Here is a 143310-nt window from a genome sequence, read left to right as displayed (position 1 = left end):
CAGATAGAGGATTATTGGGATGGAAAATCCTCAGACACTTGCTGACCCTCCCTTCCTGCCCAGAACAGTTGTCTTTAATCGGCCATAGCAAGTAGATATGCTCTCCCACTCCTCTATAGGGTCATTTGGTTAGAGTTGCCATACCAGGTTGGGCTTTTTCTAGATACACAACAGCAGTGAGGTACAGTCTACTTATTTGCCTAACAGGTGCCAAGGTTTGTTTTAATTTGGGGATATATGAAAGTAGTACAGAACAGTAGGACTATATGAATTCTAGGTAGAAATATATGGTAAGATATATTGAGGAGTCATGATGAAAGAAACAAGTTATAGATGGATTTTTTCCTAGTAGAGAAGTTAAGTTTTAGGAGACAGAAGCAAAGGCATTTTAATTTAGATCTGACTTTTACTTAAAGCTGGAAATTTGTGTGACTGTCCCAGAATTACCTAACAATATATATGCAAATCTTAGAGCCCCCCAAAAATTTCAGGAAGTTTAAAGTCCCATGAATTGGGACCTATGCTAACTTTCAACTCCGTTAATTCCTGTCTTTCACTATCTTACTCTCCCTAAGCAACTAGTTCTACTCTGTAGTCATTGTAGTTAGCCTATATGCTATATTAGTTTTCTCTGGTGCCTAAAACTATATTCTTATCATATAAAAATATTAATTTAATTCTAGATTCTGGATACAAAGGACCTTACAATAGAAAAAGTGGTCATCAATGGACAAGAGGTCAAATACGCTCTTGGAGAAAGACAAAGTTACAAAGGATCACCAGTGGAAATCTCTCTTCCTATTGCTCTGTGCAAGTACGAATGTTCTCATCTTTCTCTTTTATAGCTAAGTAAGGGGGATATATATTTTTATGTAATTTAGATATTTTTTTCATTTCCTATTTTTAGTTTGTGTGTGTGTAGTAACTGATACACTACTCCTACCAATCTGCTGTTCCGATTGAAGCTTATAGTGAAAATTACATGTTCTTAAGATATTAAAGAAGTTCATTGTATAAGGTACTCCAGAATAGGACTTTTGATAACTGTTAACTTCTTTACTCATCATTTTAGTAATACCTAGAGTGATGGTGGGAGCATGCCACCTTAAGGAGGCGTTTCAGGATCACCTGGGAAGCTTTACAAGCTGCACATTTTTCACCTTCTCCCCAGAGGCCAGCCACTTTTATTAATGGAATAACAACAGTGGCAAACATAGAACCATTTCTATGTACTTAAAAAGTGCTGGAGATGTATTCTTTCATCTAATCCTTATAGTAACCCTTTGTGGTATGATCTGCATTTTATAGACGAGGAAAGGGAACCTCAGAGAGAGAAGGTAACTTATTTAAGAAAGCGGTAGCCAGAACTGTCATATTGGGAGTATATCCCACTCCTAGATATACTGGGGAGGGAAAAAAGGGTGGAAAACCGTTGGCCTAGAACAAGGTCAATCTACCCCACCTTTCAGCGGTCAGTGTTTTCATGCCTTCTCTTCCCATTTAAGAAAAAGAAAGAAACTCTCACACATAATTTGTGAGATCTATCATTAACCATATTGTACAGATGAAGCACCTACCGCATAGGGAGGTTGAATAATTTGTCCAAATTCACAGCACCAGTTAGTGGTAGGTTCAAGCACAGGCACAGCCGCTGGTCTCCAGGGCTCTTGCTGTTTCCTTGTTAACAGTACTGCTCAATCTATCTGGGGTGAAGGACCAGTTTTTGTTAGTTCCACTCCGCCACAGGCTGATACTTTTGTGAAATGCAGTAAAAATGAATTCCTAGGAAGAAGAGATTAAATACAAACACATATATTTTATTATAGGTTCAACAGACATAAGAATTTATTCTCAAGTTCTTGACTTAACTTGTCCAGTAACAGTTTGCAGACTAGCACTGCCCTATGTTATGCTCTGGCACCCACCACGGTGGTAGTTGAAGTTCCAAAATTATTTCTTCTACCTTCCCACCACTATAAAAGATTACATGATATCACAGAAAAAAAGTTGGGGTATTCAACTAATATTAGTTCCTGTTACATCTTCATAAGCAGTTACCATGTAGAGAAAAGAACCCACAGGCTGGCATTCAGGTAGGAACATGTGAGGCAAACATTCCTAAAACTTACTCTCAAGCAGTGATGAGGGGCTTCCCTGGTGGTGCAGTGGTTGAGAGTCTGCCTGCCAATGCAGGGCACACGGGTTCGAGCCCTGGTCTGGGAGGATCCCACATGCTGTGGAGCAACTGGGCCTGTGAGCCACAACTACTGAGCCTGTTCGTCTGGAGCCTGTGCTCCGCAACAAGAGAGGCCGCGACAGTGAGAGGCCCACGCACCACGATGAAGAGTGGTCCCCACTCGCAACAACTAGAGAAAGCCCTCGCACAGAAAGTAAGACCCAACACAGCCAAAAATAAATTAATTAATTAATTTTTTTAAAAAAAGTTAAGGGAAAATATATCTTAAAAAAAAAAATCAGTGATGAGACTTCGTAAAATATTATTTATATTATTTGTGTTATTTATGTATTATGAATTCAGATTTTAGTTAAATTGAATTGTACTCTACTAATGTATTTGTTCCTTTCATTCAGAAATCAAGAAATTGTTATAGAAATTTCTTTTGAGACATCTCCAAAATCTTCTGCTCTTCAGTGGCTCACTCCTGAACAAACTTCTGGGAAGGAACACCCCTATCTCTTTAGTCAGTGCCAGGTAAAAAGACTTGGAATGATTTATTATCCCCAGCTCATGCAGTTGAATGAAGCAAAGTGGACAGTGGTCTTATGGATACCTGGGTCTTACCTAAGATAGTACTTTATTTTATCTTATATTATTAAAACTACATACATTTTCATTTATACCTGTCGTTATTGACACATTCATATATTACATTTAAAAAGAAACTTCCTTCAAATTTGAAAACATGTCTACCTAGATTGGACTATCTAGGTCATATTTATATTCACATCCTCAGCACCTAGCATAGAACTTGGCATAGAGTGGGAACTCAATAAATGGTCATAAAATGAAAGGAAAACACTGTTAAACAAATAGGTACCGGTTATGAAAATTGCTAACAATAAAGAAGGGGAAAGGGAAAGATCAGATTTCCCATTCCTCTCCAGACACCATTGCCCAGAGGTAACCACTGAGTTGGCGTGTTGCCTTTCCAGATTTTTCTTATACATTTACAAGTGTACATATTATGTAAATATATTGAATGTACCTTTAAAATGATATGGTTTAGACTACATCTGTTTTCTGTGTAACAACTAAGAATAAAGAACCACATAATTAGAGACAATCTGTCACAAAGATAATAAGTATCAAACTTTCTTCTGAAAAAAAAAGACTAATTCTTTTAGTAATCAAATAGTTTACAATTAAAGGAACTCGCTTCATTAAACATTGACTATATTTCCAAGCACTGTGTAAGGTACTTCACGTATTTAATCCTTTTAATATTCCTCTGTGATAGATACTATGGTAGGCTCACATTTGAAAACAAGTCTATCAAAAAGGAAGCAATGTTGACACCTGTATAGACGTGTTTACTTTCTATTGCCAATTGAATTTTTTTTTTTTTCTAAGAAACCCATAGTTCACTAATCTGGAAGAGATATCATGTCCTAGGCAAGAATGTACCAATTATGTACTCTCTGTCTCTTATCTGATTTTCATCAGTAATTCATATGGAATGTCCGTTGGCAAGAAATGCAAGATTTGTGAGTCAGGAGAATGTGAATTTTCAACATACTATTCCATTTCTTGTTGGACACAGTTTTTGAAATAGAGGAAAGAGATTTCAGTTAAATTAAGAAATTATTATAGTTGATAGGAAGCAGGTACACATGATTTTGTTTGATGAGTTTGCTTACGGCTATTCTCTATGCATATTTTTCTGGGTTTGGTCTTATCCAGTGAAATACATATAAACCCCACCCCTGGCATTGCTGAGCCACATAACCAGGGACTTTAAGGAACCCTAAAGGCATGGTCTTGGAACCTTATTTTGGGAGAGAGAACCAGGTGGTTCTTCTAGTTCTACTTAATCCATCTAGAGGTCGTTTGGGATTTCCTATCTATGGAGAATCTATTAGATTTGAAGTGAAAAGGGCTGGAGTTTGGAGGATAGAAGGAAGTTTGCAGAGGCATGAAGTCGGTCTGGGATTTATAACAACTTCAGAGAGAGATGTTAGTTCAGGGTTCCTTTAAGCTCAGTAGACCATCTCAGTGAGGCTGGGATTCCTTTGCTCACCAGCAATAGATGCAGACTTATCTGTAAACAGGCCAGGGTATAAAATCATAGGTACTCTGGTCATTCTTCTTAATGGAACTGATCTTTATGACAGATTGATACGGAAGCAAAGAAACACTCTACATATTATGTGAATGAATATGTCTAGATGGTATTGAAAGAGACTTTTCTTTCTCCTTCCTTGTCTTCCTAGTGTTTACTTTCAAAGTTTGCTGTAAGATCAAAAGGTCAAGACTCTAACAACGTTCCCAATCAGTGTTCCTTAGAACACTGGCGCTCCATTAGATGTTAATAATTAACCAGAGGAAAATGGGTTTCGTGTTGAAATAAGTATGAGAATTCAAACAGCTTTCTTTATTATCGGTCTTTTCAGAGCCTTCAGGAGGCTAATGTTCCGAGTGACTCTCCCAGGCATGCAATATGCCATGGTTCTCGAATTTACTTCACCAAAGAGCCCTTTTTTGTCAGGGTTCCTAACAGCTTCTCACTGGGCACTACTATTACTCAGGAATCACTGCTTAACATTGCTTCATGCGTCAGCTGAAATGTGAAGGTTGACCATTACTTTAAAAGGGAAAACCAGATTTTTTTAATCCACAGATCTACTTTTGCTACGTTAAAAGAGCTGAAGAAATGTGAGACACTTTTATCTTTAAAAAGAATGTGTCTAAGAACAATGCTGCAATTGTAATGATTTCTTAATGACTTGATTTATGAGACAGGGAAATAGCCGTTTCTTTTTTTTCCTCCCTCTCCCAGGCAATCCATTGTAGAGCGATTCTTCCTTGCCAGGACACTCCTTCTGTGAAATTAACCTACAGTGCAGAGGTAAACATCACTGAAATTATTCACTGAATTAAATGATCCATACAATTATTTTAATAGGGATTACATTAAATCTGTGGATTTCTTTGGGTAGTACGGACATTTTAACAATATGAATTCTTCCAATCCATGAACACGGGATATCTTTCCAAAATGATCCATATAAGTAAATGTGGTATAAATGATAAGCAGAGATAAGAATTGAATTTGTATAGCTAGAAATACTTTACTTAATTAAATTCTACCTGAAATATGTTAGAAAAAGGCTATGGATCCCATTTTGAATCTCTGTTTTAAAGGCAGTTTCAAACATAAGTATAAAAAAAAGGGGTATCAGAGACTTCGCTGGCGGTCCAATGGTTAGGACTCCACAGCCGGGGGTGCAGGTTTGATCCCTGGTCGGGGAACTGAGATCCCACATGCTGCATGGCGCAGCCAAAAAATGAAATGAAATAAAATAAATCATTCTGATTTTAAAAGGAATTCAGAATTCTGGACCTAAAAACAAGAATTTGGGAGCAACTCTTTTTAACTTAAAAAAATTGACATTTGTAGGATTAAAGTTTCTATAAATGCACTTTACAGCCATGTAAAAATATCTATCTAGGTATCCTAATGGGCATATATTGCAGACTTATCTGTATACATTTCCAACTTATTCTTGTTGTAGGTACTGCTAATCCTTTTAGGAAAAAGTAGACTATAATTAATAAATAAATACTATCCAAGAGGCTAGACTTACTTAGACCAGGCAAATAGAATTGAGGATCAACCTGTATTTATGGGGCCTTCTTGATTCCCACATCGTTCCACAACCAAACCACCCCTAGCATAGTGCTGCAGAAAACTTTACTTGGAGGCCAAGAATCCCTGGACTCCGGTGCTTTGTGACCACCTAGAGGGGTGGGATAGGGAGGGTGGGAGGGAGACGCAAGAGGGAGGGGATATGGGGATATATGTATACGTATAGCTGATTCACTTTGTTCTAAAGCAGAAACTAACACACCATTGTAAAGCAATTATACGGCAATAAAGATGTTTAAAAAAAATTTAAAAGAAAAGAATTCCTGGACTCTTCTCCACCACTTAATAACTGCATGACCTTGGGCAAGTCTTATGACCTCACAACCTCAGTTGTGTCATCTGTATAACCTATCACTGCCTAAATGAAGGGAGGAAGCAGAACCAAGGTATTTCCTGAATAGTTTTTAGCTCTAGGATCTGTGGTTGTTGCAGTACTGATTCCGGAGGTCCTGATTCTGTGCCTGCCTCAGTAATAGCCTTGAGGACTGGGCCATGCAGGGAACATGAAAGCCTAGCATTGTTGGAATGGATGTTTGCTAGATCATTAATACTCAGGTGATGGTCCTTTATTCTGGCATTCATTAGAGGTAAGACTTGCAGAATCATGGAGATAGGGTACACACTTAAGTGACCATACAGTTTGCCCCGTAAGGATCTTTTCCATACAAACTTCCAGAGAAAATTATTTCACATTTCTCAGCAATAAGTTTAAAAGTTTCTCACACTCATGACCCTTAAAAAGTAGAATTTGTAACTCCAAGTTTATGTGTTAAATATTAAATTTTTCAGAATTGTATTCTCTGATCTAAAGTGAGTATAACATCCTTTTGAATCTCTTCTGAGGGTGTGGAGGGGAGCAGGGCTGGTGGCTGCCATTGCCAGGCATGGTGCTGAACTCTTCATTTATATTATTTATTCCTTGCAACAATCCTATGAAGTTATTACCCTCATTTGATGGGGGAAACTGAGGCTCAGGGAAGTTATTTGCCCAAGTGCATGAAGTTAGTAAGTGGCGGAGCTGGGATTTTAACCTAGTTTCTACCAAATGCTCTTAATATGGATGGATGAATGGACAGGTAGATATGTCACCATCATTTTTAAAGAAGCCAGCTTTACATATTGCTAATTCTCTTTATAAAAGTGATACAGAGGAATGTACTGGGTTCATAGTCTATTGTATCGATAGTCAAAAAGCAGGGGGAAAGGTTATTTTACATAGAACTTTTCATTTATATCTTTATTTATATCTTTTCCTTCTCAATTAGGTGTCTGTCCCTAAAGAACTGGTTGCACTTATGAGTGCCATTCGTGATGGAGAAGCACCTGACACAGAAGACACGAGCAGGAAGATATACAGATTCAGCCAAAAAGTAAGATCTTAGGGTCTAGATTTTGTGTTTTAGTTGGTGGTGAACTACAAGTAGCTTTTACCCATCCAGAGAGCAAAATGGCTTTTGAAATATTTCAGAATTTAGAAAGCAGCTCCTGCTTTTTGTTTTCTTCATTTCTTTTTCTTTTGCGCTTTTAAAATATTTGGTTCTGCTCGCAGCGTTGTACTGAAGCAGGAGGGTGCTGGAGAGGCATGGCAGGGGGCATGCCTGATCCCATTTCCCTACATCCCAGTCAGTAGCAGGTTTCCTGTTTCTAAGTTACACTTTGACCTGCCCTGGTACCAGAGCTCGGGCGTGTGGTGGTGTAGTGTTTACAGATGGAAGAACTGTCTTAGACCAAAAACCACTCTGTTACAGTCCTTTTAAGTAAAAATTCCTAAGTAGTTGGTAGTTTGACTTGTATCTTTGACCTTTAATGAATTGTGTGTGTGTGTGTGTGTGTTTACTGATGCTTTTTATTTTTTTTTATATTTATATTGGAGTGTAATTGCTTTACAATGTTGTGTTACTTTCTACTGTACAACAAAGTGAATCAGCTGTATGTATACATATATCCCCATATCACCTCTCTCTTGAGCGTCCCTCGCACCCTCCCTATTCCACCTGTCTAGGTGGTCACAAAGCACCGAGCTGATCTCCCTGTGCTATGCAGCTGCCTCCCACTAGCTATCTATTTTACGTTTGGTAGTGTATATATGTCCATGCCACTCTCTCACTATGTCCCAGCTTACCCTTCCCTCTCCCCGTGTCCTCCGAGTCCATTCTCTAGTAGGTCTGCGTCTTTATTCCCATCTTGCCCCCAGGTTCTTCAGGACCACTTTTTTTTTTTTCAGATTCCATTTATATGTGTTAGCATACGGTATTTGTTTTTCTCTTTCTGACTTACTTCACTCTGTATGACAAACTCTAGGTCCATCCACCTCACTACAAATAACTTAATTTCATTCCTTTTTATGGCTGAGTAATATTCCGTTGTATATATGTGCCACATCTTCTTTATCCATTCATCTGTCGATGGACATCTAGGTTACTTCCATGTCCTGGCTATTGTAAATAGAGCTGCAGTGAACATTGGGGTGCATGACTCTTCTTGAATTATGGTTTTCTTTCGTCCTCCTTAGCAGAACAGGTACCTAAGCCACAGTGGACAATTTTGCCCCTACCCCAGCTTCTAGGATTCCAAAACCTTCAGCATTCTCTCGTTGCTGGATTATTTTGTATGTCTCTCAAATATACAAGGAGTGGTTTTAAAAAGGAATTTAAAACAAAGTTTTTTAATTCAAGAGAAAATGACAAAAAACTTAAAAGCATAGTTGCCTTTTCATACGTTAATTTTTGTGAAATGCTTAAAATGTACCTCGTAATACTATGTGCAATCATGTTTTTTCACATTTCAGAATCTTCCCTTGCTAATGGGATAAAAGGGAAATAGACGTATTGAAATGTTTTTATATCGCAGTTTTGAACTATTTGACCCCCTCAAAAATGAGAACCATTTGAGAAGTACAAAAGGAAAGCAATCCACACTAATGTTTGGAGATTTGAAAGGAAATTTACTTACTTCTGAATATGAATTGTCTTATTCTGTAACATTTTTAAACACTAATTCGAGCATTTGGTGTGTGGTTTTTTGCCCCCTTTAGGTTCCGATCCCCTGCTACTTGATTGCTTTGGTTGTTGGAGCTTTAGAAAGCAGGTGAGCCTTTGAACACATTTTGAAGTTTATGAAAAGATTAAACCTTAGGTGTCTTGAACCTCTGTCAGGATTAATTGGTAGATCATTTTTGTATTTCTCAAGAAATCAAGCCAACAGCTCTAGAAACATTCAAATCTAATCATGAAATGTAAGTAACAAATTAATTTTAAATTAAAAAAATCTTTACCACTCACCCCTTAGACTTTCCAAGTATTACAGAATGAGCATGGTCTTACCTTTATAGATCTGGAATCTAAGTTTGAACAAGTCACTTCACATAACCTCCATTTCCTCATCCTCGAAATTATAATATCCCCTTTCCTACTTCATTGGGTGGTTATGTGCAACAAATGAGATAAATTATTTTAAAGCACTAGGAAGCCTATAAATATTACAGAAATATAAGATATTTTGTTAAAATTTTACCAGCAGCTAGAGTGCCCTTCTTTCTTAATTTCTTGTTTGTTCTTATTTCTAAACAACTGAAAATTAAGAATGGCTATAGTAATCACATTCTTTAAATTGCCAGGGATGTGGACACAGTGGACAAATCAGGCAAATATAGATTCCAGTTCCAGCTGTAGCAGTTAACTATCTACATCCTTGGGCAACTCACCTCTCTGAGTTTAACCTTCTTCACCTAAAAACTAGAAATAATCATGTTTACTTCAAGCGATTTTTGTGAGGATTAACAGACCTAACATATGTAAAGATCCTGGCCTATAGGAGGCACTCACTAAATGATAATTGTAATAATTGTCACAGCAGCTGACAGTTATCAGGTCTCATTAGGTACCAACTCCAAGGCATTATGCCCTTGAATCCTCGCAACTCTGTGGAATGGATACAATTACTCTTTCTCATTTTACCAATAAAGAAACTGATGTTCGGTGAGTTTAAATAACTGGCTCAGAGTCACAGAGCTAGGAAATGTCAGAGCCGGGACCCATCCTAGACCATCTGACTTTAGAGCCCATGCGGCATAGAACTCTGCTGTCTGGAGTGGCAGCCACTAACCACATGAGGCTTGAGATGTGCTGGAAGTGTAAAATAAACACTGGATTTCTAAAGACTTCATATGAAAAAAAAGAATGCAAAATATTTCATTAATAATCTTTTATGCTGATTACATGTCAAAATGATACTATTTTGGATATATTGGTTTAAACAAAATATATTATTAAAATTAATTTCATCTGCTTCACTTTGCCTTTTTTAAAAAATGTGGCTACTGGACAATTTAAAATTACACACGTGGCTCACATTTGTGGCTGTCATTCATTTATATTGGCTAGCACTGGTTACCATTGCTTCTCACTGTGGTCTACAAACCAATAGCTTTGGCATCACCTGGGAGCTGGTTAGAAATGAAAGTCCTTGGGTCCTACCCCAGACCTACCGAATCAAAATTTGTATTTGAACAACCTCCCCAGATAGTTTGTATGCACATTGAAGTCTGAGAGGCCCTGCCCTAGAATCCACTGCCTCTCTGGGCCAGGATATCAAGGCAAAGACTTATTGTTTGGGGTTTGGCATTGCATAACAGTTTTAAGATGAAATTTACATGAAAAAAATATTTTTGAGTTCTAGTCCTATATAAGTGATATATAGTTCTATTTGTTTCTTCTTTTTAAATTGTGGTTAAAAAAAAAACCCACAAAATTTACTGTCTCAACCAGTTTTGTTTTTTTTTGTTTTTTGTTTTTTGTTTTTTGTTTTAATTTTAAATGGACTTTATTGTTTAGAACAGGTGTTTTCTTTTTAAGATTTAATTTTTAATTTTTTTGGCTGCATTGGGTCTTCATTGCTGCACGCAGGCTTTCTCTAGTTGCGGCGAGAGGGGGCTACTCTTCGTTGTGGTACACGGGCTTCTCATTTCGGTGGCTTCTCTTCTTGCAGAGCACGGGCTCTAGGTGCGCGGGCTTCAGTAGTTGTGGCACGTGGGCTCAGTAGTTGTGGCTCTCGGGCTCTAGAACGTAGGCTCAGTAGTTGTGGCGCACGGGCTTAGTTGCTCTGTGGTGTGTGGGATCTTCCCGGACCAGGGCTTGAACCCGTGTTCCCTGCATTGGCAGGTGGATTCTTATCCACGAGGCCGCGCCAGCCGAGCGCGCCGTCGCAGCTGTCCAGGACAGCGCAGAGCTCGCCCAGCAGCGCGGGCGGCATGTCGAACAGGAGCGTGTGCGCCGAGAGCGCGCCGCGGTCCCCGCGGCTCCCCGCCGCTGCCGCCGCCGTCCAGGCCATGGCTGGGCTGCCGGAGACGAGGGGCCGGGCCGGAGAGGAACGCGGAGCCCAGGCCTCTCCCTCAACCAGTTTTAAATGTATAGTTCAGTAGTCACTAGTGTTAAGTATATTCATGTTGTTATGAAACAGATCTCCAGAACTTTTTCATCTTGGAAAACTGAAACTCTGTAAACTCTGTACCCTTTAAACAACAACTCCCATTTCCACCTCCCTCCAGTACCTGGTAACCATTGTTCTATTTTCTGTTTCTCTGAGTTTGACTACTTTATATACCTCGTAAGTGGAATCGTAGAGTACTTGTTCTTCTGTAACTGCCTTATTTCACTTAGCATAATGTCCTTAAGTTTCTTCCATGTTACAGCATGTGACAGGATTTCCGTCTCTCTCTGTTTGTTTCTTCTTATTTAAAAGTGTTCAACCTTTAAGTGCATAACAGAGTTTACATCCGCCCCCTTCTGGAATAATCTCTGACTGAGCCGTGACTGGGGTTTCTATAGTTGTAAGATTGAGGGAAGAAACTAGATCCCTAAAGGTCTTACCAGAGCCAGTAAGCTAACCTTTGGGGGCGCTTCACGTCAAGTTTTCACGTGGCCCAGACTGCACCCCCTTATAGACATGCAGACTTATTGCTGCATTCACAACAGGAGGTTTGTACCTCAGAGAAGCCGTTTCGCCTCACCTCCTCCCCATAAGCACGTGGTACATCACACTGCTTCTGTAAGGATTTGTGTACAACAGTTTAAATCGTTCCTAGAACCAGGTGAGTAATTTGCTTTGAATTTCATTTTTATTAAGCTTTTCCATTTTGCAGGCAGATTGGCCCAAGGACATTGGTATGGTCTGAGAAAGAGCAGGTGGAAAAGTCTGCTTACGAATTTTCTGAGGTTCGTCATAAAGTTACCCTTTTTAATAACTGTGGTAGATGGTAGATTTAAGATTTTGAGTATGAAATGCGGTGCTTTTAAGTAATGTGGTAAAAGAATCAAATAGTATATCTTATTTTAGGTGTTTGCAGTTGATGCATTTTTGGGTATCATTTTCATTTAAAATACGCACCATTAACTCATAGCCTTCACAGAAAGCAATGTACACTTTTAAGAAATTTATTATGGCAATGATTAAGACATACAAATATATATACATTAATTTTCCAGACTGAATCTATGCTTAAAATTGCAGAAGATCTGGGAGGCCCATATATTTGGGGGCAGTATGACCTATTGGTCCTGCCGCCATCCTTCCCGTATGGCGGCATGGAACATCCTTGCCTCACTTTTGTAACTCCTACTCTGCTGGTAAGTGTAAATTTTTCTTCATTTGAAGTTGACTTTTCCTCAAACATAAACCTAGGTATGAAGAACCTTAGACTCCTAATAATAAAAAGACTTTTTTAAATAATAAAAGGCTTTTATTTATGTAACCCTTGTTTCTTATTTGACTGCTTATTGTGATTATTATCATCACCTCAACTTTCTAAAGAAAATAATTTGGCCACTTGGGAGAAAAGAATATAGTGTTCAAGGTGCTTTGGGATGCTGGGGGAGGGAGGGCTGTGTAACAACAGTCTATTGATGAATTGTGTGTCCAAAGAAACTATACCAGTTACACTTGGCATATAGGTACTGGTTAAAAAACAAAACAAAACTCAGTTTACCATAACTAGGAAAGAATTAGCCCACAGTATATAGCTATATTTTATATGCCTTTGTTCGCTACTTTAAATCCTTCCTAGAACCAAGTGAGTAATGGATTAGCAACTAAATAAGTAAAACACACTATAGGACACTACAGACTTTTCTTAAATATACTGCAGGTAATAAGGAGAGAATGAAGGTACCTAAGAGTGAATAAGAGTGGATATAAAAAAATAGAAGAGGAGAACTGTTTCCTGCAAGTTAATTAGAGACAGGTATACTGGTTCCTGTGGTATTGGAAAAATTCCCAAGATTAGGGAGAGAAAGAATAATGCTATGTTTTAATCCTGCATTTTAAAAAATTTCTTCAGTACATGTTGCTTTTGAACTCTTTGGAGTGCCACAGCAGAAATACAGTGGACCATAAATGCTGGAATAACGTGTCTTGACATATAGGCAGTCTTTTAGATATAGTCTGTAATTTGATTTCTGAAATACTAAGGTAATTTTCTTCTTTTTTAGGCAGGTGACAAGTCACTCTCCAACGTAAGTGAAAATTTATTATCATGGTCTTATCCTCAAGAAGTATTAAGTCAAGTGATTTTAAAATATCCATTGTGTCATTATATCGAAGACATGATTATAAAAGATAACTTGGGGATTCTAGTTGCAAGACATTACTACATAATCAGTAGGATTTAACAGATTTAAGAGCATTTTATGGTTTGATCTCTTCATATGTTTATGAAATATTTTTTAATAGAGTGATGTATCCATTTATTATTTTCTAAATAATATTTTGTTTCTAATTTTGTAAACTATACTATACTTTTTTTATCTTTGGCTAAATTGTGATTTTTTTTTTTTTTTTTTTTGCTGAACTGAATAATTCCTTGAATATCTCAGCTAATGTTAAAAAAAACTTGAACAATGTGGAAAAAAATAAATTGAACAATGTGGAATTGGAAGAACTAGAATGCTTACATAATGAGTTATTTTAGGTTAAGATAATCAATTTCACCATTAATCACTTCCACTATTTCCTTTAGGTTATTGCACATGAAATATCTCATAGTTGGACAGGAAATCTAGTGACCAACAAAACTTGGGATCACTTCTGGTAAGATTTATTATTATTATTTCTTTATGGGTTCTTGTTATTGATTTCTTTCCCTGCCTTCCACCACCTTGAATTGTTTTGTGTGTATACCTTTGTTATCATCTCTTTGGTAGACAGGGATTTTTAAAAAATTCTGTAATACTTATCACAATGTCAGGTAGAATAGAGGTTTTCAGTTGATGCTGTTTAGTTCCTGGTATGGTCACATTTTAATACATGGACACATAAAACCAGAGCCCTGGCTTCATTTCCCCTGCTTCCATCTGCTGGGCTGGGCTTCCCATTGTTCTGAACTGAATGCAAGGAAGCCACGCAGAGCAGTCTGCTTAGACTTGAGTATTCATAGTCAAGTCTTTACAATTGCTTTGCTCTGTAGAAACACCAAAAAGAAAATATCTTGTTGATTGCAGTGCCTTTTTCTCTCAGCTGTGTCAGTGTTTTTATTTTTCAATTATTTTCAGGTTAAATGAAGGACACACTGTATACTTGGAACGCCACATTTGTGGACGGTTGTTTGGTGAAAAGTTCAGACATTTTCATGCTCTGGGAGGATGGGGAGAACTCCAGAATTCGGTAAATGAGTCATACTTTTAAAAGCATTCATCCCAAGTTGTGCAGGTGTTCAAAAATTCAGATTGTAAAGCAGCTTTACTAAGTAGCAGTAAGAAAGTCATTTTTACCGGTGGGAAATCAAGCAGATGCTGGTGTGACGTTCTGTTGTTACCTGTTAGTCGTTATCCTGTGTAAGGTCATGTTCATGACCAGTAGGACCTCACTGGGGCTTTGCAATAATATAGTTGGCTACTCTGTTTGAATTTTATTTGGTGTATTTATGTCATTTTTAAATGCTCTCTCCTGAGAGCTGAATTTGCTAACCAGGCATTAAAACGTTTTTCTAGTCTTTTATTGAGCAAGAAATATCACGGAACCTTACGCTAGTAGGCATTCCGTTAATAGACTTCCAGAAATGTGTACTAACATATCCTACAGTTTCCAGTCTCTAGTTTAAGTTCTAGATTCCCCTAAAGTTATGCCACTGAGTGTAGTAACACTTCTTACTAGCTTGTGTACATGGTGGTAACCAGACTTCATATTTGAACATTCCTCTAATTTTGCATCTCACAGATAAAGACTTTTGGAGAGACACATCCTTTCACCAAACTTGTGGTTGATCTGACGAACGTAGACCCTGATGTGGCTTATTCTTCAGTTCCCTATGAGAAGGGCTTTGCTTTACTCTTTTACCTTGAACAGCTTCTTGGAGGACCAGGCAAGCAGTTGGCATTTTCTGATTTTTTTGCTTTGAGGGTAATAGAATTTTTAACTGTTGCTTTTGCTCCATTTTATCCTTCCATTTTTTATGTAGCTGCTAAAGAAATCTGTATCGTTTTCTAATGTTACCTCTCTACTTAAAACCTTGACTAACCTCTGCGTTCTAAATTATGCTGCTTGACTTAAAAAAAGCTCATCAGTATTTTAAAAATTAGGAAACTAGTATGTGCTCATTGAAAAAAATTTTGTGTGGTACAGAAATTTGTAAGAGTCATAAGTGAGGGTCCTTCAGTTTGGTGTGTATGGCTCCAGATCTTTTTCAAAGTGTAAGTGAACAGACATATATAGATATATATACATATAGTTACTTTAATTACAGAAAATGGATCATACTATACATTTCTTCAACATTTATTTTTTAATTCAACAATATTTTACATACATCCTTCCATGTCAGAACTTACAAATCTATCTTGTGCTTTTTAATGCCATCATAGTATTTCATTATATTTGTGTGCTGAGTTTATGTAACCTTCCCCATTGGTGGGCATTTAAAAGTACTCTCCTTAGTCAATGGACTTTGAATGCCCTCCCTCATCTGGATCCATTCTGTCTGTCGAATCTTATTTTCCTCTTTTCAAGTTATACAAAGATCGTTGGTTTTGGAACCTGTGTTGTGTATTCCTTTTTTGTGTCTTGTGTCATCCCCTTACCTCTAATTAGGATTTCTCTTCTGCCTTCCAACAAATTACATATGTTCTTCAAGGTACAACTTAAGTCCTACTTCTGTTTTTGAACATTCTTTTACTCTTAAAGTCCTCATTGGTTTCCCTATTTTCTGAATGTTCTCTGTTCTCCGTGGTTTGGTACAATGCAAGGCACCCAAAAATGTGTTAACTAATTACCTTTCTATTAACAGACTTCTTTTTTCTTTTCTTCTTTCTTAAAAACTCTTAGAGGTTTTCCTAGGATTCTTAAAGGCTTATGTTGAGAAATTTTCCTACAAGAGCATAACCACTGATGACTGGAAAGATTTCCTGTATTCCCACTTTAAAGATAAGGTTGGATTTTAAAACCTTTCTTATTGTGCATGCTCAATATATCTTCATTTAATGGCTATTTGTTAGGTTGATTTGAATTACTTAATAGTAGTGTTAGTTTAGAATTTAAGATTCAATCTTTCATTCAGTGTTTTCCTGTTTAAAATGTGATCTCAACAGTATGAACTAATGTGTAGAATTTTCCTTTTTCAGAGCAATCTACAGTGGTATGTTTCAGAAATTTGTGCGTGTACTTAATTTTCCTATTTTAATTATTTAAAAGAACATTACTGATTAACATAAATTTATTTTAGAAAAGAGACTTAGAAATTATCTTGACATGTCAGTGTAGACAAAATTATAGATTTGAGGTCCTAAGAGTCAGTTTTAAATTTTTTTTTTTTTTTTCAAGAGAAAAGATTGTTCAGTAGCAAACTGGGTGTTCCTTCTGTTCTCAGGTTGATACTCTAAATCAAGTTGATTGGAACGCCTGGCTGTACTCTCCTGGACTGCCCCCTGTGAAGCCCAAGTCAGTACTTACCTACTAATGCTTTTCCTTCTCCTTCTCCTAAATCCTAGAGCTCCTCAAAATATCTGAAGGGGTTTTATGCCTTCCTTAAGCTATTACTAGTTTGTGATGAGAGTTGAGTTCTTAGGAGTTAGAACCTTAACCCTGAGGTCAAAAAAGTCATTTCGATGATATTATAAATATAAATTAGTTCAGTTCATTGCAGGTAATTATCGAGTGCCTCCTTTCTGCACAAGGATGGTGAGAGATACAGAAAAGAAAAAGATATTGCCCTTTCCTTGAAAACGTTTGCAGTAAGAAAAATAACATAGAAGCATCATGTTCCTCATTACAGCAGTGTCGTAAGTTACCACCCTCACTTCCAGAGGAGGCACATGAGGCTTAGCTAGGGTAACATGTCTTGCTGAATGCTGCACAGCAAGTCATGAGAGTTGAGATTCAAATCCTCATCGTCGTAAACGCTCCATTACACTGTCTTTTAAACTAAACACCTTCCTCAAATCAGGGACCTGAACCCTGGTCTTCCAAGAATCGTATTAGGAGGTGCTAACTACCCCATGTTGCATCCAGGAACTTGCTGTTCCCTCCACCCTGAGTACTCTTTACCCAATTAATTCCAATCGCAACTCAAGAGCCACTTCCTCAGGAAAGCATTCCTTGACCTCTCTAACTAGGTCAAGTCTCCCGTTACGGGTTTCTCGGTGCTGTGTGTCGCCTCTTCACAGCTCCACAGTCGTAATCTTAGATTTGTGTGAGTGAGTATTAAGTCTTTCTCCTTCACTACGTTGAAGCACCATGAGAACAGGGCTCATACCTGATTCACTCATTACTTTTCTTAGGACCTTGCCCTAAGTAAGGGTTGCTTCCCCTCCCTGGGCTAATCCTTATTTAATTTTTTTCATTACAATGAGACGGAAGTTTCAGCCACCAAGAAACAGACCAGCCAAAGGTCTTTTTTTTACTCTCCTGGTGTTCCTTATGAAATCGGTGCTAAGTCATGTTCTAATTGAAGGTGATGAACTGCCTGCACAGTCAAGGACCTCTGGTCCCACTTGGTCTTGAGGGCAAACAAAAGGGCTTGCCTACTGTCCACAGCCTACTTCATGAAGATAAACTGGAAGCTGATTCAAAGAAGGTCACTGCTTTGACCCCTTTATTATCTCCCCCAGGGCACAAACTCTCTGAAAGCAAGTTCAGTGGTCACTTCTAATCAAAACTTACCTCATTTAGGCCCTGCGGGGCAGGTACCCCTCTGTTCTCTAACAGATACATTTCACAGCAAGTAAGCATGACTTATGGACAAAGAGGGATGTTTTACAAGAATTTTGCACACATTACGTGGTCTCCTCCATTGCTGCAAAATGTATGATTTGTCTTCCAAGTTGAGAACACATAAACCTTAGCATAACTTGCTTTGCTTAATGGTCAGAGTTTGTGAATTCTGCTTTCTTCTGAAAAGAGAGGATCAAAATCACATGATTTCGGAGTCTCCCAAGGGTGTCACTGTTATTTCCCCATTGTCTAGAACAGTGCCTATCACATAGCAGTTGCTCGCAGATCTGTTGGATGTTTAGATGGTGGGAACGACAGAAAGGAAAAGCCACGAGAGCAATGACTTTGTGGTGTTTACCGTGTTGTCCTGAGTGCCTGGAACTGTTCCTGCCATCCGGGAAACAATATGCTCAACTCAGCCCCAGCCCCTTCAGCATACACTGCAGAAGCATGTGACGGTCTCTGCTGAGATGTTTGGCATTCTCTCCAAAGAATAATCCAGGGTTTCATTAATTTGGTATCCAGTTGGATTTCTGTGTTCTTAGAGGATACCAGTAATCTTTAAGTCAGGTAGAAGATTTCCTATTTCCGTCACTCTGGAGTTGTTTATCTTTATTTTCAAAGAACTTTGAAATTTAAGTATGTTCTGTAACTTCAAAATGGCATTGATGCAAAAGCATGTGCCTTTTTATAAAATGTAATCTCTAATATTCTGAATCTTTGCAGTTATGATATGACTCTGACAAATGCTTGTATTGCCTTAAGTCAAAGATGGATTACTGTGAGTAGTAATGTATGATTTTTGACTCCTTTTTGAATTGTACAAATGTGTCTCTACTCAATGAAGTGGGGGAGTGGTGCTTTACTTATGAACTCATGTATTTGGAGTTACTATTCCTAAGTCAAGTTTATCCAAAATGATATTATACCAGCCCTCAATGTGTAAAGTTAAGTTTGAGGGGGAAAACAAATGGATGTTGATGGTATTAGTTCTGATTTTTCTTGCTCTTAAAAGGGAAAGGGGTGGGGGAATATAGGCCTCTTAGAGGAGAGTAAGTGATTTTTAGGAAAGATGAATGGGCTCTTAGAAGAATAGATAGGGAGGTATGATAGTTTGCACCAAAGTTTGTCTGGGTGTGGAGAATAAGAGAGGAGTAGAAGGCTCCAGGTATTGGGAGACCCATTAAGGGTCAGAGGAAGGAAGAGAAACCAAATCAGGAGTAAGGCAAATCGGGAAAATGGAACAAGAAACCATGGCAAAAGATACCCTAATTTTAAATAAAATATAAACATCTTTTTGGAGATTCTCATACCATCATAACAAAGTTAGAGCATTACTGACTTTTTAGATCTAAGTTCAAGATTTTTTTGTAAGCAAATATAAAATCTAACAACTTCTTATCAGAGCAGTAGGCTGGTTGTACACATATGTACCTCCTCTGTCAATGCTTTGCCCATCTCATCCTTCTCTCCACCCATCTTGCCCTGCCATGTAACCATGACCATGAATTTTGGTTTATCATTCCCCTGCTCTTTGTTTTTACAACTAATAAATATATCCTCAATAGGTAGTTTAAATTTGCATGTTTTTGAGCAGAGAATGAGATCTGTAAGTTCTAATATTTAGGTGAGGTTCTAAAGAGGGAGGAAGTTCTGATATTAAGGGTGTTTTGAAGGGGGAGGAAGATGTAAAATAATGATTCTTTACAAGGATGTATATGCATACATTAAATTTTCTGGAAGGATATACATATTAATATAGGTTCCTGAGGAGTGGGACTTGGAGACAGGGAGCAAAAGCAAAGGAATTTTTCATTTGGTCCTATTTGATTTTTTTTTTTAACCTTTGCATATATTTCTTTTAAAGTCAAAAGAAACCCTAGTTTAAAACTATTTTAAAAGATTTTTAAAATACTTATTTTGATAAGCTTTTTTTTAACGTTCCTCAATCATTTCCTCAAAGATAATTCGCAATGAATCCTAAATTGAAAAGTACAGACCCTCTTTTTTTTTTTCCTTAAATGATCTCCAAGATTAAGTGGGGAAAATAGAATGTGTGAAGATGAAGGGAAAGATCTGTTTGTGGCCTTACGAGTTCATTAGTGTGATATTTAAAAGAATATGCAATTTGATTATTTACCCAAATTTTCAAATTGGCCTATAAATAGTTGACATGCTTTTTGTAGCATTTCTTTGCTTTGGAAATCTATATATCGTGAGTTGTACAGACATTGTCAAAAGTTTCCTCCACTGTTACTATTAATAGTCTAACTTTTCTTAAGTAATATAGATTTAGGAGTCATATCAGCTCTTTAAGTTATAGTGACGCCATCTCAGAATGATTAAACTAGCTAACGTTCAAATTTATTTTTTATAGTCTTATGCATCCTTGTATTTCTCTTTCTTAACTTTTACTTTTATGTCAGATAAACCAATACATATTATTGAATCCTACACAAATGGCAGTAATCAGGCAACATTTATTTCAGGGCAAAGAAGATGATTTAAATTCATTCAGCTCAGCAGACCTAAAAGACTTCTCTTCTCATCAGGTGAATGAATTTTTAGCACAGATGCTCCAGAAAGTAAGTACTAGCTCAAAATATTAGAAATTAAAATGGGCATAAAGGCACAGCATTTATGGTTGAACCCCACTTGGAAAAAATATCCATGTGGAAACTAACAGAAAAAATGGTTTGGTAAAATCCATTCGTTTACTTAAAAACATTTATTGAATGCCTGCTATGTTTAGTATTGTGCTGAATATAAAAAGAAATATGCCGGGTCCTCAAAAAGTTTATAATCTAGTAGGAAAGGTCACAAGTGCAAAATTTAGCAATAAAAGGAGGGATTTTAGGTGTCATTTAAGAAAAAAGCAAAGAAGGACTCCCTTCCAACTGGGGTAATCAGGAAGGATTTTGGAGGAGTGGGGCTTGATTTGAGAAGAGCAGAGTCAGCAGGGAGATAGAAATTCAAGTTGGAAGGAGCAGCAAGTGACAGAGCGTGGCAGGAGGAGGACGTCGTGGCCCTGGGAAAGAGGTTAATGAAGAGAACACTAGAAAGACTGCTGGGATCTGATGTGCTGTGTCTTGAATGCCAAGCTAAGAATGTTAGATTTGATTCCAGGCAGTCGCAGAGGATTTAACATTTTTAACAAGAGAGTCATCTGATGAAATGATGGATTATGACGACTATTCCGCGGGTGTTGGGGAGGCTGGATTGACATGAGGAACGCTGGGGGTGAAGTTAGTTGGGAGACTCACAGGAGTCCAGGACTGGCAGGAGGGAGCTGGCGGGAAGGGAAAGAACAGGACAGTGAGAGGGAGAACACACAGCACGGAGCATGGGGTTTGGGGACTGACTGGATTGGGGGTTAACGGGAAGGAGTCCAAGCAGATTTGAAGGTTTCAAAGCCAGGTAACTAAAAGAATATGCGAAGCTGCGAGGAGATGGGAGAGGGAGATAGTGATGGGGTCTTTACCATTACATGACAGGGAGCTCTTAGGTCTAAAGACCTTGAGAGGGATGGAAGAAGACTTTGAACAGAATTTCCTATGGAACTGATGCAAAATGAGGAAGAGGAATTTAAAGCAACGGGAGTCTTAGAGAACCCATTAGTGCATGAAGCCATCACGGCGGTTTCACACATTTCTGTAGCCCCGCCTGCCGTGTGGCCTGGAACCACGAAGAGAGAAAGCATGATGGGCTGACTGGAGAGCAGGCACAGCACACATTGGGAAAGTAACGAGGTGACCTAGGAGGTGACCTTAACCAGCTGGCCTACCCGGCTGGACTTGGAGATTGGTTGAAACGAAACAATCTGGGAAGGGTCCAGCAGTCAGTGAGAGCCGAGTGTGGGTGAGCGTTCTGTTAAGACGCGGTAGCGGCTGGAGCGGGAGGTTTCCATCTACCTCCTGATTCCTCCGCCTGCATCCCGCGGGCACCGCCGGCGCTCCGCCTGGCCAAACTGAGCGCTGCTTTCTCTCCTTCACCCAAGCTTGTTCTCGCTTTAGCGCGGGTTAACCTGGGCACGGGAGTTTATGAGCCCCCTGAAACTGTACATACAACTTTGTGTTTATACGATAAATGTATCCCACCCCCCCTCAGGAAAGGGTCCGTATTAGTCATCAGATTCTGAAAAGGGTCTGTAATATAAAAGTTTAAAAACTCCTATTTTGTAGGGGTATAGATCATTCAAAAGGGATTTCGGAGGAAACATACAAAGATAAAGCTGGGGAATCACTGAGGGAAAAAATTAACTGTGATTGAATCTGGAGAACAGAATAAATTTAAGATATTTAAGGTATAAGGAAGAACTTGAAAGACTCTGGAGAGGTTCGGAAAGTTGGTATTTACATATACCAGAAAGTCTGAAGAGAGTACTTCTCATTTACCTCTCCATGTACCTAGCAAATTAAATTATCCCTTGGCTCCTAGTAGAATATCCTTATTCAGAATAAATTTGCACAAAATTTATTTTAGTGTGCATTTGTTTCTTTCATTTTTAATCTAACTTATGTCTATTTTATAAAATATTGAGGATTTTAATCTGGCTAAGAATTTCTCTCCAGCTCCTTTCTTCCAAGGAATCCTGTTGAAATGATACATTATACTTCTTTATTTTGCTCTAGGCACCTCTTCCATTGGGGCACATAAAGCGAATGCAAGAGGTGTACAACTTCAATGCCATTAACAATTCTGAAATACGATTCAGGTACATCATTTTAACTTGTCTCTGTGGAAGAAAGTGGAAAACTAGTTTAAAAAGCGGAGAAAGGGAAAGCAGCATATGAGACATACATGAGTCTTGAAAAATCCTTTTCAAATTTACTGCATCTATATACATAATTATAATGGTCTTTAAGGAATAGTTGCAATATCTGTAAGATGATAGTACTAATTTTTTTGTTAGAATTTATTCTAAGCTTCTCTTGACTTTAAAAAAATTAGAATTAAGGATTCATTGGTAAATAGGCATTCTTCCTATTGGACTCTGAAATGGGAATAGTTAGAAATCTTTGATTCTGTTCATCTTTCTTAATTCAAATTTGTAGCGTGAGCTTAAATCAAAGTTTAATTCCTTCCGAAACTGCATATGTAAGGTCTATGAGCACCTACATAATCCAAACCTTTTAAAACATATGATCTTTTTCAAGAACAAACTCTTCTTCTTTCTCTTCTCCAATTATTGAATGGTATGTATAAGGATTTGAGATTCTCAGAATAAAGACATAATATAAAGTGGTGTACAGTGTAACTATAATGGGATTATTCATCATTACAAAAGTAATTTTCAGATATACCTGTCATATCCTGCTTCTTCCTCCTCATTTCCTACCCTATACCCCCTAAAAATCCTCCTTTTAGATGGTTACGACTCTGCATTCAATCGAAATGGGAGGAAGCAATTCCTTTGGCTCTAAAAATGGCGACTGAACAAGGAAGAATGAAGTTTACACGACCCTTATTCAAGTAAGAACCAAGTCTCACTATGCTTTGACTTTATATAAGGAATGGGGAAGAAAAATCTTAAACAGATGTTTTTAATGTTGCTAAAATACTTTGTAAAATGCAGTCTAAAAATAATATTTTTAAATCTGTTAAGGATTATAGATATAATTTTGGAATAGGAATTAACACTTCTAAATATTTAAAATTTGAGATGATTTCATTAGTTTTTTAGAAGGATTATATATGGATTACCTATTATGGGCCAAATAGGGTTAGACCCTGGTGAAAAGGAAATAAATCAAAGATAATCTTATATACACAAAAAGATCTTTAAAAGCAAGTAGAAGATAATTGATGAGTAGGGAAGGACAAGAAAAAAGTGTCTGAAGTTAAATGCGAGAAGGATCAAACAGGTAAAGCCAAACCTTTTTGATTCAAATGTTGCAATAAGGTAGAATAGGTTGCTTGACATATAATAAAGGAATGCTTGGTAAAAGTGAAAAAAGTTGTATCTTGGCCACAAGATACAATTTAAGAATATCTCGGTGAAGTTGTTTTGACTGTGAATTTGGCAGGAATTCTGAAAAAAATATAACCAACACATAAATATCTATTATTAATCTGTTTGCTTTGCAAGTATAATAAAATTTGCCGAAATAAGTCATTATCCATCTTTCTTTCTTTCTTTTTTTTTTTTTTAAATGCAGGGACCTTGCTGCCTTTGACAAATCCCACGATCAAGCCATCCGCACCTACCAAGAGCACAAGGCGTGTATGCACCCCGTGACTGCCATGCTTGTGGGGAAAGATTTAAAAGTGGATTAAGGACCTGTCCATTGCTGATTTCAGACATTTCTCTTTTTAAAATTGAATTCATAAAGAAATACAAAATTTCAGCTCACATTGTAACTAAAAATGTCTTTTTAGTTTGGGCTTTTTATTGTTTGGTCAGTGATTTTTTTTTTTTTTTCGTAAATAAAGCTGATCTATCTCCCCTCCCACCCCTGGTGGCATGTTCTTTGTAAAGTGAATTTTAGCAAAGCTTAACCTTTTGATTTATAAATGTTGATTTTTTCATTAATTTCATATTCATTTTCTCCCACTATGGTCACAAGATATGTCAACATGTTATTTACCTCTTATTTTAAGCTCTTTAATTTGCATCTGCTGCACACCAGAAATTCAACATAATTAGGATTTTGCTTTTTAAATAACCTTAAAGATGAATACTTGGTTAGATTTGCTCGTCACCCAGCTGGTGGACATAGGATGAATTCCCTTACCAAAATGTATAAACTAGTGGGAGCGCTCTGCTTCTCATACCCGGATCCACCTGCTGTCCTGTTTTCCTGACTTTAGGGTCAGATGGCCAACCTGAATACCACTGCTTCTCCCCTCAGTTATACCTGACAGTCTATTCAACCAGCCTCATCTCCTTAGTGGTCAGCAAACATTCTCCACCCATAAACAGCATACAGCACAGAGAAAGAAAGAGTTAAAAATAACAACAACTTTATCCAAGTGAGAGAGTAACAAAGAACCCCTGTGAGTGTAATGCAGTGCCCCAGGGTGCCTCAGCACACAGTTTGGGAACCACTGTTGTATTAGGATTCTTTGACTGTAAGTGACAGCAACCCCAATGACTAGAAGTCAGAAAGGGAAAAGGAGGATTATATTAAGGATACAGGGTAGGGGGAGGTTACCAGAATCTGAGGACGGACAGAAGGGAACTGACACCAGGACAGCAGAGACATCAATACTCTTATCTCCCATTTCTGTCTCTCTGGTCTGCATTGTATAGTCTGGCTACCCCAGCTTTACTGTTGCCAATAGTTCTTACCACATGGAGAGACCGTCTCCATTCCAAACTCCCAAAGGTGAGACTCTGACCTAGCTTTGGTCCACCCCTGGCCAAATAAACTCTTGCAAAGAGAAATAGTGTCTTAGAGCATAAATGTGGGTGGGGGCATATCATCGTTAAATACCCTCCAGAAGTGCTAATGTAGTAGTTAAAAAAAAAAAAAAAAAAAAAAAGTCTTAAATAGGAGCAAACACCCTGGCCCTTCCTGTAATCCTGACTTCTCCCCTGTTCTCACTCTCCCAAATGGTTCTCTCCTTTTGGACATGTTTCTACACTGCAGTGTGCTTCTATTTCTCAGGCTCTGCTCTCACTTGTCTCCACGCCAGGAATATCAGAGGAGAGAGTTCAGCTCAAATCCCTGGTATATAATCACAGTCGAAGTGATTAGACTTTAGCTAATCCATGGACCCAGATGATGCTTTTGGAGGCTTCCCCCGCCCTATAAGTCCCCGGGAGGGACGGTCCCTTGTCCTCACCCATACTCTAAGCTAATGTCATTTTTCAGTTACACTGATTAGTCATACTGAAAGTGAATTGGGGCAAGGGATGCTTGAGGGTGGTCTTGAAGGATGCTATGAAGGAGGAGAAGGCGCTAAAGACAAATGTTTGTAGGGATTCACCTGGGGTCCACTCAGTAGAGTCTACACTTACTTCAGCTAATGAGCATATGCTGAATGTCTTTGTGCCAGGCTGGATATACACATAATTTCCGGGTGAACAAAAATAAGTAATTTCTACATAATGCTGAAGAAGTAAAGCAACCCAGAGAAGGGCCACTTACCCCAGTTGAAGCGTTTAGGGAATGCTTCCTGGAGAAGAGAAGGCCTAAACGGAGTCTTAAGGAATAAGAAATATCTAGCCAAGCAAAGAAAGTTGGAAGTGTTTTCCATCTGGGTGAAGAAAGAATAACATAAGTAAAGGTATTGACTTATGGGTTTTTTGTGTCATGAATTTGGACAGAGCCAGTGGAAATAGCTTGTCTCTGCTCCACGGTGTCTAGGGCCCGAGCTTGGAATCCTCAAACAGCTGGGCATGACTCAAATTGCATGACTCAAATTGTATGATCAGGCGGCTTCTTCCCTCACATGTCTGATGTCTGGCCTGGGATTACTCAGAAACTGGGCTCAGCTGGGGCCAGCAACTGGAGTGCCCAAGTAGTTTGGGTTTTCTCATAGCACAGGGGATAGTTGGACTTCTTATTAATCTTCTTTATACATCTGCATTCATCACCAGAGGGTAAGCACCGTGAAGGTGGAGGATGTACCTTATTTCATTCCCGGCACCTAGCATAGTGCTTGGGACGTAACAGGCATTCAAGAATTATGTGTTGGATGAGGTAATGGAGGAGGACAGAAAGTTAAGGTGCTTCACATCTAAGGGCCTCAGTTTTCTGAGATGTAGTTGGTAAGGGCTTCCTCTGAGAATTAGAGGAGGTGGCTATTGAGAAGGTCCTTGAGGAGGGGGGTGACTGTTTGGGGAACTCTCTAAGGGGGAGGGGCATTAGGAGGCAGGGCCACCATCTACCCATCACAAGGCTTTCTGTAGCAGAGCCTGCCTCTCCGGGTGAACACAGATGGAAGTTTGTTGTGATAACCCCTGGGGTGGGGGACGGGTGGCGGTTTATTCAGAGTGTAGGAATAGGGTTAGGGTTATAAAGGAATTTCAAAGTGCTGAAGAAAATGGTCCAGGCGAGTAACTAGGGGACCAGCTTCCAAGGAAAGTGAGGGAGAAAACCAGTGGGAAGTGCAAAGAAGAAGGAACTGACCGGAAGCCAGGTTCAAGGTCAGAGATGACTGACGTAAGGGGAGAACGGGAAGGCGAGGAGGCTGTGGTCAGAAGGTGGGGTACTGGAATTTAAGATTTCTTATGTGGATGAAATTCAGGTGATGATGAATTCCAGAGTGCGGTCAGGATGTGGGTGGCTGAAGTGCAAGTTTTAATGAAGCGCAAGGAGGGGCAGCTCTTTCTTTGTACACTTCCCCGGGAAGGTTTCAGAGAAGGACGTTCTGGGTGTGGGTGTTTTCTATGATATCACAACTGTGTCTCTATTCCCAACAGGAGTCTGTTTTAGTGGAAACAGACTTTTCAGGATTTTTCCACTGGAATAATCCAATTTCTAGACACTGGCTTACTACTAAAATGCTGCCTAGTTAAAACAGTGCCAACATTTCCTTGATTCCCTTTTCATGCTCTTCAGAGTTCCTTAATACTAGTTAATGAATCGGGTGCAGGGAGCAGTAATCTGTGTTGAAGAAGCTTCCTTGGATTAGGGATATCCATTCAGGATACCACGATGAAAGAACATTTATAAAGCAATATAGGTATATATTAAAGTCCAAATAATAGTCATCACAAACACTTCCATAGCATTTCCATTGTACCAGGTGCTGCTCTAAGGGCTTTACATATACGAACTCACTTAATCCTCCCAAAAGCCCTTTGAAATAGGTACTATTATCATCCCCATTTTGTAGGTGAAGAAACAGAGGCCCAGAGAAGTCAAGTAACTTGCCCAAATGTCACACAGCTGGGAAATGGCAGGACCAGGATTTGATCCCAGGTAGATACTGCAAACACTGCAGTGAGGAAATTAGCCCCTTTGCCTTTTGATGAGCAAACAGAGGCTAATCAATAACTTACTGCTCCAGGCTAATAAGCGGTGGAGCTGGAGTCCAAGCCGAGGTGGCTGTCACACAAATGGTGACCTTTAGTTGTGAAAATGACCTCCTCTAGCCTTGCCCTCTCCCTTTGTGGAGGGACAGCTTCAGAAAACCTTCATAGTGGTTAAGGGCGGAGTTGCTCAACACGTATTTGGGAATAAACAAATGCATGAAGATTGCCACACTCCCTGGTGTCACAGTTGGCCACCAATGTGAAGAGCATTTTACAGTTGAGTAATTCCAGATAAAGACAGGAACATGGTGTTTATAAGCTGCCCTTATTGGAGGAGAACGCAGACAGAAACCAGGGGAGGGAGGAATCAGGGCCCCTGCGGAGACAGGGCCAGCAGCAGGGTCGGCTGGCTCTAGGACCCGAGGGCGGGAGAACCCAGGCCTCGCTGGCAGCAGACCTGGACGGCGGGTGGAAAGGCGGCCTGCATCCCGCTCTCCTGCCCCTCGCTCAGCTGCAAAAATATCAAAGGGACACCGTGGGGCGCTCAATAAATATTTGTCCAATGCGTGAATGAGTAAAGGCAAGGGAGGGGGCGTGTTTTGAAAGCCCATCCCACTTCTCCCTATCAACCACACCTCGGTAGTCATTCCCGGATAAAACTCTCCCCTCCTGGTGACTGTCGCCAGCGGACGACCATGCCCAGGTATACGGTGCACGTGCGCGGAGAGTGGCTGGCGGTGCCCTGCCAGGATGCGCAGCTCACAGTGGGCTGGCTGGGCCGGGAGGCCGTACGGAGGTACGTCAAGAACAAGCCAGACAATGGTGGCTTCGCCTCGGTGGACAACGTGAGCTTCCTCGTGCGCCGCTGCAAGGGCCTGGGCCTGCTGGACCACGAGGACCCGCTGGAGGTGGCCCTGGAGGACAACGAGTTCGTGGAAGTGGGTGAGTGGCCGGAGGGGAGGGGTGTGAATCACTCGGCCGGGCATTCCCGGGAGGGACAGTCCCTTGTCCTCCCCAATTGGGGCGGGGGGGGGGTAGTGGGGTGGGAAAGAGGGCGGGATTCTCGCACACCCCTGCGAGGAAGGCAGGAGTCTTATCCACCTTTTACAACGAGGCAGCCGACTCGGAAAGGAGGAGACTTCTTACTAGTAGCAAAGACTAGATTTGAACTCAAGACCGCAGGGCTGAAGCCTTTTGCAGTTACTGAATCATTTTGAAAATCCCTTTGCCCTTCAAAAGAACCTCACCAGACTGGAGGCCAGTAGCATAGATTTAAAACAAAATTAAATCTATTTTGTTTAACGAAACTATCAAATATTAAAACACATAGATTTAAATATTAAATATATTTAAAATATTAAATATTAAAACAATAGATTTAAAACAAAATAAAGCCGGTGATGGGGATGGAGGTGGGGTTGGATCTTGAACTTTCACTTAAACCCTTTCATGCATGCCTGGCATCTACATCTCTGCCTTTTGCTCTCCTCCTTTGTAAATTTAAAAGCATGAGAAGTCGTTTTAAAGCAGCCATTTCTGTAGAATTTCGAAGGCAATTGAAGAGCCCTTTTCTTGGTTTACCAGTAACGCCAAAAGTGGCTCTCCACTGTGATCCCTAAGGGGTCTCTCTTGCACTCTTGTTTCAGTTATAGAAGGGGATGCCATGTCTTCCGACTTCATTCCATCGCAACCAGAAGGAGTTTACCTGTATCCTTTTCTGCAGGCTTGTTGGTCTGCTCTGGGGGCTACTGCTGCCAATGATGGGGCTGGGGCTTTTCCACACTACCCAGTATCTTCCTTTACCTGGCTACAGATACAGCAAATACCGGGAACCCGAAAAGGTAAGTTTCAAACCACTTCCTTTTTTTAAGAAAATTAAGTCGCCCCACCCCTCATTTAAGGAGGGGGAGGGCTAGCAAAATTTATGACCAAGCATCATCAATGAGGACAGGGCTTTATCCAGCTCTGTGTAACAGGGAAAGGCATTATGCTTTTCCACTTCTAATTTTCCTTCCTGAACCTCCTCTTCAGCAAGATGTCTTTGTAACTAGCACATTAGTGTTTGATAGTAGTGATAAAATCTCTGACGTGTCAGAGCTTAATTCTGCTTCAGGCTTCCCTACTCTTTCGTTTGAGTGACTAAGCTGTTTGCACTCACGGAGATTCCCTTCTTTTGTGCAGTACATTGCCTTAGATGGGGACAGCCTGACCACAGAGGATCTGGTCAGCTTGGGCAAGGGACACTACAAAATCAAGGTATGCTGGAGGGAGGGGAAGGACGTCCTCTGACTTTTTTCGCGGCACGTGTAAATCTTTGACATGTTCAGCTCTGACCAATGTTTTCCTAGCTCACCCCCACTGCTGAAAAGAAGGTGCAGAACTCCAGGGAAGTCATAGAAAGCATCGTGAAAGAAAAAACTGGTATCCTTTTCTCTTTGTATTACGCAGTTCTTTTTATAGGCTTAAAAAAATGCCGCCTGTGTCTAATTGTATAACGTCTGGTTTTTATTCTAGTTGTTTACGGCATTACTACAGGTTTTGGGAAATTTGCCAGAACTGTAATTCCTGTCAGTAAACTAGAGTAAGTTTGATTCCTCCCCACCAAACACACACACAGTCACATGCCAACTATTCTCATTTTGGAGATTTCTTTCAACAACAGAAATAATTAACATTTGCCCCAATTTACAAATAAGGAGGGTGAGGCTCGGATTAACTCACACATGAGTTGACATAGAAAACACAGACTTGCTGGTTTCTTCCATTGCCCTATCATGCCTATTCTGTCCCTCCAAAGATTTAACTATGTTCCCAGCTGAGGGAACATTTTCACGGTGAGGTATCTAAGAGGGTTTTTTTTTTCTTTCTCTTCCAGGGAGCTCCAGGTCAACCTAGTACGTTCACATTCTTCAGGTAACTCACTCCAAACATTCAGGGCCTCCTAGATCTTGTTTGATTTGAATGAAGTGCAGTCGGTCCTCGGTATCTCCGGGTTCTGCATTCCCAGATTCAACCAGCCTGGGATGTTGGCTGAATCCACAGATTAGGAACCCGCAGATGCTGAGGGCCGACTGTACTACATCACTTTATATAAGGAACTTGAACATCTGGGGATTTTGGTGTCTGCAGGGGGGTTGGGTTGGGGGCCCTGGAACCAATACCCGGATGACTGTGTAGCACAGTGTCAGGCATCCTTTAACGGCGTCCAGAAGCTAGCGGATCCCAAGGAGTAGGTGCCAATTCTGCTGCCGGGGGATGGAGAGGGGGGAAGCAGAAAGCATCAGACAAGACCACCTTTCAGCTGAATCTCAGAAAAAGGAATGGGCCAGGTGAAAGGATGGGGTTGGGATGGGAGCGTGAATACCGTCGTGCCAAGAGGGTGATGCAGTCAGGGGACACGAAATTAAGGCTGGAACTCAGGGAGGAGTAGTTCGGGACAAGGTGAGATGGGAAAGTCTGTCAAGAATCCCATCAGACTGCAAGAGAGCTTGTGCTGAGGAGTCCGGATGCCATTCTAAGGGTATTGAGGAGGGCGGGGTGTTCACTGACGCTTCCAAGAAGGGGAAGTGAGAAGGCAAAACTGGATTCTCATATCTGTCTGGAAGATGAGACTTGAAGAAGCAAGACAATCAGGAGAGAAAGCAGTGCAACTATCTGAGCCAAGACGTGGAGAGAAATTTGAGATGGAGACGGCTGGGAGAAGGAAAAGCTTTTGTTTTTCTTGGAGAAAACTTCAATTCTGTTTTGTAGGTGTTGGGAAACCACTAATCCCTGAGAGATGTCGGATGCTCTTGGCTTTAAGGGTCAATGTCTTGGCCAAAGGATACAGTGGCATTTCCCTGGAGACTCTCAAACAAGTTATCGAAGTATTTAATGGTAATGCAACAGATACCCAACTGACCCTCCGATGAGGCTGTGTGTGTACCACAGGTAGACTTGATTGACGGGGTGGTGAGAAATTGGTGAGAAGAGAAGACATAAAGTAATGGAGATGAGTGGAAAATGAGCTTGGCAAGAAGGAGGTTAGCTAGATGGGGGTGCAAGGTAGGAGTGAGGCAGAGACTCTTACTCCTGTGGACTTTCACCCATTCTCTATCAGCCTTCACTTAGCATTTGGCATCTTTAAGACTAGAACAAGCCCCTTAAGTCTGGCCTTAAGTTCAGGGCTGGAGAGAACCTTGGATTCAGTGGTGTTTAAATGTGGTTAGAGAAGTTGCATCAAATCATCTGGGAAACATAACGATTCCTGGTTGTCCACCCCAAAGACCGATTCAGTAGTTCTGGTTGGTGCCTGGGAATCTGAAATCTTCATGCTCCCCAGGGGGTGGGATAGCCAGACTTGAAAAACTGAAATTCAGTCTCTTACAAAGGTAGAAGAGAAATATGCAGGTGAAAGGCTTGCTTGTGATCAGGAAGCTGTCTAGCGCCAAGATAGGAGGCAGCTCAACTCTTCGGAGCTTGCTTCTTGGGATAATTCTAGTGTGGAGATGAGATTTGACATGCGTGGGAGGCCATTGTCCCTTCCCACAAATAAGGATAAACATTCTAGGTCAGTGGAAACTTGGGGACTCTTTGGGGTGAAGGAGTGGGAGGAAAAGCAGGGCTGGGCAGTCACGTAGAGCAAAACACATGCTAGATTTTCTGTGCTATAGGCACAAGTGACCTATAAATATGATATGCCAATCAGTGAATAGCAATTGAATGAACAATATATAGTATACAAGGCTGTGCTGAACCAACCAGCAGTGATTCAACACCTATTTCTACTCCCACCCAGTCTGCCCGACTATAAGCCTAAAATCCCAGATAGTGCAACTTCAGCCGTGAATCCACCTGTGCTTTATGGGTGAGCCCAGGGTACCTCTGTGTCCTAGAGTTCTGAGAATTCCTCAGGGTGAACTATGACCCGGAAGCTGACCTGTGGGTGGCACTGCTTTATCTTACTGACATTACGTAGCAGTTGGAAAAAAACTGCTATCAGTAGTCTGAGTTTACCTTGGAAATGTAGCCTCCTTTTTGAGTAACTTAATGGGAATTTCCTCCAAAACAGCATATGTCCATGTATAAGTGCTGGTGAGGTGGCAGACTGGGTGACCAGGAATTGGGCAGAAGAGAAGAGAGCAAATTGACTATGACTTTACCTCCCCAGAGAACCCCTGTTAAAACCCTGGTGCACCTTATCTTTCTAGAAAAATTTGTATTACTTTTTTTTAATGTATTTTTTTAAGTCTTTATTGAATTTGTTACAATATTGCTTCTGTTTTATGTTTTGGTTTTTTGGCGGCGAGGCATGGGGGATCTTAGTTCCCCAACCAGGGATCGAACCCGCACCCCCTGAATTGGAAGGTGAAGTCTTAACCACTGGACCACCGGGGAAGTCCCTGTATTACTTTTCTAATGTAAACATTTACATGTTTTCAAACATTCTCCAATAGTTTTTAATGGCTACATACACCAATCAGTCCTATGAAAGTCTCTTAATTTCCTATTTGGATCATTTTAAACTTTATGTCCTTAGAAATAAGGCAGCAAAGAATAACAGCTAGCTCCTGACCACATCTTTAAGATACATTGCTAGAATTTCTAGAAATTTCTAGGTCAGATTAGAACATGCACAGTAACAGTAAACAAAGGGGCAGAGGACCAAGGAGAAGGAAGAAGTTAAGGGAAGAGGTAGTCATTATGGGGGTACGGGTTCCAGATCGCCTTTCTTCCATGCAGTCTGACCTTAATTCTTTATGTACAGTGTTCTCCCGCCCCCTTCACACAGCATATCCGAGCATGTCCTGGCTAAAACCTGTAACGCTTCCCGTTGTCCTTAGGATAAAGTCTAAACTTAAAGTGGCTTACAGAGAAAGCTTTGCTCCCGGGAGGGTCCTCCTTCCTTCCCTCCTTTCTTTCTCTCTTCCCTGCCTTTCTCTCTCTCTTTCTCCCCCTCTCCTTTTTCTTTCTATAGCAATTCAGCCAGGTCCCTTAAGCATTAGTTGTGCTTGAGGAATTGTCTTTCCCTAAAGCGAGGATGGCCAGAATGAAGTGCTCTTGAAGTAACCGGTGCCTCCTTCTCTCCCAGCCTCCTGCCTGCCCTATGTTCCAGAGAAAGGAACTGTTGGTGCCAGTGGAGACCTTGCCCCACTCTCTCATCTTGCTCTTGGGCTAATTGGGGAAGGGAAGATGTGGTCTCCGAAGAGTGGCTGGGCTGACGCTAAATACGTAAGATTTTAATAACAGCTTCCACCTGCAGTAATTTCCCGAGGCTGGACACCAGGTGTACTTGCATGCTTTCTAGCACTCCATCCTTACAGCAGCCCAACAAGGGAGCCACTGTTATCCCTATTCTATGGCTGTGACAACTGAAGCTTAGAAGTGTGGACAGAGTCAGGAGCTCAGCCGTAGCGCAGTACAGATGTCAAACTAGGCAAGGCTCTTAGCTTCTATATGCAACTGTCAGCCTTCTGGACTTGGTGATCACCTTGGTAAAAAGGTACAGCAGCCAGTGTTAATTGCGGGAATTTATTCTGCATCTAAAACATTTCCAGTGCCTATCCAGGAGGTCACATGTTGTTGCAGGTTTATTTACTTGCTGGTCTAATAGGTACAGAGCTGTGGATCATAGCACTGACTTATAACCTCTGGAAAGGAGGTTCCACTCCCCCCTTCCCCCCAAAGCTCTCATCTGGTGGCCAATCAGAAAGGCTTGTTTTTGATAAAGCTTTAACATTTTCTTCATTCATCTCCAAATTCATCAGAGCAGCCCAAAGAATTGTTTGAAGTGTCGTCTCTGATCTCTTGCTGGGAGGTCCCCTAACAGTAACTGAAGGGGCAGAGGACCAAGCAGGAAGAAGTTAAGGGAACAGATAGTCCTTCGGGGGTTCGGGTTCCAGATCACCTTCCTTCTATGCAGACTGATCTTGATTATTTCTCTATGTACAGTGTTCCCACAACCAACTTCACACAGCAAATCCAAGCGTGTCCTGGCCAAAACGTGTAATGCTTCTCACTGTCCTCAGGATGATGTCTAAAATTAAAGTGGCTTACAAGAGTCTTGCTTGTCATATCCACACCCCCCAGCCAAATCCTTCCCCACCAACACTGTACATCACAGAAGCGAGAGGTGGCCTGCAGCTGGAGTGCCCCGTGTCCTAGGCAGAGGGACCAGCCATGTCCATTCTTCTGTTCCTGCTTCTGATTAAGTCCTCTGAGAAACTTCCCTCTCTGCTCTTCTGGTTCTTTTCCCTACAGGCCCACCCCATCAACTCCCTTTTGCCCCTCCTTTGTGCCCTCCCAGCATCTTATGTGATTATTTTCCACGGAACCTTACCCACTTCCTACCTCCTGTTACACTTAACATACTACGTCTGTGTTTGCCCTTGAGCTTGTCTGTCTCCATTTTTCCTACCCTCAGCCCCACTCCTGGGACAGAGTTAATCATGTGATAGATATCCTAATAAGCTTGTGAAATTGACAGAGTCAGTGGTCCTGCCTCTGTGTCTTCCTTCTTCCCTAGAGGGATCTTAACCTAGTGATTGCTTTCACTTCTTTTATTTCAGGGGAAGATCATTCTGCCCATTTCTCCTCAGGATTCTGTGTCCATCTCTTGGGCCCATAAGGCCCTCTTCACTGGTGCTCACACATTTGCCATACAAGTGAGAAGCCCTGCTCTGAGGTTCTGCTAGTGTTCAGACAAGTGGGACGAGGGTGGAGGACTTTTAGGTCAAGCTCTGGAGGCCAGGGAATGTGGACAGAGTTTGGAGCTCAGCCTTAGCGCACCTGCATCTGGATGTGCATCTGCTCAGGAAGCAGCAGTAAAAAAAAAAAGTGAATCACTAAAGTGGAAACTGAATGCAAAGGACCTAGAAACCAACATTCAGGGTTGATTTTGTAGACACTAGCCCCTGATGTAGGTACAAAAATTACTCGAAAGCTAAGTCTGCTTGCAGACTAAAGAACAGAACTAGAGAATAGACCAGCGAAGATAAACAGAACCAATTCACATAGGTCTAATCTTTTATAAGACAGACCTTTGGGCTTAAAAAATCTTTTATTGGATTCCACATGAAATTAGAAATACGCTGGTATTTCATTTGATACCCATTTTTACCCCTTAAATCATTCTACAGGTCCTGGCAGCTCATGGATTGAAACCAATTGTTTTGAAGCCAAAAGAGGTAAGGAGACTCGAGGAAAATTTGTTCGTTTTAACAAATCTTTACTTAATAGCTATTTTCAGTCTTAATATCAGCCTCACTGGTTTCTTAAAATAAACATAGCTTCCATGTTTGCTTAAGTTGGGCACTGAAGAAAGGGCTCTGCCGTAAGCACTGAAAAGACTCTTCAGGCCACAGATGCTTAGGGGTTCTCTTACAGAAGAACTTAAACTTCAAATCGGGATCTCTAAGGACCCCTAAGGGATGCTGTAAGCCAACATCCCTTGGGATGCTCTAAGCCAAGAGTCTCAGACCAGAAATTTTTCAAGGTGTCTTGTCTATAATGATGAGAAGTTGAAGAAGAAATGCAGCATAATTAAGAGCTAAAGATTTGATACGCCATCTACATTGGAGCACCACTGCTGCCTTAATGACGGGGATACTTAACAGCTACTCCATTTGCTAGATTTATACTAACGATTTCACAGATGATGGCACTTCATCCTTGCATACTTAAATAAGCATTACTGCCCTGCACTTTAGAAACCATGGATCAACATCATTCAGCTGACAGGCTAACTTTTCTCTTATGAAAGCAAAAGATATGAAATCAACTTGCACGTACACTTGTTACAACAAACAGCGTTAGAAAACTTCTCTCCCCTTCCACAAAGGGTCTGGCGCTCATCAACGGGACGCAGATGATCACCTCCCTGGGCTGTGAAGCAGTGGAGAGAGCCAGTGCCATTGCTCGGCAGGCTGACATAGTGGCGTCCTTGACCCTTGAGGTGTTGAAGGGCACCACCAAAGCCTTCGATACTGGTCAGCATGGCTCTTCCGTTGGTTTGCTATTCATTCAGGCAGAGCTCGGGCGCAGGGGGGGAGGGGAGGCTGGTCAAGGTGTTCAGACACGGGAGTGGTGGGGGTAGATGGTAGGGAAGAAGAAAATCCAAGTGCCTGTCCCTTCGTAGGACTGCTGCAGCTTCATCTAAGTTACGCCACACTTGACCCTTGAAACGACCATGTTTCACAGACAAATGCTGACCCAGAGGGTTAAGTGACCTGCCCCAGATCACCAGCTCTGACTCCCATCAAACTACATGTTGTCTTAAGGATCTATGGGCAGGATTTGAGAACTAGAGTAGGATTAGTGCTGATCCCCATTTGAAAATCGGGAGAGAAAAATTGTAGAAGTGGTAGCTTTTCTAGAAAGTAATGACTTGGAAAGACTCCCTACTCTTATATGTAGTAGGACCAAAAAAAACTGTCTAAAAAATGACTTAGCTAAATTAGGCCACTATTGAGCTCCCTTCCATTATGAGCCTAAACTTTTTTAGGGTAGGCCCAGTGTCTTGAGTTGAATTCCCAGAGATCTCAACACATAGTTTGCCCTGAGATACTTAAAGTAGAAAGAATAAAGTCCATAAGGAAAATCTTGCTTTTGGAGTTACGTTTCTAATCCTGAGTGATGGTTAAGGACCCCTGGACTTTTGAGGGCTGTGTCAGCACAGTGGATGGTTCTGTGCCAGCGATGGTAGTTCATTCAATATAAGAATTGCTCAGACTTTTCCGCTTTCATCAATTCTAGACATTCACGCTGTTCGCCCTCATCGTGGGCAAGTTGAAGTCGCTTTTCGGTTTCGGTCCCTCTTGGACTCAGATCACCACCCATCTGAAATAGCAGGTCTGGGCGTGCCTATGTGAGTGAGCTTATTTGCTTTTGGAAATAATTGGAAAGAACTGCTAACATGCCCCCTGCCATCCCTGTATCTTTTCCACAGAAAGTCACAGGTTCTGTGATCGTGTTCAGGATGCTTACACCTTGCGCTGCTGTCCACAGGTAAACAAAAAAGCCAACAAGTTTCTATTCTTTCCCCCAGTTTGTCGGGGTGGGGAATAGAAAGAGAGGAAGGTGTCAGAAAGTCATGTAATGGTCAGTGGTAATCCAGGTTTCTTTACTGCCTCTATTAAAAATGATGTATATGTAATACTTCCACTTTGCAATTATCGTAAAGTTTCTGTTCTATATGGTAAGCTGCTTGTTTCCCTTTGAATTACTTTGCTCAACCCCCCGGGGAGAGAAGTCCGACGGACAGCTTGTTGTTTTGGTTTAGTGCCCTAACTTTAAAAAATTCTTAGTAATAGCATCATCCTAACCAGTTAATGGAGTTTTACTGGCTCTACCTGTTAGATAGAACTAGAACCAGCCTGCCAGGAACGTTCACGGGAAAATCTAAGCACAATTCAAGGGCATATCCATGGTTAGATCTTATCTGCATTTAATAGGCAGACATAAACCATTATAAATGAATCTGTGAGTCGTAACTTTATAAAATGCAGATGAACTGGGTTGGCATGAGGCAACCTATATTGCAGATGTTCCAACTCATTTGCAAATGGCAATTAGTTAAGTGACGGACTAACATGCATCTCAAGAGTGAAACAATATTTCAGGTTGTACCAAGTTCCAATCCGTAGGGTACTAAAGAGTCCTCCCTAGCATAAATACCCTGTTTTCCTTGTTCTCAGCAAGTTCTGTTCTAGCTTAGCTAGACTGAAAACGTCTATGGGGAAGAATTGCCAAATTAGCTCTACAGTAAGAATAAATCCCAGTTTAAATGTTCTTGCTATTCTAATAAGAATATCAGCCTATGTGACAGGGACCATTATCAGTGTCTTTCATGTATTAGCCCATTTGATCTTGTCTTTTAGATCCACGGTGTGGTGAACGACACGATAGCATTTGCGAAGAACATCATTACCACAGAAATTAACAGTGCAACAGATAATCCTGTATCTTTTGATGGTTTACTAAGCTGTGATTGTAGAATTCCAGCTGGTCATTTTAAGATCTAAGTGATTGTTTTGTGTAGCCTCTCTGTTGCTCTGTTTCATAGACTAAGTACTTGGGCTCCGAGGTTAAATGCCTTGCTCTAGAGCTGAGCTGGTAAGTGGCAGAGGCAGGTCTGTGAAACTAGTCTCAGGTTCGGAGTCTAACGTGCTGTGCTTCCAAAACTGACAGATGAAAGATTAAAGAGGGTATTTCCAACATTGGCTGCAGGGTTTCACGAAGACCTCTGCCCTAAAACCCACTGCTGAGGTTGTTGGTAGAAGGATGAAGATCTACATCACAAGTGTGATTGTAGAGACCCTGGGTAGGATGGCATTTATGTGAGGCTTCCTAGGGCTAGTGATACCATGGTGCACTAAACAGAGGCAACCTTTTAACACTTACCTAAGTATTGATCAAAGAGTTATGGCTTTCCTCGTCCTGAGTTTATTTCTGACATGGAGTTTACTCAAATCAGTGTTCCCATATTTGTACAAAGAAGAGTAACAATGCTTCCGTCTCTCAAGGATGGAGCCCTTCTTTTCCTTCACGGTGTGGGTATCTCAGCATCATCTTGTTTTTGCTATGGAAGGTCCTGCGGTGGCTTAGTTCCCCCGGAAGTCGATGTGATCGGTCAGGAGGCACACAGGCAAAGTCTTCACAGAGACAGTACTTCCTTTGAAGACCATCCAACCCCTTAGGAATCTATTTCTCCTACCCCACATCTGCCTCAGTTCTTACCATTGGAGAAAGTAGCCCTAAAAGCCTTGCACAGCCCGGGCTAGCAGAGAGCAGCTGTATAAGGTTTCTCACTAGACCTTTTCAATGTGGCTTCTCTGACAAGCTTACTTCAGGATGTGCGTTTTATGTCCTCTCAGGTTGTTTTACAGTTAAGTCAGACCCAAGCTAAATACCCCTCAACTCACTAACCCTCCTCAACACCAGCCACCCCCAAATGGAGGAGTAGTTTTCATGAACTCTATGCATTCTTCTCTCATCTCTTATTTCTTGCACTGTAGAGCAGAGGTATCCATTCTACACTTACATAATTTAGACTTGAAAGGGTATCTTATGGAGTAATAAAATGCAAAACAAATAAACAAAAATACCATTAAATTACTGGCCAAGGGAGGGAGGATCATTCCCTGCTAAATTCTTCCCCCACCACTTGCCTCAGCAAAAATTTCAGCCGAAAGTCCTTTACTTTCTCAGTGAAAGATTCTTAATTGTTGATGAATTTCCGGTTGGCTAATATTTGGGAGTTCTCCAGCAATACTGGTGTTACCCGAAAGAATATTTTTCTCAATCTTCTGTTGCATATATAGACCATCTATTACATAGTTGCTGGATATTATAGGAGCTAACTTCTAATTGCTATAACCTACTAGCCAACAAACAAATTTGGAACAACTAGAGAACGATAGATGTTGTTTAAGTTGTAAATTGGTGCAGAGATCACTTGCTATAAGGATTCAGAGAATGGAGAGAAGACTAAAGCCTGTCGTTGGGGGCAGGTGCATGGAAAAGGGCAGGAGCTAGGCCTAAGAGGCTCACAGTTATATGCACAGAAAAGGGTAATTCCAAACTTGTTAAGTAACACATGCACCTCTACCTCTTTGGAAGTCAGAACCTTTCCTACACAGAGTGAGTTCCTAGTTAATAGGTTGTGAATAGTCTTTAGTCCAGTAGGTGAAAATTAGCTCTTTGGAAAGTCTTTTGCTGCCTTTGTCAGGGTTCCTGTTGACTTAAGTAAAATACATGATGGAGTGGAATGATCCCTGAGAGTATTAATGTTCGGTGAGTCCAAAGTTGCCACTGACTTAAGTGGGTTTGCAATGACCTCTCGGCCGCCATTTGCTGTGAACACTGGCACAGGATCAGTGAGTAGAAGGTTTGAAAGTTTTCCCAGAATTGATTGGTCCAACAATTTGGTGGTTGCTCATCAGCAAAATCTTCCATTCAGCAGGTTCTTCGATGGAACACAAGCTCGCAGTGCCCATTGAAGAAACAGAATTTGCTTTTAAACTGGTGTCCTGATCTCTGTTCTTAGTTTCAGGTTATAAACTTTTTGAGGGCAAGTACTGACCACCAGATTAGTAATGTTATGGTGCTTGAGGATCTCTCATCCCAAGAGAAAACATCATTTCATGCTTCATGTTTCTTTGACCCCCCCCAATTGGGTGGACACAATCATCTTTAAGGTTTTTGTTTTGTTTTGTTTACCTTTGTACCTCTTCATGTCAACACCTGCCTGTGGAAAGACTCTCCTTCTCTCCACCCTACCTTTGTACAAGGGCTACCACCTCAATGTTAGAAATGAGCAATTGGGGAAAGTGTTATACTTGAAGTGATCACCAAGTGTTATGTGAAAGCCTTAACCTATTTTGAAAGATGGTCTTTGCCAGCAGGGGAGAGACTGTTTCTGGAGGAAACTTCCATGGTGAATATCCAGCCAAAGTAAGCTTTTTAGAATTGCTCCTGACCCTGAAAGCATATTCTAATATAGGCCAACTGAATTGAGACACTCTTTCAGGCCCTGGACTATTTGGCCATTGGCGTCCATGAACTTGCTGCAATTAGTGAAAGAAGAATTGAAAGGCTCTGCAACCCCTCCCTCAGTGAGCTGCCTGCCTTCCTAGTGGCTGAAGGTGGTCTGAACTCTGGATTCATGATAGCCCACTGCACGGCTGCAGCCCTGGGTAAGGACACTGCACTTTGCCCAGAATGCAAGCCTATCCACCTAAAGGCCTTTCCATTTTACCTAAAAGTGTCCCGTTTTGTCTTTGAGATCTAACGTTTTCACCACCTCCATGTGCATCCTCAAAACAAATGCAACAGGGTTAGAGAAAAAAATATAAAACCTAGGCAACATTATACTGAAACATAATAACACACTAATGAGGTTGTAAATAAGGAGGTTTCCACGATTTCTCTGTAGGAAGCAATGTGACATCACATGTGAACTTCATCTTTGTAGTTTTTTCACTAATCTCAATTTGAAGATTATCAGAAGGAAAAAGGCAAAAGATGTTTATAGCTACTGGTGAAACTTGAACTGATCCAGATGATTAAAGTTTGGATACATTCCGTAAGACATACCAACCACTAAAAACATAAGGATGTGATTACAACACGCAAAAATGCTTATAAGAAGCAAGATGCCCTCTATGAAAATTGAGCTTTAATATAGCAGATTTCTGACTCGAGACTGTAAGGGACAGAGAAGTAACATCGGAATAGAGCCTGGCACAAAGGAAGTGCAAAGGGCTTCACTTATATTTACTCAATCGTCAAACAATACCAAGAGGCAGGTACTATTATTTCCTCCATTTCAAAGATGAATACTTGAAGATCCAAGAAGTTAAGTGACCTACTCAATATTGCACAGCTAGTAAGAAATAAAGCAGAATTCAGACCCAGGCATTTTGGCTTGCACATCTGTGCTCTCACTTCAATTAATGAGGATCTCTTTCTAATCAATACTTAATCCTAAAATATGGTTGCCAAATTTAACAAATAGAAATGCAGGCTGCCCAGTTAAATTTGAACTATTCAGCATATTATCTGGTACTAAAAAATTGGTTTTTTAATCTGAAATTCTAATTTAACTGGGCATCCGGTATTTTTTCTGGCAAATGTACCCAAGAGGCAGGATAGCATAGTGGTTCATAAGAGCATAGACTCTGGGTCCGAATCCCAGCTCTGCCCATTTACCAGCAGCATGATATGGAGCAAATCTCTTAATCCTGTTGACCCTCAGTTTACTCCTGTGTAAAATGGGGGTGATAAATTTACCCAACGGGGCTGTTTTGAGGATTAAATTAATGAATGCGTGGAATGCCTTAGAACTGTGCCTGGAGTGTCATGAGCACTAAATTAATATTAGTTGTTGTTACTATTACTACTCACCCCTTCCTCAGTTAAGTCTCACACTAAGACTCAACACAGCCAACAAAGAGCCACTGAGTTCATTTTCTGTCCAGTATTTTCTATTTACTCACTCACCTCCTTACTAAAATATCCCTCTAAGGGGCAGCAACTTCTCACATTAACATGGGGGGTGGTAATTGATTTTCAGAGAAGCGTTATGAATTTGGGAAGCCTCGTTTGAATGTGTTTAGCTGCCCTAGCTGTCATCTGAAGTTGCTCAGCTTGCTTTCATTGTAATAAAACTGGTGGTTTTCTTTTTTTGGCCACTTGTAGGTTACGTTTCTGAACAAGCCCCACCAAACCAGGTGATCCGCATAGCAGGTTCAGGGGCCCAGGACTCGCGGTGCTGAAACCTGAAAGTTCTGGGCAAACCAGGATGAGTGGATCACCATAGTTTATAGTATATTATCTCAGGATCCCCTATAGCGTAGAGAAGAACTGCAGCTTCACTCAGAGCTGCTCTCAAAGTTCAAAAAAAGAGGGGAAAAAACTCTTTGCGTGTGACCTTTCCCAGCTTCTGAAGCTGGGGAGAAGGAACTCTGTAATCTAGGTTCTTGCTACTTAAGGTGTGGTCCTCTGGCCAAAAATACAGCCATCACCGGCAATTTGTTAGAACAGCAGAATATCAGGCCCCATGTAAAACTCAACATTTGCACTTTTAACAAGAGCCAGTGATTTCATTTGCACGATAAAGTTTGAGAGACAGCAACCTAGGCCAACTCTAGACTTCCCCCCACCTCCCCAAGACATCCCCGCAGTCATCAAGCCCTTGCTTAAACCCAGTACATCCACTTACGTCATCATTGAACAGTCTCAACTGTAAATCTTCTCTTGCTGAAGATCTGTGGGTCCAGCCTCAATCCCCAAACGCCACGCCTGAATTCTGATCCCGCCGCCTCTGGTGACATAACCAGATTGTCCTCCAATACCTGGAAATGACCATCACCTTTTTTACTCCGAGTCTCCCTGTCATGATAAATGCTTCTAGTGTTTTCAACTTGGCTTTGTAATATGAGGGTTCCCATCCCGGTCTTATCTCAGAACTCACTAGAGTTTTAGAGTCCTTCTCACTCTGGGGAAAAAAAAAACAAAACCCAACCTTCTTCCTTTTCCCAAAGTAACTTTGGACCATCTGGTGCTTTGATAACGACCAAGAGCTCCTGGAGAGGGTATCCCACACTGAGGAGCACTTTGGGAAGCCATGTGTCATTTTGGCAATTTTTCTATTAGGAACGTACGTATGTCCCTAACTTAACTTCTCTGGCCTCTTGCAGTTTCTGAGAACAAGGCTCTATGCCACCCCTCGTCCGTGGACTCTCTCTCCACCAGTGCTGCCACGGAGGACCATGTCTCCATGGGAGGATGGGCAGCAAGGAAAGCCCTCAGGGTCATTGAGCACGTGGAGCAAGGTAACCCCAGCCAGGCCGGGATGCAGGCCTCCCTGATAAACCAGACGCCAGTGGTCCGTAGAGTGGGATCCCCACCGGCAGTATCAGCATCGCCTGGGAACTCAGGGCCTGTCCCAGACCTGCTGAATCAGAGACCCTAGGAAAGACAGCAGAACAAGCTGGGTTTAGCAAGCCCTCCAGGTGGTTCTGATGCTCGGTGAAGATTAAGAACCACAACCACACCTGCTGGCTAAGCCAGTTCATCAGCTGGCTTTTTTTTTTTTTTTATATGAAAATTTTAAAACATATTCAGAAGTGGAGAGATTAGTACCAGGAACCTTCATATGCCTCACTCTAATTCAACAGTTAACACATTTGCTTCTTTTTTTTTTTTTTTTTTTTTTGTTACTTTTCCCAAATTATTTTCAAGCAAATCCCTGTTGTCGTGTTTTCTTCCGGCATACTTTCTCTCTCAAATACAAACACTTTCTTATCCACCATGATGCCATTATCACATCCAACAAAAATCAACAATAAGTCTTGGTATCATCGAGTACATATTCAAATTTTCCCGAATTATCTCGACTACAACAGTCCCCTCTCCCTTTTTTTTTAATTCATGCCATTGACTAGTTAAAAAACCACGTCAGTTTTCTGACAGAGACTGACATTCTGGATTTACCTGTGAGCTTCCTCGTGGTGGTACTTTTGTTCTCTGTCCCATCATTTCTTGTGTGTTGCCGTTGGTCCTAAAGACTTGACGAGATTTAGATCCAGCCTTTTCAGCAAAGAGAGTTCATAGGTGGAGCCGTGTTGAGTCAACCTCTTCCAGCCTTCTTAATCACTGCTTGCTTGGTTTCTTAAAGAGAAACTGCCTTCCTTTAGGCATTGTTCTCTAAATTCCTAAATTTTTGCAACTGCATTGGAAGCAGTTGGCTGACAAAAGAATACCACTATTTTAAGATAAATGTGAGAGAGTTGAGTATTCTTTTTTTGGTAACAGCTCTGTTGACATATAATTCATATACCATACAATTCACCCATCTACATTGTACAATTCAGTGGGTTTTAGTAGAGTTGTGAATATACTCAGAGTTGCGAGTCAACACCACAGTCAACTCTAGAACATGTTTATTATCCCAGAAAGAAACCGTGTACCCTTTACTATCACTCCCTTCTCCTCCCTATCCGGCCTGGTTCAGGTGGAAAGGCATGTATCACTGAGCACAGTGGATTAAATGGTGAATGAGGTATTCTCTGCCCTCTTGGAAATCAGAGTCTACCTAAAGAGGAAGACATTGAACAACAACTTGGCAACTTTTTGTAGCACTTAACAAAATTCTGACTAAAGAATTGAGTTATAGGAGGCTGTAACTGAACCTGACCTAGTCTGAAGGGATGAGAAAAGGCATTTCCAAAGGAGTATTTAAGATTAAGACCTGAAACGAATAGGGCCAGCTAATTGGGAAGAGGAGAGCAGTATTTAATAAGGAAAGGGGATGTGTGTGCACAAAATAAATTGTTCTGGGATGCGTCGCAATGATGTACAGATGCCCACACTCAGGAAAAGTGGGCAGGAACTGGGATGGATGATGAAGGACAGTTCTCTACGTGGAGGCAGCTGACGGCTGCAGGAGGTCAGGTGAGAAGAACACCAGGAACAGAGAGGCGGTTGCACTCAGGGGAAAAGAAGACCTGAAATATTACCAGCCCACTGGAGGAAGGAGGGAAAACTTTTCAAAGGGAGCAGCTTAAAAAACCCAGTGTGGGGGCTTCCCTGGAAGTCCAGGGGTTAAGACTGGGCGCTTCCACTGCAGGGGGCGTGGGTTCATCCCCCTGGCTGGGGAGCTAAGATCCGCGTGCCCCGCTTCAGTCCAAAAAAGATCTGGAGTGAGAGGGAGTCTGAAGCCCAAGCACGGACATCAGTCAAGGCCAGGGGATGGTGGGGAGGTGGGAAGGAAGGGGATGTAAGGTCAGGAGAAGCAGTCTTTTCTTAGTGAAAGGGACACAGGTATACATTAGCCTCAGATGTCGATAAAATGAATAGCGTCAGTTTTGAAAACTTTAAGAACGTCCTCGCAATATATCTAAGTAGAACTATTGCTTATTTGCTCAGGAGCGTTTTAGTTCATGTGACTCATACTCTGTTAAGGTGAAGAAAATATTCATGGGAAACTAGAAGGTGTTTCCATGATTCTTAGGATATTTTAAGTGTATTTAAATTTTTGGAAGGCAAGGGTGAAGGTGGTTATTAGGCCACTGAATATCAGCTTATTTCAAAATAAATGAGAATCGTATTTTTAAAAATCCAGGTAAATCAAGATACACTGAACCCTTTGCATCTGTATCAGTGAAGTGTGTGGTTTTTAAATCCCATCTGACGGCATCAGGGAGAACTTATGGTTGTGAATAGCAACAAAGAGCAGTTAACAGAATGCTGAGAGGTGGTTACTCAAGGTTTTCCTGACATGTTTCACGTTTATCTTGCAAACCCACCTAAGAAGCTGTCTGTTATATGCACTAGCAAAATCTGCCATTTTCCTACTCACATTTCTCCAACCATGAGGCCAGGTTTGTGTCATGTGGGTGAGGGCAAATCAGGAAGATTAGCCAGTTCTGATCTTGAGCTCCAGCTCTATGAAATAAGCATAAGCACTTATTTAATAAGATGCTTTACTTCTCAAAGTTTCCAGTTCCTTACGTGTAAAGTAAGAGGACTGGACTAGAAGATGTGAAGTTTCTTCCGGGTCCTAATGGATTCTGTAACTTCATCCTCTCCCATCGTGACCTGTCTGTACTCACCAGAGTTTGGAATGTGCTTTATAAATTTTAAGACAAGAAGTCAAATGTTCTTAATACTCCATTTTGGTTAACCACTTAAGTGGCCTGATCAAGAGACCACTTAAGTGGCCTCTAAGCTCCTAAATTATCTTCTTGGCAAATAACAGAACCCAAAGTGGTTTAATTTTGAATTATATTTCTATAAAAAATTCTTCACTAGACTGTATCAAATGCAGAGAGATTTAGATTTCAATATTCAGAGTGGATCTCAAGGTATGGTACATTCCTCAAGCGTTCATAGCTAGGAAAAGACAGTGTAAAGATTGTTTTATCAAGAAACTTAAAGTTGGCAAGATGCCAATGGCTAGAATTTCAGTTTTAGTGGATTTGGGAGCCTTTAAGTTTGAAGGTTTGAAACAGACATTGGAGAATTAGTTCCAGGGCAACCAAAGACTCATCTGCTCATTCACTGGCTCCTTCAATCCTTTGATGAAAGTCTATCTGCCAGGTATTTCAGGCTATAGGGAACAGCAAGACTGAAAACAAATTAAAATGTACACAAAGGTGGAAATAGGAAACGGGTCATCCATCTTGATCAGCTGAGGGGAGAAGGGGAAAGCTGATTTACCTGGATAGTCCTCCCCTTCTCACCATTAAAGATGCAGCCAAGGGGTTAGAAAAGCACATTTAAGATGGTAACCAAATACCAAGGGATCTTCATTCTACCCATAGACTGGGAGAACCGACCATCTGTTAGTTGGCTGGCGATGGCCGTCAGCCTGCGTGGGATTTATATCCCTCAAGCATGAAGTCAGACTCTAATCAGCCATCCCCTCGTCCTTCCTTGTTTCAGTGCTGGCCATCGAGCTTCTTGCAGCCTGCCAAGGGATAGAGTTTCTACGCCCTTTGAAAACTACCACTCCACTGGAGAAGGTCTACGACCTGGTGCGCTCAGTTGTAAGGTAAAGTCAAACAGATTCCTGGAAAGTGACACTGTTTTAGAACTTTGAACCCTCGCAGCAGTTAACGTTGGCTCATGGTTTGATGTGCTGTCTCTGCAGGCCCTGGATAAAAGATCGCTTCATGGCCCCGGACATCGAGGCAGCGCACAGACTGCTCATAGAGCAGAAGGTAAATTGGCTACTTGGCTTAGTTCTTAGTTTGGGGTCGTTGTGGGAAAGCAAAGTGGGAGTGGAGAGTGGAGAAACATTCATATTCTTTTGCTTCCTGGCTGTTCCTTGGAAGTGAACCAAAAGGTACTCATGCAACTTTCAAGGTCACTAAGAAACTATTCGATACACTCTTAAGTGTCCCATGTTGCACCCAAACATGGACTATCTAAGGATTAGAAGCTGGGATGAATTTTAAATGGAATTTGGGGACAAGTATTTGTGGGGAGAAAATGAGATGAAAGGTTCATGGATTCCTCCCCATCAAGAAGGTTCTCTCTTATTAAAGATACATTCTCTTTCTGTAATGCTATCACCACCACCACCACCTGGTTCAGTGACTGCATAGACCTGAAGAGAAAACAAATTTCCCGAGTTTTTATTCAAAGGGATCCGGATGTGTCTAGTGCACTGGTGTGTCCTGCCCCATCACACTGGGTGAGATACTGGGTCTCTTTATTGCTTCTTCCCTCTGGCTACATTGACTGCAGACGCATCTGATAGGGACAGATGTCTAGAATGCGGACTCGTTTTTAAAACATAGTTTTAAAGTTCTTTAAGCCTTTAAGCCTTTAATTTGTAGGTATCGTGTTCCCTAGAATTGCTTGATTTTCCCCTGGAACCATTGCGCTGCTCTTGGGGAACAATTTTTTTCCTTTGACCTTCACCCCTGTCATTTCTAAGTGTTCCCTGTACCCTTTGAGGGGAATTCCCTTGCTTGCTGCCAACTTTGGTGCTACAAGAATTCCCTTGCTTGCTGCCAACCTTGGTGCTACAAGAGAGGTGTGTAAGAGCTCAGCCTTTTTTTAAATTGAAATATGATTGACATATATCATTATATTAGTCTGCAATATAATGATTTGACATTTGTATATATTGCAAAATGGTAACCACAGCAACTTTCAAATATACAGTGCAGTATTATTAACTATAGTCACCAAGCTGTATATGACATCTCCAGGATTTGTTTACGTTATAAGTGGAATTTTGTACCTTCTGACCCCTTCCACCCACTCCCCCCAACCCCCGCCTCTGGCAACCACCAATCTGTTCTCTGCATCTATGAACTCTTTTTTTTTTTTTTTTTTAGATTCCACGTATAAGTGAGATCGTATGATATTTGTCTTTCTCTGTCTGATTTATTTCACTTAACATGATGCCCTCAAGATCCATCCGTGTTGTTACAAATGGCAAGAGCTCCTTCTTTTTTTATGGCTGAATAAAATTCCAGTGTGTGTGTGTGTGTGTGTGTGTGTGTGTGTGTGTGTGTATCTCACAATTTCTGTATCATTCATCCATTGATGGACACTTAGGTTTCTTCCGTGCCTTGGCTATTGTAAATAGTGCAGTGAACCTGGGGGTGCAGATATCTTTTCAAGGAGGTTAGCTTTTGAAAGAATACATTTTCTAAGGTAATACAAAAGAATAGGAAATGCTCCTTCCCCGTCAGCGGCAACCGGATAAAAAGCAGCTATAATATAAACCAAAAGCCGGACTTTAGTTTGAGAAGATGTTATGCTTGAAAGGGAATAGGTTGGTGGGTGGAGGTAAACACTAAACAAGGCTGTGAAACAGTGCTTCTCCAACTGTAAAGTGCGCGTGAATTTCTAGGGGCTCTTGTTAAAATGCAGGTTGGGATTCAGTAGGTCTGCAGAGGGGCTGACATTCTGACTTGTCCCAAGCGATGCTGGCACTGCTGGTCCGGGGCCACGTTCTGAGTAGCAAGCGTCCAGAGAACAGAGGGCATGTGGCATGGAAAGAGAGCAAAGAGGAAATCCACTGCCTCTTATCGTTTAAGGCTCGCCTTAGAAAATACACAGTCCCATCCTTGAGCGACTTTCCTTAATTCCATCCACACTGAATTCTCTAGGTTTCGTTTGTTTCCTGGCTTGTTTTGCTTTAGAAGAGCAAGCAGCTGAAAACCTTCATGGTAACTTGAGAAACATTTTGGACTTTTGTATTTTAAAAGCTGTTAAATCAACCAAAGACTCATTGACAGATCATGTGTCAAATGGCTCATCGTAAAAGCAAGCAAACAGCTGCTGTGTTATCTAGTCAGGTTGAGATAATGTTTTGACTTCACATGAAGTTGATGTTGAATGGCATGTGAAAACAACGTTGTCAACACTTTGACTTTGTTTTGTTCTTGCGTTTCAGGTTTGGGAAGTGGCTGCACCATACATCGAAAAATACAGAATGGAGCATATTCCGGAATCAAGACCTGTTTCCCCAACAGCATTTTCATTGGAATTTCTGCACAAGAAATCGACCCAAATCCCAGAGTCTGAGGATCTTTAATGCTTTTTGTCACGAATGAGCAGATCAGATGGTACTTAGTTTAACAGCAAACAGCATTATGCTGAAGGAGAGACCTGAGAACTTTCTCAGGTGGATCAATCACTTATATAGTTCAGTTCTAATACCTGCTCTGGTTAGTCTGGTGACGGCATTACATTCACTAAATCTAGCACTGCTTACAGATGCAGCTGGTGCTTCCAGATTATAGTTTTCTTGTTTCTTAACGAAGTCTATAGGCCACTCACTCTCAAGGGTGAGAAGACTAACCACAACTGCATGGACCTTTGACTCAATATTAGATGAACTCAAATCTTGAGACAGATTGATGGCATTGTTTTCCAAAAACATTAGACTTTTGTGAATCTTTTTTTGTTTGTTTTGGGTTTGTTTGGTTTTTTTTTTTTTTTTTTGCTTTGTCAAACTCTCCACTACTTAACTCTGGCTGAGTGTACTGGTGCCATGCTATGATGAATGTTCCTTAATATGTCTTTGTAAACAACACTTTTTAAGTCATAATTAATTCTTAAGCTGCTTTTTCTTTTATTCATTGAATCATAGTAAAGAATAGCCAATAGGTCAACAAGAGATTCTGTGTAAAGGAGTTAAGGAATGAATATAAAGATTGCTATGGGAGTGGTTCTCAATGAATTGTGCATTTCATATTTATCAAATGTCACTACACATATCAAAAAAAGGATTCAGATGCTTAAGCTGCAGTAGGAGGTTAGTGTTACTGCTGCTTTACCATGTGTTAGTCTCTATGCACACTCTTGTAACAACCCAGCTTAAGAAGCCTCCTCATTTCTCAGGTAAGGAGTCTGATGTTCAGAGTAAACGAACCCCCTCTCTATAATGGTAATCATTAAAACAAGGCCCCGTTGACAAAGGTCAGATGCGCCCTAGGATGTTACCCAATCTGTTCCCTCCCCTCCCCCAAAAGAAGATAAAGAACCTCCTGGAAAGGCTTAAGTGTCATTGTCCCGATGAAGGATGGGTCACATGACTTCTTGGCTTCCCGAAGCTGTGACTTTGCACCCTTCTGTGCAAACATGAGCAAGGCGCTTTCCAAGTGCAGGAATGTGAAACCATGGCTCTAACAACTGCAGCTGGTCAAGGAAAGGACAGGCACACTTGCCAGCTTGCCTACCTGATTACAGCCTTTTCACAGTAGAGTCCTCTCTTAGGTTGCAGCCTGTCCACAGGAAAGGTGGAGACAGGAGTGCAAACCAAAATTCAGTGAAGCAAAATGTGCTGAGGAACCTGTTTGCCGAAAGGTGATTCTTGATGCTGTTCTTTGCTGAAATGTAAACACACAAATGAAGTTTATTCATTCTTATCCACGAGCTGCAGTGGAGCCAGTAAACCCAGTGGTTTGATGGCTGTTCATCACTGGTATGGGGCGGGCTGGTTTCCCACAGGCCCGCGCGGTCCTGCGGGGCCCTCTGTCATTGAGTTTTCTATACAGCTCTGTACTGTGCCATCAAGGGAGTTTCAAGGTAAATGTGGAATAAACTAAGTCTCAATTGTCTTATGTCATTGCTGTATTCTTAGATTTTTATAACAAAGTTTAACACCTTGTCAGGGAAAGGTTATTCTAACTGCAGTTAATTACGTTTCTGAAAGATTTCGTCAGTGAACGTTCACACGGTACAAAGTGTCTTTAGAAAATGTGATTGATTCGGTATACATTCTCTCTCTTCCCCACTGAGGAGCCCAGAAAAGCTGGAGGCATCGCGATTTCTGCCCTAGTGAGCTCACCTGGGCTTTTTCACCTGTTCTCTCGGGGCAGCCACAGAGCAAACCCCAAAGCGCAAGGGATTTTCAAGCTTCTTTTGTGCCACATTTGCTAATGTCCTGTTGGCCAAAGCAAGTCACGCATCAAGCCCAAGTCAGTTTGGGAGAGTAACACACAAGGGCGTGGGCGTGTAGTTTGGGGGCTGTAGCTGTCACAGTCTGCCGCATACATGAAATTCCACACACAACCTGAAAACTTCCCAGGAAGCTACTTTTCATTACTACTTTAAACTTGTGTCTCCTTTCTGAATCTGGTCCCTGGATTATTAGCTTTTTTATTAAACCTTCTAATTATCTCATGAATAGCGTGATCATTTTGCATTTGGGGGTTTACTTTGGTTGAAGGTATTAACTTATTAAATGGAAACACTGAAATTATACCAAAAAACAAAACCATAAAAAGAGTTGGAGGAAATTCGCTTCAGCTCAGGGCACAGGCCTGGTTCGTCTCAAGGGGGTCCCATTCCCTTTACTGGGTGATTAGTTCGAGAGACAGCGGAGGTTGCAATTTGGGCCAATGAGACAGAAGAATTTTACTGCAGGCTGGAGCAAACGCTTTCTCTCCCGAGAGCCGTGACAGCCAGGCTTTCTCCCTCTCCTGCTTGACCTCAGTGAGAAGGCGCAGGGTCCCTCTGGCTGCTGCCGGTCAGCCACACCGGGGCGGGGGGGGGGGGGGGGGGACCTGGCCTCGGGGCGCCGCCAACGCCGGAGGACAGAGCAGAGGGAGGGAAGGGATCTGGGTCTTCAGGATTTCTGAGCGGCTGGGTAAACGCCTCCCGAAGCCTGTCCTTCCTGTGAAATTCCGAGGGGGAGCTAATGAACTTCCTTATTTTTTTTTTAACATCTTTATTGTAGTACAGTTGCTTTACAATGGTGTGTTAATTTCTGCTGTACAACAAAGTGAATCAGCTATACGTATACATGTATCCCCATATCGCCTCCCTCTTGAGTGTCCCTCACACCCTCCCTATCCCACCCCTCTAGGTGGTCACAAAGCACAGAGCTGATCTCCCTGTGCTATGCGGCTGCTTCCCACTAGCTATCTATTTTACATTTGGTAGTGTATATATGTCCACGCCACTATCTCACTTTGTCCCAGCTTACCCTTCCCCCTCCCCATGTCCTCAAGTCCATTCTCTACGTCTGTGTCTTTATTCCTATCCTGCCCCTAGGTTCTTCAGAACCATCTTTTTTTTTTAGATTCCATATATATGTGTTAGCATACGGTATTTGTTTCTCTCTTTCTGAGAATATTTACTTCACTCTGTATGACAGACTCTAGGTCCATCCACCTCACTACAAATAACTCAGTTTCGTTTCTTTTTATGGCTGAGGAATATTCCATTGTATATATGTGCCACATCTTTATCCAATCATCTGTTGATGGACACTTAGGTTGCTTCCATGTCCTGGCTATTGTAAATAGAGCTGCAACGAACATTGTGGTACATGACTCTTTTTGAATTATGATTTTCTCAGGGTATAAGCCCAGTAGTGGGATTGTTGGGTCATATGGTAGTTCTATTTTTAGTTTCTTAAGGAACCTCCATACTGTTCTCCATAGTGGCTGTATCAATTTACATTCCCACCAACAGTGCAAGAGGGTTCCCTTTTCTCCACACCCTCTCCAGCATTTATTGTTTGTAGATTTTTTGATGATGGCCATTCTGACCGGTGTGAGGTGATACCTCATTGTAGTTTTGATTTGCATTTCTCTAATGATTAGTGATGTTGAGCATCCTTTCATGTGTTTGTTGGCAATCTGTATATCTTCTCTGGAGAAATGTCTACTTAGCTCTTCTGCCCATTTTTGGATTGGGTTGTTTGTTTTTTTGATATTGAGCTGCATGAGCTGCTTGTAAATTTTGGAGATTAATCCTTTGTCAGTTGCTTCGTTTGCAAATATTTTCTCCGATTCTGAGGGTTGTCTTTTCGTCTTGTTTATGTTCTCCTTTGTTGTGCAAAAGCTTTTAAGTTTCATTAGGTCCCATTTGTTTGTCTTTGTTTTTATTTCCATTTCTCTAGGAGGCGGGTCAAAAAGGGTCTTGCTGTGATGTATGTCATAGAGGAACTTCCTTATTTTTCAAACCAGTTTTAGTCAGGGCGTTTCACATCTCACTGTGCCGTTTCCAGAGCTTTCCACCCAGATTTCTAGCACCTGATACCTCCTACTGTCTCCACCAAAGGACTTGGTGAAGGTGTCTTGCCGGAGTCCACTCACGCAGCACATACCTGAGTGCCTACTCTGTTCACTAAAACCAGATTACTCTTTCTACCACAACACTCTTGTCCTGGGCCTAACCTGTTCAGAAACTTGCAGTGGCTTACCCTGACTTTAAGAACGAAGTTCCGGGACTCCCCTGGTGGTGCAGTGGTTAAGAATCCGCCTGCAATGCAGGGGACACGGGTTCGAGCCCTGGTCCGGGAAGATCCCACATGCCGCGGAGCAACAAAGCCCGTGCGCCACAACTACTGAGCCTGTGCTCTGGAGCCCACGAGCCACAGCTACTGAGCCCGCGTGCCACAACTACTGGAGCCTGTGCGCCTAGATCCCGTGCTCCACCACAAGAGAAGCCACTGCAATGAGAAGCCCGCACACCGCAACGAAGAGTAGCCCCCGCTCGCCGCAACTAGAGAAAGCCCGCGCGCAGCAACCAAGACCCAACCTGAGTCGACCTGACCTTGTAGTCCCCGCCCCCACTGAACCCTCCACTCTAGGAGGACTCGGGCCCCCCCCTTCTGAACACCCCATGATGCTCCATCTCCGGAGCCTTTCCCTCACATCAAAATCTTTCCAACCTCTCGGGCTGAGGATGGCCATGCCCCTTCCCACCCAGCCATGGAATTGTTTCTTGCTGGGTTTCGCTTTTCCACTTTACTCCCCCATAAGCATCATCCATTATATTAAGGAATTCATATGCTTTTTCCAATACACATAACAAGTATTTTCCTTAACACTGCATTCCTGGGTTGGCCTGCTGGGTGTGTTTTAATAAGCAGTTTTTTTCACTAGGACCGTATGTATGCTTGTGCAGCCATTCATTAATTCATTCACTGATCACCTACTATGAACCAGTCACTACGCTAGATCCTGCGGACATGACCAGGCCCCTGCCCTCTACCAACACACAATCTAAAGGGAAAGACAGTTTGATTGCAATGCTATAGAGGCTATCATAGAGGGATGGGAGCCTGGTGTCGGGGGAGTGACTAGCTCTGATTTCCCACTTAAGAGAAGAGAGGGCAAGCACTCCAGGCAGACGAACAGTGCTGCAAGGCCTGGAGCAGCAAAAACAAATGGCGATTTTGAGGCACAGTGTGAAAGTCCACGTGGCTAGGGTCTAGACCACAGCCCTTCTCAGACTTGAAAGGGCATACAAATACCTGTGGGCTTGTTAAGACCAGATTGTTTCAGCAGGTCTGGAGTAGAACTGAAGTTCTGCATTTCTAGCCAGCTCCTATGAGTTGCAAGAGCTTACAGGACACTGGCCTGGGAGGACTAAGGCAGTTCCGGGTGGGTATCTTCTTCTGCTTTCATTCAAAAAAGACATGAACACTACTTGTGTAGAGTGAATATCTCCTAGAAAGAAAATAGGAAGTGCTTCACCTTTTTATTCCATAGGTATAACGATATACTTCTACATGGCTTGGGTTCCAGGACAGACCTAATCTTTAGCTTTGGCCTTTATATGTATCTCCTGCATCCCGAACTCCCACCATCGACTAGGAGACCGGTCATAGGGGAGGCGTCACCCACAGCAACTCGTGCTTCCCACACTCCCCTCACGGCTTCTTCGCCAAGCACGTGAGGAGCAGAGCTCCAGATACCCCACGTTACTAGCCAGTGATAGCGATGTGCCCTGTTACCCTTAACCTTCTGACAAGGGGTATCTTGAGTTGATCTATGTTGAATACAGTAAAGCCTCATTGGTTCAGGCTCTATTAACTTGAAATAGGTGATAATATGGGTAGTTAATGTTTACTTCTCTAGTCATTTCTTCATAAATAGGACAAAGTTTTATCATGCAGTTGTGATTGTAAGAATGATCAAAGCGTTTAAAAACATTTCAAGTAAACACATGGCTTTAGAAACACCCATTTATATAATCATCCTCTTTTTCTTTATGTAATCCACTTTCTTCTGTAATTTGTTCATTTCCTAAAAGGTTCTAATAGACAACACCACTGATTGGCTTCCAGGGCTGTAAACAACAACAATAATAGTGACAGCAAATATTTATTGAGAGCTATAGATTTTTTTATACATTTGTAATGTGAAGAATCAAAAACTTTAAAACTTTTTTAAAAATTACATTATTGGATTTGGTCAAAATGCATCCATTACAAGAAGGTCCCTGTACTTGTGTACAAAATGACAAGTCTTGAGCTCTGCTGTGAAGCTCTACTGCAAGGGTTGAGAAGAAAACCGAAGAACACCCTCCCTCAGAGGACCCTAAGGCATTCGAAGAGCATCTAGAAAGACAAACTGCGTGGGGAAAAGAAAAACTATTTGCTTATTATAGATGGCTACATTTTAGCTTAGTTTGTGGCATTTGACTTGGATTTCCCACTTCCTTCCCCAATTTTCAGTAAATATAGTTTAAGAATTGAAATTTGAAAAGTAGAAACAAAATGGGAATTTTAAGCCATGTCTACCTATTTGCCAATCTGCATTTCCCCACAAAGGCATTTCTGTGATACTGCATCATATTAATCTGCAGAATATTTATAGAAAATCTTTGTGAAGTAATTTAATCCTTTGAGATTATCATCACAAATGGTTTACTTGCTTATACGTCCAGGTGCACATGTTAAAATAAGTGAATCCCCTGGGGTTTTCAAGTGGGTAAACAAAATACAGAAATAGATTTAAGTGACATCATTCTGGTAAACTACTAAGGTATTTTAACTTTTAATATAACTGTACTGACTTACACAGTAGAACCGTGTGCTCTTTCCTTACAGATCAATCATTTTTTATAGATGACTTTTCCTTTAGCTATAACATAATCAATTAATTCGTGATGGCCTCCAAACTGGTAAATCAAATGCTCCCATCTAGAAAGAAATCAAACATAAATGGATACAAGTCAAAATTATCACTCTGTCAATAAATGCTAATTTTTGGGCTTCCCTGGTGGCGCAGTGGTTGAGAATCTGCCTGCCAATGCAGGGGACACGGGTTCGAGCCCTGGTCTGGGAAGATCCCACATGCCGCGGAGCAACTAGGCCCGTGAGCCACAGTTACTGAGCCTGCGCGTCTGGAGCCTGTGCTCCGCAACAGGAGAGGCCACGATAGTGAGAGGCCTGCGCACCGCGATGAAGAGTGGCCCCCGCTTGCCGCAACTAGAGGAAGCCCTCTCACAGAAACGAAGACCCAACACAGCCAAAAAAATAAATAAATAAATAGATAATAATTAAAGGTGCTAATAATTAAAAAATAAAAAAATTAAAAAAAAATAAATGCTAATTTCAAAATACATTCTCTAAAAATTTGTTTACACTTAGTAGTTAATATTCGACCTTTTTAAAAAGTGGTAGAGTACCATGATAATTAGTCTATGATAAATCCAATATTGTTTAATGATATTAAGTATTTGTTCGTAAAATATTTGATTCACATTAGAACAATGACTCTAGATCAGTGCTTCTCAAACTTTAGCATGTATCTTTTTCACCTAGAAGACTTTTTAAGACAGAGATGCTAGGCCCACTCCTGGAGTTTCTGGTTTGGTAGACTGTCCAAGAGGCCTGAGAATTTGCATTTCCAGCAAATTCTCAGAGGATGCCCTTGCTGCTGGGACTGCACTTTGAGAACCACTGTTCTGGACTAGGAGTTGGCAAACTGTGGTCTGTGGGCCAAATCTGGCCTGATGCTTCCTTTTTATTGTTCTTGAGCTAAGATCGTTGTTTTTTTGTTTTTTTTTTTAATTAATTTATTTTTTATTTATTTATTTTTGGCTGTGTTGGGTCTTCGTTTCTGTGCGAGGGCTTTCTCTAGTTGCGGCGAGTGGGGGCCACTCTTCATCACGGTGCGCGTGCAGGCCTCTCACCGTCGCGGCCTCTCCTGTTGCAGAGCACAGGCTCCAGACGCGCAGGCCCAGTAGTTGTGGCTCGCGGGCCCAGTTGCCCCACGGCATGTGGGATCCTCCCGGACCAGGGCTCGAACCCGTGTCCCCTGCATTGGCAGGCGGATTCCCAACCACTGAGCCACCAGGGAAGCCCCAAGCTAAGATAGTTTTGTTTGGGGTTTTCTAAATTATGACTTAAAATGAAAAACAAAGACAATAATATTCTGTGACATAAAAATTATATAAAATTCAAATTTCAATGTCCATAAATAAAGTGTTATTGGAACAGTAAAAAAAAAAAAAAAATTTTGCTTTAGTTAAATGATGCATGAATGGTAACATCAGCATCACTTTCGATAGAGACAATGGCTTATGACCCTCGAGAGTAGAATTATGGAGCCACTCTCTTCTGTGGAACATGAGGTCCAAGGCCTGGCAGAGGCTTGCTAGGGTCCAGACACCATAGGATTCACAACTTTAAGACTTAGAACAATAAAACTCAACTTGTTACACTGGAGACCCAGGAGGCAGCAGGCTGTGAGTGAGTAATACAAAACAAGAGGCAGGAAAACTGAAGCAAGGCTTTTGGGATCCAGCAGGAATGAGAAGTCAGAGAGGTAATGAATCAGCACCAGGATGACAAGCCAGAGTTGGGACCTTCATGGCCCAACACAAGCAGAAAAGGTCAGAACCCAAGAAGAAAAACAAACACAGGCCAGAGGGCACAAGTCCAAAGTCCAGGTAAACAGAGCAGAAACCTGGAGATCTATGAAAGATATAAGATGGATGAAGAGACCAGAAAAGTTGGTCTACCCTGCAGTTTAGGACCTGGAGGGAGACTTTTTGCTTAGAAAGGGGTGACACTGAGAAGACAGGGTAGCTGCTGAGCTTATACAGAGCCTGACACTAATAATGAGTGGAAAAGGGATTTAAACCAAGTCTCCATATTACAGTGGGTGTACAATAAAATGGCTCAGCTGGGAGAACACTCACCTGGATGAATTGATGATAATGAGATCTCCCTGTTTTCCTACTTCCAAAGATCCATGAGTGTGAGACTTTCCCAGGGCATAAGCGGCATTGATGGTGGCAGCAGCCAAGGCCTCGGGCATGGACATTCTCATGTTCACACAGGCCAGATGCATGACCATCGGCTAAGACGGGAAAAGAAAAGCATTGGAGAAAAGCAACAAAACAGCAGCTGCCACCTAGGACATTTCTCAACACAGCACAACAAATAATGATAGTTAAATGTATAAGTGGAGCTGACTAAATTAGTATGAGAAAAAAGTGAAATTTACATTTACACGTAAAGATTCTTATGCTTTGGGAAAGATTCGTTTATTATAGAGATTACTTACCCACCCACCCCCTATATGTATTTAATATTTATTTATTACTTTTCAAGGCCACTTACTGTGTAAGATGAAGCTCACCTCCACACTTACTTACTAAAACTTACTAAACTTCTTGGAGCTTATGCAATTCTGAGAGGGGAAATAGGTTACTGTAAAACCACAATGCCCAAAGGCTGCGTCAAAGCATAGTATCAATAGAACCTTCTCTCTCCTCTCTCAGCCTGGAGGCATTCAAGTGGCACAGAAATATCCAATTACACTGCTGTCCACACTCTTTTCTTGTTCCACAGGAAAATCTTTTCAGATCTTTGAAACATTTTAACAGTTAGTGAAATATTTTTAAATTATTTATATGCTTGGTAGAAGTTTCATAGACTATGAAAGGCACGTTAAAAGTAATTACCATTGAAAAACAATACGCATTAGGGTTGAAATCGCTGCCCAGAGCGACTATTACCCCTTCATCTAACATTTTCCTGGCTCGAGGTTGCTTCAGTCTAAGGAGAGGGAAAAAAATGATGTCAGTCTCTAGAAGTGGAACTTTTGAAGAACAGATGTTCAGAGTTGAAGCAGACTTAAGATATCCAACCCCTTCGTGTTCTGGAAGAAGAAACAGAAACTCAAGATTAAGTGATTAGAGGTGGCGTCCAGCAGAACCCCAGGACTCCTGATTTTTATCATCCTGCTTTTGAAATCACTTAACTATAGCTAACTTTTTAAATTTGGGATTATCATGACAATCTTTATACATATTCAGACATTCTTGCGAAGGGAGAAAACTTAAAATTGTTTTCAAATGTAATAAACTTTTTTTGATTCCCAAATATAAACAATGAGGTTTAAATAATGCTTTCTAAATTAACATTTTGCAATTTTTTGTTCATATCTCTCCCTCTCCTTTTTTGGGGGGGAGAGGGGGTCTCAAACATTATTATAGGTCCTTCAAATTTCTGAAGGCCCAAGAAACTAATATGTAAAATATTTGTGCTCCTTCCTGGATTGGGTATCTCCCTGACCTCCTTGCAAGCTTTTTAAAGTAACTGCTCTAAGAGGCAGTTCAAAGGCCTATCTACTATCACCAGGCTTTACTGGAACAAACAGTTAATTTTCCTGGCAGGTTGGGCTTTCTCAGACAGGTATTCTAAGGGGGCCTGGGCTCATTCTAGGGAGGCATCGTGGAGCTGTTAGAAACTATGCCAGTGTTTGTTCAAGTCTCATAATGTTGGGGAAGGTGGGTAAACAAAATCATTTGTGCTAAGAGTCTGTAGGTTTATAGGCAAGATTGAGGCTTATTGGAGAGAGGGGCTCAGAGGAGCCTGAATAAAGTTTGGTCAAGGAGAGACCTCCGCTGGGAAGCCTTCCCAGTCACCTTGTTGGCCCTCATTTCCTCTGGCTTCCCCAGCACCCCACACACCTCCATTTTAGAGACAATAGCTACTGTTTCATGACAATGATAGTGGACTGGTGCTCAGCCATTATGAACCTGTACTGCCCAGGAGTTGTCTTTAGAAAAAGCTCCTGAGGGTAACCCTGACCCCTCCTTTGAGACCCTACTCTAGCCTTCAGTTCAATTTGATTGATCGGTTGGTTGTAAAGTATTGAGACTACTACAGCTGCCCCTCTGCTGGAAAGTCCAGCAGGGGCTAAGGATCACTGAAAGGATGATTTCTTTTTCTTATAATTTGTCCCAGCACCCAGTCCTGCCTCTGGCTAATTAATATTTTTGATTGAATGAATGAATGATACTGTTATATTCTAGGAGTGTACTAAATACGGCAAAGAATAGAATAACTTTGGGCTTCCCTGGTGGCGCAGTGGTTGGGAGTCTGCCTACCAATGCAGGGGACATGGGTTCGGGCCCTGGTCTGGGAGGATCCCACGTGCCGCGTAGCGGCTGGGCCCGTGGGCCACAATTACTGAGCCTGCGTGTCTGGAGCCTGTGCTCCGCAACAAGAGAGGCCGCGATGGTGAGGGGCCTGCGCACCGCGATGAAGAGTGGCCCCCGCTTGCCGCAACTAGAGAAAGCCCTCGCGCAGAAACGAAGACCCAACACAGCCATAAATAAATAAAAATAAATAAAAATTAAAAAAACAAAACAAAACACAGAGGCCCCCATCACTGCTCATGAAACCATTGTTTAAAAAAAAAAAGAATAACTTTATAGCTGTGCTCAGAATAGGTTTTATTTATGTTTTATACAAAGTCCACCTAAGTTTGGCATTCGAGGCTCCCCACAAGCTGAGCCCACACTTCTTTCAGGGCCTCCTTTCTCATCCCTGCCCTACCCAATACTGCCCTCGAACCACTGGGGTTTTCTATTTGTACATTTCTGAGTCTGCCGTTCTCCTTGCCTAGAATATCCACCCCTCCCTGAAATGCATTCATATTCCCAGGCCCAGCTCACATCTCGCCCACCCATGCTCACTTTCCCTGGCCACTCAGCCAGAAGTGATTATCCTTTTCATTACCTCTATAGGTCTTACTGTCTATTCATTTATCATGTTTCATATGCTTAGACTGCAAATTCCATGAAGGACCATGTGTGTCTGATTCACCATTGTGTCTCTAGTACCAGCACAGTGCCTAGTATTAATAGCTGATCGATTATGTTTTGTTAAAGGAATTCTTTAATTTTTTATTATTGTGTTTGCATTGCACTTCAGTTTTATTTTCTCCTCAAAATACAGGGACTTCTTGGCAGCCTCAATGAAAAGCATATGGTATCTAACACACGGAGATCAATAAAACTTGCCTGGTCATTAATTCAGCCAGTCATTCTAAAACCATCCCATTAGTGAAAACTCTGTGCCACGTACTAAAGCCTCAGAGTCATCCTTGAGTCGTTTCTCACAGGCCACATCCAACCCATCAGAAAATCTTGTTGGCTCCCCCTTAAAACTATATCCAGAATCCAACTCATTTTTATATCCCTCTGCTACCACCTTGGATCCAAGTCACCATCATTGCTTGCTAGGATATTTGTTAAGACCATCCTAACTGGCTTTCCTGCTTCTACCCTCAAGCCCCTTAAAATATATTCTCTTCCTAGCAGCCAGAGGGATTTTTTAGAAAAATAAGTTAGATCATGTCGCTGTGTTTTTAACCACTCTCAGTGGCTTCCCGTGGGCTTCCTGTCTGCACCATGAACTCAGCCCTTCAAGAACTGCCCCTCTTTCTGGCCTCGTCTCCTATCTCTCCCTGCCTGGCTTGTGCCTCTCTGGCCTCACTCTGTTGTTCCTCAAATACTCTCAGTGCATTTCTACCACTGCGCTCACCGTCCATCCACTCAGAACACTCTTCTAGTTATCCCGGCTCCTTCCCCCAGATATGGCTTGCTCCCTCACTTCCTGGAGGTCTCTGCCCAAATGTCTCCTCCTCCGAAAGCCTTCCCTGACCACCCTAAAAACACAGCACCCTCCCCTCAAACACTCTATCCTCTCGCCTCACTTGGATTGTTTTCACAGCACCAAGCATCACCTGACATTTTCTATGTTCATTGGTCGGTTTGCACATTGTCTGTCTCTCCCCATTAGAATGTAAGCTCCTTGAGGACAAGACTCTGTTTTACTTGTGGCTGGATCCACAGTGCCTAGAACAGTGCCTGACAAGTAGTGGGCCCCCAACACGCATGTTGAATACAGAAATTAATCAAGGATTGGGGGTACAGAGGTGACACTTGCCCTTGAAGCATTCCCAGTCTACGACAGGCAGTTTCCAGGACCACTTAAAATAGTGTTTCTCTGCTAGGACAATGTGTGAGAGAGGTGGGTGAAGCAGAGATACAGAGTGAGGAAAGGGTAGACGTTAAAATTGCCCTGCCGGTCACTCTGATGGCCTCCCCTCCCTTTCCCGAACTACTTAAGGAGGAAAAATATATGTATGTACAAGGCAGTAAAATTATAAAGGGGGCTCCAGATAAACTAAGGTGAATGTGTCCTGAATAAATTTAAATATTATACACAAAGATGCATAAAATAATGATTAAAAGAAGCCCTTGAGTGGCATAAGGCAATGGTTATTCTGGAAATGAGAGTCAAGAGAGTTCAGGGCGCAGCGGGGAAACCTGCAGGTTCCTCCTGATGGAGAGATCAGAGAAATACAGAAACAGAGAAGCCAGAGAAGAGCGTGGCCTTCTCTTTGGTTGCCCCTGTCATCCAAACAGGATGCTAAACCCATCTTGTGGTGACAGCACGTGGCAGCTGCCACTGGCATAGGGACAAAGTTCAGACTTTTAATGCTGAACTGCCCTCCAGCACCACAAGTCGCAGATTTTTGCTCTGTCTTAAGAGATTCAAGGTGAGTTAAAGGAATCCTTTTCTTTTGTAAAAACGTATTCCTTGGGTGGTGGAAAATTAACCAGATTAAGTCTTGATTGATGACTCTGACGACTATTGAGATTTGCAAGAAAAGCAGCTGATCATACTGAGAATCGTTATTGATGGATATTTCCTGACGGTAACCTACATTATGTCTACTCTTTAAGAGAATAGTAATGAGAGAAATGTATAATATTTTATATACATGTGTATAAAATCATAATACATTTGAAAAAAGCACTGCAATATTCCTTTCTTCTCCCTTATAAAAGTTACTTGAACCTGTTTTTCCAATCCCTCAGGCATAAAAGATGGACTACATGGGCTCAATCCATTGAGGGCACACGGCCAAAGCCCCAGGGAGATGCCACAAAGTATACTTAGACATCTCCTCTTTCCTCCCACTCCCAGGATTTATGAGGATTATGGTCCCCACTTGTATCCTCTTAGAAAGCAGCTCATTCAGATTCAGAATACTGTGAAATATCCCTAATATCTTATGCATGTTTTTTAAAGTATAAAGCCTATATCACTATTTTCTAATTATAAAAGTAATGCATATTGCTTTTTAATTGGAAAATTCCAAAAATGAGGAAGAAAGAAAAAGAAAGCGCCACTCTCCCCAGTAATCCCACCACTCAAACACAATTTGGGTCTAAGCTCCTTCCTCAGGGTAATTCATTACAAATATCATACCAGTATTAGCATCTTCCATGAGCTAAGTTTTCCTGATCTGCATTTTTAAGGGATTTGTAAGGGTGATGAATATTTGGGCATCTTGGAAGTCTGTGTCTCCACAGCTTATACTTGCAGCTTTCATGTTGGGGGGAGAAACAACCTCACCTCAGCATGTAGGCCGTGGTGGGCAGGAGGACAGCAGAGCACCTGGCCGCTGCCATGGCAGCAATGCCTTCGTCACTCACTTCTTCCAGGTGACTGATTGCCTGGGCTCCCAGTTCCACCCCGAGCTAAGCAGAATGGGCAGAGAGACAGAGAGAAGTTTCACCAACAGCAACAACAAATCGATAACATGCCAGCAAATGGTTTTTCCTGCAAAAACAAACAGCACTCTATTATTAAGATTTCTTGCCAACTACCTCTCATGAGCACAAGCTCGGTGATCTGAAGTGGGCAGTGTTGTGAAGTGGATCCAGAGATATTTAGGAGGAGAATCGGGAGGGCTTGCTGGTTAGCTGAAATGCAGTAGGTGAGGGGGAGGGAGGAGTCAAAATGATATCCAGGGCCTCAACTTAGGCAACAGATGGATAATGGCATCATTCACTGGGGCAGGAAACACAGGCAAGATTTGGACGTGATATTAAGAGATCATATTGGACGTGTGGTGGTCGAGACACCTGTAGAGTATCTACATCTGTATTTATGCCCCAAGGGCAGTTGTTTAGGTAGCTCCAGGGCTTAGAGGAAAGAGCTAGACCCCCAACTGCAGGGATTTTGTGCGTCTTACTGCTGAATTCTCAGTGCCTAGGAGAGTGCCTGGCACACAGCAGATACTCAAATATTTGTAGAAAGCATGAATAAATTAATCTGGAAAAGACATACAGATTTGAAAATCATCCTGTGGCTATTAATGGTATGCTCCACTAAAAGTCCTCTGGATGTTGCCACAGAAAGACCCTAGAAGCTACATGTGGAATTAACAGACTGAGCTAGGGTGGCTTTGCGTGCCAATCAAAATAGGCTGTGAATTTAGTAAATGAGATCACAAAGGTACTTCTTTTTTCTACTAGTATCACCAGAAGGAAATAATAAAAATAAATGATCAGCAGAAGAGTCTGGGATTCCAAGGCTCAACCGCACCAACCTGCACATATTTCAAACAAATGTCCCCATTCTCTATCTTTTCAGAAGGTTACTCCTTCCTTTGAACAAACTCATTAAGTTTTCCACAGCACGAGTGTTGACAAAGGAAATGCATAAAGGTCACCCATACCTCAGCAGCCTTCATTGGGTGGAGTTCATCCCCATGGAAGTTAATCTGTAACCCTACATCTTTCCCACTTTGAAGAATCCTTCTGGTGGAATCGAGATCAAAGACGCCCTTCTCACAGAACACATCTATATTGTCAACGTGTATTTCCCCATTTCTGCCAAGTTCCTTCAGCTTTGGGAGGTGGTTATTGATGATGTCATCAGCGGCTTCAGCAGCAGTTTTTCCTCTGAGGGAAGAAGAAAGTGAGATTACCGTGGGCAAGTTTGTTTGCTTTTTTTTTTTTAATTGGAGAAAGGGTTTTTTTGGCACTTGGAGAACCTGAGAAATTGTAGGTAAATGACCCCAAGCCTCAGAAAGGTGAAGAGAAGATCAAAGCTACAACTCAGGACTCTTAGCAATCAGGATGAGCCTACACAGCAGAGGTATCGATAAGACTTCTGTATACACTGACCCTATAGGCAGAGACTCAGATGGTTCATCCATTCTGGCACATCTGGGTTGCCTTGGGAATGCCTGGCTGAAAAATTGAATCTTCTTGTCAAGGACACATAGAGGACATCCTGGATGCTTCCCTGACAACCCAACCGTGAGCCCCTTACCTGGGCCAAGCTATTACCCTGACTTTTTCTTCCTCCACACTGTTTCTAGAAGCATCTGCCTAAGGCTTTCTGTCTCATCAGACATAGGGGAGGAAGATAGTAGGAGGCCCTGAAATTCTTTCTAAGATTCTGGGGTAGTTACACATGAGAAAGGTCTGGGCTTTTGAAGTCAGACACAGAGCTGCGCCACTTGCTAGCCGTATAACTTTGGACACAGGATGTAGACGTCATTTGGTATCCTCTGGGCCTCAGACTTTATCTTCGGGGATCAAGATCAGACCTCAGAGGCTCACTGGCAGATGGAGAAATTTTCTGTAAAACTTCAGCCTTGTATTTGGCACACGGAAGGCTCTCAGCAAAAACCATCTGGGTGGGTAGACAGAGGTGGACTCTGAGGAGACAGGTACTTATATATGCTGTTTCTAATTCTCGAGACAACCATATAGGATAAGGGTGTTATTTAGCTGATTTACAGATAAGCAATTAATGTTCAGAAGAGTTAAGTGATCAAAACTTAACTCAAAATCACCCAGCTGGAAGTAGCTAAGCTAGACTCGAACCCAGGTCTGGTGTCCCTCCAAAGCCTGAGACTTTTCTGCCATGTCACATTGTCTTTCCTACTAAAAAAAAAAAAAAAACAACAGACTATAATAGACAGGATATCCCAAAAGTCTTAGTGCAGTTTCAAGCCATAATAATTTCAGAAGTATAAATGCTAAAAACATACAACAAACATCATTGGAAATATTAAGTATTTATATTTCTTTTCTACTTAGTTCTGTAAATTTTTCATAATAATTTCAATGTTAATTTTTTTAGTTCCTTTGATTAAAGATGGTAAATGAAATATTAACATTAAAATTTTATTTGTCAAAGTTCACAGAAATAAATGTAAACATTTTTTAAATGATTTAATTATTAATATGATTTAATTAAATGGGCTATTTACGTGATTAAACCATTTTTGTAAGCCTGCAGCATTTATTATCTAAGTTAGTTATCACAACTTAAAACTGCACTAAGACTTTAGAGACACCCTGTGAATTTTCAAGTCCTGGATTTCTTTTGGATCGTTTGGTTCTGGGACTGCAGGCCTTCTGATCTAGTAATTCCGGGACAGATGAGATGCAGAAGCAGGAGGGGAGAGAATTCTCTATAGCAAATCCATACAGGAGGAACCTTTTAGATAAAGAGGAAAGCTGAAAAAAACATTTACAGCAATAAAACAAAAATGTTTGCTGCTAAACAAGCAAACAGATGAACAAAAATAAAAACCTCCCTAAATCATCTTGACTTCAAGATTTGATCTACCTCCCATGGGGTGTTACTCAATTCCTGAAGTGCCTTTGTGCTCACTGTCATGGGAAACTATTTAAATTAATATCTGTCATTTTAAAGGACCTATCAGGGGAATTTCTTTTTGTTAACCAAGAGTTTTGAACACCTCCTCTTCCTTCACTATTAAGGGACTTGCAAACGGATGGGTCTGGTGGGGCCCATCTTCCTAAACCCACGTGTGTGAGATGCCTGAAGGTTAGAATCAGAGCACCTTTCCAAAGGCTCTACTGGTCCCTCTGCAAGAGCTAATGTGCTGGTGCCCCTTTACTGCCTGGAGAACGCAGCCCCACTAAGGCACCACATGAGCCCTTCTGCGTTCTCACTACCCTGAGTTAAACCCCGGTCCCTTCGGCTGAGGTTACTTTGGCACCGAGTGAGCCCCGCAGTAAGTGGCTGAGATGCCGATGTCCAGCTCCCGCCGGGCGCGCTCAATCACGCGTAGCATCTTGAGCTCCGACTCCAGGTTGAGGCCGTATCCGCTCTTGCACTCCGCCAGCGTCGTCCCCGCCCTCATCATGCACCCAAGCCGCTGCCGGAAGGAGCTGAACAGCGCCTCCTCCGAGGCCTGGCGCGTGCGCTCCACCGTGAAGTTGATCCCTCCTCCAGCCTGGTGGATATCCATGTACGTGGCTCCTGCCAACTGAACACACGGTTCACCCTTAGGTCTGCAAAACGCAGGGAGGTTGCAGGCAGGTCTACAGAACCTACGTACAGGGGTGATATTCGACATGACTGACAATCGACATGGCACAGGCACCAACCGATCAGGAAGGATGGTGGGGCACACAGCTCTGGAAGTCCCTACTCTGCCAGGGTGGTGGGGAGTTACAGGGGTCAGAGGTGTTTCAGGAAGGGACTGGGGTGGCAGAAATGGGAGATGTGGGGAGGACTTGGGGCCTCAGGCTAGCGACAGTTTACCAACAGGTACAAAAGTATTTCGGTATTTTAACAACCCAGTCAGTCCCGGTGTGTACCAGCTAGTCTCAGTACCTATGAGAAAGCAAAGCTTAGGCGATTAGGGACCTCACTGTGGTTATTCAAGTCCCCACTAGGAGACCCAGAGCATTTCCACCCCTCAGTATTTGGCCACCTAGAGTTTCGGGCCTGACCTCTGTCACTCAAGCAAATAAAGAGGCTCTTTCTGGGATCCCACTGGACCCCTGTTACTCTGGGCAGCAAGGAGTGTGTGGTGCAAACAAAGTGTGCCGGCCTGGGGGGCTCCCTTAGTCACACCCTTCCCTTCTGTTCTTAATTCTGTCACGTTCAAGTTATTGCAAACTCGAGCTTTTAAGGAAAGTTTCAATGGTTTTATAATAAATGATCTTCGTTCATTTCGTGTTAAAAAAAAAAAAAAAAACCTGATGGGTTGGGCCCTGTTTGCATCACTTTCTGCATCATAGAATGAGAGAATTGGACCGTAAATCTCTAAGGTTGATTTTTGGCTCTGAAATTCAATGATTTAATAAAGCCTTAAAACCAGTTCTAGATTGTTGAGAAAGGTAGACAATTTTTGAAGAAATTTTTTCTTTTTCTGAAATAATCCAATTTAGCTGTTAGGCTGCACAGGTTTTTAAAAAACAGTGTGAAGAAAAGACATGGAGGGAACAACCTGAAAAGGCTACGTACTGTAGGATTCCAACTCTATGACATTCTGGAAAAGGCAAAACTATGGAGACAGTAGAAAGATCAGTGGTTGCCAGGGACTGGGGGGAGAGGGGGATGAATAGGCAGAGCAGAGAGGATTTTTTGGGCAGTAAAATTACTCTGCATGGTACTACAATGGTGGGGGCATGTCATTATACATTTGCCCAAATCTAAAGGATGCACAACACCAAGAGTCAACAGTAACGGAAGCTATGAACTCTGGGTGATAATGATGTGTCAGTGTAGGTTCATCCATGGTAACAAATGTACCACTCTGGTCAGGGATGTTGAAAATGGAAAAGGCCGTGCTTTGGGCAGGGGGCAGGGAGCAGTGGTATATGGGAAATCTCTGTAGGTTTCATTCAATTGTTCTGTGAACCTAAAACTGCTCTAAAAAATAAAGTCTACTAAAAACAAGGAAATAAACAATGTGAAAATGGCTCAAACCAGGGATTTGAGGGTTGACTGCAGCTAATTAATGACTGACAAAGACTACAATTTATATTTCTTAATAAGTCTCATTTTTCTGGAAAAAAAGCGGGAACAATATAAGACATTTTATTTTTGTGATTAATAATATGTTTTTCCAAGTTTGACCCCAAAGAATGGTGATTTTCAAACTGTTTCCTGGAGTCCCTTCAAAGGCTACCAAGGGATGGAATGAGGAAAAGAAAAGAGAGGAGAAATTAGTGAGCAAAGCAGGTCAGCTCTATTTTAAAAGGAGGATTCGGCAGCTAAAACATCTTGAAAACTATTATACTTGAAATGACTGATAGCCCTGGGCACAGTATAAAGATTTGGTACCAAGCTATAAATTGGTTAATTTTGTTGTAATTTATTTCCATAGTCCAAGCCAGTAAAAATATCCGTTAAAAAGACATGTAGGGCTTCCCTGGTGGCGCAGTGGTTGAGAGTCTGCCTGCCAGTGCAGGGGATGCGGGTTCGAGCCCTGGTCTGGGAAGATCCCACATGCCGCGGAGCAACTGGGCCCGTGAGCCGCAATTACTGAGCCTGCGCATCTGGAGCCTGTGCTCCGCAACGAGAGGCCGCGATAGTAAGAGGCCTGCGCACCGCGATGAAGAGTGGCCCCCACTTGCCATGACTAGAGAAAGCCCTCACACAGAAACGAAGACCCAACACAGCCATAAATAAATAAATAAATAAATTAAAAAAAAAAAAAAAAAAAAAAGACATGTAGACATTTGTTGTAAAGCCTAACAGCCTACAAACTCTAGAAAAACACGTCTATATTTGTGCTTTATTTTGATTTGCCATTGTTTATTGCAGTTACCTTCATCGCAAACTCATGAACTCTTTCACCAGCCCATACTGGATGTGTGTGTGCATCCACTAAACCTGTAATCAATAAATCAAATCACGTTTAAAGTTAAGAAACAGAAAGCACTTAGACAGCAGGCAGACTCTACTATACGGTTCTTAGGAAAGCATGATGGTGGTCAGCCATCTTGGAGGAGGGTGGAGAAGGGAGAATTTGTCTGTGTGGTTCCCAGAAGACTCCCTGCATGGTTGGTCTAGAAGGCTCTAATGGAGGAGTGTGACTCAACATGATGAAAATATCCCCTAAAGAAATACAGCTCCTTTTGCCCAATAAATCCATGCTCACCAAGCAACCTTTTAAAACAGGATGTCAAATCTATTAGCTGAGCAAAACCAAGGACTATATGACCAAGGAAGAATCTGGGTGTGAAAAAGAATAACACTATCCCTACACTCAACTTTGAGCAGGAAAAGTATAAAAGCAGAAAGATGAATCTTTCTTTAAGAAAGAAAAATATTTTAATTCAAGAGAAACTATAAAATGGTCACTTGAAACTTTTGTTTATCCCGGTACAATTTGGTAAAGTCTGTCCTTCCAGAACATTCAAAGTGCCTTATGGATTAAATGGCTCATTAGTGGTTCTGATCGGAGTAAAATCAAAAGTCCCTACCATATATTCTCTACCATATTCTGCTCTTTCTCATGAGGTTTCACCCTGACTTTCTCTCCTGACCCCCAAGGGCCAGATAGTAGAAGCTCTGTCAGACGCGCACAGCACGCAAGTATAAATCCTAGCCTCTGTGTTTGCGCAGAACTCAAAATTTGTGAAATTTGTTTCAGAGGATGACATAAAGCCATAAAACATAGAAAATGTAGGAGATGATGGCTAATAAACTGATTCTGTTATCAATCACTAAAGATACAAATGAACTTCAGTGAAATCTCTAGGGTTTTTTGATTTATGTTTTTTCTGCCTGGAGATGGGTCCTTTGTTTCATACTCTATACAAATTTAGAGTATATTCTGGAATTACAGAGAGCAATTTGCTGTCTTTGCCTCCCCTATGCCATGGATTAATAAAATTCTTCCAACAGCTTTTGAAACCAAACCCAGCACAGCTGGTTCTCTTCAGCATATGAGTGGGAAGAAGTGGAGTGAATGAATGCGTGTGATTCCCAGCTTGCCCTTTACCTGTTTAGAGATCTTGGGTAAGATATTTCACCCCTAAACATCAGTGTTCTAATCTGCAGTGTGTAGATAATGATACTTACCTTACAGGGCAGTTTGGTTTCATTCAACATGTAAGTGCGTTTGTAAAGCGGCTAGACATTTACTAGTAGAAATTCAATAAATGGTAGCTATTATATTTTCATATTATTGTGAGACCTTGTTTAAAACAAGCTACTACTCTTCCTCTTTACACTACTAAAACTGCTTTCAGGGCTTTACTGAAAAAGAGGTTAATACCTGGCAAGATGCATTTCCCGGTACAGTCAATTCTTTCTTGAAATGTTTCTTCTGAAAACTGTTTTTGGATAGCATCAGCAGGACCGATGGCTTTTATGAACCCATCTCTGAATAAAAATCAAGAGATTATTACTAACTTTGGGGGAAATATTGTGAAAATTTTGACCGATGATCATGTTATCGATGCCTTTTGGTGTCAGTCAATATTTATTGTATTTCCTTCTTGAGCATGTGTCTTTGGAAATTGACTCTAGCCACATGCAAGGCAAAAAGTCAAATCAGGTGTAGCAGAGATTGCTAATTGTTCCCCAAGATCAATGTTCCCTTTTCCCACAGTGCTAGATTCCTAAATTTTAGCTGGAGGCATGACCACCCAGAATAAAGACTACCTTTCCGTGTCTCCCATCAGCCAGGTGTGGCCATGTGACTAAGTTCTAGCCAATAGGATCGTTTTCTCTGCCTACTTCCTACTGGCTGGAATGTAGACACCATAATGAGAGATGGCACAGCAATCTTGGACACTGGAGTGCCTGTGAGCAAGAGGGCAGTGCTCAGCTGAGCAAGACAGTAGGGGTCTGGATCCTCAGAACTCCGTGGAGTATGGCCATCAACTAGCCCTAGGTTCCTACATCCATGCAATTCTGTTAACTCATTTTAACAAATTTTTGACGGTAACACTGGGAATGTTTTTATTCCTTCGTTAATTAAAAACAAACACACACAAGAGTCCCTAAAAGCTGGGCTCTTACACAACCCTAAGCAGCCTCAGATAAGGGATGAGACTTGTGTAATCGCAGTGCCATGGGCTCTCCAATTCAGATGGGCACCCAACCCCCATTCCCACTCGAAGTCCACCCTTCCAAACTTTGGCTGTTTTTTTATTCTCAGAAGTTTAAATGAAAATAACTGAAAATGTGCTCTCTTTCTGGTGGCTGAATCTTAATTATCTATCACCCCAAACCATCGCCATCTAAACGTTTTCTGTGGTTCTCAAGCTTTGGGGTGCAGACGAAGGGGGTGGGAGACGTGCTTTGTAAAAATTCAGATCTCAGAACTCCACCCATAGAGATCCTGATTCAAAAGACCTGGGGATAGGTGGGGACGGGGTGGAGGGGATTGGATGAAGGTAGTCAAAATGTACAAACTTCTAATTAGAAGATAAATAAGTACTAGGGATGTAATGTACAGCATGATAAGTATAATAAACACTGCTGTATGTTACTTATGAAAGTTGTTCAAACAATAAGTCCTAGGAGTTCTGGTCACACGGAAAAAAATTTTTTCTACTTCTTTGAATTTGTATCTATATGAGAGGATGTTCACTATACTTACTGGTGGTCATTTCATGATGTATGTAAGTCAAATCATTGCGCTGTTCACCTTAAATCTATACAGTGCTGTATGCCAATTATATCTCAGTAAAACTTGCAAAAAAGAAAAGGATCTGGGGATGGGGGGGGGGGGTGCGGCATCAGAAGTCTGTCTTTAAAAAAAAAAATCTCAGGCCGTCTGAGGCAGGTGGTCCCCCGTCCGCACTTCAAGAAGCATTGGAGAGAACCCCTACGCCTTCAGATTGCTGCAATTATATTTTATCAGCAGAGGCGGGATCTTGATGCTCCCCAGTGGAATGTGCAGCTTGAGAGAGGTTTCTTCAACTGAATGACAACCGGAGGCGGCCAAATACATTAGCAACAGGCGCCTAAAAGGCAGGCGTGCCAATGACTCCCTGGGTGCGGAAAGGCTGTTACCGCGTTCCCCTCCACAGCGCACAAGTCACAGAAAGAGCACCAAGCTGGGCCTTGGCTGACCGGTCCCCCCAGCACACGACCCGGGGCGCCCGCAGCTCCAGAGCGCGCGGCCACTTACGTGCCCACCACCAGGCTGGCGCCTTCCAGCACCGCCAGGCTGCGCAGCGCGTCCCGCGCCAGGAAGCGCTCGCCGCGGGCGCACACCAGCACCACTTGCCGCGCGTTCTCCAGCAGGAGGCGGTGGCCGCCCGCCATGTCGCCGCGCACCGCAGGTCTAGCGGAGGCTGCGCGGCTCTCGCCGCGGGCGGCGGCAGTGGGTAGAGGGGGCAGGTCCGCAGGCGGCGCCGCTCGGGGCCAGCAGGGCGGGGCGGGGCCAGCAGGGCGGTCTTAGCACCTGCCAGTCCAGACCGCCTGGGATGCGCGCCTCCCCCCACTATCGAGCCGGCAATAGGAGCATCAGCAATGAGAATGATGATTAGTAATAAACGTTATAATGGAATCTTCTCTTTCCTGGTCGCTTTGTCATGCTCTGGGTAAATGTGGTAGAGAGTCCTGTCCCCACTTTACAGGTAAGGAAACTGCGGCTCAGCGGAGGGGAGAGAGAAAGGCGGGCTGCGACGATCACGTGACCTGGCGGAAGGGAGTCACCGAGGGCGAGGGGGCCCGGAGGGGGCAGAATGGGGGAGGAGGGGGACCTGGGTAGGGGCAGGGGCCGGAACCTGGGACGGAGTCCCGGGAGGGGACAGAGTGGGGAGAAACCTCTGCCCAGAAACTCGCGGCAGGCTGGGACTCGGGGGGCCGCCCTCAGAGGGAACCCGGGGATGGGGAGGAGAGGGGGGGCGGGTGGCGTCGCTCCAGGGTCCGCGCGGCCGAGAGTACGGTGGCGGGTGCCGCACACTTTGCGGTTGGCCCTCTCCGCTCCCGGATTCCCTACCACACGGTCCCCGAGATGAAGGGGGAGCGGGGTAGGGGAGGATAGAGCCGAGACTAAAAAATCGATTGGCGCCTTCGCCCATTTCCCCCTAACGCCTTCCTGAAGGATAGGTTGGAATCGCTCCTGAATGCAAACTCGTCGAGGTAAGATTGGTTTCAGCTCAGTGTCGCCCACCGCAACTGTATCCGGTGGGACCTGACCTCACCAAGATTGGAGACCAAATTAAATTTGTTTAAGGAAGATGGTCTGTAATTCTTAGCCACATCTCTGCCTGCCTGTCAGTTGCTGTGAATACACTGGCAGGCACTGGGTTTGGAGTTTCTCAAATATTTTATTTTGTTTATACACTTTTATTAGAAGCTCTGTGTTAGGCCTGGTAGGACATTCAAAGATAGGAAGGCCCTTTCCCTGCCCAGCAAAAACTTTACAATCAAAAGGAAGACACTTTATGGACGCAAATAACATATGATAAAAGAAAGCTGCTGCCAGCAAACCCACAAAATCTAAAAGTCCATTTTTTTGTCACTATAAAGCCATTTAAAAACGAAGAACAGAAAGCAAAATCTCCTTTAAATGAACACAATAAATACGAATATACTTAAGCTTCATATTATGGCCATGAAAGAGACAGATCAGACAGGTAGGAAAGAGAGAAGAAAAAAGAAGAGGGGGGGAGAATTAAATAGATAATGTGAATAAAAGAGACCCTAAAGGGGGAAAAAATTCATAGATTACTCACAGCTCAGACACACAATCAGAAAGAGATGTGAGTCTTTCACAGTTTTAAAAAGAAAGGTATAATATATACAGAGAAATAATACTATAAGAGAAGTATAAAATCCAAACGGAACTTTTTGGCCAACCCATAGAAAAGTGGAAAACTGGGGCTTCCCTGGTGGCGCAGTGGTTGAGAATCTGCCTGCTAATGCAGGAGACACGGGTTCGAGCCCTGGTCTGGGAAGATCCCACACGCCACGGAGCAACTAGGCCCGTGAGCCACAATTACTGAGCCTGCGCGTCTGGAGCCTGTGCCTCGCAACAAGAGAGGCCGCGATAGTGAGAGGCCCGCACACCGCCCCCGCTCGCTGCAACTAGAGAAAACCCTCGCACAGAAACGAAGACCCAACACAGCCATAAATAAATAAATAAACAGTGGAAAATAGAAACACATAAAGTCACTAATTCATAGAGAAATATTAACATTTTGTTTATAAAATTTCTGCTGAAGACTTGACTCTGCTACATTTTGCAATTATAGGCATATTTGCAGATTTTGCAATTAGAGGTATAAACTAAGCATGGGGTGAAATTATAGGAACATAGAAGGCTTTGGGGTTCAGTAAACTTGTCGTAATCACACTTCTGTAACTTATGAGCTATTTGACCTTGGGCAATTAATTTCTCTAAGCCTCATTTTCCTCATCCATATCATGGGGATAATTGATTCTACTTTATGGACTTGTTTGAGCTTTAAATAAGATGAAATGTAAATCACTCAGCCCAGTGCCTAGCTCTAAAGAAGTATTATTATTATTATTATTATTACTATTAGTTTATTTTAATCCTGCTATTTGTCTTGCTGGTCAATTAAGTTAAAGATTTGATTTCAACCAATAGTCCTTCAAAGAATATACCATGTTCTTAAAGCTTACAAGCTCTTGGTAAGTCTAAAAGAAATCATACTTTTTCTTCATGGGAATTTATATCTGTGGGTGAACTGAGTGTATCCGATTACAGTCCAGATAGACAACATTCCCCCAAAAGCCCCTGCAAACAAGAAGTTTGTAGAAGCAAGGAGGTTAAGGGTGGACTTCTCTCCTCCGGTCACTGTTAAATAATTATAGAGGGGTGAGGATAACACATTTTTCCTCAGAAATAACCAGCATCCCTGTACACTTTTTGGTTTACAAAGTACTTTTCACATCATGGGACTCAAATTGGCTGATTTCTTTCCCCTACTCTTCCTTCCTCTTGAACTCCAGTAATATTTTCAGTTTGCAAAAGGTGCAGTCAGAAATGTCAACAGAAAAGCCCATACCAAATAGCTAGCTTGACGCTAGCAGGTCCTTAAAGGTCAAGCTGAAGGTAATTTCCTCACCATCACGCTCTGCTTCTGACCTCGTGAAAAGAGGCGGATCACAGAGCAGGCCAAGGACCTAGTGGCCCCCGGCTTTCCTGTAAATAAAAAATTGCTAGTGCTGGTCTCCACGCACTATCCCAGGACACAGTTCACAGCCCTTTCTCCTAGTATTTGTCCAAGTGGGCGGAATGAGGTGGGAAAAACTTGAAAGGCATTGAGTCTGAGAGAATCTGTCTAAATCTTCATTTGCACGTGGGGGACAAACAGAGCTTTCTATCTCCTAATGAGAGAATCTGCAAATCCATTTTCACTGAATTGTAGAGAGAGTTGTTGAGAAAATCAAACACAAACTGCTTCAGATAACATGTGCTAGATATTGTTATTGTGAATTCATTTAGAATTGGTCTAGGACTTTAGGTTTGGACACTATAAAACCCCATTCCTCTTTCTCCACTTCCATAAAGATTGGAATAATAAGAATCAGCCCTAAGGTGAGTCAGATTCCCCAAATTTGTATGGATATTGGTGGTCAATTCCTCTCAAAGGACTGGGTTTCAATAACTTTAAGTCAGGGTTCCTTAGGAAAGCTAGTTGTCAGTTACCTCTCCTATTCTTTTCAAGTGCTGTGGTTATTCACAAGACAAAGTGGACCAGAAAGAGGACAGATCTGGATATCTACTCTGAAAAAAGTATAAGCAATTATTTCCTTATCAGTCTATCATGAGTAGGCACTTCCCATACATTATCTGTGCTTGGAAATTGCAACAAGGCTGTAAGAAAGGTATTAGTATCCATACTTGATAGAAGCAGCAGCTAAGGTGCGCTGAGTTTACTCGGGTAGGCCTAAGAGAAAGAGCTGGGTGGAGTCAGAGGCAGGATTCAAACCTGCCTGTTCCCAAAGGCCAGGGTCTTTCCACAGTGCCATTCGTGCTGCCCCTACGATGACACGCATCAAAGGACCTGACTCAGCCTTTTCTATAATGTAGTGACCACGTGTGATTGCATAATGTTAGAATAATGCAAGAATTAAACCAACCAGCATGGTGTTCACTTGGAAGAACAGTATATTTTATACCCACATCCCCTTAGATCTCTAATATTGATAGATACCTCAGACTTACCATGTTCTAAACTGAAACTTTGCTCTTCCCACCCACCCCTTCCCCCAGAGACAGCCTTCTCTGTCTCTGTTGATGGCAACTTCATTCTTTATTTCCTGGGCTCTTTATCTCATACCCCACATCCAAACCATCAGCCAGTCATGTAGTCTCTACTTTCCAAATATATATAGAATTTGACCGCCTCTCACCACTTCCACTACTATCCCAAGAGACCCGACAAGCTCTTGCCTCTTAATGGCTGTAACCTCCCAACAGGTCTCCCGATTTGACCCTCAACCTCTGCTATAGTCTCTTCTCAGCTCAGCAGTCAGAGTGATTCATTTAATGATCTTTATTCCACTGAGTAAATGACCTACAGGGCCCTTGTTGTCTCTTTGACCTTGGCTGTCAATCCCCTTCGTTCACTGTGCTTAAGCTCCACTAGTTTCCTTGCTGTTTCTCAAACACACCAAGTATCTTCCCTCCTTGGAGTGCTTTCTCCATGAGCTTACACTTATATAACACTTACTGTGCTCCTGATGCTGTCCAAAGGGCAGGACATATGCTAACTCCCCTAACAATCCCACAAGGTAGGTGCTATTCTTACCAACTCTTTTGAAAGGTGGGGAAATTGAGGGGTGAGGATGAAGGAGCATAATGAGAGCCCATGCTCTTAATCACAAGCCTGTGCTGCCTCTAAAACTGATGGCTTGCAATCACACACCACCATTTTCAATCCCTGGTTTTCTGAGCTCTTTATCTTTTTCATCCATCAGAAGTTGGATTTGTACATGTATTTTAGATGTGAATTTGCACACATTTGCTGTGCAATCCAACAACATTTTCCCTCTCGTTTGGGTACAGAGCCTTTGTTTAGTCATTCTGCTATTTTTATTTTGCACAACAAAGACATTCACCAGCTTCTACTTATTTTTCCTGGTTGGTACACCATATTGGTTTAGTTCGGGAACTTTATGATCCCTTCCTAAGCATAGCTGGTTCTCTTCTTCTCCTTTACGTTCATCACCAACCCTTCATTAATCAATAGGGGGATTAATACATATGGAAATACAGAAGTATAACAACTTCTAGAGACTACTGATTCTCTTTACATGTACTATGAATTACCCAAGAGATGGAGTAAGAGCAGACGTCTGCCATTAGCAGTTGGCTTAGAGGAATGAGAACTTCCAGTTTTTCTATGAGTGAAAAAGTGCCAGAACCCATGGATAAAGATGTTTATTGCAGATAGACTTTTAGGATAAAGGGAATGAGAGTAGGGATGAGGAAGGGAGTGAATTTAAATAGATAGAAGGATTGAAGAGGGGGGGAAATGTGACAAGAAAGAGGTGAGCAGAATCTTAAGGGTGGGGATGAGTGCTGAGCATAAATTTAAGAAAATCTCCTACAAATCTTTAGTATTAGCCATCCAAGTTCCAAATACATCAACCCAAAAGATTGTTATCAATTTTTCACCAACCTTTCTTTTCTACCTGTCAGAATGAACCTAATGCCTGTGAAAAAACTTCAGTAATCTGGAAAAGTATAGTATCAATGTTGTAGGTTTTTATTAATATTTTCTCTTTTATACGCTTTAACATAGTTTCTTTTTCTCCTGTTCATCTTTGTGTTTATAGTCACTAGGAGTAAAATCACAGGCTAATTAGTAATTATTAGCACCTGGTAGCTCCCACTTACTGAATTCATCCTGTATTCTAGGCATCCTGCTTGGTTGTTTATGTACAACCTCACTGAATCCTCATGAAAGCCTTAAGAGGTGGAACTGTTATTCCCATTTTATGGAAGGAAACTGAGGCTCAGAGATGCTAAGGGATTAAAATGTAGGCTCCATGAAAACAATGGTTTTGTCTTTTTTTGTTGTTGTTCTTTTAAAAAAAAATTGCCCTCTCTCCAGCACCCAGAACCGTGCCTGACACACAGTAGGCACAAATATAGTTTGAATGTTAAATGAACTTGCTTACACATCTGTAAGTACCAAATCAAGATTCAAAATCAGATTTGTCCACTCCAAAGTCTGCATTCCTGATCACCTGCTACAGTGCTGCTGGGACATTTGGGTCTTAAAGGTGACTCATTGAGATTACAGAGGCTTATGTCAATATTTAAACGGGCAGGACTTCCCCTGGTGGCACAGTGGTTAAGAATCCTCCTACCAATGCAGGGGACATGGGTTCGAACTCTGGTCCAGGAAGATCCCACATGCCGCGGAGCAACTAAGCCTGTGCGCCACAACTACTGAGCCTACGCTCTAGAGCCCGCGAGCCACAACTACTGAGCCCATGTGCCACAACTACTGAAGCCTGCGCACCTAGAGCCCGTGCTCCACAACAAGAGAAGCCACCGCAACGAGAAGCCTGTGCACCGAAACAACGAGTAGCCCCCGCTCACTGCAATTAGAGAAAGCCCACATGCAGCAACGAAGACCCAACACAGCCAAAAATAAATAAATTAATTAATTAAAACAAAAAAAATTTAAACGGGCAGCCTGGGATAGGATGTTTTGTCCCATTGTTCCTGTCGTGAGCACATCCTTTTATATAAACTCCTGGATATCCTTTTTCCCTCAAATGAAAACATCATTGCTATTTTTTTCATTGTAAAAATTACATAAGCTCATTGAGAAATTTGAATGATACAAAAAATATATATAAAAATCTGGACAAGGATTAGGGTGAGGCAAGTGAGGTACTTGCCTTGGGTGCAAAATTTACGGGGGAGGCAAAAACTCAGCAATCAGAATAAGCAACATTTTAATTCACTATTGTAAGAAATTAAAATTAATGCAAAAAATCCATGATGAACAAAATATCAAAATTTTAAATAAAGACAAGATCAGTGGGCTGGGACAAAGGTGTGGCAAGTAAGGCACTCACTCTCAGGGTCATACAAGTACAGAAGCAGATCCATGGTTCGGATTTCATGAGGTTTGCTTTGCTTATTACTAGAAGTAAAGGTTGATTACAAAAAATTTTTTAAATCCTAATTAGAATGAGGGGGAAAAATCTAGAAATGCTTACTAACCAATTCAGCTGTGAGATGATGGTTTTCTGCATGTGTTCTATAGTTTGAAAGTATCCGATATTGAGAAAAGATTCAAGAAATGGGAAGCCTGATTTTTTTTAATGTCTACTGGGGAGGTCCATTTGCTCTCAAGTTTTCAGTTCCACAGAACCAATCCTTTCAAATCGGTGGAATCTCCAAGAGACCTGCATTTTGAGCAAGACGAGATCGTGAAAATAAAACCAGAACACTTTCCAGTCCCTTGTTTGTGAAGTTTATGTTTAATCAAGGTTGAACGTTCCTATCTTTGTGCTCAGCTTCGTATGAGAAGGAATTGAAAACTGGCACAATCCTTCAGACAAAAGAACTTGAAGTTGCTTGTTTAACGAATTAGTAATGAGAAAAGGGCTTGTTGCAGATGATAATTTTATATGCAATCACTATTTTAGCACAACATTATTTTCGTATATTAGAAATTATGTTAAACTTTTTTGCTTGGGCAGGAAAAATTTATGAACCGCAGCATGAAAATCTACCAAAAGTCTACTTTTTCATCACGAATGAAGAATCGTTCACACCTGGGCCAAATAGGAATCTTCGCCGACACAGGTGGTACCTCAACTGAAAAACTGGGGCTAGATCCCACTCTTATTCTCAGATTAACAGAAGGTAAGGCTAAATTACTGTTTGATTAAGAATATTGTTTTGAATATTTACTGTTAATGTTAGGTTTGGGGGCTTTTCTGGAGGTGAGAAAAACAAAGTATGCAGTCTCATAATATGGTAGGGGACCTTTGTAAACGGGGGTTGAGAGTTGGGAGAAAATCTATTTTAAAGAAGAAAACATACCTTTTCCAAGAAATAGACTTGGGCTTCCCTGGTGGTCCAGTGGTTAAGACTCCATGCTTCCACTGCAGGGGGCATCCTGGTCAGGGAAGTTGAGCGGCCACGAAGTGCGGCCAGGAAAAAAAAAAAAAAAGAGAAATAGACTGTGACTCATTTTCGTGGCTCTAAGGAAGAAGGTCACGGCCAAAATGATACAGTATTAGAGCTATTAGCTCTGGCCTTTTACACTCAGTTCTACCTTTTACACTCATCTCATTTCAGATGTAGAAATACAGAAACTTTCTAAAGAGGAGCCTTGACTGTCCAGGCCATAAAACTCTTATGTCCAGAATCGGGAAGCTCATAGAATTAAACAGGTTTGCCTGTTGTTGAAAAAAACATAACCTGTTTTAATGTTCTTTGAAGGCAACCTGTTAAAATACTACAAGCTATTCATTATTGCTCTATGAATGAGGGCAATACGGTCATCAAAATGTCATGGGCGTTTCTTACTCATCAGATCAAGAAGTGTCTATAAATGAGATTGGTAGCAGTTTGAAGCTAATGAGGTTAAAGTGGTTAATGGTACGATGATGGAGTCATAAAATCTTCCCCCAAATGTGTGTTGTCCAATTTTTTAAATTGAAAATTAAAAGGAAGGAAGGATGAACACACATGGAGTGCCCAGCATTTGCTGTGGTAACTAAAAAAAAAATTTCTTTGGCTCCCAAAATCCATGTACTTCCCCAAATTGTGGGAAAAAAAAAATCTTTGGAGAACAAGAAAATCACTTAGGAAAGGACTTTGAATTCAATAATTAATGTAGAAGAAGGAAGCCATGTTAACTTATTTAGAAGCTCTTGGAGGTGCATATTCTGCACCTATTGTAATTGTATGAAAAAGAGGCAAATGCTGGGCAACACGGTGATACCAGTGACTATACGTTTCTGCCACTTGTTAGCTGTGCAGTCTTGGGCAAGCATCTTGACATCTCTGAGCTTCAGGACCTCACATACAGGATGGGGATAGTAATAAGAACCTTACTGGGGTTATTAATAGAATTAAATTATATATTTAAAAAGTCTAGTGAAGTTCCTGGAATATGGGCATAAAATAAATGGTAGCTAATATTATTAAAGTAATTTTTCAGTGGTTAGGAAAAGGTTTATCTGAAGGTTTTTTTTTTTAAGTCAGATACATACTGTATGCAATAATTTAATTACATACCTTTTATTTTATACAACATCTTTGAGGGATAATGAATCAAACCTAAGTCTATTTCAATTTTCTTTAAAGGTGCAGACACAAAAAGGACTGTCCATGAATTTATTAATGACCAGAGAGACAGATTTATGCTCGAGGTAGTTAAAATAATTTCTTTCTCCCATTAGCTGAATAGAAGACTTCCTGCATATACCTGCCAAATTTTCACCTGGACATTTTATTTTTCCATTTCATGCCCCAGATACATTGCCTTTCCTACCTTGAAGATCTAGCCTCTTGTAAACCCACTTCAATTGGGGCTTTTGTTCTCATCATTCAACCAACACCACTTCTATTGCCAAATTCAAATGGTCATTTCACAGTCTTCCTTCTACTCACTTCCAGCAGGTATCAGCCCAGGTGATCACCCTTCCTTGAAACAGTTTCTTCAGCTGGTTTCCAGGCCTCTCTATGTCTTGGTTCTTCCATGGCACTGGCAGCTCACTCCATAATTTTCTTGTTCCTCTTCACCCTGATCTCCAAATGCTGGAATGCCCAGGGCTCACACCTCACCCCACGCTCTATCTACCCTCCTCCAGGCTGGAGGTTTAAATTCCACTGCCCCGTTAACAGCTTCCAAGTTTACTTCTCTAGCCTGATCTTCCTTCCTAAACTCCAGACTCACAAACGCAACTCCAGACTCAACAACTGTAATCGTAGTTCTTAACATCTCTACTTAGATGCTCCATAGGCATCTCAAACTTCGCATTTCCAAAGCTGCCCCTGCTATACCCTTCCCTGCCCCTGCTATACCCTTCCCTGCCCCTGCAATACCCTTCCCTGCCCCTGCAGATCTGAATCCAAAGCTGCCCCTGCTATACCCTTCCCTGCCCCTGCAATACCCTTCCCTGCCCCTGCAATACCCTTCCCTGCCCCTGCAATACCCTTCCCTGCCCCTGCAGATCTGAATCCAAAGCTGCCCCTGCTATACCCTTCCCTGCCCCTGCAATACCCTTCCCTGCCCCTGCAATACCCTTCCCTGCCCCTGCAGATCTGAATCCAAAGCTGCCCCTGCTACACCCTTCCCTGCCCCTGCAATACCCTTCCCTGCCCCTGCAGATCTGAATCCAAAGCTGCCCCTGCTATACCCTTCCCTGCCCCTGCAGATCTGAATCTCAGGCAGTGCTCCCTATCTCTGTAAACAGCAATTCCATTTTTCCAGTTGTTTATGCCAAAAATATTGGAGTTATCCTCAACTCCTCCTTCTTACAGCCCACACCCAAATATCCTTTGGAATATATATTTTTCCAAGTGTATCTATAATCCCACTACTTTTCATGACCTCCTCTGCTGCCACTGCAGTCCGTGTTGCCAGTAGCTCTTGTGTGAATTATTGTTAGAACTTCTGAACACTGGTCTCCTGCTCCCACTTTCGCTCTCTGTGGTCAGTCTGTTCTCCACACCTGCCCCTCCTTTGCTGAAGACCTCTGGTGACTTTTCTGGTCCCCAGCTCACTTGCTCTCTGACCTCATTCCTACCACTCTCTACTCCATCACTCTGCTCCAGCCACACTGGCCTCCTTGCTGTTCCTGGGACACAACAATCATGCTCTTTCCTCAGAACTTTTGCACAGGAGGCTTTTCCTTCTGGGAGGAACATTTCTCCCTCAGATATCTGCATGCTTTGCGTCCTACTTCCTTCCAGTCTCTGTTTAATTTTCACCATATCAGTGAGGCTTTCCTGGGCTAACCCCCTGCCCTTGCCCACTGGACCACTAATTCTCCTTTAATCGACACCCTGCTCTACTAGAGTGAATACTTCGTAAAACAATGCTGTTTGTTCTGGTCACTTCTCTATCAGTACCACTTAAAACAGACCTGGCACACACTAGACACTCAGTAACTACTTGGCAAACAAAGTAATAAATGAAATATTTTGGGGTTGTAAACTTGGAGTATCTAACTTTTGGTTGTTGTTTCTTTAATGTTATCTCATTTCCATATTCTAATCCATTTATATTATAATATATGTGGCTTTGTTTATACTTTATTTTTCACGCATGGCATTAAAAACCCAAGTGGATTCTTATATTATGTACTAAAAAAAAAAAAAAAAAAGCAGCTAGCTATCAAAGTTGTATTTGGGGATCTAAACAGGGTGCTCTGAGGCTGGTTAAACACCCCCCCCCCACCCCCTTGGAGGAATCACTGGAACCTGACTCTCCCACGGTACTTCCTACAGGAAAGCTTTTGTGGCTACAGACAGCCCAATTTCCCAAGGCCCAGAAAGTATTGCAGGGACACTGAATAATACTAAGTAGACTTGTTCTTTGGAGGGATATGGAACCTCCCCCCATTTTTTTTAGGATAGAGCCTGAGGGGATACGTAGCTATTTTGATCTGCGGGACCATTTTGGAACAACATTGAGCCTCTTTATAAAAGTGAAAGAAAGGCATGAGTCTCCGTTCTAACTATCCTGAAAATAAAGTCCCTACATGCAATGAAGGCCGCAGCCCCAAGATTGGGCATACTATTATTTCTAATACAAGTGATCACAGACCAGGCCAGTTATTTTTCCCTTTGTTGTGAGACCATTGAAATGTGCTAGAAATGTGGGATCATGTTCTTGATGCACTTATGTTTTCAATATTCCTAGTATGCTCTGTCAACCAAAAGAAACACAATTCAAAAGTTTGAAAAACACGCAACAATGAAGGAAAGACAACTCATGAAAGCAGAACAAAAGCTCGAAGAAGACGCAATGGCCTTTGAAGAGTTCCTTCGAGAAAACGACCAGAGATCTGTAGACGCTCTTAAAATGTTCGTTTTTTCACTCTGGCCAGATCGCCTTTTTCCCTCCTTCTTTCTTCTTTTTAGTTTCTCAGAACACAGCCCAATACAAAACAAACTAACAAATCTGTTTCTTTTCAGTGCAGCACAAGAAACTATAAACAAACTCCAAATGACAGCAGAGCTGAAGAAGGCGAGTATGGAGATACAGTCGGTGAAAAGGTGAGGCCGGGCACCGTCTTCTCATCAAGTGTCCTTGCCCCACTGAAACCTACTCGTGCTTGGCAAGACCTCAGTGGGACTAATCCTGATCAGTTGATGATTTCATAAGTATGATCACATTTTAAAAATAAGTAATCTGTCGATCAAGGATTATCTCTACCTGGGTGCCAGGACACAGTGACCTCTGGCTGAAACATTTCTATAACTTGTTGTTACAGAAACCAAGAAATTAGTTGAAAAGAAGTAAACCAATGTTAGGGGTAAACAATAAATTATTTTCTAAGTGTCCTTTTTTCTTCATTCTAAGGCACTGTTCTTCCCCCATTTTAACATCTCTGAAATTGGGGTGCTTTTTATATTTTCACAGTCATCTTACAATTATAATTGGGAGTATTTTTTATATTTATACTTACACTTGGTTGAAACTAACTTGGTTGATATTAAAACCGGATTTATGTACCAATTTTTCTTAAGTCAATCTCCCAAGGCAGTAGAAATAAAAGCAAAAAATAAACAAATTGGACATAGGCAAACTTACAAGCTTTTGTACACCCAAAGGAAACAATAGACAAGACGAAAAGACAGCCTACAGAATTGGAGAAAATATTTGCAAATGATGTAACTGACAAGGGCTGAATTTCCAAAAAATACAAACAGCTCGAATAAGTCAATAACAAAAAAACAACTCAATCGAAAAATGGGCAGATCTAAAGAGACATTTCTCCAAAGAAGACATACAGATGGGGACTTCCCTGGCAGTCCAGTGGTTAAGACTCTGCGTTCCCAATGCAGGGGGCACGGGTTCGATCCCTGGTCGGGAGCTAAGATCCCACATGCTGCATGGCGCATCCTAAAAAAAAAACAAAACAAAAAACAAAACAATAAAAAGGCATACAGATGGCCAACAGGCATATGAAAAGATGTTCAACATCTCTAATTCTTAGAGAAATGCAAATCAAAACTACAATGAGGTACCACCTCACAGTGGTCCTAATGGCCATCATTAAAAAGTCTACAGGTAACAAATGCTGAAGAGGATGAGGAGAAAAAGGAACCCTCCAACACAGTTGATAGGAAGGTAAATTGGTGTAGCCACAATGGAAAACAGTATGGAGGTTCCTCAAAAAACTAAAAATAGAGTTACCATATGACACAGCAATCCTACTCCTGGGCAAAAATCCAGAGAAAACCATAATTTGAAAAGATACACACACCCCAATGTTCATTCCAGCACTATTCACAGTAGCCAAGACATGGAAACAACCTAAATGTCCATTGACAGATAACTGGATAAAGGAGATGTGGTACATATATAAAATGGAATACCACTCAGCCATAAAAAGGAATGAAATAATGCCATTTGCAGCAGCATGGGTGGACCTAGAGATTATCATACTAAGTGGAGTAAGTCAGAAAGAGAAAGACAAATACCATATATCACTTATATGCGAAATCTAAAATATGACATGAATGAACTTATCTACGAAACAGACTAACAGACATAGAGAACAGGTTTGTCGTTGCCAAGGGGGAGGGGGGAGGGGGAGGGAAGGATTGGAAGTTTGGGGTTAGCAGATGCAAACTATCATATATAGAATGGATAAACAACAAGGTCCTACTGTATAGCACAGGGAACTATATTCAATATCCTGTGATAAACCATAATGGAAAAGAATATGAAAAAGAATGTATCTATATATATAATCGAATCACTTTGCTGTACAGTAGAAATTAACAAATTGTAAACTATACTTCAATAAAATAAAATTTTTCAAAAAAGAGTAAAAAACTGGGATTTATAATGACAAAAATTACAGGAGCAGGAGTTGGGATAAAATTATTCTAATACCAGCTACTCTTTTTAAAACCCGGATATTTTCTTCTATGGTCAAGTGGATGTCAACTTGATCTAATTTTAAATACCTCAAGAAGCTGCCTTCTGTCACATCCTTAAACAGAAATTTCACGATCCAGGAGACACTTGGTCTTGGTATCGAGTCATGCTAAAACTTGTTTTTTCTTTTTGAGGACTCAGTGTTTCTCTCTTTTCTAAAACTAAGTCCTAGACTTACATCCCAGACTTTTTTGGGAGGAAGACAATAGCTCGTCTGAAACACAGCAAATGAACTGGATGACAGTTTCTTGGAAACTATTGCTACTAACAAAATGTGTGTTTCAAACGCATTCTGGCTTCAGCAGCCTCTTTTGTCAGGAGCCTAAGGTTGAAAGTGCTCCAAGACGAAGAATCCTGTCCTTCCTTCCTTCCCTCCATGATATAATTAGAAGATCCTCTTTATAGAACTAGAGTACCAGCCTCTATGTTTGCATAAAGTACAGTAATTATACACAATTGCCACCCAGTTAAACCTTCCAAACAGCCTGGCCATAGAGCCCTTGCTTGTTGTTTATGTGTCTTGTCACCCTAAAAAGGTGCAAAAGGTCATGAAAAACAGGCTGGTAACAGAGCAAAGGGATGCAGGCACCTGCTATTTATTTCCTCTTCTCTTTTTGGGCTCAGGATGACCCACAGAGGTCCTCTGCTGAAGGGAGGGCTGGACATCTGTTTATAAAGAGAAAGGGAGGCTTCCCTGGTGGCACAGTGGTTGAGAGTCTGCCTGCCAATGCAGGGGACACGGGTTCGAGCCCTGGTCTGGGAAGATCCCACATGCCGCGGAGCAACTAGGCCCGTGAGCCACAATTGCTGAGCCTGTGTGTCTGGAGCCTGTGCTCCGCAACAAGGGAGGCCGCGATAGTGAGAGGCCCGCGCACCGCGATGAAGAGTGGCCCCCACTTGCCGCAACTAGAGAAAGCCCTCGCACAGAAATGAAGACCCAGCACAGCCATAAATAAATAAATAAATAAATAAATAAATAAAATTTTTTTAAAAAAGCAAGTTTGGTGGAAAGGAAAGTTTGCTTTAAAAAAAAAAAAAAGAGAAAGGGAGCTTATTCTGAAGCTTTTGCTTGGAAGCTGTGCAGTTCTAGCCATTTTAATCCTGTTCTTTGTAGCACATCTGAGAGGCTTTCAGTCTAAAAATACTGTGGTGGTAGAATGAGGGGTTCCTAACATCTTTTGACGGGTGATACATGAGCCCGCCATTTATTGACTCTTGAATATCACTCCCAGCAGGGCTTAAGCGAGGTTCTGAGCAAAAGAAGTACTGAGGCTGAAGATAGAGGAGTAATATTGATAAGGGTATTGACAAGGGTATGGATAAGGCAGGCTCTGAAGGATAAGAGTGGAGCTCCCTTTCACAAGGACCTTCACTGTTATTTTCAACACTCCTTCTGGGTCCATTCTGTAACATGATTTTATGGGAAAGCAATGCGAGGCTGGGGGAAGGCTTTCTGTCCAAGTCACCGGGTATTGTTCAGAGTGTGAGCATCTGAGTCAGACAGACGCAGGTTTGTGTGCTGACTTTGCTCATTTACCACACAGATGACTTTGCAAGTCATTTATTTCTTTTTCCAAAAGATAGGAATAATAATATGTATTATTATTATTATCATCAGTATTATCCTGTACTGAGGATGAAATCATACATGCAATGTGTCCTGCATATTACCTGGTACATAAATGCTCGCTGAGTGTTAGTTTCCCTTCTTCTTCTTACATAAGTGCCATCTTTTGCTGTCTTCTAATTTCTCCCTGTGTCTAAAACTTAATACAATATTTCCCTCAGAAATAAGGAGAGTAAATCTATTGTTACCAAGCAAGGGCTCACTGCCTGATGCACATAGCACCCAATACTATGGCACGGGCTTTTGAGAAATGAAAGAGCTTTATCGCGGGGTCGACAGACAAGGAGGCAGGAGGCAGGGCTAAAATCTGTCTCCCTGATCCAGGGTTTGGGGCGAAATGTGAGGGGTTGGGGGAATAAGCTGATTGGCTAGTCTTAAGTCAGTCCACATAAGTTACTCGTGCTGCTGGAAGCCAGATTTTCCTCATTTAAGGACTCTTCTCTTTGTAAAGGGCTCTCTGGTGGCAACATTTCTATTCTTTAAGTTCGTAGACTGAAGATTCTTTGTTCTGGGGTCATCCTGGAGACATGGGTTCCTGTCTAGCACATGTGCGGTGCCGTCTTTAAAATAACTCAAGGTTTGATGAATCAACAACCTATTTGAGGCAAACCAGTTTATGTTGGTGAATGTTTTACATGCTGTTTCAATTTCCTTTTTCTTTGTACATCTCCTCAGTCTTGAGGGAATGAGGGCAAGACTGTCCTACCTGCTCCCTGCTGATTAAAGGGCTTGGATTTTTATAAGAGGAATGAAATTGTTTTGCACTTAATTGTAACTATTTATGAGTCCCACCTTGAACTCTTACATCTTGGCAATCATCCTGCGAGTTGGGGAGGCCTTTTTAAAATAAAATGCAGACAATAAGTACAAAATTTGATGAGTAAAAGGATTAACTCTAAGATACACAGAACTATAACTCCTAATTTTAACATTCCTTCAGAAATGGACCTTATTTCTTTGGGAATGCAAGAAAATATGTTATTTTTAACATTTTTAGTGATTGAACTTGGATTTATATAGGCCTGATCTGGACTCGGGTTGAAGATGTCTGCATCTTCTCTTCCTGGCCAGGTGGAGCCTTAGCTCTCCTGTTTCTTTTGGAAAAGTAATTTAAGGTCAGGTAAGGGTTCGCAAGTGTAATGAGGGGCGGGGAAATCGGTAGTGGGTTTCCCTCCCGTGTTAGGACGGTTGGGTCCTCCTGTTTTCTCCAGTGATGGAGAGTGTGCCCTGTCTGGGAATTGTCCATTCCACTCAGGTTGCAGCTGATTCTCAGGGTGTTGATTTTTCCAAGTTTTAAGGAGGATCCAATCCCCTGAGATTATGCAGTGCAGGGGAATGTCTGTGGGAAACATTTATGGACTAGAAACATATTTAGGTATAGCAGATAAAGTAACACCCAGAGACTGTACACATTCTATAGTATCTAATTCTTTTATAATACGATCATTTTCAAGACTGCAATAATACTTAGTCTTCAGGAAGTGTCTCCCATATAACATTTCATAAGGGCTCAACTGGAACTTACTTCTAGGGGCTACCCTTACCCTAAGCAGGGAAACTGGTATAAGACCTTATCCCAAGTTAAGTGGATTTCTTGACGTATTTCGGCAATTGTCTTTAAAGGTACGATTCATCTTTTCAGTCTTTCCCGTAGACTGAGGTCTCCAGGAAGCATGTAACTTCCATGGTATTCCGAGGGTCCCAGACACCCCTTGAGTTACCTTGGCTATGAAAGCTCCTCTGTTGTCATTTAATTGAATGAAGCAACCCAAAACGAGGGATAATTTCTTTCAGTAAGGCCTCTGTTACCTTGGAAGCTTTGTCCAATGTGGAAAAGCTTCGACCCATCCTGTGAAGGTGTCCACAAATACCAGCATATATTAAAGTCTATTTGCCAGTCATTTCCTGGTTCTGTCTCTCGCGTTTGCACCCCTTTTATTACTGGGGGTGGCCCGGTTTTAGTGTTTCTGGCACAGATCCTGCAATTCTGTATTACCTTTTAGATGGTCCTTTGCATCTGTGGACCAACAATAAACTGTCGTAGACAGTGATAGGTTGCCTCCCTCCCATGATGCATTCCTTGATGTAGATGAGTAGTAATTCTTTCCATTAAATAAGCACTAGTCCCTATTCAGTATAAATCCAGCCTTGTTTGGTTGTTTGGTACTGATCACCCTCTAAGTCTTGAGAATCAGCATGAAATCCCCCTTACTCTGCTCTCTCTAAATCCATTTCTAAATACTGAGCTTAAACAGGAGTAAGTGGAATGAGTGCTAGGGCCTTAGGATCTGGGTTTTGGGCTCTGGCTGCCCATTTTGTAGCCTGACCAGCCAAAATATTTCCTTTAGCTGTATTAATATCAGTCTTTTGGTGGCCCGGGCAATGTACTATGGCTACTTCTTCCAGCATTATAATAGAGTCTAATAAGGCCAGTATCTCCTCTGTGTGTTTAATTTCTTCCCTTCCTGATGTTAGTAGATGTCCCCATGTGCATGCATGACAGAGAAGGCATACTCAGTATAAATGGTTACCTTTTCTTAGCTCTGAGGCACAGGGCTCTTACGAGGGCCGTGAGCTCTGCCTTCTGGGCAGACGTACCTGGAGGGAGGGCTTCTGCTTCTAAGACTTCCTGATGAGTTACTACTGTGTACCCTGCCTTCTGGAGGCCCCAGTCCACGAAGCTGCTCCCGATCATAAACATATCCATATCTGCATTTTCTAAAGGCTGATCAGTTAGGTTCGGACTGCTAGAATAGACTTCTTCAGTCATTTGTATGGTATGAGATGCCTTATGGCATTCCACAGTGCACTTAATGGCTCATTGTCATTTCCTTTAAGAGCCTCATATAGGGGTTTGGCCATGAGTCCAAAGTTAGGAATCCAAATATTACAAAACCCAGCCATTCCTAAGAATCCTAGCAATCGCCTTCTGGTAGTGGGTACAGCTGCCCTAGCTAATGCTTCCCTTCGATCCAGCAATAAGGGATCTTTTCCTTTTGATAACTCAAATCCTAGGTATTTCACAGTTGGCTGAGAAATTTGCGCTTTTCCCCTGGAGACTTTGTCCCCAGTCTGCCAGAAAGTTTAAAGTGAGGGTTGCATTTTGGTCTGAAGCTTCCTTAGTTTTACTAGAAGCAAAGTATAAGGATTTGGCATCACGGGATGTATATCCCCTACAGTTTGGTTAATGGCTTTCAAATCCTGTACAAAACGATAATCTCTGGCCCCGGGTTTTTGTACCAGCAGGATTGGAGTGTTATATGGGGATTGACGAGGCCCGATTAATTGGCATTTAAGAAAGGTGGTTATCAGAGGGTTTATACCTTTCTTTGAATGCCTGTTTAAAGGGTATTGCTTTAAATTTGGAGCCTTGGTGCCTGGATGGAGTTTTACTACTACTGAGTCAGGCATCTTGACTCTCCCTGGCCTTCCTGCAGCCCAAACATCTGCTCTTACCTTTTGTGGAATTTCCTCAAGGACGGGTCTTCCAGTTGTAATAGTGCAGCTCAGAGGGCGCAGGTTTGATCTGGGAGTACTTTAATGTCTGGTGAGAAAATCATTTAATTTTGTTAGTAGATCTTGCCCCAACAAGGGAACAGGGGCATCAGGCATGTACAGAAAGCTGGGCTTTAAATATGTTTTTTTTCCAGTTATATAGATCAGAGGTAGAAAAGGGGGGAGTGCACAGATACCAACCCCCTGGGTTGACCTTGGTCATCTAGATCGGCAGGAACTTGTCTTAAGGGATATTGCCCTGCCTGAGGCAAAGGACCACGTGGACTGAATTGAATACCCTGGCATGTACGGGGAGGGGAGTCGATCCCTTCTGACTGTCTGGTAAGGAGGGTACGAGGGTAGGGCTGGTTGCGGCTGTAGGAGGATTGTTGGTAGAAGTCTTGGCACGCCACGCAGGACTTCCCCCTTCATATGGCGGGAGGGCCACAGGGCACCCAAGGAGGAGCCAAATGTAGTAAGTCCAGATCATCATTAGGCTCTGACTGCAGGCAAGACAGGCTTTTTCTGAGGGTCTTGCCTCTGAACCATGATTTTACATCTATTCTGCAAATTCTTATTCTGATATAAAGACCTAATTTGGTTACGCTGCTGAAAAAATTGCAAAATAAGTTAGAAAAAACAGTCAAATGACTTGTACCTGCTTCCTCTTGATCTGAGGAAAGTTGATATTCACAGTGCAAGGCAGAGCTGATGGTAGGACAGCCAAGATTTCTCCATGTGGAAGTCCATCCTCTGGAGGAAAAAAAAGCCCTTCGTGAAGCAGGAGCTCTGTTGTTGGCTGACCGGGCTGCCTGCATCGTTGTGCTCCAAGTACTTTACTTCTTGGCCAGCAAAAACACGGAAGAGCCTGGAACAACTGCCGTTAGCAAATGCCTGCCGCCTCTTCCCAGCCTCCGTGGATTGGGCCTGACGTCAGTCTTATCAGAGACTCGACGTCCGTGGGATGCTGCAATGCTGGCTGCACCTGGAAAACCCTTGAGTTTATGGGAGATGAAGGAAAGCACCAGGGTTTGCCAATCTGGGGCTCAGGGCACACTTTGTTCCTTTGTAGGAAGCACCTGGGCACACTCGGGGCTTGCCCCCTCAATGACTCCACCTTAGTGCTGATTCTGAGGGGTTAGCTGGCCCCCCTGAGAATGGACGTTTGGAGAGAGTGTGCAAACAAGCAACTCCTAAGTCAACATTTAGCCGGTTCCCCAGGTTTCAAACCCAAGAGCTGAGAACAGTCTACGGATGGCAAACCTCTAGAAAATGGCCTTCCCTCACTCCCCCCGACCCCACCCCGCCCAGAACAGCAGACAGCCTCAAGAGGTGTGAGGCAGAAAGCAAGAACCGTACAATTTGGGAACCAATTCCATCTCCTAGTTTGGTTTCTGGAAAGAAGTAAATGCAGTAGTGACTATTCACAACTTGGTTGTATGAATTCCCCGGAGGATCCAATGAGGAGTCAAAGAGGGCCAGCGTGGATGTGAGGGTTCCCTTAGAGAACACTGAAAAACTGTCCATTAGAGGTGATTGCCAAGAACTGTGGCTTGAAAGTCACGCATGCTACCAGCTGCTGAGGAAGCTGCCCAGCAGTTCCAAGACTGTAGTCAGTTTGGCCAGAGGCTCCTAATAGTTTCCCCCTGTGTGCTAAGGGCAAGCTTGCCTAGTGCAGAGGGGCCCGTGAAAGTCCAGACTGTCTCACTCGCCAGCTCAGAAAACTTACCTGATGAGGAGGAGGGTGAAAGAGGTGACTGTACCACCTGGAAGAAAGTGAAGTGAGGGGGCTGTCTTAGACTCAGTCGGAGCTGAATTTGAGAGAGGAATTCAGGAAGATACAGGCCGAAATACCCAAGCCCTCACTTCCTTTCTGAGCATGTTGGTGTTTAGTCTTCCTGGTAGACGACCAAAACATTCTACCTCCCCAGCAGAGATCACAGGCGAGCTAGTCTAGACGTCTGGGCTATTTCTAGGTGGAATGCATTCAGCCCAAGGCCTTCATGTATGTAGCCCATGGCCTTAAGCACCACCACCAATGTTTGTTCCTCCAAGCAAACTTTCCTTTTATATATAGAGAGACTTAAAAGCAGTTCAATGCTAACTCCCTGTTAGTTTGGCTCATGCAAAACAGGGTTAAAATTCTCAGTAAGGGAAAACCAAAATGTGTCCAATTATATAGAATTCCTTTAACCCAAGAACAGGGTATGTTCCTCTGGGATGGAGGATTTTCCTGCTTTACACGCCCTCATTTCTCCTTTACCCTCTCACCCCAACAAGGTAATCAGGGCTGGTTCCATTAAGGATACACACCTGTATCAATACCTTCAGGCAATCATATTAGGGACAAGGGAGAAAAAAAAACCCCACACCTCCATAAGGCAAGGTTTCTAGTCAGGGAGCAATGTCTTTGGTCTCCTGAGTCAGAGGGCCCTCATTCATATCTGGTTTAATAAAGTTTTGCTACAGTCATACAAGAGCCAACACCTATCAGCCAATCCTAACAAATAAAACAGTCAGACACAGACAAACATAGATGAACAATGAAACCAAAGGCCCGGGACTCTAATCCAGGGTTTGGGACTCTAGCCCCACCCTTTGAGTACCTCAGTGGCTAGAACCTTTTACATTGTCTCCCTTAGGGTGGGGCTCTAACCTGTGATCTTAGCCTTGCGGCTCTAACCCAAGGTTCGGGAATCTAACCCAACAAAAATCTCCCCAGGTTGGAGCTCTAAACTATAATCCCAACAAGGTTATTAGACAGGCACAGGTGCATTTTAATGAGCTTACTCACCCAAAACACCTCTGATCCAGGAGCTGCTTCTTTTCTCAAAAGTGAAAGTAGCACCAAGGAAGCTGGAGTGCCAGGCTGGGGAAGCAGGAACCTGACAGGTGACCCTCTAGACAGATTCGGTCTAGGTGGCCACTCTGGATTGGTGGCAAGGCACACACTCCACTAAGGGCCGCAGTGCCTCTGGCAGGCACTCAGAAGACCTATGTCCCTTTGTGGTCGCCAAAATTGTTCCAGGCAAGGGCTCGCTGCCCGATGCGCATAGAAGCCGATACTATGGCACCGGCTTTTGAGAAAAGAAAGAGTTTTATTGAGAGGTTGACAGGCAAGGAGACAGATTTGAGAGCCTTGCCTCCTGTCGTCTTGCCGCTCAACCTCTCAATAAAGCTCTTTCTTTTCTCAAAAGCCGGTGCCATAGTATTGGCATCTATGCACATTGGGCAGTGAGCCCTTGCCCAGTAACACGATCATCAATCTATTCTATGTGTGCATATCCTTGGGCATGTTTTATTCAAATAACATTCCTACAGGTTTTTTTTTTTTAAATAAATTTATTTATTTATTTATGGCTGTATTGGGTCTTCGCTGCTTCTTAGGAGCTTTCTCTAGCTGTGGTGAGCGGGGGCTACTCTTCGTTGTGGTGCGCAGGCTTCTCATTGCGGTGGCTTCTCTTGTTGCAGAGCATGGGCTCTAGGCACGCGGGCTTCAGTGGTCGTGGCACATGGGCTCAGTAGTTGTGGCTCGCGGGTTCTAGAGCGCAGGCTCAGTAGTTGTGGCACACAGGCTTAGTTGCTCCGCAGCATGTGGGATCTTCCCAGACCAGGGCTCGAACCCATGTCCCCTGCATTGGCAGGCGGATTCTTAAGCACTGCGCCACGAGGGAAGCCGTCCTACAGGTTTCTTGCCTCTCGTCTCATATCTTATTGAACCCCATATTTTTATGGCCATATTTACAATATTTGTTAAGCAAATTATTATTCAAACACATGACCAAGAAAAAGACTTTTGTAAAACCTTTTTAAAAAAATGAACATGCTTTCACACAGATATATCTAATCATATCTTTATTTCTTTTGAGTAGTGAAATAGCAAAAACAGAATTCCTCCTTAAAGAGTATATGAACTACGGATTTTTTCTCCTGAAATTGTCTCCAAAACAATGGCAAATCCAGCAAGCAATGAAAAGGGTGTCAAAGAATAAAGAAAATGTGAATGTCATGCTTCCAAGTATAATGACAAGTAAGTCCCATATTTTTTTTTTAAATTTTTTAAATTTATTTATTTATATTTATTTATGGCTGTGTTGGGTCTTCGTTTCTGTGCGAGGGCTTTCTCCAGTTGTGGCAAGTGGGGGCCACTCTTCATCGCAGTGCGCGGGCCTCTCACTATCACGGCCTCTCGTTGCGGAGTGCAGGCTCAGTAATTGTGGCTCACGGGCCCAGCTGCTCCGTGGCATGTGGGATCTTCCGGGACCAGGGCTCGAACCCATGTCCCCTGCATTGGCAGGCGGACTCCCAACCACTGCACCACCAGGGAAGCCCAAGTCCCATATTCTTAAATTCAATTAAGTAAATATCCCTAATTCTAAAATATTCTGCCTCAATGTTTGTTTTTTATTAGTCAGAGTTTTTATTTTAAGCAGAACCTGAACAATCCCACTATCCCACTATCTCTGATATTATAAATTATTAATTTGGAAACTCAGGTTAATTTCAGATATGAAGCAATAAAAATATATACATGGAGAAATAGAAAATACTTTATTTGTAGATAGTATGATAGCATACCTACAAACCTCTCCCCAATAAAAAACCTGGAAAACAAGTTGACTTATTAAAGCGTTCTATAGAGTAAGTGGACACAGAGTCAATTATACTTTATTAACCTAATATGTCAAGCTAAATAGATTAACTTTATTAATTAGAAAATATACAAGGGAATTAAATCCAAGAAAGCAATAATAACCTTAATTGTGTGATGAGGAGATTTGACAAATGAGAAATGTGTCATGTTTTTAGATAGGAAGGTTGATTTTGTAAAGCTGCCAATTTTTCTGAAATTAATTATAAGTTTTATGGAATTATAATAAAAATGTTATCAAAAATTTGTCAGGGAGTTGGGTGTTGGGTTAGGTAGAACTTTGCATAATGATTCTGAGGTTCATCTAGAAAGATAAACAAATACTTTTGAAGCGAGAAGGTAGCGGGGGGGTTGTTACTTATCCTTTAAAATGTTATATAACATATTATCACAGAGTCTCAGAAATTAAAACAGTATGGTACTGGCGTTAGGAAGCCAGCTCAATGGACCAGGAATAGATCCTATTACATGTAAGAATTTCGTAAGTGATGAACCTAGGGTCGCAAATTGAAGAAGAAGACTTATACTTCCAGCAACCTTGGGGTAACAAGGACCAGACTTACCCTCTTGCCTGAAAAATATATGGAACAACAGTTTTAAGACATCAGACATCAAGGAGCAAAGCAAAGTAATCCCTGAGGGAGGGGAAACAAATGAAATGAGTCCTGTGCTGGCCTCAGTGTGCTGCCTGGAGAGCATTTCCAGGACACAGCATGGGGATGGGGTACTCAGCAGTCCCCATGGATTGAAAAGGCAGAGCTGGGCGTAGGGAGGACATGGTGGCTGGAGTTCCTAGAGCAGAGTACTGGAGGGGAGAGAGCCACACAGAAAGAGGGTTCTGATGATCTGCATTCTTCAGCTGAGAGCTGATCCTGAGCCTTAGGTGTGAGAGCTTTTACACCACTGAAATCGGCAAATTACAAATCAGGGAGAATCTTTTTCCCAGAGAGCCGGTTGTTAAACATTTGTCAGCACACCAGGGGTGGCTGCCCTGCTCAGTTCTCTTGTGTCCCTCTCTGTGCTGAGTGTGATTAAATCAGATCATGTGTATAAAGCATCAAGCAGTTAAACTCAATACATGATGTTTGACAAGAGAGAAAACCCATGAAAGGAAAACTGAGAAGTATTTGACAACTTAAGATTCAGTGCTCCTAGACTTCTCATCTAACTAGAGGATGCTCAGAAAGCAGTGAGGGGCTTCCCTGGTGGCGCAGTGGTTGAGAATCTGCCTGCCAATGCAGGGGACACGGGTTCGTGCCCCGGTCCGGGAAGATCCCACATGCCGCGGAGCGGCTAGGCCCGTGAGCCACAACTACTGAGCCTGCGCGTCTGGAGCCTATGCTCCGCAACAGGAGAGGCCGCAACAGTGAGAGGACCGCGCACCGCAATGAAGAGTGGCCCCCGCTCGCTGCAACTGGAGAAAGCCCTTGCACAGAAACGAAGACCCAACACAGCCAAAAATAAATAAATAAATAAATAAATTAAAAAAAAAAAAAAAAAGAAAGCAGTAAGTCTCAGTCCAGAGGAGTGAATGGCTAACATTCGGATTTTAGCGGTTCTGACAGACTGATATGGGAAAGAGAGACCTCCTCAGGCCCCCCAGGTCAGTTCTCATCCATCCCGCCTGCTCCAGAGACCAGCCCTGGCCGTCTGCATAATACATTTGCTGGTTACCATGTCCCCATCTTAAATTTCTGTCCCTGGAAGTTTTCACAATAACTCTACCTTCACCCTGAAACAAAGCTGTCATTCTCAGAAGTGTTCCCCCCTCCCCACCTTGTTTATTTTCTGTTCTAGAATTAAGTACAAGGAGAAGAGAGGGCAACATGGAGGAGTCCAGGAGGATATCATTTTCAGAAGACTCTTCTCTGGGAAGGGGTGGCCAAGGTAACACTGGGGCTTTGGCACTTCACTCACAAAAACAAAGCCAGAACAGGTGCCCATCTCAAAGTGGAGATCCAGGACCTATAAACTAACCTGGAAAACAGAGGGTAGTGTCCGCATCACCCTTAATCCTGGGGAGCTAGGAGTTCTGTTTCTCTCTCTCTTGACATTATTACAAAACTCAGAGAGATGGACGAATGGACAGAACTGGCAGAGAAGTCAGGGGCAGAGGATCTGGCACGAGTTGTCCCTGGCTGACTAGCACATCCCCTGAGGTCCTTCCTGGCTGGACCTCCTCATTTCTGTGGTTCAGGCCTGCCTTCTGGTATTGATGGACCCATTCCCAGGGCCCAGCAAACCAGGTCAATGGCAACCAGGTGACTGCCATTGGCCAGTAACTCAGGGAAGTAACTGGGAAAACCGAGGAAGCTCTACCATGCCCATAATCAACTCCAAGAATGCCTTCAGCCTCAGCCTGCCCTGCCCTGTAGTCATTCGAGTTTGTGACCCCGCCCCCCAACCCCGCCCCATGCAGGCTGACTTCTGGTGACTCCTCTCCTTTATCCTGCTGTCAACCACTGGAGGTATTTAGTGGTGCAGGTAAAGCTCAACAGTGCAATCTGCCTGCCCAGAAACAACCCTGATATAAGTGCACTTGGCCAGCAGATTGAGAAAGTGAGTTCCTTCAGACTGTGAGGCCAATTAGGACCCAAATTATTTAAGACATATTACTTTGCCTGTTAGAGGATCTGGAGTAGAGTGTAGGGGAGGGGGGTGGAGGAAGTAGGTGGTGGGGTCAATGTCTTCTTCTCTTTAAAATCTTGAATATAGAAGTCACTCAGTTTAAATAACATCCCTTAACAAGACATTTTAGTAATATGTGTTCCAGTATCAGTTTAAAAGCTTAAGATGGTAATTTATGGCGGTGGTAGAATCCACTGGTTCTTCATCCATTTTCTTTCCTTCCCCCACTCACCATGTATATATTGGAGGCATACAATGTATCGGGTACTTTTTAAGACTCTGAGTACACAAAGACCAATAGGACATAGCTCTGCACCCTGGACCTATACTATACAATACAATACAATACAATAGGGCAAACGATACAGCAGTGATAGTGAGGGGTCTGGGAGCAAAAGCAAAAAATGTGATCTATGCCTGAGGCACTTACAACAGTCTTTTTTTAATATATATATAAATTTATTTATTTATTTTTGGCTGTGTTGGGTCTTCATGGCTGCGCGCGGGCTTTCTCTAGTTGCAGTGAGCAGGGTCTTCTCTTGTTGCGAAACTCGGGCTCTAGGCATGCGGCCTTCAGTAGTTGTGGCGTGCGGGCTCAGTAGTTGTGGTGCATGGGCTCAGTAGTTGTGGCGCATGGGCTTAGTTGCTCCATGGCGTGTGGGATCTTCCCAGACCAGGGATCGAAACTTTGTCCCCTGCATTGGCAGGCGGATTTTTAACCACTGTGCCACCAGGGAAGTCCCAGAAGAGTCTTTAAGAGGAGGTGACGTTTGAGCTGGATTTTGAAGAATAAGTAGGAACTTCCCAGGTAGAGGGTGGGAGAGTGGGACCTGCTGTGGTTTCAAGACAGAATAGCAGAAAGGGTGATTGGAAGTCATGAGAGCACAGGCATGAGGAAGCGTGGCCTGGCTGGGGTGGGGGGACCTGGGGGCCAGTGGATGCAGAGACCCAAGACCAGTTTTGCCCACTTCTCAGTTTCAGACCAGGGTCAGGCCCAGACACTGGTGTCAGGGGAATGAGTGCATGGGTGACTTGTATGGGCCTATGGTAGGTCTCTCCACAAGATGTAATAATTGAAGTCCATAATTTTTATTTTATATCTTGATCTTTTAAAATCTGTGATTAGAAGTATGTATGATTAGGTAAAAATAGAACCATGGTTTATATTTCACCATCTACGCCCCTGATTTGTGACCTTTAATAGTTGTGCCATGTTTTTGACAATACGCACCCCCCACCCCAAACAGTGCCTTTGATTTTATGCTTGGAACCAAAAGTAGTAGAATAAAAGAGCTCTATATCCTATATGATTATTATTCTAATAATAATTTTTAAAAAGTAATGGGCAGGGCTTCCCTGGTGGCGCAGTGGTTGAGAATCTGCCTGCCAATGCAGGGGACACGGGTTCGAGCCCTGGTCTGGGAAGATCCCACATGCCGCGGAGCAACTAGGCCCGTGAGCCACAATTACTGAGCCTGCGCGTCTGGAGCCTGTGCTCCGCAACAAGAAAGGCCGTGGTAGTGAGAGGCCCGCGCACTGCAATGAAGAGTGGCCCCCACATGCTGCAACTGGAGAAAGCCCTCGCACAGAAACGAAGACCCAACACAGCCAAAAATAAATAAATAATTTTTTAAAAAAATAGTTAAAAAAAAAAAAAAGTAATCGGCATATCAGTGCAGAAAAAATGAATATCTTGTACCAAATAACAAGGACTCACTTCTAATTACATGTTATTTTTTTCACTTCCACCATCACCAATGACATGGACTTTGCCTGGACATTCTGAACAGCAAAACCGCGCAAGACGGCCACTCCCACCCTAGAGCAAAAGAAATCATCCTTATCAAAGTACGGTACATATTGATTAATTCTCTTGGAAACTGTGAATTTTTTTTTTTTAGCAAATATTTCTTTTAGCCTTTCTTTAACATATGTACCACGTATCCACACCCACCATAACAGATGCCGGAGGTAGTGGTTCCATGTGCTCCTGACGTGACCAAGCTCTCATAGGCCTCCCTGCACCCTTTGATGAGGGCCTACAACTGCTATTTGCAGAAACTGCCTGCGCCCTGCATCTTGGGTCTTTGCCTCTCAGAATTCACTGCCCAGTTGTTTGAATCCACTGCTGACTTGTGTGTTTGCAATTTTACCATGTCATTCAAAATTGCTGCAATAAGACTATAAAGCATTTTTTGTTTCTTCCCTTATTTGATTATTGACTCATTTATACTCATTATTTCATAAATTGGTAGTTCTCAACCCTAGCTACCCCAGGGGAGCTTTTAAGAAAATATGTTGATGTCTAGGATGGGTGCATCAGCCCCAAAGGAAGGATCTGGGCCAGCACTGTATTATCCATGACAAAAGCCAACACAGACACTGTGCTCTGAATTCCAGGGGCCCTGGGGTGACTGCACTTCTGTGGCATTTAGGCGTCACTGTTTTGTTGTGTTTTTAATTAAATTTTCATTTTGAGATAATTGTAGATTCACACGCAGTTGTAGGAAAAAAATACAGAGAGGTCCCACTACGGTTTACCCAGTTTCCCCCAATAGTAACATCTTACAAAATTGTAGTATAATATCACAACCAGGATATTGATATCAACAGAGTCAAGATACAATCAAATACAGAATATCATAAGGGTTCTTCATGTTGATGCACACAGTAATACTCAAATGTCACATTCACTCTCTCAGAAAGCTCACCACTCTCCTAGTTTCTTTCATTTACTCAGCACATATTTATTGAGTGCCCTGCAGGGCCAGCAATAAATAAAAGACAGTCTCTGCCCTCCAGGAGCTTACCATCTAGAGAGGGAGACAGACAAGGAATTCGTCAGTTACACTATAATGTGATAAGGCCATTGGAAGGATAAGCTCAGGATGCCACAGGCATGCAAAGGAAGGACTCTCAGCCCAGAGGAGAGGTGAGGGACTGAGAAAGCAAGGGCGGGATCAGTGAACACCCTCCAGATCAGGTGGCATCTAAGCTGCGTCTGGTGAGGAGGAGGGGTCAGTGAGGACACGCTCTGGAAGAGGGAGGGGCCTTCTGGGACAGGGGTGACGGCGTTTGGCTCTGTTCAGAATGGTTGGGCTGCAGGGTGCAAGTGGGCGAGGCTCGAGGGGTAAATAGGTATTGTATCATGAACAGGGAAGCAGTGGTGCCATCCAAAGGAGTCTATGTTTTGTTCCAAGTGCCCTGGGAGCCACTGAGGGTTTTAGCAAGTGTGTGACAGAGACCCAATCAGATCTGCATTTTAGAAAATTGGATACGGTGGTATTTTAGAGAATAAAATGGACAGGGATGAAACTAGAGGTGGAGGGGCCAGTTAGGAGCCTGTTGTCACAGTTCCTCAGGTGAGAGATAATGGACTGCCTCAACCAGCGGGAACAAAGAAGGAAAGGCTGTGGGACACATCAGGGAAGTGGTATTGACAGGCTTCCCCTACACTTTGGGGGAAGTGTGAGGAAAAGAGAGTGGCCACAGATAACTCCCAAATGTCTAGTGTGGCAACCGGGTGTATGATGTTGTCATTCAATGATACTGGGAACACAGTAAGGGGAGCAGGCCTGGGAGGAGGATAAGGAGTGTGATCTTGGATGTGTTGGTTTGAGCTCCCTAGGGGACACCCAAGTGGATATTGGTGTCCAGTTAGAGGCTGGCCATTGAAGTCCAGAGCTCAAGAGAAGGAGAGAGAGATGTGAGAGTCAGTATATTAGCAGTGGTTGAATCTGTGAGAGAGGATGAGATCAGCCCAAAAGAATGGTTAGAATGAGAGGCAAGAAGGCTGAGGAACCACAGACCCAAAGAAAAGGAACCCCAAAAGGTAAAAGAGTATCAGAGAGGTGGGAGAAGATTGATTAGAAAATGCTATCACTGAATCCAAGAAGAGTGGCATGGACAGCAGTACCAAATGCTTTCTCAGGGAATGTTTCCCAAATATTCATTTACTTCTATGGCCCTTTCTCAGTTTTCCTACAACTTATTTCCCATTGCCTAACGGGCAGCTCCAGGTAGGTTATTTTGTCCCCTCAAACTCAACATGAACAAAGCAGATCTTAATCTTGTTCTCATCCCATTCTTTAACCATTTTCCTTCCTGTTAGTGCAACCTCCATTATTCCAGGCTCACAAACTACAAGCGTTGGAGTCATCTTTGTCTCTTCTGCTTTGGCCCCAGTAGCTCTTTCTATTCTTGGTTCCCATGAATTCTTTCTTTCATGCATCTCTAGATTCTCCTCCCAAGCCCCAACCATTTACTCACTTTTCCCATCATCACTACCCTCTACTTGAAAGTGTTACTTACCTAGCTCACACCAACAGCCGCCTTACTCTCTCCTTAGTCCCTGCCCCTCTTAATATTCCAATCATTTTCAATTTATCCTTCTTAAAGGATTTTTCCAGAGCCACCTTGCAAGCCATATAATTATTCTTTAAAGATGTACCTCATCACCCACCCCACCCCCCAACCAACATTTCCTCAGCCTGATCAGAAGATATTTTAAAAGGTAAAATCTACTCTTAAAAAGACAAATATTGTGTTACTCGGAACACACGTTTTGTTTTGAGCACTAGAGCACATGTTTAGTTTCTCAAGAAGACTGCCTTAAAAAGGACAAAGCAGATGTAGCAATGTAGATTGTCATGTGTTTGTTTAATTTTTTTAAAATTTGAAATTTTATAGATGCACTTCAAATAATTGGTATCATGTGGCATGGCCCTTCCTTGTGGTCTGTTTGCATATGTCACCCTTGTCTGGGACTGAATCTGATTTTCTTTTGCATACTCATGGATTCCATGGATTCCTGCAATCAGCAATTCCCTAAAAGGCTAAACAGGCTATTGAAAAGAACTATGTTACAGTTAGGTTCCAAAGACAATTTAGAAATGAAAGCAAATCTGTTGACAGAAAGTGGCTCAGAAATCAGGCATTTTCTTTTTCTTTTACAGCCGAGCTGAAAGTATCAGTTCAGAAGACAGTTTGGAATTCTTTTTAAACGATGACATGGACTATGATCTGGTAACCAGATGATCTTTCTTGATTTAAAAATTGTGTTTGGTGAAAAGTATAGATGCTCATTTCTTCTTTTGAAATTAAAATGTCCCATTCCAAATATTCCACAACTTTCCAGAAGAAAATATGATTTTGATACTGTTCTCCAGTTATATACAGTTCATCTTTGTCATCAGACATTTAATGAAAAATAAATGTCAGGACTTCCCTGGCAGTCCAGTGGTTAAGACTCCATGCTTCCACTGCAGGGGGCATGGGTTCCATCCCTGGTCGGGGAACTAAGATCCCGCATGCTACACGTTGTGGCCAAAAGATAAAATAAATAAATAAATAAATAAAGGTCTATGAGAAGGTAACAATTTAGGAGATATACATTATCTACAATTTTCCTGTAAAAATAACCACCTTCTGATTGTTTATCATTTTATTGGGGCTTGAGATATACTGGGTAGCTGGACTGTGAGACAAATTGACCTTCAACAAAACAGCCCTGTATGGCTACAACCCTGACTTTGAGCCAATCCCACCCTAAATATAACCACAGAAACTCAAAACGAATGGGAAACACTTGAAAACACCATCCATGTATTATGTATAACATACCTTATCCAAGTCTTTTTTTTTTAATTGTAGAAAAAACATAATTTACCATCTTAACCACTTTTTAGTGTATGGTACTGTAGTGTTAGCTATAAGCACATTGATGTGTAACAGACCTCTAGAACTTTTTCATCGTGCAAAACTGAAACTATACACCAATTGAACAACTCCCCTATGCCCACTCCCTCTAGCCCCGGGCAACCACGTTCTACTTTACATTTCTAAGAGTTTGATTACTTTATATACCTCGTAAAAGTGGAATCATGCAGTATTTGTCTTTTCGTGACTGGCTTATTTTGCTTAGTCTCATGTCCTCATGTCTTCCAGGTTTATCCATATTGTAGCAAATGACAGGATTTCCTTCTTTTTTAAGGCTGAATGGATATACCACATTTTCTTTACCCATCCATCCATTGATGGACATTTAGGTTACTTCCACCTCTTGGCTATAGTAAATGTGATGAACATGGGTGTGCAAATATCCAAGTCATCTTGCTAATAATTAAATTTACTTAAAGTAATATAAACTTATACTTAAAATTTTGGAATATAGAAAATCATTAAAATGTGGTGAGAAAATGACCTTCACTTAGCCTCCTGTCTTTCTCGTTCTTCTGTTCCTCTCCCCTTACCTTTCCCTAGACCTGCCTTTCCCTTTTTCCTGCCCTTGCCTCCTCCTCTGCTCCATCTCTTCTTCTTTCTCTTTTCGTCACTCTCTTCCTTTTCCCCTTCTCTAATAACCTTCATCTCCCCCTAACACCCAAAGTGCTCTCTTCCTGAAGGCCAGCTCTCACGTGGAAATAGGCTCCTTTGTCACTCTCTGCCCATGTCTCCCTCATAATCAGAACGGTATTCCTTTACCCCACTGTTTTTTTCCTAGATGTCACATGTACACAGGTAGCATGTTTTTAAGTGAATTATATTCTTCATTATTGATTGATTAGGAGCCAGAACTTTATTTCAAAGAACCCGAAGAGTTACTTCAGGTCCTCACAGAGCTGGAAGAGCAGAATCTTACTTTGGTACAATACTCCCAAGATGTAGATGAAAATCTTGAAGATGTAAATAAAAGAGAAAAACTTATACAGGATAAAATGTAAGTCATTAAAAACAAGTAGACTTATTCTATTAAGTGGTCTCTCTGGATTTAGGATGGGATTTTTGTTAATAATAGTTTACACTGAAGAGTGTAAAAGGTAGAAGTTATATTTACACAGAATAGACTGGCTTTAGTTTAATTTTAGTCCCTACTTTCACTTGTCAAAATATTTTCCTAGCTAGCAATAATAAAAGACAATTTAAAAGATTAAAAAGAATTGAAATGTCACCTACTGCCTTAATTTTTGTTCCATACAGTTTTATGCTATCATCTGGCTAATCAATTCATGCTTTGGATGATAATGCTAATAAATGCATTTTCCTTGGCTGTGACTCTCAGCAAAAGTTTTTTATGTGTGTGACTTAAATACTATATCATTTTATAATGTACATATTGATATATCAGGGCTATTATAAAAAAGGATTTCTGTTGGGGAGGAGGCTGGATTTGATGACTCACAAAATTCCTTTCTACTCTAAAATTTTATATGATTACAATTTTGGAAAATAGCTTCAAGTTGCAGAGAATAGATCTTTATATCTACTCATTCTAAAAATGTGTAGAACCTTTTTGGGAAGAGTCTTCTGGATCAGAAGACGGCAATCTTTTTAAATAGTTAAGTCAAACTACATTGAACTTCGGAACATATTAACTTGTTCATAAGTTAAGAACCTAAAACCATAATCTCATAACCACCCAGTAGACTACTGTATCCTTTTAATCCTTGTCTCCTCTCTCCCAGTCCTCAGTGTATGGGCCCCCCCCCCCCCGACAATATGATTTGAGGAGACGGGGTGGGTATGGTTGGGCAGGAAAAGGCGATCTATATCAGAATCTCTAAGTGAGTAGTCAGGAGTCTGTACTTTACCCAGTGGCTCCTCAGATATTCTGATTATCAGCCAGGTTTGAGAACACTGACATACTAGGTCACACAGCTTGGGCTCCCGATACCTCAGCTCTGCTGCTTTCTATTTGGGGGACTCAGGGGAACCACAGAAGTGGGGGTGGGGTGAGAAAATGCTTCCTGATGGAAGTTAAAAAGCATCTGTGCATTTATTTTTCTCACTTTAACCTGAAAAGTTGCATGTACTTTGTCAATGTCTTAAAATATAACCTTGTATTTGGCTTGCTAGACATAGGATGTTGACACATGATCTGGAGGGAGTGCTGAAGCTCCTGACTGATGCCTTATTTCACTAAACCACAAATTACAGACAAGGGTCTCTTTCTTCTTTTGCAATAGAAATACAAACATAGAGTTTCTTTTGGAACACAAGGAAATGCTTAAGGCTAACTGTGTAAGAGAAGAGGAAAAAGCAGCAGAACTGGAATTAAGGTCCAGGCTATTTAGTTTTGGAGAATTTAATTCAGATGCTCAGGTAATCATTCTTTGCCTGTAGTAATTTTATTTTGGCTCATGATAATAATAATCTGCATTCCCTGTGTATTAAGCATTGGAATAGGGGAATTAAAGCAAACCACAAGTCCCAGGTTGATGATAGAGCCAGGAAAGCAGCTTGAAACTAATTACCTTGTCAATATGTAATAGCTAATTTACACAGTAGATAGAAAGCATTCAAATTGGCATTGGAGTTCTCTTAAAATGTAACAAAGTATGGGGCTTCCCTGGTGGCGCAGTAGTTGAGAGTCTGCCTGCTAATGCAGGGGACATGGGTTCGAGCCCTGGTCTGGGAGGATCCCACATGCCGTGGAGCAGCTGGGCCCGTGAGCCACAACTGCTGAGCCTGCGCATCTGGAGCTTGTGCTCCACAACAAGAGAGGCCATGATAGTGAGAGGCCCGCGCACCGCGATGAAGAGTGGCCCCTGCTTGCCACAACTAGAGAAAGCCCTCGCACAGAAACGAAGACACAACACAGCCAAAAATAAATGAATAAATAAATTTTTTAAAAAAAGTTACAAAGTATGATGCTGAGATTTCCCCACCTATAAATACATTTCTTTTAGTCAGTATACATATTACCAAACATATGAAGTAGTTCACTACCTGTGATCATTTTGGTATTAATTTGAGGGGCAAATAATTAACAGAGGAAGCACTGAATCAGCACTGAATGGAATTATCTTCCCAACAGTGAGCTTGTAATAGATTGTGGCCTCTTTTGGGTCTGCATAGATCCATGTGTGCTTATCTGTTTGCATGCTGGTTTCTCCCAGCTCCATGCAAACCCCAGGGTAGGGATTGTCTTACCCTATCTAGTCAGCTTAGTGTCCTCATAAAGTAAGTGCTCAATAAATGTTTGTTGAATGATGAATGCTTAGGTTAGTTTTAAGACCCATAACAAACTCCAGCTAACATTGGTTTTCTTGTAAAAATCTCAAATGAATAAAATTCAAAACTCATATGAGACTAATATCACAATTATAGTTATGAACTTGATTTTCAAACAGAGGTAGATTTAAGGGGACTCTATCAGAAGATGACTGTGCTCCCCTACCCATAGGTGGGCAGGGTTATAAAAGACAAACCTGTGTATGGCTCCTTCACAGCCCACATTTCCTAGGGTGGCATAACACCCGGAGGTAGGAGGGGATGGGGCTGTGCGCTGCCAGAGCAGGAAGTGTGATGACAGCCACCTCTCAGTTCTTCAATGCTGGGTTTTTTTCTAAACCTTTTTTTAAATTGTGGTAAAATATACATAACATAAAATTTACAATTTAACCATTTTAAGCGTACAATTCAGTGGCATTAAGTATATTTGCAATATTGCATAGCAGCACCATTATCTATTTACAGAATTTTTCATCATCCCAAACAGAAACTCTATACCCATTAAACAATAATTCCCCATTCCCCCACCTTCCAGCTTCTGGTAACCTCTGTTCTACTTTCTGTCTCTATAAAGTTGCCTCATATATATGGAAGCATACAGTATCTGGACTTCTGTGTATGGCTTATTTCACTTAGCATGTTTTCAAGGTTCATCCATGTTGTAGCATGCGTCAGAATTTCATTCCTTTTTACAGCCAAATAATATTCCGCTGTATTTTTATACCACAGTTTGTCTATCCATTCATCTGTTGACAGACACTTGGGTTGTTTCCACCCTTCAATTCTGTTTTAAATAATTCTGAAACTGATTAACATGAAAAACGTCAGGTGAATATCAGTGGTATCTCCCCATGCCCTCCACCAAGCCCCTTTCATCCAAATTTAGGGTGGCTACGAAAAAAAGTGGCATCTCAATACTCAAACTTTGAAGCAACCAGAGCCCTAAATTGAGACGATAGAATTGCTCTGCAAATTACTTTTTTAAAGACTATGACATTTGGGTCACAAGTGTAATTTTGGCATCCGTGTATTATATACTTCAGGAAAATGGAGCTAATAATTCACAGTGTCTCCCAAAAATGTGAAATGTTGGGGCAGAGAAGCAGAGGCAGAGCAGGACAATTGGCAGGGGAAAGTATTCTTTTCTAAGGATTTTCCAGCTTCCCCACTCCCATTCTTTTCCTATGTTGAAATGTGCAAAACATAATCCTTTATGAGTGAATAAGCATAGCTGTGTCTAATTTTGACATTCATAAATTATCATAGGTATTTTGGAGCTATGAGTATTTTATTCTCTCAAAATTTCCACACTCTTAACCGTACTTAATCCCCTAAAAACATTTTTCCTTGATTCAATATTTTACTTTTAAAATAAAATTTTAAACTCAACTATAATGTAATATTGAAAAGTACACGGATCCTAAGTTTCTCTCTCAAGGAGTTTCCTCAAGGTGAACACACCATTACCACCCCCAGAAGCCTCCCGCATGCCCCGTTCCAGTCTCTACCATACACCCCGTTCCAGTCTCTACCATCTTGACTTCTCTCACCATCGATTAGCTTTCATGTTTTTGAACTTTATATAAATGGAATCATGTAGTATGTCTGGCTTGTCTGGTTTCTTTCTCTCAACATTTTGTTTGTGAGATTCATACATGTTGTTTTGTGCAGTTGTCTGTTTATCGAACATGAAATGGAGTGTAAGCTATTCCGTTGTTCAATTTGCAGAACGTCCTCATCTCTCATTTTATTGTTCTTTGGCACAGGGAGCTAATCAAGTTCAATTGCGAAAGTTGTTTACAGTCAGCACTCAGCAGAACATGACATGGATTAGAACTACAGAATCCTTGAGTTGGAAAGGACTTTAAAGGTCATCTAGACATCTACCCCCTCGCCTATCCAGTTCTGATACAACTATTTCTCCTAAACATTGCTCTGGTCAGATCACTTCCCACTCACTGCTGAAGGCATCCAGAGTTCATATCCAGTATTCAGAGCTTTTCACGGTCCTGTCACGATCCTGTCCCGCTACACAGCAGGAGGCAGCAGCTCCTCCCACTTCTTGCAGCCTCTCTTGGCTGCCCCTCCTCCGAGGTGCTCTGGGCTGGGCCCGCCACCTGGTGGCAGCTCCACGGATGGGACTGATACTTTACTTCTCTGTCATCTGTAGGCCTGTGCCTTGAGCTCCCTTTTTCCTTGTCCTTCTGCTCTGTTGGGCCAGGCCCTCAATCTCTTTTTCATACATGAGTATTTTCTTTAACCTCATTCCCCAATCCTACTTCTTACACTGTTCTTAACTTATCTTAATAAAATATCTCTCCTTGTCTTTTCCTCTCCTGTTTGACAGGCAGAGCTTAAAAAGAAAACAAGACATGCTGAAAGATCGCTGCCCATCCATCTCTAAAGCTCTTTCTAAGTGTTCAAGAGGTTTCCCCACAAAACTTCCATCAACTACTAATCCTTCTCATATTAAAGATGTTTTCTCAGAATATTTTTAATGACCCACATTGCAGTAATTTTTTTCATATCCAAGTACAATATTTTAGCCCCTTGATGGTTTCTGAAAGGAATGTGTTAATATAAATAGGGAATACAATAAATGTTATTTAGAAAGGGAGAGAAAAAAGAAGCTTTATGGCAAATAGGACTTTTGCTTTTTTTGACTTTTCATTATTTTGTATTTCTCCAAATTTCCTAGAAGAAGCATGTTTTAAATATAAATAGGGAATACAGTAAGTGTTACTTTAGAAGAAAAATGGGGGACTTTATGGCAAACAGGACCATCAGAAAGCTTGTTAAACTAGGAGGTGGGACAGACAAGCTGTTTGAAGTAAACTATTGGTAACAGATCTTGACTTGTAATTAAGTGTTGGTGGCTCTGTAATGAGTCTGTGGTTTCAGGAGGGGTCTCGCATGGCTCCTGGAGCTACATCTGTCTTGAGTATTATTTGTCCTTGGCTTTATGGTGATTCTCATCTTCCTGAGCAGAAGCAGGAATGGGGGCAGGATGCTACCTGGAGAACGATTTACTTTGCCCAGAAGTTTATTGAGATCCTTTTATCTGCGAATGCCGGGTACACAGTGGAGACACAGAAAGAAAGTTTCCTTACGGTCCCGAAACATGTTACCTACAAGCTCGAGCATCTCTACCAACAGTTAAAACGGCACAGTGGCCAGGTACAGGGATCAGCAAGGTTTGGCCTAAGCTTCTGCTTAGACTAGAGTACTAGAATGGCTTCCCAATGGAGAGAATGAAAACTCCTCAAAAGGTTTTATAGGCCAGCTTAGGAATCTGTTTGCTTGTAACTTTTTTTTTGCTCTTAGAGAATGCATTCATTTATTCAGCAAACATTTATTAAGTGCACAGTTATGTGCAAGGTGCTGCTTTAGATATAAGTGTAAAAATAAGAAATAGCTCCTGCCTTCCAGGTGCTTACAGTCTAGGAGGGGAGGTAAGGTGTGTACGCAAATAACTATCATACAGGATTATAGTTTTACCAAATAGAATAGTAAGTGCAAAAAAGGGAGCTCACACACTGTGCTGCTAGGAAATGCATTAGAGTGGGGAAAAAAAGGATTTAAAATATTTATGTAGTGTCTACTTGAATGGGAATGATACACAAAAACATTCAAGCAAAAAGACAATCTGTCCTATTAAGTTACTTCTTATACCTAGACTGAAATATTTTTAAAGAAAATAATCCAAGGTGTTACTATAGTAATGATCTGACTATAAATTATAATATAAATTCAATGCTGCATTTTCTCACTGTTCTATGTTGTATTAAAGTTTTTCTTTTAAAAAAGGAAATATTTAGAACATAAAAGCCTTTTTCATTATAATATAGTAAAAGGGAATTTTATGTTTATTGAATGAACAAGAAAATAGTAATGAAATTTTATGTTTTCTGCTCTCCTTTTCTTCTCAACCTCAGGAAAAACTGATAGACTCTCTTAGTAAAAAAATTAATCAAGTATACAAAGTCTGCATTGGAGATGCTGAGGTTGGCAGCCTCAACCCAGTTCAAAAGCTGGTAAAAGTAGAGTCTCGCCTGGTGGAACTGAGTGATCTCATTGAATCCATTCCCAAAGAAAATGTGGAGGCAATTGAGAGGATGAAACAGAAAGAACGACGGCAAAAGTACAGTCACTGTCTCATGATATAAATGTAGTGAAAGACTTAATGAGAAGCTGTTTTTGCTTGGATTCCACACACATTAAGGAAGTCTGTTATATGGCAAGTCTCTATTATACGCCATATAGAGATACAGTGGAATCAAACTCAGCCCTGCCCTCCTCATGGAGCTATTATTTAGTGTGGAGACACATAACATCCATATTCTTACGAAATAAATATCTTGTTATCAATGGTAAAACGAGCACTGTGAAGGAAAGAGCTCATCAGGGGCAAATGACATAGTTTTGGATGGGCAAGGGGTCCTTCTAGCCTGAAAAAGTGAATTTTCAGAGTGAATATTCACTACTTACATGAAAATTTTCAAAGGGCTATCATGTAGAAGGAGAACTATACTTGTGGTGAAGGGCCCAAGACTAGAATTAGGAGCCTTTCATTGGAAAACTACAGGGAGACTCAATCTATGAAGGAATTGTTTGAAAGTTAGAGCCATGTAATGAGGGTTTTCCTCAGTTCCTAACTGCCAACACTTACATACATCACATTTACTCATTAACTCATTTATTCCTCAAGATAATCTCATGAAGATTATCATCCCTGGAACACATACCACCACCCTCACCTCCACCCCTGCCCAGCCCCCATGTCCCCACATCTTTGCCTAGCTTGGGGCCTTTCCCGGAGAATCCACTGATTTACAAATTTCCATACCAAGTTAAATAAGGATTTTATGTACATACTACCTTTGAGGCAATGATTATTATAAATATAATATGATCCTTAGTATAATGTAGCATATAGAGAATGCTTATAGGTGGAATAATGTTCATGTTATAGCAAAAAAACATGTTGCCAGGCATACTAGAACTATGGTTATGAGCATGGGAATTAGAGCTGACCTGCCTGGGTTCAATCCAGGTTCCGCCATTTACAACTTTTGTGACCTTAGGCAGGCCACACAACCTCTCTTAAGTTTCAGTTTGCTTATCTGTAAAATGGCAGTAATAATGGAACTTATCTCACAGGGTTGTTGTGAGGATTAAATTAAATAATCTATGTAAAAGCCCTAAAGCATGCTTGGCATATAGTAAGTACTCAAAGAGTAGCCATTAATATTAGATACTTTGTTACTGCTTATATTACTGGGGTGGGGGGGATATTGTTTCCTCCATATAAAAACAAAGTCCAGAATATATTAAGGTGATCCTGATGGGATTTTATTGAATATGAAGCAAATGTTTTAAGAAATCATAAATGAAAGATCACTCCCTCCAGAAGATGACCTTTGACTAATTACACTAAGAGCATTTGCATCTTGTAATTTCTACTATTTCCAGTAGTGATACATGAATCTAATTCTAATTACTTATCATTCTTATCAAAAGGAGAATTTTACTGGATTTTTCCCATGGTTTGGAGGCACCTAACATAACACCTAATTTTGCATAAAAAATGTTCAGTGAATTTTACATTGATAATGATATACATCCATAAAAAAGCTATCACTTGTCCAGTGGTTATTCTGCACCAGGCATTGGACTAGACAGTTTGCATAAGTCAGCTCATTTAATTTTATCCTCATAACAACCCTAAAGAGAACAAAGACAAATAGTATTTCTTGGCCTTAATTTGAGGATAACATTCAAAAAGATTTACTGGAAAGTATGTTTTTGTGGTTATCCATTGAACTATATACACTTGTGATCTGTGTACTTTTCTGCACATTATACTTCAACAAAAAGGTTTAAAAAGGGGGGAAATAGCTGGAAATTAATTCAAGTGGCCGTCATACGGATTAACTGCGAAGTACTGAACTGTAAATGGAGTGATGAGAAAGCTTTGCTGAGGTGCTTGTTTTAGACCAAGATTTCGGTAGATTTTACTTCTTCCAAAATGGTGACATGCATTTTCTTCCCATTTCAACACAAACAGGATTTGTTGTTGAAATTTCACCTGAATATTCAAAACCCATAGATTTGGGTGAAGATGAAGTATTATTTTCATTTAACCTTAAAGGAAACTTTATAATATTTAGATAATTCTTTACCAAATAGTAATGATGTAGGTCTTTTTTACTTCTGTGATTTATAGTTAGAACAATGTCTTCCCCTCTTGACAGGTTGCGTGAAGAGAAAGTGAAAGAAAAACAAAAACACCAGGAGGAAAGGCTAAAAGCTGCTCTGGAAAGGGCAGTAGCACAACCAAAGAAAAAGGTTTGTGTTTTGTTATTAATAGGTTCCACTACATCAATGGGTGAGGGCTTCTGTGGTGCAAAAACAAAATACCTAACTCATCTAATTTATCCAGGTTAAACTTCAGTAAGATTGCTAACAGCTTAAATTGATCTCTCTCTGGTTCCTTGCTACTTTTAGAATGATTCAAATTACTGGTTCTACAGTTCTCCATTAGACTAACTTTTTGGTAAAAGAAACCTCTCCCCTCTCCTCTTTTTCTTTAGCTCCAGGTGCCATGAAACTAGAGAACTAAAAAAGTAATAGTAAGTGAATTACATATTACTGGAAGGGTCTTTTAATCCTCACATTGTAAAAATAATGAGACTTATAGTTGAAGTTAAAATAATTTACCCAGAGTCACTTCAGATTTAGCAGCAGAATCTGACCAGAAGCCAAGGTTCTTCATATTTCAAGATTACCTGTTCAATAAGTTTAGAATTGGGCAGTCACAGAGTGCACATGGTCTATGACTCCCCCTGGGTGTGAAGGGCCTTTTGTTTCTATATGCCACTCTCCCTCCTCTGAGCTAGAGTCTGAAGTATATTCCAGGAGGGCAATCTCATAGTTATCTGCAAAGCTAATATGGACATTGATTCTCACCACAGTCACAGCTAACCTATAGTGAATGCTTGTGCGCCTCACAACAGCCTTTGAGGTAAGTACTTAAAGTTCTGAAGTATGGTAACTGTTAATATGTACTATATCAAAAAGTGATGATTAATTTTATTTAAATAAGCATTTCATCTTTAAAAGGGTCTGTACTTATCTAGTTCAACTCTGCCTATGAAGACCTAACTTCTCTTCTTCTAAGAGAGAATTAACCATTCATCACCCTGCTACATGTATACACTATTATTTACTAAACTCACCAAATTAAAGTGATTATTTTTTAATATATTCATCTTTCCTTTTAGACCACGAATGAGTTTTATGACCTTTGTATCCCCAATGCCTGGCACATAGTGGACACTCAATAAATGCTTACTGAATTAACAAACTAAAAATGAGAATGAAAACTAAATCTGGAAGAAAACTGGAGAAAGAATGTTGATAAGTCAACAATGTATGAAGACCTCTGAAAGAAGATTTTACTCTTTCAGAGGACATTTAGGACATTTCATCACTGGCAATTTTCTCAGACAGAAATTAATAACAAAGGTTATCAAAGGAGATCATCACCAGTGGGGGAAAAAAATATGACATTAGGAAAGGAATTCAAGGATTCCAGTCCTCTAAGGATGTTTTTGTTGTTATAATGAGGGGAGGATTGCTAGTGCTATTTAGTTCCCTGGAGTCAGGAATGTCAAACATTCTGCAATGCAGGGGACAGTCACACACAGGGTTGGTGCCCCTTTTGAGGCACAATGGAAACATCCCATCAAATTTCATGTCCAACAGAAGTTTTCTTATCCATTTAATTTATACAAATTCAGATATAAAGGCAAAACAAAAAATAAATAAATGAATAAGGAGAAGGGGGAGAAAAGACTCAAAGAGAAAGATTAGTATGATATACTTGAGTATATGCTCCAGAGAGAATAAATAGGTATGAACTGGGGTATCCCTAAGCCTCTCCTGGTGGGACCAAGAGCCAACAGGATTTCTAGTGCCTAAGAAAATAGTACATGGTTTCCTCAAGTTTTTGTTTTACAGGATTTTTAAATGCCAGTCAGCTGTTGCTTAGCAGAGGAAAGTGATCTCTTCCAACCAATGGAGTAGAAATTAGCTATGGCAGTTACTGAGAAATGAAGTGTTGGCCTCAAACATGGAGTTTCTCTGAGCTTAGCATATCTGAAACACAAGCTATCTGATGACTTTATCTAAATCCTCCCACTTCCCCATAAAGCCTAACTGCCCTGTCTTCTGCATACCATGGTGCTCCATTCGTTACTTAACTTTGCCTGCATTTGGACATCCATTAGGTTATCAATCCCTTTGTAATTGGGATTATTATTTACTATTTTAAACTATATTATTCTTAGGAAAAATCAAGTTAATATTAGTATTTTAGTTACACTTCAATAGAAAATGGTTATATGAAAATATTAAGTACTTTTTCTTTTGTTTCAGCTGGGAAGACGACTTATCTACCGCTCAAAACCTCCATCTGGTAACAAACGTGAACTACTTTTAGTCAAGGATACAAGAGCAAAATCACTGCAGGAAGAATATTTTTTCACTTGAATAGGAGCAGTAAGACATTTATAACCAGAATGCTTTAGGCATATTTTGTAGATTTTTGCTTTTCAGTAATGGCAATATTCTGCCCCACACACAGGCCTAACCAATTTCAGGAAGACAGGTCCTCACTCTAAAAGGCCCTTAGGATTGGAAATGGGAGTTATTTTCTTTTGTCGAAGACCTTTATTATCCATATCCTAACCATTATTCTATATAGCTAAACATTTATACTTTCTGTTGTCCCAGGTGGGGATACACATCCAAAGTGACCTTACTGATGTAACTGTATGGTGAATGACCATTTAAGTGCAATAATGGCATTCTGACAACCTAAGACTTTAAATAATCTTTTTTTTTTCAACCAGTCCACAGGAAAGTTCATAGTGTAAATTTTATCATTGTGGAGTATACATTTTAACAATGTGCAACTCGAAAATATTGATTTGAGGAGTTTAAAACTTAAATGAAAACTACTAGATTATGTTCTCATGAGAACATAATGAGACATAACCAACCATGAGACTGATTTTTAATCCACATTAAGGGGTTCTGTTCAGAAAGCTTAATTCTCTTAAGTGAACAAACCGTATGTCTTCAGCCTAAATGTCAGTTCACAATTTCTGTTGTGTTCTATACTCAAAGCCATTTTAATTTTCAGGTGATGTTTCAATTTTAGCTGTAATGTGCATATCATTTAGCTCACATTGATATAGAATTAACATGTAACTTATTGACTACTAAGTAAAATAATACAGTCTATATTAACTCTAAGAAAATATTCAACTTTATACGTGTCAAAAGTGGCTCAAAAATAACTTTAAAAGAAACAGTTGCTTTTAAAAGGTCTCAGTGAATACACAATTACAAGGGCTAAAATTGACTTTCATAAACATTTATAGAGCATATAAATAAATTTCCCTTATAGAAAAAAAAATTACAGCATTGGGCTTACATGAAAACCAACTTGAATAAAGTTGGGTGGCTTTTAAAGCATTAGTTCTGTGAATAATTTTTCAACTGTTTCAACATTTGAGCTCTGCATGTAAATATCTGAATATGAATAGCTCACAGTCAAGTTGAAAAACAAACAAATCTTTATTGTCTACAAATATATATAAAAAAAATTCCCCCCGAAAGATGCTATTCTCTCATTTCCCCATCTTCTTCTTCTTCTTCAACACCCCTGATATAAAGGACATTATTACACCTGTAAACAGAAAAACAGTCCATTTTGTTGTTCCAACAAGAAACCATATAAGATCTGAATTACTACTTTTATTAGATTTTTTCATTACAAAAATATTAATGCTAAAATTACATCATTTCTTTCTCTTTTTAAAAAAAATTTACCTTTGGTTTGTTAAAGAGCACGTGACACTCATTTTTATACCATGCGGTTGTTATAAAATGGTATCTTTATGATCTTCCAAAGGGAACAATGACTAGAATTTGGAGATGTGAAGCTAGTTCTAGAAAATAAGTATAATATGAATCCTAATAGCAGCCAGACCCACCTAAAATTCAAAACCAAGCTCTTGCAAATAAAACCACTGAAAAAGGTACAGTTAAGAGCTAGAAAGTTTAATATCAACACTAGAAAAACCTTAAGAATGAACAGCTCCAAAATATTTAAATCTGCTTTGACAAGTTTAACAATTTCAAGAATCTTGAAGTCTAGTTGTAGAATGTTATGTTAAATTAATAGTGATTAAAAAAAAAAGTAATTCTGAGATTGGGGCGCTAGTAGTTTATTTAAACAGGTATTTTTACTGCTCACCAGTAACTCCTTATATAAACCACTGATGTTTTGTTACCTTATTAAAACTTCACCCAGATGTCCAGATAATGCTCCATCTATGTATTCTTCTGTGTTTGCAAGCTTTAAATAAAAAGAAAATATATTAGTATAATCACACGAGAGGAAAATAGTACTATACACCTAATATTGGTGAGAGAACTTATTAACTGAGACCTTTCGGTACCAATGACTCACATTTACCTACAATAATTAGAAGATTAGCTTTCTATTACTACTGTAGTACTTTTTGGTTTCATATAAACATTCAGCAAAGTTAACATTGATGGATGGAGAACTGATATATAATAAAGCTCGTTTCAACACAATTTTTTAAATATCTCAATAATGTAATATTTCTTTCTATTAAACATTAAAACAACATGTCAAGGAAGACAGTCTCCAAATTATGAATAAGCTGTGAATAATTCAGGTCTAAAGAAACAGACATTAACTTTTCTCAGAGTAATAGCATTATATCATACTGAGGAACCCAATGGGTACAAAAGCTATGGCTAAAATACCAAATACTCTTATATTAGTCAACAACCAAACTAAAGAACTGAATAAGAATTTTTAAAAATTATGTGCTAATAAACAGGAAAAAAATAAGTTCTTAAGAGGAGGTTTAAATAAGAGTGACCTTTATAGTTACTTTAGAGAACTCTATTATTTCTAATTTTACATCAAAATGTTTAGCTTTCCTTTTACATAAAGATAATAAACTTTACTTATAATTTAAAAAAATTACAATCAGTGCTACTGGGACTCACAAAAGAAATGAACAAGATAGAAAGGAAACAGCGAAGTTTCCTTCATTAACTAGGCAAGTGGGCAAAGGGAAAGAAAAATAGGTCTTAGAGAGGATATAAGGTAAGGCATTTAAAACATGTTAATGAATTAATAATGCTACTGGATATTATTCCTTCTCCTATAGAGAACAAAAAATAACCTCTTATACTCAGGGGATATGGTTTTGTCTGAAATTGTTGCCAACAATTAGTTTTGTATGCAATAGCTCTCAGAAATAATGTATTAACATCAACTAATTTTTTTAAAAGTGATTTCCAGCAGATGTTCACCAACATTTGGCTGGTTTCTAAACTATAGTAATGCTCCAAAGGCCTTCTACCACACTTTAAAAAAATTGAACTATAGCTGATTTACAATGAAGTGTTAGTTTCAGGTGCACAGCAAAGTAATTCAGTTACACATACATTTTTCAGATTCTTTTCCATTATAGGTTATTATAAGATATTGAATATAGTTATAGTTCCCTGTTTTATACAGTGGGTCCTTGTTTATCTATTTTATACACAGCAGTGTGTATCTGTTAATCCCAAGCTCCTAATTTATCTCTCCCCACTCCTTCCCCTTTGGTAACCATAGGTTTGTTTTCTATGTCTCTGAGTCTGTTTCTGTTATATAAATAAGTTCATTTGTATCATTTTTTAGATTCCAAATTTAAGTGATATCATATGATATTTGCCTTTTTCTGTCTGACTTACTTCACTTAGTATGATCATCTTTAGGTCCATCCATGTTGCTGCAAATGGCATTACTGCATTCTTTTTGTGGCTGAGTAATATTCCATTGTGTGTGTGTGATACATATGTACCACATCTTCTTTATTCACTCATCTGTCGATGGACATTTAGGTTGCTTCCATGTCTTGGCTATTATAAATAGTGCTGCTATGAACACTGGGGTGCATGTATCTTTTTGAATTAGTGCTTTCTCCAGATATATGCCCGGGAGTGGGATTGCTGGGTCATAATGGTAACTCTATTTTTTAGTTTTTTAAGGAACCCCCCCATACTGTTCTCCATAGTGGCTGCACCAATTTACATTCCCACCAACAGTGTAGGAGGGGTCCCTTTTCTCCACACCCTCTCCAGCATTTATTATTTGTAGACTTTTTAATGATGGCCCTTCTGACCGGTGTGAGGTGATACCTCATTGTAGTTTTGATTTGCATTTTTCTAATAATTAGTGATGTTGAGCATCTTTTCATGTGACTCTTGGCCATCTGTATATCTTCTTTGGAGAAATGTCTATTTAGGTTTTCTGCCCATTTTTTGATTGGGTTGTTTGGTTTTTTTTTTTTTTGATATTGAGTTGTATGAGCTGTTTGTATATTATCACATTTTAAATAAAACCCAAAATTCTTACAATCCCTTAAAAGGTCTTCCATGACTACCATTCCAATCTTTCTATCATACTTCCTGTAACTCACTCTGCCCTCACCTTCTTGTTTTGCCTTGAAAAGAAAAAGCATGTTTCTGCCGCAAAGCCTTTGCAACTTGCTGTTCCCTCAAATTGGGATGCTCCTTCCCCAAACACTCTCTTCAGTTGCTCATTCAATTCTGGTCTCTTTTTAAATTTACTTCCTCAGAGAGGCTTTCCCTGGCTATCCCATCTAATATTGTACACTCTTGTCACCCTCTTCCATTTCTGCTTTCTTTTTCTCCATAGCATCTATCATTACTGATATCATATCACATTATATTACCATCTCCCATCACTAAAACACAAACTTCTTGAGGATAGGGACTTTGTTTTGTTCACTGGTGTATTCACAGTGCCAGGCACATAAGGGGCTCTCAGTAAATATTCACTGAGTGAATAAACTCAAAAGCATCACCAATGTGGTTAGTTACTCAGAGATACATTTCATAACTCTGGTAGGTTCACTAGGAAGCTATATTACTTCTAAAACCAAATATTTGGTGGGTATTCTTTATTCCTTTCTTTTAATGAGATATAATTCTTATAAAATTCTCTTTTAAAGTATACAAGTCAGTGGTTTTTAGTATATTCATAAAGTTATGTAATTATCACCACTAAGTCCGGAACATTTTCAGCACAATGGATATAGTTTTCAAATTTCTCTATGGCCTTGGTAAATGATTCCTACTTAGGGAATTTTCCAGGCCAAAACCATGCTCTATAAGAACTTTGGGGACCTGAGCATTGTCTGTTCAGGTGGTAAACTCTTAAATTAAGGAAAATCTCAGCTTTGGGCCTACAAGTGCTCCTATTAGTACTCTGCCTACAGCACTACCAGTTTGGAATACTTGGGAGTCACGATTGGTTTGACCATCTATCTAGGTACCCTTTAAAATTCATTCATCAGCCATTAATCAGTCACATAAATACCTGCACTTCAGGAAAATATAACCTCAAACTCTTTCTTCAAAAACCTGGCTGAGGGGCTTCCCTGGTGGCGCAGTGGTTGAAAGTCTGCCTGTCAATGCAGGGGACACGGGTTCGAGCCCTGGTCTGGGAGGATCCCACATGCCGCAGAGCAACTAGGCCCGTGAGCCACAATTTCTGAGCCTGCGCTTCTGGAGCCTGTGCTCCGCAACAAGAGAGGCCGCGATAATGAGAGGCCCGCGCACCACGATGAAGAGTGGCCCCCACTTGCCGTAACTAGAGAAAGCCCTAGCACAGAAACGAAGAAGACCCAACACAGCCATAAATAAATAAATAAATAAATAAATAAATAAATAAATAAACCCAAAAGTTAAAAAAAAAAAAAACCTGGCTGAAAACTATTGAATTAAGCAACAAAAAACCAAACATCCCAATTTAAAAATGGACAAAGGACATCAACAGGCATTTCTCCAAAGATATGTAAATGACCAATAAGCACATAAAAAGATCTTAACATCACTAATCATTAAGAAAATGCAAATCGAAACAATGAGATACCACTTCACACTCATTAGGATGACTATTAAAAACAAACAGAAAATAACAAGTGTTGGTGAGGATGTTAAGAAACTGGATCCCTTGTACATTGTTGGTGGAACGTAAAATGGTGCAGCTGCTGTGGAAAACAGTCTGGCAGCTCCTCAAAATATTAAACAAAGAATTACTGTATGATCCAGCAATTCCACTTCTGGATACAGACTCAAAAGAACTGAAAGCAGAGACTCTAACTGATATTTGTACACCTATGTTCACTGCATTATTCACAAGTCAAAAGGTGGAAACAATTCAAATATTCACCAACAGAACGATTAAAATGAGGTAGAGTTGACCCTTGAAAAACACAGGTTTGAGACCGCATGAACGAGCTGATGCAGAACCACGGATACGGAGGGCCAACTATGGACTCAAGCATCTGTGGATTTCAGTATACCAGGCAGGTCCTGGAACCAATCCCCCAAGGATACTGAGGGACCGCTACACACAATGGAATATTTCAACCATAAAAAGGAATGAAATTCCGATACATGCTACAACATGGATGAACCCTGAAAACACCATGCTGAATGAAATAAGCCAGACACACAAGGACAAATATTGTAGGATTCCACTTATATGAGGTTCCTAGGATAAAGACAAAAAGAACAGTGTTGGTGGCTTCCCTGGTGGCGCAGTGGTTGAGAATCCGCCTGCCAATGCAGGGGACACGGGTTCGAGCCCTGGTCTGGGAAGATCCCACATGCCGCGGAGCGGCTGGGCCCGTGAGCCACAACTGCTGAGCCTGCGCCTCTGGAGCCTGTGCCCCGCAACGAGAGGCCGCGATAGTGAGAGGCCCGCGCACTGCGATGAAGAGTGGCCCCCGCTTGCCACAACTAGAGAAAGCCCTTGCACAGAAACGAAAACCCAACACAGCCATAAATAAATAAACAAATAAATAAATAAAAATTAAAAAAAAAAAAAAGAACAGTGTTTACCAAGAGGCAAAGGGAATGGGGAGTTACTGTTTAATGGGTACAGAGTTTCCCTTTGGGATGATGAAAAAGTTCTTGAAATGGATAATGGTGATGGATGCACAACCATGTGAATGCAGTTAATGCCACTGAGTTGCACACTTGAAAATGGTTAAAGTGGTAAATTTTGTGCTATATATATTTTACCTCAATTAAAAACAAAAAACAAAACCTGGCTGAAACATTTATAGAAGCTAGTTTAACAGACAAGTAGCCAGTTCATCAATTCTTTTGGTCGGTCTGTCTTCTCCCTCAAGAATTGCTTTTATCAAATTACTTTGATGTTGTACATTTAGCATTCATCAAAAGACTTAAGAATTTCACTGGAAAAGTTTCTCTCAGAGCTAAGTGCTGGGAAAAGTTTTGCTTTTTCTGCAAACTCTAGTGTATTTGTCTTATGGCATTGTGAATCAAATGTCTGAGCTCTTCTTACTTTTAACCACTAGGAGTCAAATCTGTGCTTGAATTTTGGTTTAATATGTCTCATACATAGTTATCACAGTTACAACACCCTCCTTGGCCTTGACTTTATTCCTGAATTTTGCTCTGTGTTTGTCAATTAAATTAATTACATCTTTGTAAGTCACACTAAACCTTTGAGGAGTCAGATGAAGAAAAAAAAAATACAATTTAATGATCTCTGTAACTCTTCAGCTTACCTGCATGTTCATATAGCCATCTACAGACACCAGGTAGCCTTTGTACTCCATTCCCCACTTAAGCTTCACCATTACTGGCTTTCCTGTTAATCCATTGAGGAAAGGTTTGGGATTGAGGGGCAAACTCTGCACAAAGAACAAAAAAAGAACCCAACTGATTATTTTTCCTTAGTTTGGCTTCCATTACCTACTCTCTTCTCTATCAAATCACCAATATTTTATAGTTCCAAATGAAGCAAAACTCTTGATTCCCTCTCACATTATTACACAATTTTCACTTTTGTTGAAGAGCATCCGAGAAATTTAAATACCCAGTTAGCCAATTTCACCTTCAATCCATCAAGACTCATAAAAGTATTCACTGTTCACTTAAGAAACACTGAACACCTAATATACATCACTCACTGTTCCAAGGCCATAAAGAAACAAAGGTAAAGGCAGAAAAAAGAAAAAAAAAAAAAAAAAGCAGATAACAGTCCCTGTCCTCAGGCCCACAGTGGGAGGGGGGAGGGCCAAAACACATGCAAATAGACAATTATTTTGCAACGTAGTAAGAGGAGATATGCTATGTACAAGGGTACCAAACAATCAAACAATCCAGGGTTAAAAGAAAAGGAAGAGTTGCCTGAAATAAGTAATGCCTCTGTTTTAAAGGATGAGAGGTATTTCCAGAGGGAAAAGGGCTGATCTGGCGGGGTGGGGTGGGGGGGTACCTATGTAAAAGGAGGGAAGAGTGAATCAACAAGGGATCTCAGGGACACACAAATTAGTTTTGTATGAGGCTACAGAAGGAGGCAGGGGCAAATCATGCTCCACGATCTTCAACTGAATTCCAGGAGCTAGGACTGCGTCTTCTTTGACTTTGCAGTGCCTCCTACATATGGGCAGTCACTTAATGTTTGTTTATTCAGCAAACCGGTAGTACCCCCAGTGAATCCAGACGCTTCTTCTTTTCCTCATCTGCTCACTCATCGGCCCAAAGAAAGGAAACAACCAAGAAACTTGGCTACTAAACCCCTCTAGAATAAGCACATTCAGAGTGATCTCAAATGGGTCTCCAGTTTTCACTCTTGTCTTTCTCCAACTTATTAGCCACACGACAAGTATTATTTTTATCATACCATATCTCTGCTTAAAATGCTTCGATGGCTTCCAACTGCACTTGGAGTGGAACCCAGACCTCCTAAAACGGCCTAAGAGGTCTTCCCCGACCCTATCTCATGACCACTATCCTTGCAGGCGGCTGTGGCTTTCTCTCAATTCCTCCAGCTAGTCAGGTGTTCCTTCCGGCCTCAGAGCCTGTGCTCCTGTTCCCTAAGCTTGAGGTACACACGCTTCCTCCTGCTCTTCACGGGGCTGCATTTCATATCGCTTAGGTTTCAGGTTCAATCCCTCCTCCAAGGGATGCCATCTGTAACCACTCTTCTAACGTACCACGGCGCCCCCCTCAGAGCACCCTGTTTGCTCCCTTCTTAGCAGTTAACGTTATTCGAAATTATGTATTTATCGTTGTCTGATTAATGTCTGAGTTAACCTACAGCAGGGTCCGCACCAATACTTTTTTATCTTATATTCCTAGCACCTAGAACGTTGCCTGGCCCTGGCAGGTGGCAGGCGCTCTGTAAAGCTTTGCTAAACGAACAGGAGAATGCTCAAAGTCTGGGCTCTGTATTCCGAAGGGCTGCAGGGCCCCCCAACATCACGGGACCAAAGCGGATTGTGGAGTGTGATAAGTGGGACGTGAAAAACCGCTGCATTTTTACCCCAGCCCTGTGGCCCCAGGCAGCAAGGACACCTCAGGCTCGGATACAAAACGAAGAAGACGGGGAAGGGGGCAGGGGCACTCCTGCGGAGGTGAGCGCTTCGGAAGGAGGGCGCGCCTCAGACACCCAGAGCAGGGAGAAAAGGGCTGGCAACCCGGCGCGCCGCGCCTCACGCGGATGAATGGGAAACGCGAGAACCAACCACCAGGCCCGGCAACGCTGGTCACCCGCCCTCTCTCTCTCTCACGGGACACTGGCCTCTCTCTTTCTCCTTACCATCGCGACTACTGCTGCAGTAGTGGGCAAATGCTGCAGGCTACTCGCCGCCGACCCAGCTGTCGTCCGACCCTCGTGACTGGAGTAGCCTCAGCAGGGCCCCAGCCGCGTAGCTTCCAGAGAAATGGCCGCCAAATAGCAGCGTGACCTTTCACCTCCGACTACCGCTCTTCTGGCTTCTGTGATTGGACGCAAAGAGGTGCGTGCTGATTGGAGGAGGTGGCTGGGCATGTCTCCTGGCAACCAGCGGCGATGAGAGGGTGCGCGCCTCCCTGGCAGTGCACGGACCTGTGGGAAAGCGGCTGCTCCACGCCAACGAGAGGATACCTGCGAGGCTGCAAAGGCCATGAGGCGGCTCGGGTTTCTCGTTTGTTCACCTACGTCGAGGGTACACTGTGTACCCTGTAGAGTGGACGTGATGTCTCGCCAACTTGGCTAGTGGGGGTTTCCTTTGTCCTTGTACACCTGGGAGAACGAATTTGGGGCTCTCGGGTTTCCTCCTCACTTTCCCACAGAATCTGTGCTGGGGGGTCTCCTCTGACACGGTCCCCTTCTCTCTGTTCTGTAATGCTCAATGCTCATGTCAACCCACTTCAGGGGAAGTGGGAGAAGCAAGACTAGATAGGCTAAGGGACGTGAAACGCACCGAAGAAAGTCAGGTACAGAATATATTTCAGATGAGGTTAGATGGAGTCTAGAACATGGTGTGGTGGGCTCCCGCTCCATCTGTTTCTTTTGCGTTGTGAGCAGAGGCCCGCTACAGTCTTTATACTGCGCGTATAGTGCAGAAGGTGGAGGATGTTTACGCTATCACGGATTGATCCTTCTAACGTAAGAGCGGAATTGTTGGGTCATACAGTAATTCTGTACTTGACTTTTTGAGGAGCTACCAAACTGCTTTCCACAATGCCTGCACCATTTTACATTCCCGCTAGCAATGTATGAGATTTCTAATTTCCCCACATTCTCACCAACACTTACTTACCAATAAAAAATATTATCATAGTCATCCTAGTAATCCTAATAATAATAAGCCGTCTCATTGTGGGTTTGATTTGCATTTCCCTAATGACTAATGATGTGAAGCATCTCTTCATGTGCTTGTTGGCCACTTGTGTATCTTTGGAGAAATGTCTGTTCAAGTCCTGTATGCCTTTTTTTGTTTGTTTGTTTGTTTATTTATGGCTTGTGTTGGGTCTTCGTTTCTGTGCGAGGGCTTTCTCTAGTTGCGGCAAGCGGGGGCCACTCTTCAGCGCGGTGCGCGGGCCTCTCACTATCGTGGCCTCTCTTGTTGCGGAGCACAGGCTCCAGACGCGTAGGCTCAGTAATTGTGACTCACGGGCCTAGCTGCTCCGCGGCATGTGGGATCTTCCCAGACCAGGGCTCGAACCCGTGTGCCCTGCAGTGGCAGGCAGATTCTCAACCACTGCGCTACCAGGGAAGCCCCTGTATGCCTTTTTATATGTTCTATTTCTGGAACCCTTGAATGTATTGCCTAATTTGAAAAGTCATGTGACCATTCTGGATCTCAGTTTCTTCGCTGATAACAATGAAGGGATTGGACTCGATCGGGGTTTTCAACCTCAGTACTAGTGACATTTGGGGCCAGACAATTCTTGTTGTGGGGACTGCCCTTTGTATTGTCGAACGGATGTATTGCAGCAGTATCCCCAGCCTCTACCAAGTAGATGCCAGTTGCAATGCCCTCCCTCCAAGTTGTGACAACCAAAATGTCTCCAGACATTGCTCAGTGTCTTCTGGAAGGCACAGTCGTCCCCTGTTGAAAACCACTGGGTTAGATCAATGATTTGTAAACACAGGCCACAGACTTGGATCACTTTACAGGTAGTATTGAGGCTTTGCAAACTATTTGTATTATTAAAAAATAAACAGGGCTTCCCTGGTGGCACAGTGGTTGAGAATCTGCCTGCCAATGCAGGGGACACGGGTTCGTGCCCTGGTCTGGGAAGATCCCACATGCCACGGAGCAACTAGGCCCGTGAGCCACTACTACTGAGCCTGCGCTTCTGGAGCCTGTGCTCCGCAACAAGAGAGGCTGCGACAGTGAGAGGCCCGCGCACCGCGTTGAAGAGTGGCCCCCCGCTCGCCGCAACTAGAGAAAGCCCTCGCACAGAAACGAAGACCCAACACACCCCAAAATGAATAAAAATAAATAAACTTTTTTAAAAGTTTAAAAAAATAAACAAATAAACAAAACAACTAACAAATCGTACATTTATTTAACAGGGAGTGTATAAGAATGATGAAAACCTGATGCTTCTCTGCTTTTGTTTAGAATGAAATCAACTCAAAATACAAATACTAGTTGATAATCATGGATCAGAAGCTCTGATTGGCATTTATATACGTATCTGATTTATAAAAATGGGAAAGCAAATTGTCAATAAATGATGTTTTTTAGTTTCATAAATCATAGATTCAGTTTGGGGGGAGGGTAGATAATAAACCGCTTTGGGGGTAAAAAGGCTGGGAACCCCCCAGCTAGCTGACCAGCGTTAAATACTGACTTTAAACACAGTTCGGTTCTTTGCCGTACTTCCACAAGGTGGCAGTGGTGAGTTTTGAGTAAAATTTCTAATCATACAGGCACTTGGAAGTTAATCTGTTCAAAAGGGGACTTCACTGTTCTCAAAACACAACACAGAACAAAACCACATAGTACTTCTCCCACAGTCTCCTGTGCTGTACAGTCTCCATCCCCCTCATCCCTCAAATGTTCCCAGTGAATCAAATTTTTAAAAATAAGCTTGTTATTCTACTTTTCATCTGTTACCCACCTTGTTGCTAGAAGTATCTCTAACTTCCCCTCCTCCAAAATAAAATGAAAATCTGGACATACTACTCTGCTACCTTTTTTGGTTCCCATTTACCAGCGGCCTAAAACAAGTTCCTTGCCAAAGTTTCTTTCCAGCTTTATGTCTTTCCGTTCTGTCCCACAAACCACAAAGCTGGCCTTTGAATCACAGGCCATGTTTTTTTTTAACAACTCCATGTACTTACACATGATACTCTCTCCATCTAGAAATCCTTTCACCTGTTTGCTTTGCCTGGAACATTCTTATCTCTATGATCCAATTCAAATGGGCACTTTAGGTCTGAAGACTTCTCTTAAACTTCCCCAGGCCGTTAGTTATTCTGTCACGTGGCTCTACACCATCTATCCTGTTGTAACACCAGCTACCCTCTATTTTACAGAAAAAAAGATTTTGTTCATTAACTCATTTGTTGCTGTTACATTTCGTTCCCTAATGCAATGCACATCATTTTCCACATTCTGTTGGCTAGAACACAGTCACATGACCTCACCTAAGTCCAATGGAGGCTGGGAAATGTTCTTTGTCGGTGCACAGGAGGAAAAGGCAATGTGAACACAGAGTGGTCTCTCCCACACTCAGAAATTCTACTCTAACAATTAGGTTACTTTTTACAATTTTACCTAACCTCTTATATGCCATCTGTTTACACTCATTCTATTTTAGGCTGTATATCAATATTGTTATCCAGCTTCATTATCACCTTTCTTTGTCCTGGGGTATTTATCAACTATAATTCCAATGCTGAAATAACTACTGTTAAATTTTGTTATCATCTCTTTTCTCTATGTATAAGTGTATGTATTTTGACATAGTTGGAATAATATATAAATTTTTATCCTATTTTACTTAACATTATAGTAAAAATAATTTCTCTTTCTTAGGAATGTTTCAGTATCAATATTTTTAATGGCTGCATAATATTTATCATATATTTAGATATTATACCCTAATTGTTGGGATTTAAGTTGTTTCTTGATTTGTTACTATATAAAATATCAATCTAGGAATATTCTATTTATGTATGTATATTTCTTTCCTTTATGTCCATGTATCTCTGTACAAGTCTTTCTGTAACATGGGTGCCTCTGTGTTACTAGAGGTAGTTTAGCGTAAAGTGTGTGGACCCTGGAATAGGCACTGCTTGAGTTCAAGTACTTTCATGGGCCTTCTGACTTTGAGTTCTTCATTTGTATAGTGGGGCCAACAGTAGTCTCTACCTCCTAAGGTTTGGGATGACTAAATTAGTTAATAATTAAAAGAGATCCTTTCCTTCTTGAAACTTTCATTCATTTATTCAGCAAATATATATTGTGTCACAATGTGCTGATCATCATTCTAGGGGCTGTGGATGCAACTGTTCCAAAAGGAAGGAACAGTCTGTGGGAGAAACACAACCAGAAAGCAAAGAAATAATTACCACTATTATGTGCTGAAAGGAAATGAACTGGGCGAGGAGATAGAGAGATGGTATGGTGGAAAGTGAAACCAACTCAGATAAGGAAGTTCTATTTTGCCTAAATTTGTCTAAAGACCAGTCTGCCAAATGACAAATATACCAAAAATTGCCAAATATCTAAAACAGGTTGTTCAGAATGTTCACTGCAATGGTTTCACTGTCAGTGTGTGGCAAGGGTAGAGGCAAAGCTCCAGTTTACAAAAATAGAGAAGACAGCAAAACCTTTCCGATGGAAAGTTTACCCTCAAAGAGTGCTAGGCATCCTCAGATGAAATACATGCAAAATTGATAATCAACTGAGCTGAACCCATAAATCCTTGGAGGAAAACAGCTGTGGCAAAATGACTGCAGTGAATCTTGCATGTAATGAAAAGTTCAAAAGCAATCAGTAATTCAGCAAGTGTGTGTTTAATGAATTGACTTCCTTCTGGAAGTCAGAGAAGGCTTTTCTGAGGAGGTGATATTTAACCTGAGACCAAAAATATGAGAAGGCATAAAAACTCCTCTATTCGTAATAATTGGAGTACTCATATAGTACATATTATAGATCATTCTGTATTGTGGTATTTGTGTACATGTATTTGACATCTACTATAAGTTCCTTAAGTGCAAGGTAAACAAAAATTCAGTATTTGGTTACTGATAAATGTTGACTGAGTGTGGTGAGACAAACAAGTGCCTGCTGGACCATCCCTGTGGCTGTCTCTGGGTTGCTTGGTAATAAGCTTGCTGGGCTTGGTGGCTCCTTGCCCTCTCTCTGCAAGGGTTGCAAGTGTTAGCACAGCTGGGCAACTAGTGTTCCCAGCACTGGTATGGAACAACCCTGAGCAGCTGGCAACCAAGCTCAAAGACCAGTTTTCCTCTACATGCAAGGCTTTTCTCACAAGGAGGGGGCAGGCAAGTTTGCTTTTCTGGAGCACAACCCTTGAAGTATCTAGCCATGCCAAGCCCACACATGTCTGTCCATGGGTTGCTAAACAGGCCACTGACCCATCTGCCTGCAGATTCCTGCCTGCACTGTTTGGCCCTAGCCCTTCACTCAATTGGATAACACCCAAGGCAGTGTTTCACTTTGCCAATATTGAGTGAATGAATGAACACATGGAAGAAAATGATGACCAGACTCAGCTCTGATCTAGATGATCCCACAGGCATACTACAGTATAGAATTATAGGTGAGGAAAGCAATAAAGCCTTGAAACTGCAGTCTTAATGCTTGTTTCTCTTCTTCCAAATAGGGAGCTCCGCTGAAGAGGCTACATTTGTTAAGCATTAGGTATTGCTGCTCTTTCTAGTCTTAATTTAGGTTGATGCTTTCAGAGAAGGAAAACCTTGCCAATGGTGACCAGGTATGTGGCTTGTTTTTTTTTTTTTCTTTTTTTTTTTTTGCTTCCACCTATAGTAAATTAATTATGTATGGAACATAAAATAAATATTAAAGAATACATTGATAATCTGTTATGGTCAGTTATTTCCTCTTTTTTCCCCATCTTTTCTCTTCCCTTTTCTTCTCTCCCCTTTCATTCCTTTTCTTCAGTAAGCATCTATTTATCACTGACTCTATTACAGGCTCTGGGAATACAAAGAATAACAAATAGAGGCTTGGTTCCTGCCCATGTGGAACTAACTGGACCCAGTTAACAAAAGGAAGAAGAAAAAACACTTTCAAGGCAAGGAAAGGAAGGCAGAGTAGAAAAATAGTGAACTACAAGGGACTAAGCAACATCTTTTATTTTTTCCTACCTCGGTCCTACTCAAATCCTTATATAGTTTTTCCTTGCTGTGTGCTGTCTTCTCCCAGCTTCTCATAAATCTCACTTGAAATAATCATCAAAGGGTTCTACTGATATTACAGCAAGTTAACCATTTATTTTATCATATTTTCCAAGATGATCCTCAAAAACTTCTAAGAAAAGAGAAAATAGTACCTTTACAGCAGAGAAACTGGGCAAACACTGCCTTAACTAAGTAATGAAAGTCAAGATGACCAATGATGTCTGTAGATCTCATTTAATCTGCCAAATGTGTATTCTCTCCTTTGCCAGTTAACGATGAATGAACCATCTTTGAAACCAAAGGAAGTTCTGTGCACGAAGGGACTTCTGAAAGTTTTGGGGTCCTCGACTGTTATTTGCTTTCTCCTTAAACCCTCTCCTCATCCATCCCTGCTCTCTGCTGAGACTGTCTTTTCTACTTTGAGCTTGATTAAGTGCATTTGGCCTACCAGTCAGGCCACTTCCATTGCCATCATGCTTAACAGAAGTTGCTTTAAAATTGTTTTTATTAAAGTTTCAGACTATTTCAAACATACAGAAAAAGTGCAGAAAATAATGTGGCAAAGTGAAACACACTCCATCTCTGATTTAGCACATTCTAACATTTTGCCGTATTTGTCTCCCATGCCACCCCACACTCTTTAACATAGAGAAGTTCCATCCCTTCATCTCATTTTACAGCTCCCGACCACAATGCCAGTACTGCCCCTTTGAGAGGGACTGCAGGCTGCGTTCCTAGATCTGAAATTGACCATGCCCATCTTTAGCTTTTCTAGAATTTGTTCAACTTCAGCTTTTCCAGACATTGCCAAACTGTTCTTCAAAGTGAATTTGTATTATTTAGGGTTCTTCAGAGAAACAGGATCAAGAGGTTCTGTGTATATATGCACAGACACAGACACACAAAAACACAGACACACACACACAGATTATATCATATACGTATAATATGTAGAGAGAGACAGACAGAGACAGACAGAGACAGACAGATTTTATTGAATTGGCTCACAAGATTGTAAGGGCAGACAAGTCCAAAATTTGTGGGGCAGGGCAGCAGGCTAGAGTTCAGGTAAGAGTTGATGTTACAGGCTTGAGCCTGAAATCTGCAGGGAAGCTCAGCAACTGAAAATGTAGGCAGGGCAGTCTTGGGGCAGAATTGCTTTTTTCAAGAAACCTCAGTCTTTGCTCTTAAGTCCTTCAACTGATTGGGTGAAGCCCACCCACATCATGGAGGGCAATCTGCTTTACTCAAGCTCTACTGATTTAAAGGTTAATCACATCTAAAACTATACCTTCCTAGCAACATCTGGACTGCTGTCTGACCAAGCAACCAGACACCATAACCTAGCCAAGATGACACATCAAATTAATGATCACAGGGTTGTACCAATTTACGCTCCTACCAGCACTGTTTGAGAGTTCTTGTTGCTTCACAGCATTACAAACTCTTGTAATTTTGCCAACCTGCTTAGTGTGAACAGGCATCTCGTATTAATTTGGATTTCCCTGACTACTAGAAAACTGAGCATCTTTTTGTATGTTTACTGGTCTGAGTTTTCTCTTTAGTTATTTGACTGTTTAAATCCCTTGTCCAATTTTACATTGGTTCTTTGACTTTTTCTCATTGACGTATAAGATTCTTTTATAATTCTGGATAAAAATACCTTATAGGTTATATGCATTGCAACTTTCTTCATCTTGGCTGTAGATTTTAGTCACTTAGAAAGCTTTTAAAACTCTAGGCACCTCAGCTGTATCTTCATCCACTTAAAATCAGAATCTCTGGGAATGGGACCTATGAATCAGTACTTTTAAAAGCTCCCCAGGTGCTGACTATGTGCTTCTGAGAAACACTGTCCCAGACTGTGGCCTGAACTTTGATTTTGCCTATGGTATCTTCTGCCACACAGAAAATTTTGATTTTAATGTTTTCAGTTCACTAACCGTTTTCTTTAGAGTTTCTGCTTTTCATTTGGTTTACTTTTTTTCTTTACCCAATGTCACTAAAATATTTCCCTATATTTTCTTCTTCCCATCTCTTTTGTAAATTAAAATTTTGTGACAAGAATTTCTCTACATATATGACTAAAATTCTTATTTTGACAGATTATCAGCATCTTTTTTCTAATGTGCTGTTATGGACCTAAGAGTAACTTTAGTAAAAGTTGTGCAAAGTATTTATTTTTATGATGTGGCTATGTTATAGGTGAGAAAACTTTTGATTCTAACCGTTGTGTTCCAATTTTAGAGCTTCATTCATTTGTGTTAATATCAAAACTTTTGAAGGGCTATGGCTTTGCTGATATATTCTAATCCAGCTTCAGCAAGAGCTATTAATAATATGTATTGTCCCAATAAGAAATGTTTTAATTACCATTGACTAAATTGGGGAAGAGGGAATAATGATAAAATATTTTCAGAGCTGAAATAGTATAAAGTGAAGTGACTACTACTGGGTTCAACTCTGAACACAGGGGAGATATTTAAAGTAGTGGGAAGGTAGATTTGAAGAAGCATAGGTTGAGGCTGGAGTCTACACTTGATAAACTTGCTTAATGGAACACTATTGAGTGGACGCCTGCATTTAGCTTCCTTTGTGACTAACACCAGAAAAAGAAAATAAATCTTTACTTCTATCTTTAGTGTTTTTTGGAGCGTGTTGCTTCATATTGTTTTGTTCTTTCTTCTCCATACAGCCCATGTGTCAAATTTTCTTATTTTCTGTGTTTGTCCAAGTTTCTTTGCTGCCCCTTATATTTGTCAAGACTTTTGGTTGCATGTAACTAAAACCTAAGTCAAACTAGCCTAAGCGAAAACAAACAAACAAACAAAAACCCTAATTATAGTTTCTGTTTTCATTTTTGTTGCAGCAGTATGCATGTTGGTGAGGAAACCATTGTTTGGAATCATTCACTAGTGGATGAAAGAAATTTGGAAGCAAGTCAAGAGAGAACAAAATATGATTTAATAGAAGAAAGTAAAGTTGTTTGCTTTATTAATGTCACTTTATCAGATGCAGAGTCTTTTAGCCTTCCTAGAAGTACTGAAATACATTCCTTACAAAAGGACTCTCAGTGATTTAAAGCTCTCAGTCTCAGCACTATTGATTTCTTTTTATTGTGGTAAAATATAAACAACATAAAATTTACCATGTTAACTATTTTTAAGTGTATAGCTTATTGGCATTCAGTACACTCACATTGTTGTACAACCATCACCACCATCAATCTCCAGAACTTTTTCACTACTGACATTCTGGATCAAATAAGTCTTTGTTGGGGTTGAAGGGAGGTGTCTGTCCTATATATTGTGGGATGTTTAGCAGCATCCCTGGCCTCTACCCATCACATGCCAGTAGCATCCCTCCTCCCCCCAAGTCTCGACAATCAAAAATGTCCCTAGACGTTGCCAAATGTCCCCAGGAGGCAGAGTTGCCCCTAGTTGAGAACCACTGATTTAAAGAGGAAAAATTTTCATTGTAAATTGTGTCATTTTAACTGTGAAGAAATAACTTTGGAAAAATGCATTATGGGCATTCATTAATATCAGACACAGAACTATTTGTAACTTGACTATGTATCAGATCAGTCATGCTTTCAGTAGTAAACAAATAGAGCATTTAATTGCCACAAGAGTGATAACATAATCACTCTGATTGGCATTGCTTCAGAATAGCTAAGACTAATCAGAAATAGTATAGATTGGAAATGACAGCTTTACATGCATGACTGAATGTGCATGAGTGAAAAATTGTTGAAGTGTAAGGTTAAGAAGTCTATTTTAGTTTTTTATCATAATTACTGCCTATTTTATAGAGTGACATCAACTGGCTTACAGGAAAATAGCCATTCTGTGTTACTCTCAAACACAAAGAATATCCTTTGTTAAAAAATTATTTTATTTGATCTTGTTAGCCAATAATATATAGTAGAGTTACAGTGAACAAGACAATATAGACAAATATTTGAGCGATATATTAATTGTATCCCAAGAACTGTGAAATTTCCCAAAGCCAAATATGATTCTATATCCTTTTCTATCCAATGTCTAAAATGATGGACTTTGAGTAGCACTTTAACTTTTAAGGCACTGAAGAACATGTCCATGTGTTGTAGAAATGTAGTGGGCTGTTATTCAAGGAACTGTAGAAATGAAGCACCTAATGTTATTCACAGTGTTCCAAATAGCTGATATTTAACCCCAGGTGTGAGAACCAGTTAAGATTTAAAAAGTCAGATTTATTCCATACCAGATTAGTTCTATTATTTACTTCTAGCAATTATCAGGTTATATTAGTTATAGCTGCTGCAATTCTGAAAACAAAAAAAATTTTAATATTACCCTTGGTCCCATTGATATTTGGTGAAGTCCCTTGACCTCTGTAGGCCTTAGTTTTGCATTAGTCAAATTAAGGGATTGAAATAGATCATCTTAAGGACTTTTCCAGCTTTAATATACTATTATTCTCTGATAGTTTAAATTAATAGCTGGAATGAACTGAAGAGTAAAACAAGGAATATTCCTTGAGTTGTAACTATGGCTTCAATTACAGGAGATTAACCCTTCATCCTCCCAAAGACGGAATAGCTTTGCAGTAAGTGTCTCATAGCTTAAACCTTTCAGTTTTCCATGTATGTTGAGAATGTTAGGCAGTAAAATATAATTCTCTTAAAGCCATACACTGTAAAATGAGATTTTGCAATGATGCTGTTAACATCTGTATCTTGATTCTCAAAGTATAATAGAGCAATCAGAAATGTAATAATTTAAGAAGGGGAACTGAAACTGATTCTGTTTCTATCCAATCATAGATAACAAATTAGATTTTATTACTGACAAAAGATTAAATTTATCAGCAGAAAACATTTTTATCCATAATATAATTTACTTATCCATAATTACTTAGACAATAAAAATTTTCTTCTCCTTGCAGGAACTTATTATGCTTGGGGGAAAGCCTAGACTGTTCTTGGATCTGTATAATAATAATATTTAAGCCAGCAGCAGCATCATTATGACTGCCATTTATTGAGCACTTACGTGCCTACACTTTACATATATTATCGCATTTTATCCTTACAGCAATTCTGTTAAGCAGTCATTATTAGCTAGAGTTGCTAAATAATTTGCACAAAGTCCCACGAGGAATAAGCCTCAGAGCCAGGATCTGTCTTTCTCCTAACTTTGCTCCTTAGCACTTCTAATCCAAACTGTAAGAAACTCAGGGAAAACAAACAAACACAATCAATCTTAATCCTTAATTCCACACGTAATTAATAGCCTAAGTAAGAGCGAAATTTCTATACTGCAGACTGAGTGTGAATTATTTTGACATATGTGATTGTCCACTTAATTACCCATACACCTGACCTTCTGTATAGTATCAGATTCATCTGTCAGTCTCCAAATTAGGTTTTGGTGAGTGGTCAAAATTAGGATCACTCTTATATCCGAATGTCTGCTATTCTTTATTTCATGCTCTGTCTATAAGCAGATGGAGTGCCCGCAGAAAGCTCCTGGGAGTTTAAATTAGAGGAAGACTTTCTTAGCTTCTTACAAACCTACCCTCTCTTTTGAATGGTAGTCCTTCATAGGCTTGCTTAAAGAACAGACATTTTCCCACAGCCCCCTGCTGATTCTGACTGAACAGATTCTCAGCCCCCTGCTGACTGGTGAATATATCGCTTATCCTCATCTTTACTCTTTACTGACAGCCTTCATAATAACTTGTTTAGAAGACAAATGGCATGGCAGAATCTCTGACAACTCATTAAGGAAGAATACAGTAGATTTCTGCCAAATATCACTACCATTTTAATGTGAACTAACAGCAGTTTTTGTCGTGATGGAAGAAGGAAAAGATGCTGCTGACAACTGCTGCCTTCTGTCAAAAGCAGCATAATGTCTCTTTGCACTGTTTTTAAAGAGAGATTTAATGACACATCAACGTATAGATTATCTATAGCGTTTTGCCTCAGCACATCCCTCTTCATGGAATGCCTTTCTCTCCCTTCTCTGCTGACCTTTCCAGAGCCAGCCCAAATGGTACATTCAATATGATCCCTTCCCTGTCTCCCATGGCATCACTCCTTCCTCTGGGATCTGGCAATGCTTTTTTTTTCTACCGCTGTTATAGCAATTAACATGTTGCAATATAGTCTGTATAATTATTTGTCTGTCTTGAGTCAACTAGAAGCTTCTTGAACACAGGGCCCATGGCATACTTATTCACCTTTGCATCCCTGGCACCCAGAACAATGCACAGAGAAGGTGCTGGGTTACTGACTGTTAAATGACTTGCCTACCATAGGATAAGTCTTTTCTCATTGGGGTCCAGACCTACTTAGAGTATGGTGATTGCGATCATGGAAACCACTGACAAGTCCCAGCTCTGCTAATTCTTTGACGTGTAGCCTCTTCATTCTATAAAATGGGGGTTGTAATGGTACCTACCTCGTGGAAGTATGTTTCTGCAAGTGTTTTCAGTTTTTTTCATAGTTATAGATCTATTCAGGTTTTCTACTATTCTTAAGTCAATTCATATAATTTATATTTTCCTAAGAATCGTTCATATCTTGTTTTTATTTACTTTCGTAAAGTAATAAGTAGTCTGTTGATTTCACCTATGCATTTGGTCATATCCCATTCCTAATTTGTATATATATGTGCTCACCTGTCTTTTCCTCTTTCTAGAGAGAAATATGTCAAAATGTTAATATTTGGCTCTCTCTGGGTGATAATATTATGGGTTATTTTTATATTTTTCTGTTTTTTCCAAATATTCAGAACTCAGTATATATGTTACTTACATATTTGCAAAAAATACTTAAAGAAAAAAACTCTTTCAATTCCTGTATTTCCAAATAAGAAAACTGAGACCAGGAATATCACTTAAGTGGAACAGGGTCTTAGATTGGAATGAGGAAAACTGCTGGCTCAGCCACTTTTTCCTGAGCCATGAGGTAAGAGTCATGAAACCACCATGGTTTCTCTAGTTCTCGTCTGATATAAAGAAAATGAGCCACCAAACCGTCTCACTTCCTCTTGTTCTCATCTTATATAAATGTGAAGTTTGTTAGAGTTGGGTAAAATATCACGAAGAATTATCATTGGGGCCTAACTCACCTTACGTGGTGGATTGATTTTTTGGTGGCTCAGCATATCGTTACCATAGAAGATAATTACTATAGTGATAAAGGACAACTTAGTTAATATGTGAGGATAATACATATGGCAATGAGTGAAACATCTGAATGTGTAATTGGAAGGTGGATGCTATTTATTTAATGTTTTAAAATTTCCTGTGATTCTATAGTAAGATTTTTAAAGGAAAACTGGTTTTTAAAAAACTGTCTGGGAGAAGGTCCTGTTTGGTTTCCCAACTCACAGCAAACTAGAAAGAAGAGATATGCAGCCCAATTTGATTCAACAAATATTTTTGGATTATCTAGTTTGAATCTCTTACTAGACCTCAAATAGAAATGTCTTAATTACCTTGTTAGGGACATAACTACTTTCAAAGAGACTTTCTACAATTGGATTTTAAGTATTAGTTAACTAGTTTACTACACTGTAAATCATTCAAAGAGAGGCAAGTCATCTTAACTCACCTTTTAACTGTAAGTGATTTGCCTGGTGCTGATTACATAATAAATACAATAATAATTGTGTCCTTTTCTACTAGGATACATATAAGCATTATGAGAGCAAAATCTTTTCCTTATTTCATTGTTTTAAGGTCATTACCAAACCTTAGCCCTCTGTGTGACACAATGGAGGCGTGTAACAGACTTTTTTAAACTAATAGTGATAATAGTGGATAACATTTATCAAATGTGCCAAATATTGTGCTGGTCCCTTAAATGAATTATTACATTGAATCCTCATGATAACTCTGTGAGTTACTGTTAACATCTTCATTTGACTGAGGTTTAGAGAGATTAGGTAACTTATTCAAGGTCACATAGCTTGGAAATAGTTTGGGCAGAATTTGACACAGGTCCGTCTGATTCCAGAGTTTTTGCTACTTTGATCACCAAACTCAAGAAATTAGTTAAAAGAGTGAATGAACTTTCATTCACAAAAATTTGTATTTATTTCATCACTTTTCTTAAAAAAGAAAAGGATTTCTGATTTTACGAACACCTTCCTATGGGCAGGAACAACTGCAAGTGCCTATGAGATTTATTTTACTATACTTCAAAGACATACCATTGTTTTATGTACCAATTATGTTTCAGTTATAATTATAGGTATCATTTATGTATCAATATAGGTGTCAGTTATAATTGTAGGCCCCACTGAGGGTTGGTAATATCCCAATTTTAGAGATGTTGAAATATGTGCCTTAGAACAGGTAATTTGTGTGATACGTACATACATGTGTTTATTGCAACGTGAAGTTTTTTCTGTAAGTTCTGAGGCAATACAGTGTAGTAGTCAAGCATGAAGACTTTGAAGTCAGTCTGCTTCTTATTTGCTTGCAGGCCTGGGAAAGTTATTTAATTTCTCTGATTTTAGACACTTCATCGATAAAATAGGGATAATAATATTTCCTCTGGATCATTCAAAGCACACTTCATTAGACCTAGCTAAGCATTTTTAGTTTGATTTCTAAAGCCTTTTGCAAAAGATGGATCTGGTTCTTTGCTTAAAATATCTATCAGCTCTCAGAAGAACTGCACCCATTATTTCTGCCTGTATTTTATTTTCAAATACTATCTTTTAGTTCAAAGACTTGTCATTGTCTTCAGGAGGTCTCCAGTTCTATGACGCCCTAAAAACAGCCGTCCTATCAGGTTATTGACACTAACTGAGCTCATGGTAAGTACGTGATGTTGGGACTTCCCCGGCGGTCCAATGGGTAAGACTCCGCGTTCCCAATGCAGGGGGCCCGGGTTCGATCCCTGGTCGGGGAACTAGATCCTGCATACATGCCACAACTAAGAGTCCGCATGCCGCAACCGAAAAAAAAAAAAATCCCGCATGCCCCGCAATGAAGATCCCGCGTGCCGCAGCTAAAACCCAACACAGCCAAAATAAAATAAAATTAATTAATTAATTTTAAAAAAGAATGTGATGTTAACGAGACACGTTTCCATGCATTCACTTCCCGCTGTAAACCAGTTAATTTTGCATAAAGAAAACTTCTAATCCATAACTACAGCCTACACTTCTCATTCCAGCCATCCAGGCAGGTGCTTGTTCCATATCTCTTTGCAACTGGAAGATATACAGTCATTCATATTTTCTTGATCTCTTGCTCTCTCCTCCTCTGTCTCACCAGTTAGTCTTTGTACAAATAAACCTCTTAGCTCTATTCAGGTAGCAACTGAATAGAATTTATTTTTGTCAGATGAGGCCCTCATGGGTCCAGTGGATCTATTTGGAATGTGCTAGGCTATTTGTTAACTAAGGTGAGCTATAATGAATATTTGGAGGCAAAAAAATGATGTCTTTTGCTGTAAGACTAGGAAATGTTTTCTGAATTTAAGTTTAGGAACTATAAGATGTGGGATTTTTGTTTGATTCTGTTGTATGTAATCCTGATGGCTAAGAAAGAATAAAGACGTTGACACATGTTAACTTTGGACAGAGGATGTAAGAATGACTGTTTTCTCTTTGTTTCTTCCACATTTAAAACACTTCCTCCAGGAAAAGAAGCCTAAATTTCTGCTCTTCTTTGAAAAGGTCAGAAACTACTTCCCTAAAACATTATTTGATCATTATAAAACAGTGGTTCTCAACCCTGGCTGCTCATCAGGTCATCTGAAAATATTTATTTTAATGCCGTGCCTGAGACCAAACACAGAGATTCAAATTTAATTGTTCTGAGGTGGGACCTGGGCATTGTTATTGTTTAAAAGTGCCTCTAGGTGATTCA

General features: G+C 41.2%; 5 protein-coding genes across 7 annotated transcripts in view; 3 read left to right on the top strand and 2 right to left on the bottom strand.

Moving 5' to 3' along the window:
• LTA4H (leukotriene A4 hydrolase) overlaps positions 1 to 24528 on the top strand; it is a 28445-nt gene extending 3917 nt beyond the window's left edge. Inside the window, exons 2-19 of the mRNA XM_068559615.1 lie at positions 684 to 814; positions 2593 to 2713; positions 5019 to 5087; positions 7154 to 7258; positions 8923 to 8975; positions 12028 to 12100; positions 12371 to 12511; positions 13373 to 13396; positions 13900 to 13970; positions 14432 to 14543; positions 15096 to 15240; positions 16200 to 16303; positions 16741 to 16811; positions 18810 to 18864; positions 20573 to 20668; positions 22715 to 22797; positions 23451 to 23555; positions 24242 to 24528. Of these exons, the coding sequence (XP_068415716.1) occupies positions 684 to 814; positions 2593 to 2713; positions 5019 to 5087; positions 7154 to 7258; positions 8923 to 8975; positions 12028 to 12100; positions 12371 to 12511; positions 13373 to 13396; positions 13900 to 13970; positions 14432 to 14543; positions 15096 to 15240; positions 16200 to 16303; positions 16741 to 16811; positions 18810 to 18864; positions 20573 to 20668; positions 22715 to 22797; positions 23451 to 23555; positions 24242 to 24359 (1677 nt within the window). The 3' untranslated portion in view covers positions 24360 to 24528. The remainder of the gene's footprint in view (positions 1 to 683; positions 815 to 2592; positions 2714 to 5018; positions 5088 to 7153; positions 7259 to 8922; positions 8976 to 12027; positions 12101 to 12370; positions 12512 to 13372; positions 13397 to 13899; positions 13971 to 14431; positions 14544 to 15095; positions 15241 to 16199; positions 16304 to 16740; positions 16812 to 18809; positions 18865 to 20572; positions 20669 to 22714; positions 22798 to 23450; positions 23556 to 24241) is intronic.
• A 3868-nt stretch (positions 24529 to 28396) lies between these two features.
• HAL (histidine ammonia-lyase) lies at positions 28397 to 50980 on the top strand. Of its 2 annotated transcripts, XM_068559613.1 has the most exons (20): positions 28397 to 28950; positions 29655 to 29715; positions 29822 to 29849; positions 30190 to 30264; positions 30357 to 30429; positions 30523 to 30589; positions 30884 to 30921; positions 31759 to 31884; positions 34079 to 34218; positions 36126 to 36173; positions 36827 to 36974; positions 37741 to 37836; positions 37934 to 37992; positions 38865 to 38945; positions 41374 to 41439; positions 41516 to 41681; positions 44187 to 44321; positions 47935 to 48043; positions 48143 to 48212; positions 50408 to 50980. In XM_068559613.1, exons 1-20 carry the CDS (start codon positions 28704 to 28706, stop codon positions 50546 to 50548), a joined length of 1974 nt encoding a protein of 657 aa, XP_068415714.1. In that variant the 5' UTR covers positions 28397 to 28703; the 3' UTR covers positions 50549 to 50980. The 2 variants fall into 2 exon arrangements, with proteins under 2 accessions (XP_068415714.1, XP_068415715.1); XM_068559614.1 differs by lacking the exon at positions 29655 to 29715 and having other exon boundaries at positions 28917 to 28950; positions 29732 to 29849.
• Positions 50981 to 55273: 4293 nt separating this feature from the next.
• Positions 55274 to 74412, bottom strand: AMDHD1 (amidohydrolase domain containing 1). Of its 2 annotated transcripts, XM_068561482.1 has the most exons (10): positions 74232 to 74412; positions 72366 to 72472; positions 70911 to 70975; positions 68338 to 68615; positions 66039 to 66264; positions 64931 to 65055; positions 60175 to 60268; positions 59407 to 59567; positions 57278 to 57400; positions 55274 to 55922 (listed from the first exon to the last, which is right to left on the bottom strand). In XM_068561482.1, exons 1-9 carry the CDS (start codon positions 74366 to 74368, stop codon positions 57313 to 57315), a joined length of 1281 nt encoding a protein of 426 aa, XP_068417583.1. In that variant the 5' UTR covers positions 74369 to 74412; the 3' UTR covers positions 55274 to 55922; positions 57278 to 57312. The 2 variants fall into 2 exon arrangements, with proteins under 2 accessions (XP_068417583.1, XP_068417582.1); XM_068561481.1 differs by lacking the exon at positions 55274 to 55922 and having other exon boundaries at positions 56458 to 57400.
• Positions 74413 to 74476: 64 nt separating this feature from the next.
• On the top strand, positions 74477 to 118446 carry CCDC38 (coiled-coil domain containing 38). The gene is made up of 14 exons (XM_068561421.1): positions 74477 to 74682; positions 81752 to 81917; positions 83370 to 83434; positions 85933 to 86096; positions 86208 to 86288; positions 97177 to 97334; positions 99753 to 99842; positions 102374 to 102431; positions 105539 to 105608; positions 107147 to 107298; positions 108545 to 108680; positions 113528 to 113733; positions 115847 to 115940; positions 118032 to 118446. The coding sequence occupies exons 1-14, from the start codon at positions 74638 to 74640 to the stop codon at positions 118143 to 118145; spliced, it is 1599 nt and encodes a 532-aa protein (XP_068417522.1). The 5' UTR covers positions 74477 to 74637; the 3' UTR covers positions 118146 to 118446.
• A 772-nt stretch (positions 118447 to 119218) lies between these two features.
• Positions 119219 to 127501, bottom strand: SNRPF (small nuclear ribonucleoprotein polypeptide F). Its single transcript, XM_068560785.1, has 4 exons — positions 127360 to 127501; positions 125321 to 125446; positions 119957 to 120021; positions 119219 to 119349 (listed from the first exon to the last, which is right to left on the bottom strand). The coding sequence occupies exons 1-4, from the start codon at positions 127360 to 127362 to the stop codon at positions 119283 to 119285; spliced, it is 261 nt and encodes an 86-aa protein (XP_068416886.1). The 5' UTR covers positions 127363 to 127501; the 3' UTR covers positions 119219 to 119282.
• Positions 127502 to 143310: the final 15809 nt, after the last annotated feature.

This window comes from Eschrichtius robustus, chromosome 13 (assembly GCF_028021215.1).
Source record: "Eschrichtius robustus isolate mEscRob2 chromosome 13, mEscRob2.pri, whole genome shotgun sequence".
Classification (NCBI taxonomy): domain Eukaryota; kingdom Metazoa; phylum Chordata; class Mammalia; order Artiodactyla; family Eschrichtiidae; genus Eschrichtius; species Eschrichtius robustus.
This window is presented reverse-complemented; position numbering and strand designations above follow the sequence as displayed.

What these genes read in the sequence shown, in the direction of transcription:
- HAL (XM_068559613.1), top strand. Translation starts at nt 28,704, where the DNA reads ATGCCCAGGTATACGGTGCACGTGCGCGGAGAGTGGCTGGCGGTGCCC. An exon ending in ATTCCTGTCAGTAAACTAGA is followed by an intron (nt 30,590 to 30,883) that starts GTAAGTTTGATT and finishes TTTCTCTTCCAG; the next exon opens with GGAGCTCCAGGTCAACCTAG. An exon ending in CTGCACGGCTGCAGCCCTGG is followed by an intron (nt 41,682 to 44,186) that starts GTAAGGACACTG and finishes GGCCTCTTGCAG; the next exon opens with TTTCTGAGAACAAGGCTCTA.
- CCDC38 (XM_068561421.1), top strand. Translation starts at nt 74,638, where the DNA reads ATGCTCTGGGTAAATGTGGTAGAGAGTCCTGTCCCCACTTTACAG. An exon ending in GTCCTGTCCCCACTTTACAG is followed by an intron (nt 74,683 to 81,751) that starts GTAAGGAAACTG and finishes TTGCTTGGGCAG; the next exon opens with GAAAAATTTATGAACCGCAG. An exon ending in AAGAAATCATCCTTATCAAA is followed by an intron (nt 102,432 to 105,538) that starts GTACGGTACATA and finishes TTTCTTTTACAG; the next exon opens with CCGAGCTGAAAGTATCAGTT.
- AMDHD1 (XM_068561482.1), bottom strand. Translation starts at nt 74,368, where the DNA reads ATGGCGGGCGGCCACCGCCTCCTGCTGGAGAACGCGCGGCAAGTGGTG. An exon ending in CGGGAAATGCATCTTGCCAG is followed by an intron (nt 70,976 to 72,365) that starts GTATTAACCTCT and finishes TATTGATTACAG; the next exon opens with GTTTAGTGGATGCACACACA. An exon ending in GGGGCTCACTCGGTGCCAAA is followed by an intron (nt 66,265 to 68,337) that starts GTAACCTCAGCC and finishes TTCTTCCCTCAG; the next exon opens with AGGAAAAACTGCTGCTGAAG.
- SNRPF (XM_068560785.1), bottom strand. An exon ending in ATGGCTATATGAACATGCAG is followed by an intron (nt 120,022 to 125,320) that starts GTAAGCTGAAGA and finishes TTTTATTTAAAG; the next exon opens with CTTGCAAACACAGAAGAATA. An exon ending in CTGGGTGAAGTTTTAATAAG is followed by an intron (nt 119,350 to 119,956) that starts GTAACAAAACAT and finishes TTCTGTTTACAG; the next exon opens with GTGTAATAATGTCCTTTATA.